This window comes from Passer domesticus, chromosome Z (genome assembly GCF_036417665.1).
Source record: "Passer domesticus isolate bPasDom1 chromosome Z, bPasDom1.hap1, whole genome shotgun sequence".
Taxonomy (NCBI): domain Eukaryota; kingdom Metazoa; phylum Chordata; class Aves; order Passeriformes; family Passeridae; genus Passer; species Passer domesticus.
Genome location: NC_087512.1, coordinates 31,471,131 through 31,615,309, shown reverse-complemented (window position 1 = coordinate 31,615,309; position 144,179 = coordinate 31,471,131). Strand labels below are relative to the sequence as shown.

General features: G+C 36.4%; 4 long non-coding RNA genes across 16 annotated transcripts; 2 read left to right on the top strand and 2 right to left on the bottom strand.

Annotated features, from left to right (window-relative positions):
* Window positions 1-39,197: 39,197 nt before the first annotated feature.
* Window positions 39,198-43,915, bottom strand: LOC135290587 (uncharacterized). The gene is made up of 3 exons (XR_010353353.1): window positions 43,761-43,915; window positions 40,729-40,919; window positions 39,198-39,282 (listed from the first exon to the last, which is right to left on the bottom strand). It is a non-coding gene; the product is annotated as an uncharacterized LOC135290587 (long non-coding RNA).
* A 20,442-nt stretch (window positions 43,916-64,357) lies between these two features.
* On the top strand, window positions 64,358-75,774 carry LOC135289778 (uncharacterized). Of its 6 annotated transcripts, XR_010352517.1 has the most exons (6): window positions 64,358-64,999; window positions 65,980-66,175; window positions 70,627-70,695; window positions 71,477-71,574; window positions 72,224-72,406; window positions 72,505-72,792. It is a non-coding gene; the product is annotated as an uncharacterized LOC135289778 (long non-coding RNA). The 6 variants fall into 6 exon arrangements; XR_010352514.1 differs by lacking the exon at window positions 65,980-66,175 and having other exon boundaries at window positions 64,358-64,602; XR_010352516.1 differs by lacking the exon at window positions 65,980-66,175.
* LOC135289775 (uncharacterized) lies at window positions 69,276-104,221 on the bottom strand. Of its 4 annotated transcripts, none has more exons than XR_010352505.1 (5): window positions 103,945-104,221; window positions 96,633-96,907; window positions 91,519-91,622; window positions 91,041-91,263; window positions 69,276-77,546 (listed from the first exon to the last, which is right to left on the bottom strand). It is a non-coding gene; the product is annotated as an uncharacterized LOC135289775 (long non-coding RNA). The 4 variants fall into 4 exon arrangements; XR_010352506.1 differs by lacking the exon at window positions 91,041-91,263 and adding an exon at window positions 82,105-82,196; XR_010352504.1 differs by lacking the exon at window positions 91,041-91,263.
* A 75-nt stretch (window positions 104,222-104,296) lies between these two features.
* Window positions 104,297-117,374, top strand: LOC135289776 (uncharacterized). Of its 5 annotated transcripts, XR_010352512.1 has the most exons (6): window positions 104,297-104,382; window positions 105,120-105,295; window positions 105,700-105,808; window positions 106,947-112,467; window positions 112,566-112,611; window positions 113,032-117,374. It is a non-coding gene; the product is annotated as an uncharacterized LOC135289776 (long non-coding RNA). The 5 variants fall into 5 exon arrangements; XR_010352509.1 differs by having other exon boundaries at window positions 106,947-107,016; window positions 109,085-117,374; XR_010352510.1 differs by having other exon boundaries at window positions 106,947-114,177; window positions 114,597-117,374.
* Window positions 117,375-144,179: the final 26,805 nt, after the last annotated feature.

The window sequence follows — 144,179 nt, the reverse complement described above, 5'->3', positions numbered from 1 at the left end:
CTGCTGCAGCCCTGCAGGTGGGGTCTCAGCAGAGCAGAGCAGAGGGGCAGAATCCCCTCCCTGGTCCTGCTGCCCACACTGCTTTGGATGCAGCCCAGGACACGTGTGGCTGTCTGGGCTGGGAGTGCCCACGTCAGGTGTCATGTCCACCCTGTCACCCATCAGCACCCTCATGACCTTCCAATCAGCACTGCTCTCATCTGTTCATCTCCCACTCTTTATCAAAACCATGGTTTGCCCCAACCCAGGTGCAGGACCTTGCACTTTGTCTTTGTACATTTTCTGAGAGTCTCATGGTCCAACTTATAAAGCCTGTCTGGGTCTCTTTGAATGGCATCCCATCTTCAGATGTGTCAACCAAACAACTCAAAGTGGTGTCATCTGCAAATTTGCTGAAGGTGCACTTAAACCCATTGTCTGTGTCATTAACAAATACGTTGAAAAGGATTTCTCTCAATGCAGACCCCTCTGGGACACCACCTTTTACTGATCTCCATTTAGAGAGTAAGCCATTGACCACTACCTTCTGGATGTCACTTTCCGAACAATTTTTCATCCACTGAATGGTATACCCATCAAACACATATCTCTTCAATTTAAGGGAGAAGGAGGTTGTGGGGCATCATTTCAAAGGCTTTACAAAAGTTCAAATAAATGACATCCATAGTTCTCAAATCACCTCCTGTCCTCCATGAGCCTCAGCTTCTTGGAGTATCTAGGATCTTCCCAGGCACAGAGGGTAGGCTGATAGGTCAGTGGTTCCCAGGGTTTTCCTTCTACACTTTTTAAAGATGGGTGAATGTTTTCCTTTTTTTCCCAGTCACCTGAGTTTTCACCAGACTGCCATGACTTTTCCAATATTATGGAGAGTGGCTTGGCAACTAAATCAGCCAATTCTCACATGATTCTGGGATGCATCTCATTGGGTCTCACAAACATTCATGTATACTCAGGTTCTCCAGGTGGTCGTGAACCTGACATTCCCAGTAGCAAAAATGTTGGTCCTGCAGTCCCAATTCTGATGTTCATATGCTTGATAAGTGTGAAAATAGAGGTTATCTCCTCTATATTTTCACATTCAATACCTGAGGTTAGCAATGGTTCCTTTCACCCTTCATTTTCCTAAAGGCTGAACACATCTGGATCTTTCAGTCCTCTCCTTGAACATCCAGTGCTCCAGTCTTGATTGCTTCAGTGGCCTCTGAGGGACACACAAGATTATGTAAATGTCTGTGTCATGCAGGAGAGATCCAGCGAGGGCAAGATTCCCTTCCCAGACTGGCTGACTCTATCCCTGCTTGTGCAGCTCCAGACAGAAGGCTATATTCCTGCATGGAGACACTGCCAACCTGATTAGAGCTAGTTCTGCAGAACTGCTCCCACCCAGTAAGCCTCAGCCTGTTCTGCTGCAGGGCTTTGTCTGTCCCAGAGGCTGGGCTTTGCTTGCTTTTGCTTTAGGTGATTTTCATACAATTTCTTCTGCTTGCTTCTCCAGCCTTTCTGTGCCCTTCTGCATATTAGCTCTGTCTTCCAGTGTATTGACCACTTTTCCAGACTAGGTATCATCCACAGATTTGCTGAGGTTGAAGTTTATCCAATCATCTAGGTTGTAATTAAGACAATGAAAGAAATAATTAAATAGGAGTGAAATAATACTGATCCCAGATCAGTTCTGTGACAGAAGCCCACTGTAACTGGCCTCCAGCTGGACTGTGCCACTGTTCATAGACCTTTGATCCTCATAGTCTTGCCAACTCTCAATTCACATCACTCTATCTAACCTAATGATACCTCAGCACTTTACCTGAAAATTACTGTGTGACACTACATTGAATATATGAAATACTGTGGGATGCTACATTTGTTAAGCCTTCGTTTTCTGAGAGAAAACAATATGTTAAGCTAAAATATATATTTTTAAAAATCATTACATAGAATGGTCATAAATATGTGCAGAAATATGAACTTCTAGGTATCTTTATAAAGAGTCCCATGAAGGACATTTCATATCAATGGCATAGGAATTATAGACATCTATGGTTTTTTCTATGCTTTTTAATTTTTGAAGTGATTTCTTGTTCTTTGTGTACCAGGAGTTATTTCTAGTTCTCTGAATTCATAATCTTTGTGCCTCATGACAGACTTAGCTATTCCAGAAAGATATTTTCTGAAAGATAGGCATCAAAATGAAAACTTTGTATTGTCACAATAGCATTGCAATGCTGACAATGACTAAGGGTCTTTCCCTTTTTGACCTTAGTCTTCCATTTTCCTCAGTTTTCCGTCTATAAGGTTTAGAAAAAATTTCCTTCATCACAAAGTAGACGTAAATACTTATGAAGAGAATATGTAGCTATAAATACAAAATCTAATTTGTATTAGATTTGAACATTTCATTGGCAAAACAAATATTCTTCTAGAAATTGTGATTAACTTTGTATTCTCCAGCAGAAGTATTACTGCTCACAGATTGTATTCATCTATATCATAACTCTAGATAAACTTTTATAAAAGATGGTATATATCTAAAGAATTGGATTAATTAAAACAGCTTTGTGAGGGCAGCAACAATACTTCCTGACCTTTGCAGTAATACCCTCTTTGAAAATAACCTGTAAAGTATAGGGAGACATGAAGAGAGAAATTTTATGGCAAATTTGACTGGAAAGTAATTGTTTTCTACATGGATAGAATTGTTCTGTAATTTTTTATGAAATTTCAAAGTAAATCTAACATATTAACTAAGCCAGTTCTGAATGACAGAACTAAAATGCAGTGCACATGGACAGAGCTACGGCAATCTAACAGTAAACCAATGTTCCTGGAAGATGTGAAAATAATTACATGTTCTGCCTGAGCTACTAAGTGGAGAAACATTCTTTCTCAGGCTTCTGTAAAGAATGTCAATTTCCAGTTTCCATACTTTCCATTTTCACTGCACAACCTGTTTGAAAATGCAGTGATTTGAAAGCAATGTCCACTAACAACAAGGCATCCTGAAAATTGAACAGATTTCAAATTCTCCAGGAAAGGAATTACTGGTGGAAAAAGAGCATTCATTCCCGCTGAAGTTACAGCAAAGAATGTAAAAAGGAAACATCTATATCTTGCTAACTGTATGTTTTATGTAAGCATTGTACCGTTTGCATAGACATTTGCTCTGAACAAGTGAAAGTTTTATGCTTAATATGGTCCATGCATTTCTCCATTAGACCTCCATTTTTATGGGAGTGTGCTTCATCCATTCTAAATATATCCATTTCCTTTATAAAAGGAGTTATATTAATAACTCAAAAAAAGTCATTGTATGTTTAAGAGCTGTTAAGTTCAAGATACAAAGTGCTCAGTTGTTCTGGAGAAAGAGTTTTTAAAAATTTTTTTACCAATTACAAACCAATATGGTCGGTCACCAAAGCATATCCTTCTATCCATTTTCAGTGAAGCCAAACTTTTCATATATGTCTAGCCAACAACAACATATTGTGCTGCACAGGGCTGGGGCAAACACCTTTCAACTTTCAGTTTTAGCATTATTAAAATTTTGTATTGAATACTATTTGTCTCATTTGTTCCGAATAATTACTTACTTTTTCTTATTTTCTCTTTTATTTGAGATACAAAATACATGGTAAATTAACAATATTCCTTTTGTACATACAGTGTCAGTCTTTTAATTGCTAGTCACCAATATCTAATTTCTCTTATCAACCTTTCACTGGAGATTATCACAGTTATAGCATAAATACATACATTAAAGGGATAACAGATATTACTGCATAGTCTCTGAATAAGATAACAGAAGCTGACTTTGCATTGTACAGAGCAAGATGCCCAGTCTGTCTTGATTCAGAGCAGGTCTCCGAAGAGACTTGGCAGTACTAGTTACAGGGTCAGTGTGGGTCCTTGCTAGAATATCTGCATATCCTCATTTTCCTTCTATTTCAAAATTTTGTTACAGTAAAAAAAGTACAAGAAAACTTTTGCTGTTCAGTATGTTAAATGCTTTGCTTCTATAATTAATGTTACTTCTGAGTGGTAATTAATCTGAAAAATAATCTTGCAGTACAGTTAGTTTATTGTGGTGTTTAAATACTATGAGAAGAAGAAATAAACTGGATCAGAGTAAACATTCCTCATCTGTTTCTTGAATGTGAGGAGCACCTGTTTTATTCCATGGAATGTAAAATGAGACCAATCTAACCCCATCTCTGATAAACAGGCAATAACTTAATCCAATAAGCAGTGTTTCTTCTGGTTCTTCATTGCTGTGTAGTTCTGATACCTGAAGAGTAAAAATTCCCTTGTTTATACTGTCTTCATATATTCAACCTTACTTACACTTGTCATGCTTTAACCTTAGCCAGAAGCCAAGACCCATGCAGTCCCTATCTCACTCTTCCACCAGTGAGAGAAAATTGGAAGGGTGAAAGGTAGAAAACCCGTAGGTTGACATAAAGACAGATTAATAGGGAAAGAAAAAGCTGCACATACAAGCCAAACAAAACCAAGGAATTAATTCACTGCTTCCCATGGGCAGGCAGGAGTTCAGCCATCTCCAGGGCAGCAGGGCCTCACCATGTTTTCATATGTCTAGCCAACAAGAACATCTTATGTTGTACAGGGCTGGGGCAAATAGCTTTCTACTTCCAGTTTTAGCATTATTCAATTTTTGTATTACAAATTATTTGTCTTCTTTGCTCCTAAAAATTACTTGGGAGGTCCCAAATGTTCCCCCCTTCTCCTTTTTCTCCCTACTTTATATACTTTGCATGATGTAGAGTTTTTAGTTCTTATATACTTTACATGATGTTTTAGTTTTTATATAGTCTGGAAGAACTCTGGCTGGTTGTAGCCACCTGTCCGGACTGTGTCTCCTTCCAATTTCTCATGCACTCAGTTTCCTCATCAGTATTGCAGGGAAAAAGCCAGAAAAGACCTTGGATCTGCTCAGAGAAAGAGACTGCTCAGAGAAAATAAAAATATTTCTGTTGTCATTACTGTGTTCAGCACAAACAAAAAACATACAATCACGCTGGCCAGCATGAAGATAATTAACTCTACTGCAGCCAAAACCAGCACAACATGAGAGCAAAAAATGAGATAATTGTGACTGTAAAGGCACAACTATATTGTCTGGGTGAACATTTTGTTTATTTCTCTGTGATATTTGCAAAGTTTGAAACATGGCTTTTAAATCTCTGCAATTTCTTGTAGAAGTCTGTATCAGTTTCCCTCTCCCCTCACCTTTATTTTCATTATGTCTCATTAGATGCCTTTAATTAATACTGATGTCAACACCCACAATGTTCCTGGCAACATTCTGCACAGACAAGAAAGGAAGAGAGATAAAGAGAAGATTTCTGAATTGTGAAAAACCTTCTTGGCTAACAGTATAAATTATAACAATCCACACAATCCATGGTGGCTTAAAGATAATGGATTTAGACCTTTGGACTACATGGATAAATTGAACAGAATAGCTACTGTAGAATATATTGGCTTTTAATTGCTACGCCAATCAATATAAACATTTCAACTTCCTGTTTAGATGGGTTTATATTTGTCACTTAATATCTTGTATTGCAAGGCTACTTCTGTAAATCGATTAAAAGTATTAAAGTCTTTAATGAACAAACAATATTTCTTATTTCTTTTTTCTTTTTTTGGTCTCCCAATACAGCAGTAATTTTCTGCATGAAACTGTAACAGTTGAAAAATATATAAATGCAAAATATTACAGGATGATATGGGTTTATGAAGAACCTTCATTTTAGATACTTTTAGATATTTTTCTTATGCTGATTCTCAGTTTGAAAATGGTCATGTCTGTTCACTGATTTTATCCATTTTGCACTTTCTATCTTGTTCTGAACTTATGGGTTCTCTTCCTATGTAACAGAGCCCAAGGCCAAATTATTTTTTGGCCTTGATGAACATTTTCTTTAATTTGGTTGTCCAATATGAATTCTTATTGTCCCCACAGCACCTTTCTTTGCATTTGCACTTGGCCTGGGACTTGCCATCTGAGCTGCAGCAGTGGAATATCCTGTCCTCTTCCTGCCTGGAGCTACTGTTTTCCCACTTGGTCAGGCAAAATGCTCATCACCCTTTTGCCTCATGGAAAGTAACAACATTTTTAGAGTAAACCCCATGGCATAAGGTGTTTTTTAAAGAAAAAAAGATCAAAGAAAGAAACTATGAACTATAGACATGTCACTCTACTACTTGCTGGGTACATCATATGGTTTGTATACAGTTTTCATACTGAAAGCTTCCCTCCAGCCATTGTGTGTGCATTACTCTAGAATCATGCCATATATTCTTTTATGAGGTTTGGCATGCCATAGAATGCATTCCTTTGCAGGTCCCAATTAATTGTACTTTTTCCCAGAGATTGGGAGCTACTGTGCTTAACTGCTCATCAACAGTAATAACATACATACACTATATTAAAAAATATTTTCTTAAATTTATAGCCATGTAGTTTAACATATTTGCATCATAGTAATGCTGGTTTTTATCTGACAGCTAGTGCAGTAATTAAATCCATTTGACACGAGTAAGCAGTTTATTTTCATGTTTCACTAAACGAGTTTAATAATAATTGCATGTACTGTGCAATTTAGGGAGACTTTTATTTCCCTTGTGTATCTTTTCAACATGATATTTGTTTGAAATGGTTTACTCTGCATTATTCAAGGGCCAGTAAGCACTAAAAATTCTTGAGTTATGTAAAAAAAAGGTAATTCCTCTGTCAGCAATACATTTATTTGGGGAATTTCACAGTATAAAATTTTATTAATTGACATATAGGAAAAGAGAGTTTGGCTCTTACATATTCACAGTTAATCACATACTGGTACCAAATGATTTTTTTTCCTTTGTTTTTTCCATGTGATTGTGGAAACAATTGATAACACAAACCAAACTTGTTCCTAATGTTTTAACCACAATTACAAAGCATTTTAATAACAAAACATGAAAATCTCCTTTATGTCTATGTTATTAGAAGAACAGAATGAATAGGGAAAGAAAAAAATAAACCACCAAAACTAAAGCAACAAAAACCCCAAATCAAAACGAAGAAAAAAAATCAAAATCAAAATCAAAAAATAAGAAAAAAAAAACAAACAAACAAGCAAACAAACAAACAAACAAACAAAAAAACACCAAAAAAACCCCAAACACTCTCCAAACTCCAAACCCCTACAATCTTCCTTTTGGTTAAAGATTTGTTAGTAAAAGACATGGATGTTTATGACACTGTGTAAATTAAATTCAAAATACCGACTGGACAATGTTTCTGAGCTTGCAAATGTTACTGTCTACAAATGCAATAGAATTATGGAACAGGCATTTCTGTTATACAAAATTTCTCAAAATATCTGATCTGCATTACAAAGAAAATTCAAGATAACATGCAGAGCATGTATATGAGACCTAAAATGATGACCATGCTGAATATTTGGGTCTTGATAGTAGTTATTAAAATTAACATCCATGTTCATGATCACTATCAGATAAGCAGCAAACAGCCAGGTCCAAATACTGGCATAATATCAGTTAAAATGTATATAAATTTGTATGTTTGATGACACCTGAGCAGGATATTCTAACAACAGCAGCTGTTTCAAGATTCTGAAAATTATTAAGCCTCCTCAAAAGTTTTTTTCCTGGAATAGTGTTGGTCTCAATCAAGACATCTGTCATTCCTTTAAATTCTGATTAAATATATAATCTCATTTAATATGTGTGTTTAGCATTGTTACTGTACACTTGAGGGCTGCAACACTTAACTTTTTTAATTTCGTTTTCAATGTCTGATTTTTCCATGGATGTTGCTGGGTTTAACCTTTTGCAACGAATAGCATACAGTGCAACTGATTACTGACAAAGCTAATAAATTAAAAAGAAACTTTTACCTGTGTATAATTAAATTAGACTTGATGAAAGTTGCAGAGATTAATGCATGCAATCAAACTATGTTCCTTAATCACTTCCACTGTCAGCTATAATTTATGGCAGAGCATCTTTACAACAATTCACTGCATCTAAACTTTAGAGGCATGTATACGTAGAAAGAAATGATACTGCAATTTGTGTTGATATGTAGTGTCTTTTGACAGATTCAACAACAACAACTAAACTTAGCCTTTTTTACCACTACCAAGCAATACTGAAATTGTCCATTTAAGCATTCATCACCTAAATGCACACAAACAAACTTGACACAGGTCCTGAACTAGTAGGACATCTACAGAGATTGAACCACAGATGTCTGGCATGAAACCTTTTAGAAATCAGATATTTAATCCAGAACACTTTCTATGCAGTGCTATTTGCTTACTGTTTTTTCTTTCTGCAGTTTTGTTCAACCTAACTTGAAGATTAACATTCATGATTGCTATATACATAATTCTGCCAGAAAAAAAAAGAGTTGATGTTGACCTAAAGATGACAGAAAAGGAAATTTCACCCTGCTACAGCTAAAACACTTTAATTTCAAAAAATGTTTTCATTGAGAGGGCACTTTAGACACCAATAAAGAATGCAGTTAATTTGTTGAAATATGCATGTAGGGTTCCATCATTTTAGCAACTGGATTTATACATAAGTGCTGCAACTGCTTTGCTTCAACTGCTGTTGGAAGAGATTCAATAATTTATTACAATTTTTCAATAGACACATTTATAAGAATGAGGTAAATAATCTGCAGCATTTTTAAACTGAAAGACCAAAGAGAAAAATATGTATCTTCACAAGACTGTGACAAAAATATTCATCACTGCAAACAGATTGATGGAGAATAGAATTTGTATACTGATCCATTTGAAAACTGAGACCTGAACACACAAAAGTTTTGAGGCAACTGATTCACACAGTACCTGAGACATTTGTCTCATATACCTTTAAAAAAAGCATATTTAAGTTGCAAATTCTATTTTCATGTAGATGCTTACTGTAGGGGATGCTTAAATTCAGGATAGCAGCAGAATTTTAAAAACACATTTATCTTTACTTGGAGTTATATCCTTCACTGAATGCACTGGCTGCCTTGATGGGTATGGTTTTTCTCCATTATCGATTAAGAAAGCCTATAGACATCTGTGAACTCTGATTCTTTGTCTTAGTATTTCAGATTTAAAGTTATTGCATCTTTGCTGTACCAATGGGTACAACCACCTCACTGAATCTCACCCTAGGTTTGTACTAAACTTTTACTAAAAACTTAAAGTTTCCTATTTCAGAATTTTTGCTTAAGACAGTGTGGTGGGTTGATCTTTTCTGGAGGACAAATGTCCTTTAAACTGCTCTATCATTACACATCCTCAGCTGGACAGGGGAGAGAGAAAATAAAACAAAAATGTCAAAATAAGGCCAGGAAAAGATCATTCACCAGTTACTGTCACAAGCAAAACAGACTTGATTGCAAGAATTAATTAAATTTATTGCCAGAGTAGGGTAATTAAAAGTAAAAACAAATCTAAAAACATATTTCTCCCCTCCCCATCTCTTCTACTCAAGCTCAACTTCACTCTCAATTTCACTAATTTATATTTCTACAGTGGCCCAGGGGGATAGGCAGTGGAGGTTACACTCAGTTCATTGGCCCTGGTGCTGCTTCTTCCTCACATTCTCCCCCTTCTCCTGTGCAGGTTCCACCCACAGCCGGCAGTCTTCCAGGAATTGCTTTATTTGTGGGTGTTTTTCCACAGGAGTCAGTCCTTCAGGAACAGACTGCTCCAGTGTGAACCCCTTGCAGAACTACAAGTCCTGCCAGCAAACATTCAGCAGTGTGGTCCTTCCACAGAGTATCAGCCTATTCTGTTGCTCCAGCATGGGGTTCCTCCACAGGCTTCAGGTGCATATCTGCTCCCACATGGAACTCCATGGGCTGCAGGGGGAGCATCCTTCCTCACCATGGTCTTCAGCAAAGGAGAATCTTCAGCACAGCTGTAGGGCAATCTCAGCTCCAGTGCCTGGGGCACCTCTTCCCCCCTCCTTCTGCACTGACCTTGGTGTCTGCAGAGCTGTTTCTCTCACATATTCTCAATCTCATTTTCAGCTGCTGCTTCACAGCAATTTTCCCCCCTTCTTAAACCATACTATTGGTAGCCAGCCAGCACTGTCTTTGTTAGACAGTGTAAGATTTTTATGAGAAGTCACAAAAGCCACCTCTGCCACCTTGCCACCAAAACCTTGCCATGCAAACCCAATACACTTATCAATGAAGTCAGAAAGCAGGGAGATTTGATGCTCAGTAAAAGGCAAAATGTATATTTTTTCTGTAGCCATAATATCAGTTCAAACCTCAAATGATCATTTCCTGGAAAGACTTCAGTATAATTTCAGTTCATTTGTAAATGCTATTAATCCATTTACACAAAGTACAGCATAATTTGACATTTAATGTTGCAAGGATATGCTTTCTCAGGAACCTGGACAGGTCTACTTATTTTTGATGGAACAGATACACTACTAGATTCAGTACTTTTAGTTGAGGGGAAAGCTGATTCTTGGAGGTTCATTTGCTGAAGTAATGTCAACCATAAGACATCCTTTACACCTGTTTCAGCTCAGCCAAAAAAATTCTGTCCTTTGGGAATTCAAACATATTGAAAACTGGATGTCTTAACTGTTTGTTAAATTTTTTTTAGAATGTAATTCAGGAATTTTTTAATATCTTCTTGTCCCTTTTAAAATACATTACATTTATTTTTATTTGATTAAGAACTTTGGAAAGATTTTTTAATGTTATAAAGGTTATTTTAATGTGGTCATAACATATGAAATACACAAAAAAATAAGTGTGTTGTGTGAAATAACATATTCAACTATAATGGATCTCTTGGATATCAACCAATAATGCTTTGTTTCATATTGTTGGTGTTAGGATATAGCTCAAGGCTGCAAAATAAAATGTGATCAATTTTTCTAGTACAAACTTATGCATTTGAATAACAATATGTTTAACAAAAAAAAGGAAACTTTTCTCTCTTTTTCTATATGTCTTATAAATTTATGCCCATTTATGAAAACACATTTGTGTTACCCCATGAAATTACACATTGCATTTTTCTCTTAATGAATTTTGTGTATGAAAAGAAATGGTCTGATTAATCACAGCACTGCAGATTTTATTTGGCAAACCCCAGTCTGACATGAATATGCAGTTGTGCACTTTGTGCTGAGTGTGGCTGCTCTTATCACTGCTGGGACCATCTAGTATCTCAGAGCTGTCATGGCACAGAGGTTACTTGAGATAAATCACTTAACAGCAGCTGCAGGCCCTTCCAAAGTAACAGATTAGATACAGTACATGCAGGGTAATGCAGAATGAAGCAGACTGACTGAATATTCTGGAATTTAAATCAGCAGCATCCTCCTCCCCAGTTAAGGCTCAGACCTGGCAAAGTGTCATAGAAACTGGTGAAGATCATTCTTCAGTAAGGTCAATGTAGTCTGGAATAAGAATATATTGAGCCAGCATAGCAAATACAATGGCATTGTGGACATTTTTTGCTGCTGTTTTCCTTTTCTGACAGGTTAATTCTTTATCCTGCTTTCACTGTTTCACCAATACAGCTGAAGACCCTTTCCTGTGCACAGTATTGCTCTCTAAAAGGGGGCAATCGCCACAGGAAAAACCCAAACTGAATTGTGTATAAGCCTTTCATAATTTAAGTCCAGAATACAGTTAATTTTATGCAATTCATAATTAATTTATTACTGGACTGAGATGAGTGAACGAAAGCTTTATTCAAATAAAATTTATAAAGGTTGAAATCAAGTTTCTGCTAATGATTTACCAAGGAGGAGTAGATCATAATACATAAGGATTTCTTTAGAAACAGGTACCACTGCTGAACAACAGGGTACCAGTATCACTCCCTTCTTTTCAACAAAATCAAGAGAATTTTTCAGTACCCCTACCTTGCAACTCTTTTGATTCTTTTATATGTTACAGCATATGCTCTAATAAGAATGCAACTTATTTGTGTAGAGGGGCACTGAGAGAGCATCTGGGTGGTACTTAGTTGCCAGCTGGGCTTAGACCATGGTAACACGTCACTGAGACATTTGGATAGATATAAATATAGTTTGATTTCTGTGAAATATATAGTTAAGTTTATAACTGCTAACACATTCTCAGAAGCAGAAGGAAAATAGCAATTATTTTGCCTTGGTCACCAGTCAACACCAAGTACTGTCAGACATTTTTGATTTAACTTCTGTAAAGCCTGCCTTTAATTTGCTCTGAAAGAACAAACTAAATGATTGAAACATTTTTATATACCTTATTTTGAAAAGGGAGATTGTTGTTTATTTCCATTTACTCTTTATTGCAATTTTCCTAATATAGAGGAGACGGGTAAATTCTTCAATATGTAGTTCATATCTACCTTGCTGTGGCGTTATTTTCCTTTATGAATCCTGGCTTAGTAAAAGACAAACCTAGAGAATTTTTGTCAGACTATTCAAAAAATGTAGGGATAGTCACAGCTGGGTCTTGAAAAACAGTCAGTTAATTTGAGAGAGTCTCCCACTTAGGAGTTCTTAAATCATGACATTTCAAATGTACATAAAAATAGCTCATTCATTTACTATATCTTAGCAGTTATGCAGTCAGATGAACATTCAGAAAGCTGATTGGATCAAGAGAGATGAATCATGGTGTACTGTAAAAATGGCAGTTGTTTGAAAACTCTCAAAAAAGATATCTCTGGTAATTTTTAGAGCCAAGGGAACCTGCTACAATAAGAAGCTAGTGAAAATAGGTATTTTGTTTAAGGAGAATGACTGTGTTATCATGCTTTACAGAATAGTTGTACTTTTTTTAGTAGTGACCGCAAGCTGAACAGGAACATACTACACAATTCCAAAGAGGAAGCTATCTATAGTCAGATACTTTATAAAATTCACTGGTAAACCCCAGTGATTTTCTGTCATCATTAAGAAACTGACACAGAAATAACATTTAGCTATGTTAGCAGTGTCTAGATGTCTGCTTTTCTTACATGCAGTAAGAAAGATTTTGATTTACAGTTTTGCACAAAGCCTGTTTGTCAGAAATACCTATGCTCTGTTCTGTGACATAACTGTGTCTTTGATATGGCTGCTTATATGTTGGCGAGTCTTAGAAAAAAAGACCTGAATCCAACACATTGGGATTTTTTGGGTCTTGTGCTAGACAAATAGCAGTGTCAGTTGATAGACAAAAGGCAGGAGCAAGAACAGAAATTCAGATATTCACAAGATGTGGAATTCCATAAGGAGTAGCATGATGGGCTCTAAAGTGAGCAAATATTTAGATATATTCCCTACTTTAAATGGTGCATGAGTGGGAGATTGGGTGTTGTAAATGTGAACTTGGACACTCATTCATGTATTTCTGTGGGAGGAAGTGGGAAATCCTTCTACTGTCAAGAAAATATTAGTCCAGAAAATAATGCAATCATTCTCATGTAATAATTTATAGTTATCTTATGTTTCCGCTGTAGCAGATAAGTGTACTCTTTTCTGTTATTTTCTGTAAGTAGATGGCATTACCTTATTTTCCTTTTCCTCACTTTCACTTCCTCCCAAAATACAAATGCTCTCTCATTTTCACATGCACTCTTGCTCCCAGCTCTCATTACGGTCCTGGCTGTGCCTTACATCTGGCAAGCTTAACATGCCTCTATCTGTCCTCAGAACCAAAGTGCACTGGAATACTCAATAAACCAAGAGAGTTATCTGACCTATATTACCCGACAGACCACGTGCATGTCATTTTTGTAAAGCACCTTGCATGCCTCTGCCAGCCAAGAGCCTTCACATATTCCATCCATTTTGAAATAAGCATCCCTTGTGTTCCAGCATGTACACCTTTATGCATATTTTACCATGTACTCTTGTTTTAACTGAACCTAAATGATGTTCTTCTGACACTTGCAGACTTTAAAATATCTTTGACTGTCAAGAGTCCCAGGGCTTTCAGGCACATAATCAGTGTGATGCTCAAAAACACACACAAAAGTTAATTGTATGTGTTTATTAAACAGATTATAAATTTCACAGATTTTACTGTAAGAACCTCAGCACTACAAGAGTTACAGACTATTGTTTATTCTGCATTATTCTAAAAAATAATGACCCTCTCTGAAGCACTGTAAGTAGGTTTTATAGAATCAAAACTAATTTTTAGCTCAGTTTAGGGTGACCTTCAGCTAAACAGTGGCTCTTGCATAGAGCAGGGAAGCCTCAGGGAGTTTACATTTTAGACTAAGCAACATGGATTCCCAAAATCAGTCAAGCCACAGAGAAAAGACACTTTAAATAGTGAATTTCCACTCTATTCACCTTTGTTAATATAATTTCTCTACCTTTAAAGAAAAGAAAAGAAAAAAAAAAAAACCACCAAAATATTGGTAATGAAAGTTTTAATTGTCACCCATCTTTCTCTGCCCAAAGACTCTTTCTTTTGGATGCTGCTCCATGTAAAACTGTGCCACACTTTAATTCAAGCTGTACTACTCCTGATATGGTGGGAAAAAAGTTGAGAGTATTCTTACTCCTTATACCTCTCATTCAAACTAGGTAGAGAGGGGCAGGGGAATGCTGGCAGTAGCACTCTAATGCTTTCAACAGAAGTGCTAAAAAACACATTTAAAATAAATGTTTTTTAAATTTTACATTAAAAATATTCCTTCAGTCTGAATTGTGACAGAGAAGTAATTCGAATGTATTAGGAGTTACAGTAGTTATGCAAATGTTCTGTGATTGCCTTCAAAATGTTAGAGCAAGGAAATAAGATGCTTGAAATGCCTTTTTACTTTCTACTATATTTTTTTCTTTTTCTCTTGATTCACTGCAGGAAACGTGCTGCAAATTTTTCTTAGGTAAATTACTGGTTCAGGTAGCTTAAATCACTCACCACTTAAAACATTCAGAGATGTAACCAGCACAGAAATTTATAACGACAAATTCTGAGGCAGAGGCTTGGAAGTGTATGTTCTATATAATATTGCCTATTCTACCCTTGAAAACACATTTGAATCTCAGACAAGAAAAAAAATAATAAAAAAAAAGACACCAACACATTCTCTTAATTTGTCTTACTGTTTATGCCTCCTTTTTAACTTACAGTTCTAGGAGGATATTACATGTTTGTGGAAATATTTAGCATTATTATTTATGTACTTAGCTATACTACATGTCATAGTAGTGACGGCTTTGTCAGTTAATTTTGAGTTATGAGTATTACTCATTTTATTTTCTAACCAAGATGCAAAGAGTACAATAGGAGAGAAAAAAAAAAAATTATGTCATTGCATATATTTTTTTTTCTCTGCCTAGCCAGGTCCAGAAAAAAATGATAAAATGAATATTCCTGTTGGAACTTGGGATATAGCTCTTAGCTATTCATATATGAAAGACCTCCTTCCTTTTCTACTTTTTTCTGTTATTTTGTGAGTCCAAATTTAACAGCAGTAACCATATGGCACAATACTTTTTATTTGTCCTTCCCCAAGCATAACAAAAAAGCAGCCTACTACCTTTACAATAATATGTTTCGTAATATACTGAAGAAACTGTAAGTTCCTATTTTCATATATATTAATTTGATATGTACTTATAAATGCTAAACATAGAAGCAGGAACAACACTTCAGTGTTTGAAAGGAGTCTTTGTGTCATAGCACCAACAATCCCACCACATTAAAGTCTGTCTCAAGTCTTTCCTTTCTTGTTGTATTGGCTTTGCATGACTACTGGTTTTGATAGCAGGGCGGCTACAGTGGTGGCTTCTGTACGAAGCTGTTAGAAGTTTTTTCCATATCCAGCAGAGCCAAAACCTGGTGACTCCAAGGCGGGACATGCTGCTGACCAAGTCTGAGCCAATTGGAAATAGTGGTAATGCCTCTGTGATAACAGGTTTAGGAAGAAAAGTATGCAAATAGTTGTTGTGCTTTTGAAATTGGGACCTGAGAAGACCAGAATGAGAGCAAGTGAGAGGAACAACTTTGCAGACACCAAGGACAGTGCAGAAGGAGGGACAGGAGGTGCTTCAGACTGAACTAGAGCTGAGATTCATCTGCAGACTGTGGTGAGGCAGCTGTGCCTCTGCAGCCCATGGAGGTCCACAGGGATGAAAAGATCCACCTGCAGACTGTGGAGGAGCCTCATCCTGGAGCCGGTAGATGTCCAAGAGGAGGCTGTGACCCTGTGGAAGGCCTATGGAGAGAGTGGTCCTGCTCCCATCCTGGAGCAACTTGTTCTGAAATGATTGCACCCCATGAAAGAATGACCTATGCTGCAGCAGTTTGAGGAAGACTGCTGTCTGCGGGATGGACTCACACTGGAGAAGCTCTCAGTGAACTGTCTCCCATGGGAGGGACCCTGTGGTGCAGCAGGGGAAAGACTCTTTTCCCTGAGCCGCAGGAGAAGCCACAGGTGATGAAATGACCATAACCCCCATGACCTGTCTTCCTGCGCTGCCAGGGTAGAAGGTAGATGTGGAAGGAGAGAGGGGTGGCAGGAAGGTGTTGCAAAGGTCTTACTTTGCTTCTCATTACATCTCCTTATTTTGCTCTGATTTCATTAGCAATAAGTTTACTTCATATCTCTAAGCCAAGCCTGTTTTGTCGTTGATGGTAACTGATGAGTGATCTCTCCGAGCCTTAATGTTAACCCATGAACATGTTGCAGACAGGAGCAAGGGAGTGGCTTTTGTGGGTACCTGGGATCTGGCCAAGATCAGTTCTACTACACTCCTCATTTTATTTCCCACCCAGAAAAATGATTTCAGGTATTTCTGTTACAAGTTTGGACCTCTGATTTGTGCACCGGTCATTCAGATAACTAAATGCATCCATTGAACCTGCTTTCTTTGTGAAGTTTTTATTAGACAGAATATGAGAATACAGTAAACCTCCTTGTAGTCTTGGAAAAAATGATAGAATTTTTCCATCAGTGTTCTATCACAGTGTTCCTGCATAGAAGTCTTGAAGAAGAATTGAAGGTCTGTAGTTTTACTTATACCTAATTACTCTTTAAACATTAGACAGCCTGGCCTGCTGAGGGCCCCCTGTCTTGACTTGATATTACCCTGTTGGGTTATAGTTGGGATAGAACAGAATAGACTAGACTAGACTAGACTAGACTAGACTAGACTAGACTAGAATAGTTCCAGCTGCCTGATCACTTCAAGACTGATCAAAGTTAAAGCATGCTTTGAAGGGCATTGTTCAAACACCTTTTGAACTCTGATAAGCCTTGGCCATCAACCGCCTCTCTATGAAACCTTTTCCAGCATTTTATGTCTCCCTTGATAATTCCTAATGTCAAGTCTGATCCTCTCATGTGTACTGTACCTGCATACAGGGAGAAGAGATCAGCATTTTTCATTTATTTTCCTTTCTCAGGAAGATGCAGAGAGCAATGACGTCACCTCTCAGGCTCATTTTCTCCAAACTAGACAAGATCAAGTGATTAGACAGTCACTTCTCATAGGACATGCTTTCCAGTGCTTTCACCAGCTTTGTTGTACTCTTCCAGATGCATTCAAGGACCTTGACATTCTCAAATTGTGAGGCCCAGAACCATATAAATACTGTACTCAAGATGAAGCCACACCAACACTGAATAAAATCAATTCTTTTTGATCATCTGGTGACATGGCATTTGATAATCCCGGGGCTTCTCTCTAGCAGCTCCACTCCCAGTTTGAATTTGTATTCTGTGTTACTCTGTCTCAAATGCAGAATCTGACAGTTACTCTTATTAAATTTCATGTCATTGATGATCTACCCAGCTCTCTCTGCAAAGACTCCTGTCTCTTAAGCAACTCTCAGGTAATTAATAACTCTCAAGTGTCATTGATAAACTTGATGATGGAGCCTTCAGGTTTTGCATATAGACCATTTATAAAAACATTGAACAGAACATTCCCCAAAGTTAAGGCTTGAGAAACACCACTGGCTAGTTGCTAGTCAGATGCAGCCAGTTCTTCACAGGTGGAAAACTCATTCAAAAGTCTACTCTGACAGACAATATCAAAAACATTACGTAAATCCAGATAAAATACATTCCCTCTGCTCCCTTCATCCACCAGCAGGATGGTGATATCTTATTGTATAAAGAAGACAAATTAGATAGGATTTTCCCTTTCTGATCTTGTTAACCACGTCTGATGCTTGTGTTGGACCTCAGCAGAACTCGGTATTGTCTTTGAGAAATACATAATTGAAGCAATTTGGGTCAGCTCCTCAGAAATTACTGTTCTAGATTCTTTGTCTGGACCTTTTACTTTAGAAATAGTTAGACACAACTTGCACAATTGTAAAGATAAAGGTAAATTGCAAATATGCCATGTTGACAATATCTCGTGGAGAAACAAAACCTAAATTCCATATGGTTAGATAATTTATGGTACTAGATTTGGGAGCAGGCTCTAGAACTTTAATAACGGTTATATTAAACCATAATTTAAGTCTTTATTGTTGCTGTTTCCTGAAGGCCCTCAACAAATTTTCTATATGAATAAATTTTAACCACTATTTATTATAGTCTGTTAGCACTTTTTTTAAAGTTGAAATACTTGTGCTTAAAATTTAGTCAGTTGTCAAGTATATTAGAGACACCACAATTTCCAAATATTCACAGACAGGATACTACAGGTCTTCTTAATGAAGAAGATGATTGGGTTATATTAATACAATTGTCTGTTCAGACCATAATGCTTAATGCATAATGTTTAATTCTGAAGATGACAGCAAGTTAAAATTCAAAAGAAATTATTTCTTTTATCAAGGCATAAAATAAATAAATAAATATATAAATATATACATATATATATATATATATGTATGTATGTCATGACATTCCAATAAGGGATCTTCATAAACTTTTAACATCTTTAAAGAAGAATTAAACTAGAAGAGACATTAACTTGAGATGACAATAAAATCACCTCAGTGACCATATAATAATAAATAATCATAAATATAACTACAAACATTAGCAAGTTGCTAGATTTATGATTAGGAAATATTTCTAAATGCCTTGAAAAGTAAGACTTTTAAGATGCTAGAAATCTCTTTCAGGGGTTAAAGCCTTCTGTGATGAGAAACATCTTACATCAGTAGCCTGTATATCTGACTTTCATAAGTCCTTGAGCTAGATGGTAAAGAGTATGATTTCTGAAACTGAGTCTGATACTTTGATTTATGAAAATACAGTAGAAATAAAACAAAAAAAGAAGAAAAATGGGACATCTGGAGAAATGATACGCAGCAGTGTAATGTAGGGGGACAAGCTAAATATCTTGAAATATACATCATGCTCTGAGATAAACACTCTTCCTGTGTCTTCTTACAGATGGAAAAATACAGTGTAGCACCACCTGATCCACATGCTCAGCATACCAGCAGCATTGTTAATATAACTCAGGTTGAGTAAGACAGACTTCAGAGGAACATTGTTCTGTCCATTGGATTTAAAGAAGCAGCACCCTGTGGATATTCATATTGCATGTTGGGCTTTAGTGGGGGAAAAAACAACAAAAAAACAAAACAACCAATATCAAATACAAATAAAAAAATAGAAATACAAATTTCTATTATGTAGAAATACATAATTTCTAACTAGAAATAGAAAGTAGAGTTTTGCAAGAAGACTTTCAAGCAAGATAGAATAAAGTCTGTGTGATACCTTAGTGGAGAATAAGCCTCATTCCAGCTGTAAACCTTGGAGTGAATTTCATCCTCACCAAATGGACAAATGGACAAATGTCACCTAATTTGTTTTGTACTTGAAAGATCAAAGTACCGAGGCACAATTCAAGGGTAAAATACACAAACATTGCTATCAAGAATATAGTTTTGATTATTCACCAAGGGAAGGATGAATGTCTATCAGTCAAGGCACAGAACTGACATCTGCTTCTGCTTCTTCCCAACCCTAAAACACACTACTTCTCTCTGCCCAGTCCCACCCTTCCCAAAATAAAGATTCCAAGACGAATTCATCACTGAAGACTAAAATAAGAATAGTTACAACACTGGCAGATGTAAACTCAGCTAAATAGGTAAATTGCAAAAGCATGAATTACCTAATCATTCACTAAAATAAAAGAATAGAGAAAAACTTACCCAACAGTTGTAATTATGAAAATTTTTTTGCACATCAGTAAACAGAGACATTTTAAAACTTTGCTTCTTCATTAAACCAGCATAATTCTTTTATTTATAGGAAAGGGGCAACATTTAAATTTAAAGCCTTAGTCTGGCACTCCTGAACTTCAAATTCTTCAGGAATAAAGAAGATAAGACATTTATCCCTGAGCTGAAATTATGTTCTATCTATTTTGAGTCTGCTTGCACAAATGTGATCCTTTCCACGAGGAAAAATTTTTCATTTTGCAGCAATGCTGTTGCAGAATGCCCATTAAAGCAAATGCTGCTGGGTAACACATTTAAAATAGCTACATTTGCTGACATTTGGAGTGGGTCAGTGAATAAATATATTTACAATATGTCCTGTTGTCTTGAACTAGTACAGAATCACCAGAAAGTTGTGGCAAGCAGAGTTGCAAAAATTGTCCAACAGAAACGAAATATATCAAGAGGAACAAGGTCATGAAGAAGGTATTGGAAATTGTTGTTATGGGAATGTAGCTTGTATCATGCATTTTTTCAGCTAAAATTCTGTGATGAAAGTCATGATTCAAATCCAAACACTCCACAGTAAGTGCTACAAATGATGTATTTGAAGTAATGGAGTGAACTGTGAGTATATTCAACCCATGTCACTTTGTAAAAGATCACAAACATTGTTCAGGGTTTTTCCTTAAAAAAAGTACTGCAGAAGTAGGAATATGTCCTAGAAGATCCTTGTTGGATAAAGCATCATTCTTTACGTATTTTTATTATTACAAATCACATATTTACGTGATTTTAACATCAGCTTATATCAGCTTAAAAGCAAGTAGTTCACTACTTAGAAAAAAATAAAAAACAACAAACCAAAACCAAAATGATAACTAATTAAAGGAATTGTGCTATTTTTTAACCATTAGAATTCTTAAACATAATGTAATACTTTTTCAATGAGGCCAGTACCTATTTTTAAAATTTAGGATTGCAATTTCTTTTTTCACTGCTAATTTTTATTAACATATTTACTTTGCTTTTAAGATTTATCCATTGTGACAATTTAGTATGTACAGGACACCATAGTGGAACAGAGCAAATATCAGAAAGACTGCAGTGAGAGTAAGTGAATTTTGGGAAAAATTAACTTGAAACATATGGAATATAATGAATTGACATAGCCTGATGTAACTTGAATTGGTTATTGAAATCTGATTGCTGGAATGATTACTGACCAAAAATTTACTGCAACAGCATTTTAAAATTTGCAAGCCATAGGCCAAAAATCATGTTCAAAACTCCGAGCTGTGCAAAAACGAAAATAAATAAAGACAAATGGAACAAATATTAGTAATAAATGGTGTCTCTATTTTTCAAGAATACTAGCTAAAACACTGGAGAGTGGGAATGAGATTTGTCCTTTTGCTTATGTGTATCGTATTTTCCGTTTCTGTTTTGTGCTGTATCTTTTAAATATTACATGTTTCATTTCAGGAACATATCCTGCAAATTGTTGAATTATCTGACACCTAAATGTGTGGTGTGTACACAAAAAAAAAAAGTATTGTTAGCAACACAAAGAAAACAAACAAGTACATCAGTGACCTTAAATAAGAACACCAAACAAAACTCCAGCAGAGCCATCAAATGTTCCCAAAAGGAATGCAGGTTAAACAAAAAAATAAAATCAGTGCTGTACTACTTTTTTTGAAGTGAGAAAGGTCAGGAAAGGAAAAGGTAAAAAGAGATAACAGTAGAACTGACTATCCAGTGCCACTTAGATTGCAAGGTATCTGCCTATCTCGATAATATTGCAATTTTGAAATCCTGTATATCCAGAAATTTAGCCTAAAATGAGACACTTTGAAAACGTGCATATAAGAGCATTGAAGATAAAATGGTTAATCAGAGAAAATGAGTTTTGATAGCGAGATTATATTTGGTGTAAAAAAATCATTAATAAGGAACTATTGGGAAAAACTGCTAAAACAAATGTAGATCTGGAGAAGTATCTTTTGAACTGACAGATTTATTATACAAAATACATTAAATATAGTCTATAGACCACACTATATTGAAAAACAGGAAATTTATTCATTTGCCTGTCCATTCCCCATAGTATCTACTGTTCATTATCCACTTACTAGTGTTAAATTTATCCTTGGGGGGGGGTGCCAGATAATTTATAGTACTCCTAAGTAATACATATATTTTCTAAAAAAAGTAAAATATATTGGAATTTCAGAAATTTAATGAAGATGCAAACAGCTTATGAGTAACTTTCCCTGTGTGAAGTATGCCAGAATGCTGTGGGTAAGAAGCTTAAATGTATTTTTTGTCTCCTTTAGATGCAGCAGGTTTCCAAGCAACACCCCCAATGTATGAGAAACTGAGGTGAAGCTACCACAGAGATACTGGGGAAAAACATAAGGGGTATTTCAGTTTTTAGTTCCATCTCTTGTTCTGTGTGAGAAGTATAGAGCCATGGGGTGGTCAATATAATGGAAATATTCCTCGTTTTTAGCCTTGCCATTATTTCAGCAGCAAATGAACAAATCTATAAAGTTTAACAGAGCAAATTTTGGATATTTTTTCTACAGAATTATGAAAGCATCATGTTAAATTTGCTATGGATATGATTCTGGGACGGGTGGTAATAATTTATAAAGATGTTATTTCATAGCAGTATTTGAGTATTGAATTATACTAAATATAAATAAAATTTAAAAATATATATAAACTAAATTAACAAAGATTATTATGCAATTCTACACTCAAGAAATTTTAAAAGATAGAAAGTTGAAATATAGTTTCAAAATGCAGCCATTTGCATTTCAAAAACTACAGCAGCAGTACAAAGAGGAAGGAAGCTGCTATAAAACATCTGAGAAACAGCTTCTTTGAAAAGGTTCTTCAGAAACAGACCTAGAATGAGGCACTCCAGAAAGTAAAGGGGACATGACTTGAGTCAGGGTGTTTGCAACTTCCCAATGTGACTACAAAAACATCTTCTGAAACAGCAACAAGAAAGAAAGTACTTGGGAAAAGAAATGAGGCAAAGCTCTTGTGCCTTTTTTTTCTGACTCAGACAGTAGATATCAGTGGAGTGCCCACATGTTATTCTAATTCCTAGTTTATTGTGAAACAATCCTGTTTTCTAGTAGATTTGACAGTTTCTCTGGGGGAGTTCTGGAGAGTCCACTTGAGAAGAAAATGGGCATCATATCTGAGCAAATGGGGACTCATCTGACTCAGCTGATTTTCTCCAGAAAAAAAAATGGGCAATCATTATAATGGATTTCAAATCCATGAGTAATATTTATGATGAAAATTCATAGGAACTAAATCATTTGCTTCTAATCTACATGAAGAGACACCTTTGAGGTGAATGAGTTTTAGTCAATTTTGAAATATTTTTTAAGGCTGCTGAGGAAAAGAACCAGTACAAATAATTGCAATAGCTCTGGCTTCATTTTTCTAAGCCTCTTTCTCTCCAGACAGGATAATTTACTGTTGAGCAATGCTTTTAACTAGACTAGTGAAACAAAAACACACTGAGCTTGAAAGAGCAACATTTGCTAATCAATCATGGTAAAGTAGATAATACAAGCAGTAGCCTGAATTCTTACCAACTCAGAAAGTATGTGTGCGTGCATGCCTGCATGCGTGCATGCGCGCATTTGTGTGTGTGTGTATGTGTGTGTTTTTAAATGGACCTGAGCAAGCAGAAGGTCTGGGTTTCCATTTTCTGAAGCTTATGCCTAAGACAATGTAACAGAGTGCAAATTTACCCCGGTGAAAGGGTAAAGGTCTTTTCTTCACATGACATTCTTAATTACTATTATATTATTTATATAATTAGTTCAGATGTATATTATTTCAGTTTGCTGAAAATGTAGCTGTACTATATTAGTTTAATAAGGTGAGTTCACAACTCACCTTATTAAACTAATCCCTCGCAATACAATAATAAAAGAGTTGTTTGATTCATTATTTATCTTTGATTCAATTAAGCAATGTGGTGGTTCAAAAAGAAAATCATCAATCTGATAAATATTTCCATGGAAAGTTTTTCAGTAACTAGATGTAATATATATATTTCTCTCTTTAAGTTATATATAGTGATATACATATATATAGAAATGTAAACATCACTTTATTGTTTAGAGAAAGGTTTTTATTGATAGGCTGTGAATCATTACATCAGTGTCCATCCAGTATGTCACATAAAAATATGTCTTTTTCGCAGGTCTCCCATTTCTTTTCCAGAGATTTTGAGTGATTCAATTTGTATTAGTTCCCAAGGAATTAATCCTTTATAGATAGGATGTTAGTTATTTTCATGATCACTTGAAAAATCTCTTTATCAGTACAGTGCTAGCAATTTATGTTAAGATTGTAGTTTAAGCAAGGTTGTTTAATTGTGATTTGATTGCAAGTGCAAACATTCAGCATTATATTTTCAGGCATTTCCTTTTTTAAAATACATAGGATTTTCTTATGAGCACTTTTTCAGAGATGGCTACTACGGTAAACATTTTTATTTCTTTATATTCTTACCTAAGTGCTTCAAATTAATATGAGTTTACTTTTCTCCTCATAATTGTAAAGGAACATACCAATGCAACCATTAAGATGTGTAGAATGGGAAGTTTTATATCACGAAGATGTAATTTGTAATTGATTAACCTCATACATTTTTTTTCTATAGTGACTACCCTTCTGCTTAAAATGTTTTAGAAGTAGTTAGTAAGTATACCCTTTAGGAAAAACAGGACTACAAATTAAAAATACCTAAGAAATATGTCTTCCTTTTCCATGCAGAAAATTTATGGTGCCATTTTAAGGAGAAGAACTTGGTTTTTAATTAGAATCATACAGAAAATAACCTTTTGACCCAATCTTCCTTAATGTTTACAATTTTAAGTATTGTTATATAGCACAAAGAACAAAGAAACAGCAAAAGAAAAGCTTTAAAGAGCTCAATTTCAGACTTTCTACTCAGTCATAACAGCAACTGAATTAAACAAGTGGAACTCTGCTGTTAATGTTCTTTCAGAAAGTAACCAGCAATGTATTGTAAATCATATGAATCTTATTTTCACAGTCTAGTTGGCTCTTGCAGTTCTTGCAGGTCAACCTAATTTACTATTTGCATTCTTACAACCTTCTCATCTGTGTGGGTGATTCAGCTAGTGGCACACTTCCCTGTCAATCAGTAAACAAGCCAAGTGATACCACTGTACGACCACATATGAATAAAGGTATAATCTCTCAGAACATTTTGCAAATCAGGGAACTTTGTGCCTTTTGCCTGAAGCTTAGTTCTCTAGTACTACAATCAATACTTAATTTTACTTCACAGAATATTCACAGAATACTTTGAATTAAGTCCTTGGAAAGGACTCAAAAGGACCATCAAGTCCTACTGTTAAGTGAACGGCCAATACAGAGATAAAACCCACAACATTTTGTAAAATTTTCATTAATTAAAATGGCAAAAATATTTGTATTTTTCACCATTATATATACACACGTTGTCTCATCTCCACATTACGAGTGACACACACCTGAACAACTTGGTCTCCCATAAAAATTATTTGCAATCAAGTTTCTGTTCGCCTTCACCCTTGCATTTAATGGTACATGTTTTTGACTTTACACTAAACCTGTTATTTTGCTTTTTTCAGGGTACCAAAAAAATATTTAATCCATAGAACAAGTGTGCTAATAGCAGTCAAAATTCAGTATTCATAGCTATAATTTGTCAATCCAATACCTTGTACTGCTATAGCACCTGTAACTGTTTAGTTATCAAAGTGTTTCAAGAACTTTAACTAAAGACACTAAATTAAAGCTGAGGCCTGATAGTAATGTCTTCAAGTCAGCATCTTTCTGTAATGTGCTACGCTTGTCTTTGGGATTGTATTGAACTATTACAATATGGTTTTAAGGTAGGGAGATAAAGTAATCTCCATTATATTGACATAAATGAAACCTTCCATTCAGCTACACAGAGACATCAAATTCTGAATAATTTCACCTAGTCTCAGACATAGGTGTCCTCTTAAACTTGAAATATTTCCCTTCAACTCCATCTGTGAAGTGCTTGATTGCATGCCAAAGTCATTATGTGATTGATTTACAACACTTCTTATATTGTTAAACTGAAGCCTTATTTTACCTCAGAAGCAGCACTAAACTGATGATAGGTGAAGTGACTTTTTCATTATATATTCCTTAGACACTAAAAAAGCTAAAATATATGTTAATAATTTATCTAATCATCTTACTGTAAGAGAAGTTTCATATCATTCTCATATCCATTTTCCCGTCCATGTTTCCAGATATTTTGAAGGTGTGTCAACTAAATAGCTATTTCAATAATGTTTCTTGCAGTGCCATTTATTAAAAACAATTATGCCATTTTCAAAGCTCTCCCTCACTTTTATATAAGAAAGTCAATGTCACAGTATTGCTTTTGAAGTTTAAATTTTTCCTAATGTCCTTAATATCAGAGCTTTGACTAGTGCTATTCTTCACTATTCTTCACTCCATTTCTTCAACTTGTGTTTCAAGTTTTCTGTTTTTCTTCATTTTTTAAAAAAGTAGTTTTTATCAAGATGTTGGCAAAATAAAATAATCCATAAGTTACTGGGTACAATGGTTAATTCCAGAACAGATGTATGACCTCTTTGTAGTAAATTGATAAATAATTCTATTATTTCCTTATCTAACTTTTTCAATAATAAATACTTTGTTTTCTTGGGAATACTGGTTCAATGTATTTTGTAGAATTTTTACTAGCAGTACTTGTGAACCTATAGAGTTTTTCTCAATATATAACAATATCTTCCTCATTTGTTGACAACTATTATGTAATGTTTACATGTTTTACTATACTCCTGAAAACACTAACCAACTAATTTTTAAACAAATTGTTACCTTTTTGCAGCCACATTATCCTTATTAAAGTGAGTTTTTTCCATACATGTGAAATCCAGAATTTTTTTCATGGATGAGCTGGGATAGGCAGGGAAGAATAACAGAATGAGCCCGTTTCCTCATTTGTGTTTTCTACCCTTGTTTCATAATTATTTAAGCACAAAGATACTTCACCACTTGAAATTACAAGAGATTTAAAATTATAAATGAGAAAATTTGATTCTAAGATATTAATAAATATTGCCAATAATTACACTTGGATATCTGTCTTTCCTTGGAGTTATATTGTAGCACTTCTCTTACTATGCAAGCATCTACTTCCCTACTGTTCTAATTTTGATCTCAAAGGATGCATCATCTGTCACTAAATGTTCAATATAAAAGTGCTCATTTTGTTTCTTTTCATTCACTGTAGAAGCAGAGTACAAGAGTGTCCCTCTGGTGTGCTCATCAAAATTGTGATCTCACTGATGAAAATGCACAGAAACTGGCTTTTTTCTTTTATCCACAGTCCATTATAACTTAATTGTTTGAATCTCATTAACACTCTGTTATTTCTCTTTCTCTTTAGCACTCATATTTTTGTTTTGGTTTTGGATTTTTTTTGTTTGGCTTTGTTTTGCTGTGTTTTTTCTCCCCTCTTACTAGAAACTAATTAAAGAGAAACAAGCAAAAGTATTGCATATAGATTTCTCAGCTAACTTTATGTGCCAGCATTTGAAGCATATCTTCTAGTATTTATGTAATCTTGTACCATAATTCAATGGTAAAGTAAAATAGTTTACATCATTTAAAATTTCACGGTTTTTGTGCAAAAGTCATCAGTTATTAAATATTTTTTAGGTTTCATTTATTCCCATCTGAACTTCTCTTATTTCTTCAGATTTTACTATTATGATTAGAATTATTTTTTAAAGTTAGTACCAAACCTTCCTTATGCTGGAAGTAAGATATCAAATCCATTATATTTTTCCAAAAATTAATCAATCAGAAATGTTTTAGTGCTATGTTATTTTCCAATGATCATCTAAAGACTGTACTAGATGTACATTCATTCTCCATCTCTGTATATGTATGCACATGTACATACATAAGCATTACTTTTTCAGTATTATATTCCTGTTTTTTTAATGAATATCCCTCTTTCTGGCAGAAAATAATAGCTCAGAATTTGGGATCAAAATTGAATTAAATGTATCAAGTCTTCCTCCTCTTTTCTCTTAGAAATCAATACTCACAATAAAACATAGAAAAAGAAGTAATTGGGCACAATTCTCTTTTAAGACCCTGAATTTATCACTGAACATGGGAAAAAGTGTTTAACATTTTTGCAGTCATTAAAATAAAATACATTCTTTACATGTTACCTCATCTTATCTCTTGGACAATTTGGCATCCAATTACCAGTATGAATGTGAATGAGCACATATTTTTCCAAATCAATAAATTTATTCACTTAACTCAGAGCCATAACAAAGGAATACATATTGATCTGTAAACTGGACCTCACAGAATTTTCTATAGCTAGTGTACACCTTGGCTGACAATAGTCCCTGAAGGTCTTCTTATCACTAGATAACAAGAGTTAAGGATCATTAGAGTAATGAGTGATTTGACTATCTGTCTTCACAGTGATTTGTTTCTTAACAGAAACAAATATTCTTCACAGAATATTGTTTCTTAAAATCTTATTCAAAGAAAAAACAAACAACTTGATCAATAATGTGCTATTTTATATAATTAGTTCACATGTATATACACACATAGATTTTATATATTTTTTAAAAAACACAGTCCTTAGTATGCAAAACATCTTGAGCTGTAAGGCAAATACTGCATCTTGTGCCAGGAAATAAGGGAGTGTATTTTATGTTCATCAGACCTTTACTGCTTCTGGAACATGCCTTCCTGTGCAACTTGTCTACCCTACTGGATGATGCTGTGTAGTATCAGGAAACTGTGGTAAACAAGAAAAACCTTTCCACCAAGACAGGCTAAATAATTTTGGCAGACTTATCTGTCTTTTCTTTCTTTTTTTTTAAGTGTGACATTTATTAGAAATTTTAAGGGTCTTCTTTTTGTTTAAATAATTTTTCTTTTATCAAAAATTATGCCTGGTTTTCAGAATATTGCTTCAAAATAAATTTAATTAAAATACATTCAAATATCCATTTAAAATTGAAATGGAAAGTGACCCCTAATATTTAACACCTAAGTTGTATAAGCAATTTTAGCAGGTATTAAAAATGTTTCATTACTTTTTAGTCACTTAGTTCCATTCCTACTGAAAGTGCTTATGTAGATTAAGAAACAAATTATCTGCAGAAGCCCATTAAATCCTTTGGAGTTATATTAGCAAGGAATTTAACTTCAAACACTCACTTTCAGCACTTCTAAAATCCAGTAAAATCTCCCAATTTCATTTCATTACAAGAATATCTCTCACTTGGGCTTTAGCTGTAACAGCTTTCATTTTTCTACACATACATTTTTTCTGTGGTAGTTCACAAACTGATGACTATGATCTGTGAGTAATACATGACAATTATAGCATAAACTTAACATGCATTCATTTTTTATAAATTCTTTTTGGAAAACATGTAGCCTTTAAGCAGTTACATTTGTCATGTTATTGTGGAGTAATTTCCTCTCCCCACATTCAGAAAAAATAAAGAATAATTGGATTAAAAAAATGGCTCAAGTGAAAATTTCAATTTTGTATAACAAAACCCAAACTATTGTGCCTTTTCTAAACTAGATGTGCCCTGAATAGGAAAAAAAATTATGTTTGTGATAAATGAGCAATCACATATCCCATGATAAGTAGAGGAAGGAACATGGACAAAATCTTACCAAAAGTCTGAAGACCAGAGCAGTAAAACCCATCTGATCTTCCCTGTTTCATGCTGGACTTAGGACTGTTTCTCCAAATAGAAGAGTAATTTGAATTTGGTGCAGCACAGTGGAACAGTTGTGAAGCCTTATTATTTCAGTAAATCAATGCATAGGATCACCTTGTATTCATTCTGGTATTCCTGAATTGAATAGAAATACAGCTTATGATTTCCTTTTAAGCTTAGTATGTAATATTTAAACAAAGGCTTTTTATAACAACAATAGCGGTTAGCCATATTTGACTGATACCATGGAGCTAACACTTTAACTCAGTCCCTAGTACATTTGTAACGTTAAGAAAAAAAAAAGTGGAAAAATGCCCAAATACTAATATAACTCATAATAATAATAATGCACAGAGGCTAGCTAAAAGACATCCTTTCCTCACATATGAACTGTACCTAACTGTATGTATCACTTGCAGCCTAAAAGAAAAATGGACTAATAATATTTCCAATCAAGAATACTTAACAAGAAAAGACGGCAAAAGCTATTTGATTTACTTACTAAGATGATGCTAGACTACTTTTTCCTTATGACTGTGTAAGATTTTATTTAGGAGTATCTTTTCTATGAGAATTAAAAAGGGCAAGAAAGAAAGACCAGCAATTTCCTTAGAAATTTCTGATACCTGAACTTACTTCAGGTTAGATGCTAACTTCTTCAGGATAAAGGAAACTTAAAAATCAAATGTCTGGAAAATGAAATTGCAAATTAAATTCAGCATCATGGATTTGCCAAGGAATCTAAACATCTTCTGTAGGAAATTACCATCTCTGTTTTACCATGGTCACACAAAAGTTGGCTGTGTAATGAATAATGCTTGAAAATATAAGTTTTGGTGAGCAGGTATATCAACTAAAAACAAAAGGAAGAGAAATTGTGGGAAGATGAGAAAAAGATTGGAAACATAACAGAGAACTTCATTGTGATAGTTTTTAGGGGTTTTTTGTTTGCTTTTTGAATACTGAGTGTAACTCTTCTATCCTCTTTCAAGAATTTCATTTTAGAACTGAAAAATTTTCCAAGAAAAAAATTGAAGGCGCTCAGAATTATTGAATGGCTTTGCATGAAGAACAATTAGTAATGCAGGATATTACAGCTGAAAGAAAGACTGTTAGGGACATTTGTGATAGAGTTACAAAACAGTAAACAGAACAAACAGAAATGTAAATAATTGGCTCGGCTATGCAGATGGCCACATGAGAGGCAGCTGTCATGCTTTAGAAGGTGTCATAAACCATCAAAGACCCTGCAAGCACACCCAGAATAATTTGTGGGCCTTCCATCAGAGGACTGCAGGTGATACACAGTGTTACATGCAGCAGCATAAAAGTCTCTGTGCCAGGAGTAGTAGACCTGGAAATTCCCATCTAGCCTGAATGAATATTAACCCATTAAGGTTTAATACAGCCTGGATGGAAAAAAATGTGACTGTCACTTTGAGCAACATGTAGGTGGCTTCAAAGTTGCTACAATCAAGTCTCATTGCTGGACCCACAGGTGATGACATCTTTCTATTGCTATCCTCTCTTTCTTTCTCTTTCTCTTTCTCTTTCTCTTTCTCTTTCTCTTTCTCTTTCTCTTTCTCTTTCTCTTTCTCTTTCTCTTTCTCTTTCTCTTTCTCTTTCTCTTTCTCTTTCCTTTCCCTTTCTTTATCTCATTGTTTCTTTTCCTAACTTCTCAAGATATATTGTAAGACTGACTAAAAAATTCCAATCAATGTCTTATTAGGTGCCTTGTTATATCTGGATAAATTAAAGATGTACGAGTTCAAGTTAGCTAAGTTAAAGTTTGTGAAGTGCCTCTACTTTGGATGTTGTTTTAAAATTGACAAGTACCTTATTTTACCTTAATATTCTAAAGTTTGCAAGCTAAAGTTTTTTATTGATCCTCCTGATATTTTATTGTTTCTCCTGGACACCACCAAGAGTGCATCAAACAACCTACCACTAAAGCCACCAATTGGACTGAGGCATAACACTTAAGTCAAAAGGCAAAATGTGTTTTCAATAAACTTTGTTTCTCTGGCCTGGCTCCAGCCTGCTTATTTCATCTTATTTCTCATCTTTAATGAATCAAAAATTGAAATAAATAGAAAGGCATAATAGAGATAATAAGTGTCTTTGTCTTCCTTTTGTTCTAGTAAAGCATCTACCAGCAATGATCACAGGTTGTAGGCTAAAATCTTGAACATTGTTGCAACAGATCAATATTTAAGAACTTCATACAGTTGTACCTATAAATTTTTCAAAAATATTTAGTGGATGCATTTTACCACAGAGCACAGAGTCCTCTTGAAGTATAAGACTAAACAATTTGAAGGGTGGAGTGTTTATTAGTTTTTTAAGCAAATTCTTTATTTCAAATTCTTCCCAGTCATATGATATTTCCATATCTAGACACAGGTTCTAGAATGGGAATATTTTTCCTTTTTTTTTTCATAACATAATTAATATTTTCCAGTGAAAGGCAATTTTCCTTGACAAAATAGAAGGTTTTCTAGTTAAACAAAAAGATAATCAGCCTGCCCATATCTCCAAATTCCCTTCATTATTCTAAAAATATGAACTTTCAGTATCTTTCTAAGATACTGAAATGCAAACTGAGATACCATATAAACTAGACACATGACTGGGAATTTATCCTCCTTCAGTTCTTCAGCCACATTAAGAATAGAAATTGTGACAAATCTTATGCAAACAGAAGACATAAAAAAAAGTCCAGTAAGGGTTGTCAACATTCTAACTGTTAAATATTCCTTCTCTATTACTTCTTCCTCTGCTGGATATCTCAGTGGACTCACCATGCAATATCCCTCATGCTTATCTCAAGTAAGGATAGCTGTGCTCCTATAAGGGAGATAAGGTACTCTCCAATCAGAAATTCAACACACACTGTTTTTCACCTGCCGGAGATAGAAAGGAAACATAACATATTCTAACGAATACTCTGTTCATCTCTTAAAAGTTTGTGTTACGACCACAGTAACATTGTGCAACCTGATACACCCTCCAGGTAACTTCTGATACCTTAAATATGAGGCAAATAATTGCAAAGTTGAATCTTGATAAAAGATTAAAATGCATGTATGTCATTAATATACTTGATTTTTATACGACATTACAATTATAAATTAATCAAACAACTTTCAGTATTAAAAAAAATTTCTGCTAATGGTTTCTTCTCTGGAATATATATGTTTTTTTCTATGTCTTTTTGACAATATAAATTATTGTTCATTTTTCTTTAAGCCAAATAAATCCTTTCCTTAGACTAAGAGCTTTTGTTCCTATTTCTATCCTGGCTTTTCATGTTCAGAGCATAGTTGTTAAATCTAATATTTCTTTAGTTTTCTTTGGTATTTCTTCCACTGTAAATAGGTGACATATGTCAGGATCCCTGTCAGTCTCTGGCTAACTCAATACACATTGCAGCAATTTTTATGAAATTAATACAAATTGATAAATTACACATAGACAGAGTCTTGGAGTTACCTTAAGATATCAAGAAAGAAGAAAGCAAAAAGCATTATCATTTATATAATTTCATACAGAATTCTTATAAAAGTTTATAAATGAACTTACAAGTTTATTTATCATCAGAAAAAAAAAATTAAAAATCAGTAGCATTTATGCTCCTAAAACTTTTTTGAAAATTAATCTATTTGCCTAGATCAGTTCTGAAACCTGGTTTTGATTCTGCTGCTAATGGTCTGCAGGAATAGGATGAAGTAAACCTAATCTTATAGAAAATGAAAAAGAGAGGAAGGAGTATAGTGATAGCACTTAAATACACTTTCCTGACAAGAACCAATGTGTTCCTGAAATAAACACATCAGCCTTCCTCCACAGAGAGAGACTTGCTATCTTGCTATCTTGAAATGCTTTTTAGAAAAGGAAGGAGAGGAAAAAAATCCAAAGGTTGCTAAGTCCCTGGAAGGATTTCATTTTTTGTTTGAGTATATTGAAAAGAAATCTTTGGGAAATCATAATTCACAACCTCAACCCTGTTTCCTCCAGTGTTTCTTGTCCTGTCCTGTAAATCATAACAGAAGGCAACATGATGGTCTCCACACTACTAAATTGCATTGTTACAATAATGGGTCACTGGAAGAGTTGTTTCCCGTGTCCATTTGTTGCACTGGCTCTTTATTATCAAGGGACATTTTCCTGCTCTCTTGGCACATAACACTTCATGTCTGTACCTGGCTTTCCTTAGGTACATTTGGAGATCTCTCTAAAATGTCTTTCCATCATTTCCTTAGTCAACATAATTTTTCCTTTGTTATTTTTTTTTCAGGATATTTTTCCTGGGTCTTTTCTCCAATAAGCATGTGGCATTGACAGGCATTTTCCATCAACATCTGGGATGTCTTTGCTTTCTTTAACAAAAATCTAAGATAAATGAGGAGACAGAAGTAAATGCAATCTTTAAAAAAACTAACTAAGTGAAAGGTCCATCATTATGGAATTCCTGTTATTTTAATCTGTCTGAAAGCTACAGAGTATTTACAACTGCTATAATAGTTAAACATTTTGAAATATAAAAGGAATCCATTCTACACAGAACAAATACAGAATCTGTAATTTTTTCTTCCTAGTCAATACACCTATTCTATTTATATAAATGTACATAACATTCAAAACAGTATTACAAAGCTTACATCCCTCTGAATTCTTCTTCTGTCAACATGCCTAGTCAACCATCCATTAATTTTCTTTTATACACTATATTACTTGTATATATACCCTTTTTTCTGCTTTGTAAATGCATATTAACATTACATCAGTTAGGCATATGCTCTTTTGCTGTAGGAAATACGAGACTTCATTTAATATACTCTTTTGCAAACACTTTGCCATAGGCAACTTTCTTAAAAATTAATATATGTAGAAACTTTTGGGTCGTCTCTCATGATGCAACCACAGACTACTACAAATTGGTGTAGTCTCACAAATTCTTTTTGTTCATAATGATACCTCTATAAACATAGCTTTGGACCAGTCCTGCTTTGGGGTTTTTTTGGCTTTGTGATTTTGTGTCTGTTTCCTGGTTTGGGTTTTTTTGGGGGATTTTTGTTTTGTTTTGGGTTTAGTTTTTTTGGGCGTTTTTTTGGTTGGTTTTTTTGTTTGTTTGTTTTGGTTTGGTTTTTTGGGGGTTTTTTGTTTGGTTGTTTTTTTTTTTGTCTTGGTTTTTTTTTGGGGGGGGTTGGTTTTTTAATCTTTTGGGTTTTTTGTTTTTTGGGTTTTTTTGTTAGGTTTTGGTTGGTAGTTTTGTTTCTCTGTTTTTTTGCTTTATTTCACTACAGAGCTATAACCTGCAGTAAAACAAGAGTACTTCATAGAATTTTTTAGGAATTGTGCCTAGATCGTTTTCATCCACAGGTTTGCCAAAAAATTGTAGTCCAAATACCGGATGAGGAAAGGGCAAAGGACAAGGTGCAAGCAAATTAATGAATTAGTAGTAAATATTAGGAAAACCTGAGAATTGCAGTCTCACAGGCTTGGGCATATAAGTAAGGTAGACAGAAAACTGTCAAAATGCCTCCTTTCCTTGTCAAGGGGGACATTAGATAGAATTATTTTTATAGTTTGTTATGGATATGATGTTAATTGGTGCTGATAGAAGATATATATAAGAATAAAATATAAAATTTTAAAATCACAATAGCAAGGGAAAAGGGGATTGCTTCACAGGGTGGCAAAACCGCAGCTGGCAGCTGAGGAGGGGGTGTGTCATTAACATGCAAAGTGAACCTAGCCCACACAGGAGATGGTCATTCTCACTGGTATGAACAGGAGAATGCCCAGCGATGATGGCCCACAGAGATGTTCATCTTAGATAAACGGAGCCATCAGGGACATACATCTGAATGCGGGATTCCAGAACCGAGGAGCAGACCACATCAGTTCCTGAACAAGGTTCGTCCAGCACAGGACAGGGAATAGAAGCACATGAATATGAAGAACTCTAAGGAAAGACAAAGGGACTTCATCACAGGCAAGAAAAAGAGTATAAAAATGGACTCTGCCAAGAGGCATTTGTGAACAGAGTGGGATCCAGCATGATAGAGGCCGGATCTTAGTTCACCCATCTTTAATCCCAGGGTCGGTGCTGCCCTTGATTGTTGGCTGTCGGGACTGTATATTGGTTATGAATAAATTTCATTTTTATTTTTATTTTTATTAAATAGGCTGGATCAATTTTTATCTATAACATAGTCCATGCTTATCTTACACCCTTATTCCACTTATGTGATGCATTCTGCACCTAGAAGAACAATCCTTTGTTAAGCTGTTGCTTTGCTTTCCTCAAGGCTGCTCTTGTGTCATATTTTCATTAATCTCTGTGTAGGTGTGATGGTTTCACAGCAGGGAGAAAGCTAAGACTGCCTAAACCCCTCCCATCCCCCATCACAAAGAGGGGGAAAAAAAATATATATTAAAAAAAGTAGGTGGGGGAAAACTACAAGGCATTAGGAACGTTGGAGTCACAGTTTTACCACAATACGGTAAACTTAAACCAGCAGTAAACAGAACAATGAAGAGAAACTTGCACAAAAGAGGGAAATTGTTTAGCCCATAAAAGCAAGGGATTTGTGCAGAGGCCTTAGAACAAAGACAAAATGGTCTCTGCCTCCTGGGCAGCCCACCTGCTATTAGAACAAAGCCAGAATGACTGCTATTCCCAGAAAATTCTGCAAGGCCCAGGAGAACAAAGACAAGATGGGGGAGAGGTTCTGCTGTCTCAGCCCTCCCCTGCACCAGAAAAAACAGGAAAACAAAGGCGACAAACCAAAACCTGCAGAGCTACTTTGTTTGAATCAGGGGGGCTGTGCTGCCAAAATGCTGATTCCTATGACAGTGGTGTGGGTTCAAGGGCTGTTCCTTCTCCACAGTGCAGCAACAAAAAAGTAGGGTTTTGGCAGGTTCTCCTCCCTCACCCTGTCCCTTTTCCTGTCCCTGTTCCTCTCCTTGTCCCTGTCTCTCTCCCTCTCCCTTTCCCTTTCCCTCTCCCTCTCCCTCCTTCCCTCTCCTCCCTGCAAGTGGCAAAAAGCAAGCAAACGCGCTGAGAAATTTCCTGTGAAGCAGCTCTGGATTGCAAAATGTCATTTCCAGGATAATGACACAGAAACCTCCTGGTGACCCCCTTGGGAACCCACAGAAAACAGAGGAGGGCCTCTGTGTTTCCATTCCCTGTTTTGAAAGAGTCATTGTGCAAATTCAGTAAAAGGTAAGGTTCTGTTTCCAGTGTCCATGTAGTCACCTGGAAACTTCCCTCCTCCTGGGCCCCTTTTCTCCCCGCACCACGCCCATGGCTATGATCTAAAATAGTTTTTGAATAAACACCACTGAAAACTCCACCACCTTTTCACTGTGCCCAAGACAATAGGCAAATGGGGGGAAAATAGTAAAGATAATGTTGCAATTTTGAATAAAGGTGTTAGGGAAAGCATGACAGGAATCATAATGCATATGCATGCACACTCCTCTGTGTTAGAAGACACCATAAATGTAGGTCTATTTTATTCAGGGAACTTTGAAACACCTTTCCATTTAAAGAAAAGCACACTGTCTACAGAACAATTTCTGCATAACCATGGTTTAATATGTTTATTTCTTTAAATTAGAAGCAAATGGCTTGAAAAATTCAAATACTGGTGCTATATAGTGCAGCTGTCCTCATTTGCATTTACATTATGTCTTTGTTAGAGATCTCAAATGAACTATGGCTTCAAATGAATTTATATTAATAAAGAGGTGCAAAGGTTTCAACACTGTGTATGTATAACTGGCCGCCTCACATTTTATAAAACTGAACCAGATACAAATTAAAGAGGATTTGTTGGGTTCTTGTACAAACATGATTAATGGGAAGCTTATGCTGACCCTAAGGCTTAATGAGAGTCACAGTGTAGAATAGAAATCAGGATAATCCCGCAATAGTGACACAGGAATAATGGTAAACTATGGATACAAACTTATGTTGGCTGGAAGTATTTGTTGCTTCAAATTTATACTTTAAAGAAGAAAGTATTTGCTAACAGTTAAAATTACTAGTTAAAAAATACTATCCAGAGCCTTATTAATGGGAAAAAAAAAGCCCAAATCTATCTCACTAGAGAAAAGGAAAAAGCACATAAAATTGTCTAGTAGAATGAGACATGATATTGAACAGGGGGAATAGAGTGATATTTCCACTCTAAAATATTAGGTAATTCAAAAACAGAGTAAGCAGAACCAGATGTTAAAATAGACAATTCAAAGTAGAGCGATGCATTTTGGGGTATAGGGGACATATCTGAAAAGCGTAATTCTCTCACTTTTGGTTTAGAACCACTCATTATGATTGGGTAAATAGGTATTCATTGAATAGAAGCACATCATAACCTGTCTACTGATGTGTGAACTAAGGAGGCTACAACAGGAAAAAGAAAATCCCTGCTAAACTGTGGAAAGCAGAGTAAAATTTGAATTAATCATACAGCAAAATAGGAAGTAGAAGAGATCTGTGTGTGTTTTCCTTTCCTTTTAAGGAAATAGGCATTTTACCATGGACAGTGTAAAGCAATAGTAAAGTCTAATACAAGTCATAATAGCACAGCATCAACTTAACAAATTATCAATTAAAATCTGGGAAAGAGTTTCAGAGATATAGCACTACATTGACAGCATTTTCAGTCAGCTTTCTTGAATATGCAACACGTTGATGTAATTGAATCAGGCAGTGGTTCAGGATTGAGCCAGTCTGCAGCCTGAGTTTACACTGCACATTTCTATACAAGAGATGTCTCCAAAATACTAAAGCATGGAAGGGGACTCGTGCAGTGTCACCGGTGATATAAAACGAATAACATTTTTATTAAAATAGAACTGCTCTGGTTTAACAATAATGGTAATATCTCTTCCTTTTTCAAATACATAATGATAAAAGGTTTTGGCTTTTACTGATTATCCTTTCACTCAGAAAGAGATAATTACATTAAATATAAGAACTAACTTACCATTTCTGCTACAACATCATTGAGATCAGTAGTACTGAGAACACCATCTTGGTAAACAGTACTTTTGCTTGGGGGGAAAATATCTTCAATAAATACAGAACTTGCCTTTAAATATCCTTCAGAAGTTGTAATGTTCAAGGCAGCAGACAAATCTTCAACAGATTTATTATTACTTTCTTATGGTGAAACTATCTGTTGTGGGTCACAAGAAAGCAAATGGAGAGACCAAGACTCCAGGGTGCCAGAAGGAACATTTTTGTCATTTACTCTGAGTGACAAAATGTCTCGTTTGTAGAAGTCACTGTTGAAACAGAATAGTAAAGTTAACTTATTGTATCCCATGAATGCCCAGTTTACATCTTCAACAGAAAGCTTAAAAAGAAAAATTTTAAATTCCTATAATGTTTCAAATAACATGAAATGTTTTGGATAATTATCAAAAACTTATTGATATTTTAAATGGATATACTGCCAGATACACTCATTGACTGAGACTGTAAGACAGGAAGGTTGTAATGCCTTCGTGCGTCTGCAGTATTTTATATTAATGTTCTGCCTTTTATTTTCACCAAAGCAAAAAACTCATATAAATTTTAATGGTTCTTAGTTGTATTAACTTATTTTTCTTTTATGGTCAATGCCATGAGAGATTCTGCATGATAAGGAAAAGAAAGGATAAACTAGACCCTGAAAAGAATTGTTCAAACAATACTTTTTGAAAATGTTACCTGTATCTTGAGTTTTTAGAGAAGAAGGATGTTTTATTTCAAAATTTCTGTACAACAATCTGTTGCAGTACAACAGATTTACACAGCAAGTATATAATGTGTAGAGCAGTAATATAAGTGAACTGTATCTGCTGAGTACTTTAATAACTTTTAAACTATGCATAATTATGCATGAGTCTGATAAGGAAAAAAATCATACATTGAATTTGTCAACAGAAAAAATTCAGATTCATGCTGTTAGTCTTTGCACAGGATTTGTTAGGATAAAGACATTTCCAATCACTACGGGGACTTTGTTTTACTCAGTACTATCTGAATTTTCATAGATAATTGCAGCCTGAGAAATTTAGTCCAGCATGTGTCATTACTGCTTAAGCATCATGCACCCTCTTTTTCTGCTTTTTATTTTTTGTGGATCATATTTTCTAATCTACCCTATAAATTTCATCATAAAGAATGAACAAATTACACCTAAAATAAGAAAAATTAAATGGAGACACTTTCTTTAAAAATTTACCTGCATGAACTAAAAAGTATTTAAAAGAAAATAACATGGTGAAGCAGACATAAAAATTAGAGAAAAGTAAAAAGATATTTCTGTATTTAAGGGAAATGGTGAGTAGCATTTTATGGCATCTATGCAGTGCTTTGATGTCAGTTCCTTTGGTCAGACTCAATTGCCAAGCAGCATAGCTTTCATAAGTGTGCATCTGTGGTAAATAGACCAGATCTGTACAAACAGAAATAGAAAGCTTAGGAGAAAAAAACAAAAAGCAAGTAACCCAGAGGAAAAAAAAAAAAAAAAAAAAAAAAAAAAGTTTTGATTCTCATACCTTATTTTAATAACACCATCAAGTTCTGCTTTGAAAAAATTGGTTGTTCAAGCAGGTGTCCTAAAGGTGCCATCTGGCATTTGCATGCCAGCCAGCATCTGAAAGCATACCAGACTTATAGCCATTAATTGACATACTGCAGAAGTCCAATATTGTCTACAGAGAAATTAGAAATACTTTGTTCACCTCTTGATTAGAACAGCAGAGGGAGCTGTCAATCTTCTCAGGAACAAAGACATAATGATATCCAGCTTCAGAGATGGGTACGTATTATCCAATCAATTCTACAGCATCACAAAGGGCTTTAGTAGTTGTTTGTACACTGTCCAAATATACAGATAAATGTGGAGTTCCATGACTTCATAGCTTGACCAAGGCTGACAAACCAGCACACATAATTAAAAATCAGCCAGAATTTGCACTAGCTGTAGTCATTATCTATTGAAATCTAGCTGCTTTATGAATTTTTAATATAACTTATTTATTATGCTTTTTTCCTTCTATTTTTTTTCTGTCTATTGATAAATTCCTAGAACTTCCCTTTGGCTTCTTCAAGCTAACTTTCAAAGCTATATATATCCTACTAATATGTGAAAATCCTCCTGACTGCTTAATAGTCAATGGTGCTCCAACACACATTATAGTAAGGGCAAAATAAAAAATACATGCCAGAAAAAATTGCAGCAAAAATAGAAAAATATAATGTTCCAGTCATGAACTTGATACAACGAAATGAGCAATGAATTGTTTCTTCAAATTATCTTCCCAGCATTTAAATAGCTGTACTCCTTTCACTTTTTCTCTTGACACAACTGAGGCTAGGAAGGTTTTCTAAGTGTGCCATTGTGTGGTGCTTCAGTTACAGAGTATTTAACACAGAAAAAAAAAAAAAAGATCATTAAATGTTAAAAGAGAGATTTATTCAGTGGCAGCTCAACACTACTTGAGACATGGTACAAATCACCTCTGTCTTTCTTCACTTGACTGTTAAATTTGCCCAAGGCAATCCTTTTTTAAATCAATCTTAGTGGTAAAGTACATGATAGCAAAATTAGATCAGCTTTAAATCAAATAAACCCCTCTCAGGTATAAACAATTTCTCATTAATTTGAAAATCAACAATGTTTTAATTTACTGCTAGTACTTATTTGAGTAAAATAATAAAATAGCAATTGTAACACTTTTCTAATGAACATCCGCTTTTGGAAACAATATCAGAAGTTTAAACTATAGCCAATGGGCTATATTTTAACTTAATAATCAAAGAAAAAGGAGTAAAAAGACCATGAACACTTGCAAAATCTAAACTGAAAATTAGTCTTATCTTCTCTGTGTTGCAGTCTCTAATGTTCATTGTACTCCATGCTTACATGTTTTTATTTAGGGGCACGGCAGAATACGCATCTGTTTTTGGCAGATGTGTATGGTCTGGCAATATGAAAATCTACTAGATTCCATTATCATCATCCTCCAAGGAACTTTATACCACTATCTTAAAATTAGGATTTTTTTTTTTTAACACGTTGTAGAAATACCTTTAAAAAAAGGAAGTTTCATAAAAGAGGAAGGTTCATTGTCTCTACAGCTCATGTGACTTTCTGTGTGTTTTCAGTGTACTTTCAGGTACTTTTGCAAAAAATGTTGTCCTCCAACACATTATTATTTGGATTATGTGTATCACATGTTCTGGCTAACATAAAATAGTATATTGAGCTATTCTTAAAATAAAGAATTTAAGGTAAAAAATGTCACAGCTATACAGCTACGTAGCTACACATCTCTCTGATGCTGACAGCCATAACATATTGACAAAGATCAATTAGAAAATTGACAGCTATATGATTTTCTGAATTCTGCAATGACTGTGGCTATTGAAATATAGTATTCTGCTTAGTCAACAGTTATTTTTGCCAGCTTACATTTACTTACACAATCAAGTGAAATTTTTATGCTAGAGAAGTTCCTTTGACCACAATATTAGATGCTGTAAAGCAACATACACTGAGATGTATTTTAGTGATGAGATACCAATGCTTTTGCAAGTCATTTGTCAAAAATGTTTGAGAAACTATTTTCTTTCTTATTTTTAAAACGCAATTTAAAAACAACATGCTAGAGAATATGGTCTTCTATACTGTGGGTCAAACTGGACTTCCTTTGCTTTGTTTGAAAAACCTGTGCAGTATTTGGGCTGTTAAGATCTTCAAATATTTTAATAACATAGATCTTCTTTGTTTTGTCACAGTGTTCTTTTGTGCAGCTGTACCTACTTCACTTTGTTCCTGACCACTTCATTGCAAGGAATTTATATCTTTTATTTTTCTTCTCTCTTTTTTTTTTCTTTTAATTTTCCAGCTATTATTTTATGGGGCATTCTAAGTCTTGAAGCAAAACCTAATCACTTAAAACAGTCAGTGCTGCTATTTGAAGTGGTATATGAAGTTTGTAATACAATACCATCTATATAATCTATCATTTTGCAGAAAATAATTACATTTTTTGAAGGGTCTTCAATTCATATTAGGTATTCATAAGCTAACAAAACCCTAAAAACTGTCAGTTCAGCATGTAAATCTCAATGTTATCCACATGTGAATTGCTGTAAAACAATGAATAAATGTGATTGAAACACTTGCTAGAGCAGCTGCATAAATCAGCTCTGCCTTGCTTCTTGTTACTTTATACTTTTATCACAAACAGAAGCAAGCTTTTAATGTCATAGCAGAATCTGAAAACATTAGCAGTTGCTTTCTTTATTGAGCTTTTTGTATACTGTATGTGAATGTGATGTTCACATCCGAGGATTACATATTGTTTTTTTGTATATATATACATACACACATACGTATATATGTATACATGGTAATGAACATTTCATAAACCATTTCATCCCTGCAAACATGAAAACTTGTGCAGACTGGCTGCAATCATCTCCATGAATTGTTAACCAGGGATTAAACTGGATTCCAGTAGTATGTACTTTTTCTTCAAATCCTTCAACCAAATATGCGAAGTATCAATGTTCTTATTATCTTTTCCCTACTTTAGTCATTTTGGAAAACAATTTAGCTTTCTGGCCTTTCCTTTTTGTAACCTGTGTTAAATTTTATCTAAAACTTGACTTAAATTTTGTTCTGTCTTTTAATATTTGAAAATATTAGTATTCTTTTTCCCATTTAAAAGAAGTCTTTTCTTGAGAGTGCTTAAAATTTTCTTACCCTTTGTTTTGTTGCTTTTTGTAGTATTGTTTTTCATTTTTTTCAGCTGGGCTGAATTCTTCTGTTTCAATAAGGAATGTGTACCAGAAAGATCAAGTCAGTGATAAACATGAGGGTGAAAAGGCCTCTTGGATCTTTCCATCTCACTACTGCTTGGACTGCTGCAAAGGTACCATAAAAGGATATAACTTAAGAATAGGTGACCTTGGAATATATAACTGGAGGCTTTCTAGTCAAGATTCCTTCTAAAATATGGCAACTAGCAAGGAAAAGGAAAAGGAGAAGGAGGAGAAGGAGAAGGAGAAGGAGAAGGAGAAGGAGAAGGAGAAGGAGAAGGAGAAGGAGAAGGAGAAGGAGAAGGAGAAGGAGAAGGAGAAGGAGAAGGAGAAGGAGAAGGAGAAAAGGAGAAAAGGAGAAGGAGAAGGAGAAGGAGAAGGAGAAGGAGAAGGAGAAGGAGAAGGAGAAGGAGAAGGAGAAGGAGAAGGAGAAGGAGAAGGAGAAGGAGAAGGAGAAGGAGAAGGAGAAGGAGAAGGAGAAGGAGAAGGAGAAGGAGAAGGAGAAGGAGAAGGAGAAGGAGAAGGAGAAGGAGAAGGAGAAGGAGAAGGAGAAGGAGAAGGAGAAGGAGAAGGAGAAGGAGAAGGAGAAGGAGAAGGAGAAGGAGAAGGAGAAGGAGAAGGAAGGAGAAGAAAAAAAGAGAAGGAAAAAAGAGAAGAAAAAAAAAGAAAAAGTCGTTTCATTAAATCCAAATGTTTTATTTTCTTTGACCAACACTGTGCACCTATGGTCAGTCTTGCCCTGTGTTCTCTCTTACCTGAAGACAGCAATGCTCTCTTCACTGAAATCTTCTCTTCATATTTGAGTTACTGCTTTAGATATAACCAATACATTTTGACGATTGCAGGTTCAGAACATTGGAGTGCTGTAACTCTATGGCAGTATTCTCTTGGTTTTTCCTATGTTAAAGCTCTGAATACTTCCTTAATGGGCTTCTAATGAAAGGCATCTAGAACAAATATTCTTATATGTTGATGTCCCCTAAGTTAAACACTTTACACTAATTTAGAGGAAAAAAAAGCCATAATTTTATATTGGTAAAAGTATAAAAAGATTATGTCTTCAATCTGAAGAATAAACAACATCTTGACAAGTGTAAACTGAAGTGGTCACAAAAAATAAAAATAAAATACATATCTACGTGTGGAGACTCATTCACATTTACTTTGATGCTCTTATTCAGATATTTTAGTCCAGAGTATTAAAGTGATCATTGTTAGGTTTGAGACCGAAGTTCTTTTCAGTATAATTTATGAGAATTGAGAACTTCATGACCTATTCTGAGAACATTCTCAGAAACTGAAAATTATTTGGAAATATCTTACCTTTATTCATCTTCTTTGAGAGTTGTTTTTCTTTTTTCTCAGTGAGAAAGATTTTGCTATTATTAATAATAGCGGCATAGTGCACCTAAAAAAATATTAGAATGAATTTGCTTTAAAAAGAAGTAACTTAATTTTCATTTTTACAAGAACTATGAGGTTTTACTCTTCTTCTAGAAGAATAAAGCTATTTGGAATTTGCATAAGCTCTTTGGAATTTGACAAAAAAATCTGAGACCCACAGCTTTATAATAATTCCTACTGAAATAGTATAATTTGATTCTGAAGTAAATTATCTGCCTCAAAATCAAATGTAAACATTTTATGTGCAGATCCAATGCATTACAAGAACTGTAAGGTCATTTTAGTCAAACATTAAAACTAAAGTGTGCTCTTTCTTTATTGAAGTTTTAAAATTAGTGCTACTAAACACTAGATAAAATACAGTTTGTGGGAATAGAAGTTGGTCAGATGTACCCTTTTTGACCAGAAGGAGCACTAATATGCCCATTTGTTTCCTCTCCCAGCCTCCCAAGCACCTCCAACTCCCAGTGGGGCAGTACAAGAAGAAGAAGAAAAGGCCTTGACTGTGCAAGCCCTGCTTAGCAATGACAAAACCATTTCTCCATTATCAACCCTGTGTTCAGCACAAATCCAAAACACAGCCCCCTACCAGCCACTGTGAAAAAAGTAACCCTCCCCCAGCTGAAACCAGCACAAAAACACCAAGAGAAAGGGAAAAAAAATCAGTTAGATAGTGAAATCGAATTTTGAAAACATATTCCCAGCTACAATTTTTGTCTAATTACTTTGCTAGGAGAAGGAAATGGGAGTAAAGTTAATAGATAATCTATGAGTGATTAAAATATAAATTATTTTTGATAACTGATGCTGATTATGTCTCGAGAACTAATTTTTTGGGTGTTTTGGGGGTTTGTAATAAAAGACATTTTTTCTGCAATTCAGATAAATTTATTTCTTTGTAAAATGGTATGCACTGTAACTATGGCTGAGATCCATGAACACAAGTATTTCTTGTGTTCACCCTGCTTCATATTTCAGGTGGGCCTGTTTTCATAATTATAAAAAAGTAAAGAAGCCTTTCTAAGGGAATTAGTGAAAGAAATATTTGGAAAATAGAATCCCAGGAAAGAATTCACAAGTGCAAGAGTTCAAGCTGTTTCGTTATTTGAGACTAATGAAACTCAAACCTGTGAAGGATATATTATTATATAATACCATGACATTCATTAGTGGAATTCACTCTTGGGCTAGTGGAAGATTGGGAATGCTGCTTCTCCCTGTGTAATACTTCTACAGACTTCCAGTAATGCAAAAAAATTTTTTTTTCCTCTTAAAATATCTGTGATTGACTGAAGACTAATTATTTTGCTCTTGAAGGCCGAGAGCTGCACATATTATGGGAAGTTGCTTGGACAGTTTCTGGCAGGGCTGTTAACACAGATTTTCTGAGCCCTACAGGTGATAATCACAGAACAATCTTTCCTTCCTCATGGCTTTAATCTATAAAGGGTTATGAGATCTGGGATAAAATAAAAAAAAAAAAGAAAAAAGAAAAATCAACATCTTGCCCATAGCACACTGTTAAAGATGTGATAAGCAGAAGCTTTCCTGCTGGGTCTTCCTCAAAAAAGCTTACCTCATGAGAGACTTGCTGCTAGGAATCAGTTTTCCACCCAAATACCCTACTCAATTTTGCTGGCTTTACAGAAACACTATGTAGAACATGTCTCTTCTTTTTCCCTTCCTTTTCAGACTCTTGAAAATATACGGAATGAAGGTGAGTGTATTTATGGGTACATTTATTCCTTTATTGCATTCTTTGTACACAGAGGCTAAAACCATAGAGAACAAAGTGGCTTCAGACAAACAGAACACAATAAACTTTGCTGATGTGAAGTGGTCATTTTAAAACAGATAAAAATTACAGTTTGTTTTAAAGCTACAAAAGACTCTTAAAAATGTACATAAACAACATGCAGAAGTGCATGATCAGGGCATATGCCCTAGTTCCATTAATACACTCCATTCTGCAATTAAGAAAAAAATATGTTTATTGAAATACTTTCAACACTTACTCCCAAATGTTTTTAGATTGTCAAAATAATAATTTGCACATCAAAGAAAAAATAATAATTCATCTTGTCTACCTTACCGGCTAATTAAGACTCAGTTTCTTGTCAATGCTGTATTTGTTATTTTTTTCATCACTGTTGTTTTTGTCAGTATAGCATATTTTTTAGCATTCTGTCTTACTGAAGCCCTTTTTACGTTATGAAGGTTTTGTAGTTGGTGGATTTTTTTGGGAAACTGTTCAACAATGAAGGAATAGTAATTGCTGGACAATATTGTCAGTGGTCTGTTTAGTCTTGCTTTCTAACTACAGGAAACACAGTTTTTCTCACTTGGACAGAAAATACCATTTTACTGATCAACCTCATTTTAAGTTTTGCAATCCCATTTTACCAAACTTTAGAGTTTTTTAAATGTTGTAGGGTTTTTTAGATAAATAAGTAACTGGTAAGAAGGAAGAAGTTACATATACTCAAATGGTCTCATGAATCAAAATTTCTTCAATAGTCAGACTATTCAATCCTTCTAGAAAGTTTATATGATTGAGTAGTTGGCATAAGGATTTTGAGACTTGCAATCTTTTATCAAAGAAGTATTTCAAAATAACCTGCATACTGCAAATTTTATTCCTTTTCATTTGCTACACCTCATCTGTTCATTCACTTTTGAGAGTGGCAAAATCTCCTTGCACTTTTAATTCACTGATTTTTCTTTTCACATGATTTGCCATTCATTTCTTTTGTTACTTGTTTGGTTTGTAAAGCATTATTTAAAAAAAAAAAACAAACCAAAACTCAACCAAAAACTAAAACAGAAAGCAAACAAAATTTCCCTAAAATACTACTAATAATGCTATTAGAACACTCACAATGGTTTATTTGAAATACTGGATAAGCTACATTTTGCATTTAATGTTACACAGAGCACAAGTGGATTATTGCCTTGTAAAACAGCATGATAATACCATTCTTGCTTCATTAGAGATGCACAAGGTTTCTAATACCCCCCTGTATTATTATGCTCTGTACATAAAAAGTCCATGTTACCTACAACTGGATTGTGTAACTCCGGAAGCTTATTTCGTCTTACGCCATTCCTGAAGATGTTCTGATTTGATTTTATATATTTTGTTTTGGTTTTAATACATTTTTTGTTATAAATATGTTTTCAAAAGTATTTTTCTTTCCATTTGCAATAACAGATACGTGATACTTGATTATATTAACATTGATATCAGAGCATGCAAAAAATGCTGACATTAAGTGTATCTGATACAACATCCTGATGAGTCAAGTAATTTTAAAAGGTGTAATTTATTTTATAAATTCATTACACAGAGAACAGTGCCAGAGGCTTTCCAAGACATTATGGTATTATTCTCCTGTGACAACAGCTCCAGTACTGGCATTACCATTAGAATAGGAAGATATAAAATAGAAATATTAAGAATTTTTGGCTGACATCTGATCTTTTTGTTTAAGAAATCCCAGAAGTATTCAGTAAAGACAGGAATGTTACCATTCTCTGTAGAGAATGTAAATTACGAGATTTGAGAATGGCATGAACTATCAGTCATATTAAATAGATAAAAATAAATAGATACAAACCTAAGACAAAGGTTTAAAAATCAGCACAAGCACTTCAGAAATTAATTCCATCTCTTTCCTCCTTCTAGTTTTATGAAAAATCTTAATGAAGTTTATGAAAATTGTGTTACACAGAAGAACAGTTTAGCCTATTGTATCTGTAACATTCATGAATCAAAATGAATCATGGAATTTCTGGATTGGTCGACAAAAACACTGTAAGTAATGCAAAAATGCACTTTCTTTTCCATTTTTTACTAATTCAACGAGGATTAAATAATGCCAGTTATAGTAATGTGACTCAGAATTCAAGTTTCAGTTCTATCCAAGGGCATTGATCACAATCAGAGTTTTCTTGCATTACTTCTCTAAGTGCAAATACTTCTGCACATTTGAATTTCTGCATTTGATACAATCTACTATGAATGAAGGAGAATACAGTCTAGATCACAACCCTTTTCAAATTTCTCTGTTAGGAAGTACATTTGCACAACCCTTAGGATGATATAAGAATTTTCTTCTTACTTGTTCTTCCTACTTGAAACCTTCTGTCTTTTGGCAGGTTTTGGCCAAGTCTCTAATCTTACTTAAATATAGTTTTTCTCTTAATTCACTAAAGGTATCATGGTTGATCATGTCTATAGGTACTTATGCAGATAATTCTGGTAACATATATGCATACTAATTAAATTTTACTAAATATACAGCAAATCATTAGTCAGAACATTTTTCACAATAATTTTAGCATTCACACCCATACTGAGCACTTTGTGTCCCATTAATTATGTTACATCAATTATACTACAGTGAATTGTTTTCCCATAAAGAAAGTATTATAAAAATAAGTTTTCCTGTAATGTTTAATGAGACTAACAGAAAAAATATTTGTATTGTAAATTTCATTGCTTCACTTTTAAATTGCAGCTTCTCCACAAGTTTGAATAAGCTCTTTCTTTTTCTGTGTCTTGTGGTGTTTAGTACGTTTCTATATTCAGAAACACTTATCAATCAGAGGCTACTGAAGCTTGATCAGACTTTACAAACTTAAAACACTCCTATAAAATAACCACACAATTCGAGTGAACATCTCAAAATAATTAAGACTTGAAATTAGGTTTGATCTAAATCTTACTAGTTTTGGAGTGGAATATTTAAAGAATAAATTCTAAAAGAGGCTTTTAGACTTATTTACATGTTGCCTGAATCAGAACAAAGAAAGTGAAATACCATACTAATTGCTAACATTCATGAGCTGAAACTTGCTTTTAACACCTAACAAGAGAAACAGCCAAGGGAGTTAAAAATAGAGAAAACTGTAGGTTTTATTTAACTTTTCTTACTGGAGTTCAAGCTAAAATGACTGAGTTAAAGAAAAGACACTTATTTAATGGAATTCAGGGGTTATTATTTTGAATAGAGGCAATTTAACATGTAAAAATATTTGCTGAATACATTAATCCATTAATTTTTGTTACCATTCCTCAGCTTAACTAATGAACAGAGTTTGGCTAGTTGCACAGACCACCAAATATTGAAGAGAATATTTTCTACTATAGTTTATGGAAATGATAAAAAATTTATTTTATTAATATCTACACTCAGTATATAAGGAAGACTACTTCTGGGTACAACCTCAGAAATACTGAATTCCATAATATTTTGGGACTTAATACTTTTTATTTCTGGAATTCATTCTTGCAGTGAATCATTTGGATCACTTTGTGCAATCCCACTTCCAGTTAAAATTTTCCAGTGTTAAGAAACTTACTAAACTTGAAATCTGTTTTATGTGTTCTTGTGGTGTTTGGACAAGTTTTTGTTGTCATCTTGTTTTGATTTTCCTGCTCCTTGTCTGCTTCTATTGGCTCAGCATCATCCTGCCTAAACTCTTAGAACAACTGTCCCTTGTATTGTCACTGATAGGTACTAAAGGTCCCTGTGCATGGAAAGGAAGCCTTTACTCAAAGCTCAATGCAAAAATGATCCTGTCCTTCCAGCATTCTCAACCACTCCCTAAAAGAACCATAAAAAGTCCTGTAAATTTTAATCATTCATAGGCATATGTTCTACAATGTGGTCTGAATGAGAATGAATCATCAAATGCAGCAGAAATGGATTACAAAATGAACAGCCACACAAACAAAACACATAAGAGGTTCCAGATTAAAAAAATCTGAATCCATTCTGGGCAGAAAAAAAAAAAAAAACCAAAACAAAAAAACCACCTAATAAGGTATTGGTATCAATTTCCCTGTGTGGACTGTTGAATGTGTGATGACAGAAACTACATAGATGCAACGATCAAAAGTTATTAAAAAGTTAGATACATTATTGTAGCAGGCCCAGGGCCTGCAAGGCCTCCTTGGAGGTCAGAAGTCTGAGCTAGGAAATGCCAAGTTATCATGACTGGACCCTAGCAGCCCCTCTCTTCTGCCTTTCAGACCCTGCTTATCTCTCTGTAAGCCTATAGGCCACTTTCCCCTCATCCTTACTATTGGACAGTTTCCAAAACCCCTGCAGGGTATAAAAACCCCTGATTCTGCCTGGTTCGGCAGAAGAGCTGTCACTGGGAACCTTCACGGAACACCCAAATAAAGAATCCTGCAGAACCTCACATGGCCTTCTCCTCTCTCTCCCTGCGTCTGTGCTGTGGCACCTAGCAAGCTAAAGGGCTGAAATCACTGAGCTGATAATCACTAAGAGCTGGAAATCACTTTAGCTTGCTTAGGCTGCTGTGTTGAGCCTCCACTGAGTTATCCCGGCTCCAGCACCCAGCTGGGCATCAGCCCGGCGGGAAACTGACGTGATACATTATGAACTGAGAGTTTTCAATGATTGACACTGTCCACGCTAAAGAAGTGAGTACACTTTACTGAAGAAGGAACTTGACGATCAGGTGTATCCAGGACAGAGTTGTGGGTGTGTGTAGTATTAAGAATAGCTTATGGAATACTCATTAGTTGAGGTCCAGCCCTCTTGACAGGTTTTGCTAAACCACTGGACAGGTGTAAATATCTATGATATGCGACGTGAACCAATCTATGTACTAGACGAAGCTATAGACTGCAAACCACAGCTCTTGACATCCTATTTACAAGAGAAGGAATTGTTGAGGAAGATATAATTTTGGACCATAAAGTCAGGGTGCAGAAACTCATGAACCTGTACTAGTAAGAGCATATATTAATTTTAAGCACACATAACAAAACAAAAAACCAAAAAAAACCCAACAAAAACAAAACAAAGCAAAACAAAACAAAACCCACCCAAACTAAAAAAAGGCTGAAATTGAAGCTTCTATGTAAAAGAAGGTACTATAATATGAAAAATAATAGTTCTACAATGGCCAGACTCTAAGGAACTTATTCCACACTTCTAGAAAAGATGTTAACATTCAGTGCAAAGTACATTATTGCTTGTAAGGGAATTGGAAGTCATCACAACACAACTGAGATGTCACAACATGAGAAGGACACACATTATACATGCCAGGAACAGAGGCATGAGAAATATACCAACAACAAGCTAATTGTATGAACTGGGTGTCCAGGAGAGAATATATGTGGGGAAAGATAGGGAGAGAAGGCCCTTTACGTCCCCAGACATGTCTGTGAGATCCTATAAAAAATTTGTTAGAAATTTAGGTCTGGGTTATTTAATTTCATGTTCATCTTTTATGCAAGAAACTACATACTGATAATGAATTAATTTTTTGGTAGATGATGTTATAGTAAGATACACCATAAGAAGGCCTCACTGAAGCCCAGTAGTTTGTTTTATAAAGTAAAGCAGTTCTTCTCTTTTGAAGGAGCACTATTGAACAGTTTTGACCATGCAGTGGCAAGTGACACCTTGGGGATCATAGTGCAGCCCATTGCAGAAGCAGCACAACTGAAAAAAATTGTGTGTTTCTTGTCCATGGAGATAAATCTAAAAGCTAACAGGGACAATAGCTAACAAGGACAATGGCATTTGAGAGTCAGAGACAAGTGAGATAATGCCAAAGAAAAGTTTCTGTAACATAAGAGACAAAAGTTTCTGTATGCGAGAAAAACAGGCACAGATCTAACTACCAAAAAGACAACACAGGAGAGCAGTTCTATTTACAATGAACACCACATTGAATTTATTAATTACAGGGTAGGGATAACAACAAAAAAATGGAACAGAGAAGCACAGTGACAAAGAGAGACTGAAGGAGTCTTGAGAAGGCAAGAACAACTCCAGGACCAAGACAGTTTAGACTACATTCATTAACTGCTCCCATACAGGTAAAATAGGAGGAATAAAGTTAGCAAAGTACAGAAGCCATACACAAGACATTCCAAGAAAATTGTATACAGAGAAAAAGAAATTTTCCTCATTTTAACAGCAAAAGTACAAACAAAAATATAACATAGCAACAGTAAAATCTGCTTTACAAAGAAGGTTTCCTTTTCTTTTTGTTTATTTTTTTTTTCTTTTTATTATTTTATTCTATTTGGTTTGCAGCTTTCAAGTCCCTAGAACTGGAAATATCCAGCAGGAATTGAGGCAGGATTCCAGCTGAACTTTGACTTCAAATTTAAGAAAGAGGTTCAAAGGAACTGCAGGGTGATAAACCTCAGTCCCAGGGAATGTGATGGAACAACTAATCATGGAAGCCATTCTGAGGCACATAAAGGACAAAAAAAGACATTAAAGACTAGGAAGCATGGATTTTTCAAGGGTAAGTGATATCAAGGGTAAGCTTGACTAACTTGGTAACATTCTGTTAGGGCTGGCTTTGTAGGTGGGGGGACAGCAACTAATATTTTTTGTTTAACTACAGTGGTGTTTTCAACATGGCCCCCCATAAGATTTTCTTAGACAACCTGATGAAGTATGTTCTATATGGGCACTGGTATGAGTGAGTACAAGGTGAGTAGGGTCTAGATCTCTTTTCAGTAGTGTCTATGAAAGGACAAGATGCAAGGGTCACAAACTGAAACACGAGAAGTTTTGCCTCAGTATAAAGCAAGACCTTTTAACAACAAGCATGACCAATCACTGGCATTTTTTTTTATCATAGAACCTGGGGAGTCCTTGGAAATACTCAAAAGCTGTCTGCATTTGGTCTTGAACAGGTTCTGGGTGACAATGTTTGAGCAGAAACACTGGACAGAACTTCAGAAGGCATTTCCAACATCTTCCAACCAGTGATTCATGGAAAGATTTGAAGAAAATATTTTAGACCTTATGAATTTGCAGTTTCCACTGTGCAACCTTAGTAACAGACCAGAATAGGCTAGCAGTAAGAGTCAGGCCTCCTTAAAAGGTTCTATACTTCAAAGTGCTATTCCCAAAATATTATCCCTTGCTATTACAAAATAAAAAGTAAAGAAGATATCTCTAAAAGAATGAAAAAGTTACCAAAAAATTTTTGAAAATTTTCATGGAAGCCAGAGGAACTGAATTCATAGGAGAAGCCTTTGGGGATGCTCATATATAACAACACAGTCTGAGTGCTATCTGCAGCATCTCTAGAAATACTTGAATAAGGAATGTTGTTTTGGAAACATAAAGATACTTCCTTTTATTAGGAAAGTGACAAGATACATTAAAACAAGCTGGGCTGTAGACAGGTGTGACACTGTGGGGAGTCATTAAATGAAGCAAACCCAGTATATGACACCTGGCAGCCCTGAGAGTGACTGCTGCCTTTTCACGGCAGAAGAGAAGGAGGCAGAGAAAACCAAACCTGTTTCATTGTTAAAAATTTGGTGTTCAGGGTGAGAGAATAAAACAGACAGTGAACTTTTAAGTGATTTTGCCATTACAACTATTATTATTATCATTAATAATAATAATAATAATAATAACAACAACAAAACAACAAAACAATAATAATAATAATAATAATAATAATAATAATAATAAATGAAATTAAATTTTGTATGAATATTTGTTAATCTGCAGAGAAAAATAATTGTTTGCAAGTCTCTAAGTAGGTGTCTGTAGACTGTCAATAAACTATGTGACTGTATGAAATGGTTGGCCAAATAGCAACCACTATATGGGAAAGAAATCGTAGTCTTTTTTGGATTAAATTAATGCTTCTCTTTTGGGCAATTCGACTTAATTTTATGAGATGAATCACAGGCTTAGCTTTCTATTTTTTTTTACTAGTTTTTCGGGGGGGGGGGTTTATTAATAGATATATCTATCATATTTAAACAAAATTTTTTTTCTTAGTATTTATAAAGCGGATACTGCTTTGCCTAGTTTGTTTCCATGGTTAGGGTTTTTTTTTGTTTTGAAACGACAAGAGGAAATGGCTTTAACTTGCAAGAGGGGTGGTTCAGCTTAGAAAACACTTTTTCATTGAAAGAGTATTAAGACATTGGAGTAAGATACCAAGTGGTGAAGTAACTGAAAATAGCCAAGAGACACTTTGATGTGGCACTTGGGGGTATGATTTAGGGGTGATTATGGTAGTGCTGCGTTGACATTTGGACTAAATGGTCTTGAATGATTCCTCCAACCTTAATAATTCTGTGGTTTTGTGGAATTGATGAAGTTCATTTTGTCATACTCCTTACATAAAACTCAGATTATAAAAGCTGATCATACCTAAGACATTTGAATAAAACTTATTTATAAATGTTACTTTTTTTAAGTAAGCAGGTAATGTAGCCAAATGTAATTTTTAGAAACAGGCAAACAACATATTAAAATATTACCAGCAGTACGTAAAATATATGCTTTCTTTAGTATATTAGTAATATTTCTTTAATTATTAACAATGCTTCCACAGTGTCAAGGCTTCCACTATTTTTCAATCTGCTCTCCTCATTCCCACACTGAGGTTGGGTTTGAGCAAGAGGTTCAAAGGGGGATATAGCTGAGCAACTGATCCAAATTTGCCACATGCTAAAAAATTAAACCTCAGGTAAAGGAGGAGGGGGACATCCCTGGTCAGAGACATGGGGGATGTCCATGAATAATGCAATTTTCTTGCCAAGTAATTATTACACATGGTCATACTTTGCTTCCCTGGAAGTGTCAAAACCTATAAACCTATAAATCTTTTGCAGTAAGGAGTAGTGACTGAATTCCTCTTTCTGCCTCGTTTGTGTGTGCACAGATTTTCCTTTAGTTATTAAATTTTCACCATCTCAATCCCTAAGTGTCCTCACCTTCCATTTTCTCCCTTTTCCTTGGGCAACAGGGGTCATCAAACACATACTGGGTTTACCTGAAAATTTTTGCTTGTAGGAAGGTCACATGATGGCTTCTATGAGATGATGACAGAAGTTTTCCTTGTATCTGACAGTGCCAATGCTTGCCTGCTTGAAGATGTTCCCACCTCAGGTCATGGCTGATCCTATTGGCAGTAGTGATAGCACATCAGTGTATTTAAGGGAGGAAAAATTTACGCACCAAGACTAAATTACAGCCAGAGAAGTGACAAGTAAGAATACGTGAGAGAAACAGCTCTGCAGATACCAACACCAGTGCAGAAGGGGAGAAGGTGCTCCAGGCACAGAAGCAGAGAAATCCCTGCAGCCTGTGGTGGAGACCATGGTGAGGTACCCCGCCCTTCCGCAGCCCATGCAGGCTCATGGTGGAGCACAGATCCACCTGCAGCCCACAAAGATCCCTATACTAGAGCAGGTGGATGGCCTGCAGGAGGCTGTGACCACATCGGAAACCTGTGCTAGAACAGGCTCTGGACAGGACCTGTGATCCCATGGAGAGAGGAGCCCATTTTGGAGAAAGATTTCTGGCAGGAATTGTGACCCACACTTCAACAGGCTGTTCCTGAAGGACTGCATCCCATGAAAGGATGTTCCTGAAGGACTTTGCGCCTTGCTGAAACAGCTCTTGCAGCCCATGGGAAAGATTCACATTCAGGAAGTTTATGGAGGACTGTCTTCTTTGGAAAAGACCCTGCACTGGAGAAGGGGAAGGCTTTGAGAAGGAATGAGCTGCAGAGACAATGTTTGATGAACTGACTACAACCCACATTCCTCATCTTCCTCTATGGCTGGTCAAGAGGAAGTAGAGAATGTCAGAGAAGAGCCAAGCCCAAGAAGAAGGATGGGATGCATGGAAGATATTACAACTACTGTTTTCTGTTCTCATTATCCTACTCTGATTTTATTGTTAATAAATTCAATTAATTTTCCCAACTTGAGTCTATTATGCTATGACAGTAAATGGTGGCTGATCTCTCCCTGACCTTAGTTCAGCCTTTTGTCATAATTTCTCTCCCCTCTCCAACCTTGGAGGGGCGTGCTAGAGCTGATTTGGTGAGTACCTTTTGTCCAGCCGGAGTCAGTCCACCACACAGAAACTGTGTGACTGTAGGCCGGGTCAATGCACCACAGGGGCTTTCATGCTCTTGCTGCTTGTCTACTTGAAATTTCATGCTGTTTCTGTCTCCCTCTGAATTTACTAATCCCTGCCCAGTGATGTTTAAATTGGTGATATAAACACACCAAATATTTAACAGTCTTTAACACTCATATTCTAAACCAGGTTTAAGAACACAGTGCCATGTACCAATGGCATAAATTTAGCACAGGTGTAATGGTCCATGATGAGATCTACTACCTAATCAAAACCTACATACTCTCAGTTTAAAGCCATTGCCCCTTTTCTTATCACTACATGTTCCTATCCAAAGCCTCTCTCAGTTCACTTATAGAATTCATGTACTGGAAGGTGCTGTAAGTTTTTCCCAAAGCCTGCTCTTCACCGGGCTGAACAACCCCAATTCTCTCAGCCTGTCTTCACAGCAGAAGTGATCTCTCTCACCATCTCCTTGAGCTTTTTTTGGACTCCCTCTCTGAGGTCCATGTTTCTCTTAGGTTGAGGGACCCAGTGCCAGACTTAGTAACACAGGTGGGGTTTCACAAAAGCAGAGTCGAAGGGGAAAATTACCTCTCTCCACTTGCTGGCCACTCTGCTTTTGATGCAGTTCAGACTACTTTCTGGACTGTGATGCAAATTGCTGGGTAATGTGGAACCTCTCAGCAATCAACACCCCCAAGTCTTTTCCCTCTCACTCAATTCTCTGCCCAGTCTGTATTGTTTGTGCTCTGGATTGCCTGACCCAGCTGCAGCCTGTTGCAATTTGTGTTGTTGAACTTCATGAGGTTCACATTGGCCCATCTCTCAAGTATATCAAGGTGTGTGTGGATGGCAGCCCCCTGCCCTCCAGCGTGTTGACTGCACTACACAGCTCAGTGTCAGCAGCAAACTTGATGAGGGTGCATTTAATCCCACTGTCCACGTCACTGACAAAAATGTGGATCAAAGATATTAAACATTTAATGGGACATATCTTAATTATACATAAGTACTTTCAATTTTATGAATAGACTTCTGGGCAGATTACAGACAACAAAAGTGTTCACCTTAATTGTTTTCTGTGAGCTCAGATACATTATTAAGCAATCCAGAAGAATTTGTTGATAGTTGGACATCATTCACTAAAGTTCCAGGAAACTGATTTCCTTACATTACACTATTCACAAAACTACTGTTGATTTTCTGTCATTTTGGTTGTTGGCATTTTTGTGGTTTGGTTGGAGTTTTTAACTTTCTTAGCTACTGCTGCAAATGAACACAGGATTTCATTGGGATTTTTATAGTGATATTTTGTTCTCTTTTCAGAAAACTCAAATTTCATTTAAAATTATAGGTCTACAGTGCGGCAGTTTGCACAGCTTCTTTATTCCTGGACTTTGATGTAGATTTTTCAAGTACTAATAAAATTTTTTCTACTTGTATGTTTTCTTGCCCCTTTTTGCACCTGAATACTGAAATGCTAAACCCGCACATGAGTTCTTATGCGTTTTTCAAAAAACATTTTTATTAGTAATTAAAATTTTTTGTAATCTCTTCATGCTCACTGTGTGATTATGTGAGCAATGCCTTATTTATTACAGAACTTAATCTCCCTACTATTTGCCTTCATCTATACTCCTTGGAAGGACTTTTTATACTTTGGTATTCTAAAATAAAAACAAACAACTCTGGAGGCATGAAAGCTGGCAAAAAGGTGTAAAAAAAATCCTTTGGTTTTCCAGATAAAAATAAATAGAACATGATTTGAGAAGGACAGTCATCAACAGGGAGTGACAAATAACAGTCTACCAAGGAAGCTAGTGGTTACCAAATTTCATGAGACAGAAGAAATTTATCTGAATGCTGAAAGACCAGTGATGTGATTGCAAGACCAAAAGTTTTACAGAAGCCTTACCAACTATCATGGTGATTGAGAGAGGTATCTGACAAATGGAAGAAAATTATTCAGCCTGTACCCTTGGTTTATTTAGGTAGCTAAAACCCAGTCAGTCTTACTTTTCCACTGAAAAAGATCATGTGAAATAACGTACTTCAAAACATATGCAAGGCTATATGCTAATTAGAAAGAGTAGCACTGCAATCACACTTAATCAGCATGCATGCCTGCTATGATTAAATGGCCAGCTTTATTAACAGTAATTTGTAATATACCTTTATTAATGCTACTGACACTATTGCCTACAGTGTTCAGTTTTGGAAGTACAGGGGTTATGGGTTGGATTTTCAGCTACACTGAAAATTGTCTGGACCCTTAATCTAAAAGGCAATTAATCAGTGGCTGGAAAGTCATTATAAAAATAAGTGCCTTGGCACTGGGGCTGATATTATGCATTTACTTTATCAGCTGCATGGATGATAAGACCGAAAGTGCCCTCAACAACTTTATACATCACACTAGCTCAGAAGCAGTGTTTGGCATGTTGAATGTTAGCACTTCAGTTCAAAGAGATCTGGAATACCTTGGGGACCAAGCCAGAGTTAAAATCCAGAACCTTTCTTATGCTGCAAGAGGGAGAAAATAAATCTCAGATTAGGCTTATACTTGAGGACAGGGAAATGTTTTCCCCAGTCCTGCTGAAAACGACCAGTGGATCCTGTGAGTGCTGAATTCTACACAAGTCACCAGCGTTCTTTCGTGGTGAGTAAAGTGAAAGACAAACCTACCTACTCTAAGAGGAGTGGGGTCAACAGATTTAAGGAAATTACAGTCCTCTATGCAGCAGGGCCTAACATGGAACGTTTCACCTCATTTTGCCCACGATGCACATCTATGGGAGGACACTAAATCTGTACCGTGTTCAATAGAATCTACTAAGATCAAAGGTGGTTTAGAATAAAATGGTCTAGTTTTACCTGTTGAAGAAGAAAACAACAGATCTTCAAACATGAGAGGGTGTTGTTAAGGTAATGGAACATGATGTTGCACCCTGGTCGCAGGAGGCGATCTGGACACACACCAGGAGGGGCCACGCCCTACCTCAGCCATCAGCAGGCAGAGTCATGGTTTGGTCACTCTCGGAGGTCCTAAACTGCCAGAGGCAGCTGATAAACATGGAACCAGCACCGAAGGATCGGGGCAAATGGAAAAAGGAAGGACTCTCTGCTTGCTTTTCTGAGCTGCCTTTATTTCTTTCCCACACAGAAACGGTGCCGGGGCAGCGCCGCTTGGAATTGGTAGCATGGATTCTTTGCTGGGGCAGAAGCAGCACTGAAGCGAGACAGAAGACACAACACTCGCAGGCAGCAGCAGTGCCAGAGGCGCAGGCAGGAGCAGCAGGAGCAGGGCAGCTGATGCTGCACAGGTGTTCTTCTTTCTCGAGGCAGAGAGCCGCGCTGGCTGCAAAGAGCTGCACAGTGCGGATGCAGGCAGGACACGAGTGCCGACGTGGTGACAGTGCCACATGGCTCACAGAGGGGGTAGTGGCAGAGACTGGGAAAAAGAGAAAAATAGTGGCTTTTATGGAGATGTGAAGCGGGGGATGGAAACCTGGGGGAGACTGTCCAGCTAACTGTATACATAACCTTAAGCGGGAAAGACACAGACCAATGGCAAAAAGCAGAATTCATAACTGACAGAGAATTCTCTAGATAATGGGCAGGATTTTTGAGGCTAGGCAGGGAAGAATCTGGAATTCTCGTAACTGCTGCAAGACAGGGTTAAGCAACTTTAGACATAGACTGAACATATTCAAACTCCCACTGCAGGGAGACACCAAACAACTGCAACAGACAGGGAGAGACTAAACATCTTCAAAATCCCCACTGCCACAGGAACAGAACTGTTCTAGAAAGTGGTTGGCGATAGAAAATATACTGTGGCCACAAATTTTGTCTTGAAATATTTAGTCTGGACATTATGGAGAAAAAACTTCATGAGGGTGATAATGCAGCACTGGAAGGGGGTACTGAGAAAGCTATGCAATCCCAGTCCTTGGAGGCCTTCAGGAGAAAGACTTCTATAATATTAAATTTTAAATTGGTATAAATCTGTAGTGACTTTTACTCTATTTCTAAAAACTTGATTTAATGCTGGCTTAAAATATGCAGTTTTACTTCATCTTAAAAACTTCTGTAAAACCATTGAAATGTTTCTTGCCAAGTTGCAAGTATATGTGATGCATATTACCCTACACAGTTAACATGAAACAAACAGAATAGTACTATTTATAGGCTGATATTATTCATCCAACATATTGAAACTCCTGTTTCTTTACAAAAAGAAAAGGCCCAGATGGAAGAAATTATTTCTCAAGCAGACTATAAAAATTCACAGTACATTCTTCTTGAATTTTAAGTATTTTAAAAATAAGGTCTTTACATTAAGAAATTTTATTATTTTCCAAAATATAATATTTGGTAGTGCAGCAGTGTCCTGGTTTAGGGCAAGTTTGGGAGACAACCCCCAAAGGGGCTTCTCTACAAAAGCAGATCCATTTGCCCCTCTCCCCTCCAACCGGTTCGGGAGAAAATACCTCCTTGGAGAAAAAGTGGAAAGAAACCTGTTTATTAAACAGTAGAACCCAAACAATATTAAACAATAAAACTTCTCACTGCTCCAAAGAAAGCAAACTCAGAACAGTCCCCTCCCCGGGTTGCAGCTCAGCTTACTCAGTCTTTGATCAGTCTCTCGTGTTGGAAACGCCGCGGCCCAGGCCCGGCCAGGGGGCCACAGGTGGAGCTGCCGGTGCTCTTCTGGGTGTTCAGTCCAGAGCAGGCTTGAACAGGTCCAAGAAAAAAGGAAAAAATCACAGTCCAGGGAACTGCTTTGCCTCAGCTAGCTAAAACTAACTAAAAGCAGAAAAAAAGGGAAAAAGGAGCTCTGTCCGGCTGTCTGTCCATCCGCAGACAACACAGTCCAGGAGCAGGAATGTGGAGGAGTGAGAGCAGTCTGAAAACAAACTGCGCGCTTCTTCCCTCCCCTCTTCACTGTCTGGAAGAGAGTCTTAAAGGTGTAAAACTTATTATTTGGTATAAACAGAACATGACGATTGGGGATAAAAGCATCATATAATCAACCCAGGACAAGCAGTATATTTTATTTTTTTAAAAAATTAAAACTTTTAAACCTTACCAGCCCTGATACTGCTTAATTTAGTCACCTTCTACATATTCTACAAACAAGACTTTTCCTGTGACCTTCCTACGACTGACAAGTGAGTTTCTGAATATGCATGACACATATTGAAATAATGTTACCTCTCCAAAGCTGAGAGCTGGGACAAGCACAAAGTTTGTTCACTGAAAGTCTTTCTTTTTAAGTGAAATTTCACCTGCTTGCCTGTTTTGTTTCAGGGTTGCTCTTGATTGGTATAACTGAAATTGCAAATAGATAAGTATTTTCTGTGTCAAAGAAAATCCAAAGTACAATATTTTGTAGCCATGATATTTTATGAAAAATCCTTTGCTAGGATTTTTCTCCTATTCTAGATGAGAAGCCTCAGAAAATAAAAGTAGACAATTAACTATCTGATGGCTGTGGAATGTGGTCTGGACATTGTTTACCAACAGGTGCATCTACGATTGGTCAATGTGACTTTTTTCTACTTAATAACCAATCAAAGATGCAGCTGCATTGGACTCAGAGTCACAAGCTTTTGTTATTCATTCCATTCCTGTTCTTTCTAGCCTTCTGATGAATCCTTTTCTCTCTATTATTTTAGTATAGTTTTAATACAGTATTTTAATATAATATATATCATAATACAATAAATCAGCCTTCTGAAACATGGAGTCAAGATTCTCATCTCTTTACTCGACCTGGGAGCCCCCGTTGGAACAACCATAACACTTGTCACATGTAAATAGTGAGATGAAAAAAACCCTTAGGAATACTATGTAAAGATACTGGTATTGGCAATAAGGTATGAAAGTTAAGGGTTTAAAGTATAAAAAGTATAAAGGTTTAAATATTCTTTAAACAGAACATTGGTATTGCCCAATATAACAATGAATTTACATAGAATTGCCATCAGTCTTGTCATGTTTAATTCAGTCCAAGGCCAAATAAAGTGATAGATATTTTTCTATTATAAAAGTGACACATATTTTTCTGAAATCTAAATTATAAATTACACCAGAATTAGGGTGTCTGTTCAGTACTTTATCCTTCCAGTCTACATAAAATTGAAGACTGGTACACTGGGTTGGTCTGTTGTAGGTTTGTGAATTTTTTTTAAATTTTTTGAAGTTTCCCGAAATGCTGGATAATTTTTGTAGTCTTTAAATTCTAATAGAGTGTGGGTATTGTAGGTTAGAATTTAAATTTATATATTGTAGTCATACTCTTCCAGGAGGTCTGGACCACTTACCTTGTTTCTATAAAGAGTATATACTGATATATTTTCATTATTAGATCAAAGGAATAGTGCATTACACAAAGCCAGTTGCAAATGAAATACCAAAATTGGCTGCAGTATAGATATTGTAATCAATTATAATTCTAAGGTGGTTTTTTGGAAATCAATAGAGGAAATGAAAAAATAAGACAATACTGAAATTAATAAAGTTGTGAAATGTTACTTAAAGTAGATTCATATATACACATTGACTGGAATGAACATAACAGATTTTGTAGTTAGGCTATTAGGCTATGGAAGGGAGGAAGTGGCAGAAGGAAGTGGCGGGAGGGAGGGAGGGAGGGAGGGAGGGAGGGAGGGAGGGAGGGAGGGAGGGAGGGAGGGAGGGAGGGAGGGAGGGAGGGAGGGAGGGAGGGAGGGAGGGAGGAAGGAAGGAAGGAAGGAAGGAAGGAAGGAAGGAAGGAAGGAAGGAAGGAAGGAAGGAAGGAAGGAAGGAAGGAAGGAAGGAAGGAAGGAAGGAAGGAAGGAAGGAAGGAAGGAAGGAAGGAAGGAAGGAAGGAAGGAAGGAAGGAAGGAAGGAAGGAAGGAAGGAAGGAAGGAAGGAAGGAAGGAAGGAAGGAAGGAAGGAAGGAAGGAAGGAAGGAAGGAAGGAAGGAAGGAAGGAAGGAAGGAAGGAAGGAAGGAAGGAAGGAAGGAAGGAAGGAAGGAAGGAAGGAAGGAAGGAAGGAAGGAAGGAAGGAAGGAAGGAAGGAAGGAAGGAAGGAAGGAAGGAAGGAAGGAAGGAAGGAAGGAAGGAAGGAAGGAAGGAAGGAAGGAAGGAAGGAAGGAAGGAAGGAAGGAAGGAAGGAAGGAAGGAAGGAAGGAAGGAAGGAAGGAAGGAAGGAAGGAAGGAAGGAAGGAAGGAAGGAAGGAAGGAAGGAAGGAAGGATCCAGACATATTAAATAATTAGTCTAGTTTTTATTTCTTCAGACTGCTGAAAAAATCCTTCTGAACTGATTGAGTCTGTGGATTTCGTTGTTTTGGGTTATCTGGCTTGGAGCCCCGGCTATCTGCTCGGGGGGCCAGCTATTGCCGGAGACTACCCATGGGACAGATAGCCCAGAGGGGAGAGCCGGAGGCCAGGATAGCTCAGCGGGGGCTCAGGCAACCTAGGCAAGCTATAGTGATTTGCAGCTCTTAGTGACAATCAGCTCTTTTGTGATCTCCAGCTCTCTTAGCTTGCTAGGTGCTGCGGCAGCAGACGCAGGGGAGAGAGATGAGAAGCGCTGTATGGGGTTCTGCAGGATTCTTTTATTTGGGTCTCCGCGAAGGATGCAGTGACAGCTCTTCTGCCGAACCGGGCAGAATCAGGGGTTTTTATACCCTACAGGGGTTTTGAAAACTGTCCAATAGTAAGGGTCAGGGGAAAGTGACCTATGGATTTACAGGGAGATAAGCAGGGTCTGAAAGGCGGAAGAGAGGGACTGCTAGGGTCATGCTGACTTGGCATTTCCTAGCTCTTAGGCCTCTGATCGCCAAGGCCTTGCAGGCCCTGGGCCTGCTACATTGGGTAATGTGATAACAAAGCCAGTTAGGGGCAGCTGATTTGCTTAATGCTCATTATTATTGTCATAGGCTGTGACACCTCACATGAACTCTTTATTAGTGAGCAAAAAGAAAGAAATTTGTGAGATCAGCCAGTGTCAATAGGAATTAATCAGTTTCAATATATTCACAAGCTAAACATTCTCTTCCTTTAAAACATAATCTCAAAGAAATAATTTATGTGGGATCATACTGAGGAAAGCAAGGAAACTTTAAATGGCATGCTTGATTCCATTGGTTATAATAGTCTACAGATTAAATGAGATTATTATATTGGTCCCAAGGAAGAATACTCACATAACCCATAGAAGAGACTTTTTCACCTCTCCTTGAGATAAAATAGTGAAAGCTGATGTGAGTTGGGAAAACAGAACTAAAAATCCCCACAACATTACTCTTCTCTGCTTTTATTATTTCATGGCTATCAAAGTAATTCCATAGTGAATAGCTTTATAAAAATTATAAAACTGATGCAGCTTTCTTTACCACAGAATGGTAGTTTTATTTTTATTGCTATGGATTACATTTTACCGTCATATTATGAGAATGCAGCCATCCAAAGGAGGCACTTCAAAATATGTTTTATTTTATATATGTGTTAGCCAAGACTCTACTTGAGTCCTGTGGCCTAAGTAGAAGGACGAGTCCAGCAGGAAGGGGAATAAAAAAAAAAAGTTCTAGAACTGGAAAAATATTAGGAATGTCTGTAATTAGTCTAAGTTACAAGCAAGGATTGCATAAACAATATTTATTTATTTCACTGGTTAAAAAATACAGAAAAATAGCTTCTGAAAAATTGTGTATCAATTTCTGAATATTTTTTATAGATCAGATCTATGTTTTCTAACTGAGCTTCATTAGCCATATTTCAATCCACACACTTTTGTCTGTAGTGCTCTCACACACAAAGAAAAGATTAAATTGCTATCTTGTCCTCCTGAGCAGCAGGAGGAAGAGAATGGGTAGCACAGGAACCGGATGACATGCATGTGGTAAGGTCTGTGGTAGCACCCACCTCTATAGAAAGACAAAGTAGTTGCTAATGAATTTAAATGTGTTTGTAGAAGGAAAAACACAGTTCACATTCACTAATTAACTATGCAATGGATTTCTGGCTGTAACTTAAAAAAAGTTTCAAAAGGTAAGTGCACAAAAATAAGGAAATTATGATTTGAAGTTTCATTAAAGATTTGTGTTGTCATTGTGCATGTGACTAACGATCCAAAACAACCTTGAAAGATTTGTATACCACAAACAAGGTGGACTGAACCTCAAGAAGGAGAGAAAAGTTCCCTCTAAGGAAAAAACTGGGCACATTTCAAAAAAACCTTGATTATACAAAAAAGGACTGTGCATAAATTAAAGACCCCCAGGGGCAGCTTCAACTTGCAGCCAAAATCAAGTTTTGCTGCTTTACTCTGTTGGCTAGTTTCTAATTGCACACTGCAATGAAAATCGTTTATAACTAGAAAGGTCCCATAACAACATGGCAAAGGCACAGGGGCTGCAACAGAATATTAGAGAAACTTACCCTGTGGGCGATCACTAGATACTGAGGAAGATAATAACTGCTCAGCTACTCTGAAATAATTTAGTCATAAAAGAATGTTCATTAAAATAACGTTAAAGAGTGTTTTCAATGTGGTGTGCAGGGACGTAGCTGTGTGATTCTTTTTAATATTAATGGGAATTGCGTGGCTAAACCCACACACACTGTGATGAAAATCTGCACTTACAGTTTTAACAAAAATCCATAAAAGGAAACAAATTCAGGTGAAGGTTTAATTCTGTTTTGCCATGTTATTGCTAATAATACAGTATGTATGATTAGTGCATAACAATTCTAATAAAAATGCAGCTACACCTAAGCTCATAATGAAAGAAGGAGAGAAGGAAAGGCTTACCACTGTGGCAAAGCACTGATTACACAGAGAGGACAAATACTGATGGTAATATATAATTCTTCAATGTGCATTGTTTGTGTAGTAGGCTGCAGCACAAATGTGTTGGTGAACTACAAAATAGTTTAATTGCATGTTTCAAATGAGAGGAAGTTAAAAATATGAATGAAAACCAGAAATTTTAATGTTTAGTGGAAAAAGCCCTTATGATCAGACAGAAGTAGAAACACCTTCTTTTAATGAGAATTTACATACAACTCTTGGAGCCTAAATGTCTCAAAAAATATAGGATCCGTGGTGAAGCCAGTTTGCTCTTATTCTTCTCAGCTACACAACCCAAGACTGGCATAAATATGACTAACTGGGCTGATGTAAAATAGACTTCTGATAAAAAAGTGAGAAAACTATTTGATTTTTTTTAAAAAATGATCTGCAGTGACAACAAAGAGCCATATTTGAACTTCACTCAGACCAATAATATGCAGACTAGCAAAGAGGGAGATGATAAAAGAGCAGGTCCTTTTAAGGCAATTTTCTAGTTCACTTTTACTGGTAACTGCTACTTTCATCCTCATAGTGAATATCAGAGATATTTGTTCTCCAATTTTATTGTATCTTGTGCTTCATGTTTTGTTTTGTGAGCAGAGATCTGGGTTTTTTTGAGTGAATGTGAGAGAGAATGTGTTGAGAATTTAAAATTTCAGTAAATGCCAATTATTTATAACAACAATGCCCTAAGACAGTATTTGTGTCCAGTTTTATCATATGAAGAAAAGATTGGAGCCATTGAAATTTCAAAACATGAAAATGACAAAGCAATGGATTTTCTATTATAATCACACTTGTTGGAAGCCCTCTTATCAGGAGGCAGTAATATGAAGAGGAAGCTCAGAGTATAAAGCTTTTATTATATCTTTTATTTTTGAAAGAACATTATGAGAGCTTAGCATTGCTTTTAAATGGTTAACACTATAAGCATTCCATTTTAATTGGCACTTCTGTGATTTATCACTATATCATGTTGGGAACACCACATTAGGCCATTTGTAAGTGAATAGCAGGCTACTACTGTACATCTGACAATACTTGAAGATTTCTATTGAAGGCATCTATTAAGAAGAGACACCTACTAAGAGAGATCACATCCCATTTTTTCTAACTACTGTGTTGTAGTGAATTGTACTGAATTGTATCCTTCCCTCCTGAGCAGAAATATAATTCTTGCCATCCTATCTATCACACTGCCATGTTTCCCTGTTTTCCAATGACATGAAAAATATTATTTCGGTTTCTAAACTGAGAACACCAGGAAGTTTAATCCCACTGAAAGTAATTTTCTTGATCATCTCATCTTGTTGTTTCCTCTCTAATCAAAACGGTGTTCTCAGTCCTCACCCGTTCCATAATGCTTGAGGTAAGTAAGACATTATATCAAAACCTGGGTTTAGATCAAGGGTGGAGTTTCCTCGTGCTAAGGTCTGGAAATATATTAAGCTGCTGCCACTGACCCTACCATGGCTCTCTTACTTAATGACTTTCCATCTAAAATCAGTCAGACCCTGAGGCTGCAACAAACAAATATTGCCTCTAAACACTGGTTCAAACTCCTAGCCCTGTTTGTCTCTTAGTGCTCTTTTCTATCCAGCATTCAAGTGTTAGATTGATGATCCTCAGCAGCATCTGCATGACTCCATTTTAGAGAGCTGCATTGTTCAAAACCTTTCTAATCTGCCTCATATAGCCTTATTTCAGGATCTTGATTCTAATTTTAGAAAAGCAATCTTGACACATTGTGATACAAGTAGACTTACCTTAGTATTTTGATCTGGCCCAAATGATTTCTTTTCAATTCCTACATTGCATATTGCATTTTTTGCATTGGCATCTGTTACTCCATGTACCATCTGTCTTTATCGACACTTAGGTACACAGATGTGCTGTTGCAGTGCAAAATGTTAGATATAAGTTTAACCTTCCCTTTTTCTAAAATTTGTCACAATAACAATAATACTTTGTCAACAGACAATATTTGCTCTTATTTCAAGTAGGGTTTTTCAGGCTTTTCTTGCTCTAAAATCTGGGATTTTCATGAAAGAAAACCCCACAAAACTTATGATGGTAATGCTATCATCTGAGTTCAAGGTTATTTTCTGTATTATTTGTTTTAGTGCCAGTAGGTTGCTTTGCACAGAATTAGTTTAAAGAAACAAACTGAACACCCTAATGGAGACTTGCCAAAAAATAAGTCATAGAATAGTACGTTATAATAAATGCAGGTTACTGCAGTGCAAACTTATTTCTCATCTTAGGGTATAGACTTATGTATGCATACATGCAATATTTAGAAAGATTAAATCGAATGAAGGTTTATCATAAACAAATGGCCAAGAATTACATCAGAGAAATAGAAAAAACTCTTATATGATAGCTCTAGGTGTACACAACTTAGTAGTGGGATACCCATGATACCATGACATGGGGATACTATATGCAGTCTCTTTGTCACACTTACTTTTCATACTAAAGTTGCCTTAAAGCAAAACCAGTACACAATTCCTAAAAAAAAGGTATGTATTGAAATTTATTTTAAACTATTGTAAATAATTAAATACTGTTTAGATTCTTGGAGAGTCTGACCTCTGATATTGCTATTATATAAGTGAGGAAGATTGAGATGGATATGTACCTAGAAGAAATCATAATATCTTATAATTTTATATAAAAATAAGTTTCCTTGTTGGAACAAATGAGTAATTTTTCACAGAGATTATTTCATTTAGATTTATGGCATTTTAAAGGTTTCTCAGGTAAGTATTCAACAGTAACAAAATTATGACACTCCAGCCACTTGTAAAAATGGCTGTATTGTTCGAAGTCACAGTATTTCAGAGATAGAAGCATAGACAGGTGCTGGAAAACAAGAAATTCCTCAAAGGAATTTCACTAAGGAATATCATGCTTTCTCTTCCCCTCTAAGTAAGGTAAAACTATATCAGCTGTGAACATATTGAAGGAAAAAGCTCTATAGATAAAATCATAGTTTGAAATTTTGATTTTTTTTAACTGAATTTGAAGAGTTAAGAGAAAACCATAAGGACATTTCTCACCTAAACTTGAACTTGAACATTAGATCTGACTTCTAATTTAAAGCTACAATATGATTCACAACAATGTGTTGTTTTTCGAGGCTCCATCCACTCAAAATGTGTGTATGCCTTCACAAACACAGTTTCTCTAAAAAAACTGTATGACAGAATGCTTTCCCAAAAGCAACAGAAATCTTAAACTAAAATATTTGCATGTATTCTTTTCTATACATCTTTAACATTTCTATACATATTCCTCCCACTAGCTTTAAAGTGGAGACCAAAGAATAATGGTCAGAGATATAATTCCTCTTTGCTGGAAAAAACATGATGGAAGTGGATTTTCCACATCTATGGCTCTAACTGTACCGCAAAATGCAAGACAGCATGCTCCAGGAAAAAAGTACATAGAGAAACATAAAAACAAAACTGTAGTGAACAGGTATCCATCACTCCAAATTAATCACATGTACATAAGTCCAGCCCCATCCAAACTTAAAGGAAGATATTATTGAAATAGAGGAATTCTCTTATGTTTAAATTATTCTAAAAACTATTTAAATGACTGGGCTTGGTGTTAATCAATCTTCTGTAATATTTTGCAGTGTTTTTGTCGTGTATAACAGAAGAGAGAAAGCAGACTCTAGAAAGCTAGGAGAAATTACAAAACCAAGGTAATTTCCTATAAGAAATTACAAAAGCTTAGGTAAGCCAATGTCTTACCGAAGCTTTTCCCTTTTTGCCTTTTTTTAAGAAATTGGCTTTGGCTTATATTTTGGTTGTATTTTATGTATTCATATATTAAATTAAAAATGTTATTATTTTAGACTATTTGACTGAATATTGTGTCAATCCATGAAGATCCTATGGCAGTCCCAATAAAGCATTTTTTAAATCAGTGTGTCCTTTTTTTCACCCATTCTGACTTTCAGCTCAGTCTAATTTCCCTTCCATTCTCCAAACAATTTGATTCTACAAAGGACTGTGCTGTCCCATTTCTCAGATTTCTGATTTTTTCAGGTTTCTGTGCCAGTCACAGTACTGCTCCTGCATCACTCATTTTTGTCCTTATACACACAACAGCCTTAGGCCTTGTACTGATGAGAAATAATAGCAAGACATAAAAGCACTGCTTCCTTTCTCCTTTTTTCCTTCTTTTTTTCATAGGAAACCTTTATTTTTCTCACACCCATATTTCTCAGGAAATTAGTACCAGCTGGACGGAAGAACATTTTATATACATGGCAAGTAAATCTAAAAACCTCTGTAAAACTCCACACTGTATAAGACTGTAATACCTAACACATTAAGCAGGCAACCTCTCCTACTTAAACCTATTAATTCCTTATAATAAACTGAATATCCTGATCTTAATCTTGTTTATCTTTGTTAATGCTATATACACATGTAGATGGATAGCACATAAATGTCTCAAATGTTATTTCCTTTGTACAGTTTTCTGTCTCTTGTTTAAGATGAACTCTATGTATTCCTGTGATACATCATTTGAATCTGAGGGGCCACGTATCTTATCACAAGTCTTCTGCAAAATGGTAAGAGAGACAGCAAAAACTATTCCTGGGGGCAAACAGAAGAGAAAATAGGAAATGGGGGAAAAGTGTTGGAATAAGTAGTACCAACATGAACAGAAATTAGTGTAAAGTAAAGACTGCGAAAGAGTGAAAGAGTGAAAGAGTGAAAGAGTGAAAGACAAAGCTGCACAGAACAAATAAGGTATTCCTCTGCATATGTAGAATAAGAAATCAGAGAGAAAGTATTACTAATGCACAGAAAGAAGAGAAAAAATGTAGTCCATGGAAAAGTATAACTCTAAAATAATAGAGCTCTGAATTACTTGACAGGCAAAAAATATCTTTATTTATAAAAAAGACATAGCTATTTATAGCAGATAAAATTTTATTTTATTTCCCTAAAGTATGAAGGTTTACTAAATAGTCATATGGTAACATCAGATTGCAAAGTGTCTATACATTTAGTGGGAAGGGCAACTGCCTGTGGAAAACACCTTTCATCATTTTGGAAAGAAGACAAAATTTAATTTGCAGAGGATCTTTTAAATCTACCTATTCCTACTATTTTTTCATTATAGCTTGAGCCCATTTTGTAGCTTTCACTCTCATTTTGTATTTTCTACTTCGTTATTTCTTTTTTTCACTTTTTCTGAAAAAATGTTCGTTTCAGTGCTTAGCCACCGAAAACAATGGAAGAACCCCAGTTTTCACTAGTAATATTTACATTGCATGTCAATCTGCAGACACCGGGTACTGTTGATGATAAGATATATAAATTCAAATGCATAAAATCATAGTCAAAATGGAGAGGACAGGAAAAGTCAAGCCAAGAAAAAATTGATCAAGGAAACAAGTAAGGAAAAAAAACTGAAGTGTAGAAACAAGCAAACAAAAGTTCTCCAAAGAATGTTCCAACAAAAATATTCCAATAATGCATCTTTTCACTTTTAGGTAGAAGACTGGCAGGTGTATTTACAAATAACCTCAAGAGTCACTGCCATGAACCGTACATCAGTGAAAGAAAATTTAATATTTATAATTATTAAACTTATGCATTGATGTTGGAAAATACTTTTGTTAATAGATTGCTGTGTAAGATCCCTGCATCATGCTAAACTGTTTTACTAAATGTTACCTTAAGTGCTACAATTTAGTAGAAGCTGAAGCATATTTTATGTCATTTCACTGCTTATTTTTGTACCTAAGGTGTAGAAAATGAAACATTGCATAATTTGCAATTGTGGGAATAGTTAAAATTAATAAAATTAATTTGGAATAAAAGCCACTGTGAGTACATCTGAGTATTAAATGTAGTCAAGAACGTGCAATTTTACATAAAAGCATATCATTAATCAGTATGCTGATTAACCAGTTTGGAGCAAATTGCAGCACAGGACTTCAGGACAGAATTTTTTTCAAATTCTACTACAGCCACTACTGGACTTTTAGTACATCAGATGCCCCCACTGCTATGCCACTGCATTCCAATGAAAAGTTATTTCTCAACATCTTCTGCTACATATGTAGCATATATGTATATATCACTGAATAATAGAATCTATTAGGTTGGAAAAGCCCTCTGAGATCATCAAGTCCAACCTGTGACTGAATACCACTTTGTCAACAAGACCACGGCACTGAGTGACACATGCAGTCTTTTCTAAAGCACCCCTAGGGATGGTGACTTCACCACCTTCCTGGGCAGCCCATTCCAATGTCTAATCACCTTTTCTGTAAGAAATTCCACCTTACACCCAACCTAAATGTCCCCTGACACAGTTTAAGTCTATGTCCTCTTGTCCTGTCACTAGCTGCCTGCAAGAGATCAACCCCCACCTGACTACAACCTCCTGTCAGCCAACTGTAGAGAGTGATAAGGTCACTCCTGAGCCTTCTCTTCTCCAGGCTAAACACCCCCAGCTCCCTCACCTGATTCTCATAGGACTTAATGTCTAGACCCTGTCCCAGCTTTGTTGTCTTTCTCTGCCTTTCTCTGGATATCTGGAAAATAGGATATCATAAATCCCAAGGGTCACATTCCTGACTGCATATGCCAACATGAAAAGCAAGGTTGTAATGTTTCCATCAAGAGGAAATTAAAATGATAACATTAAGAGCTAGGTTGGTTGGCTGCTAGTCCTTTTGTTGTTGGTTTAGTTTCTTTTTTTTTTTCTTGTTCTTGTTTCTTATAAGCTACGATACCTTAACTTTGAAACCTTACCTTACTACTAAGCATCATTTTGTGCACAGTTGCTACTTATAAAATATTTCCAAAAACAAAGGGAGAGAAGTCTGTAGACTAGTAGAAAGAGAACATGGTGTATTGGAGTTTACCACTATTACTGAATGGCACTGCCTTGGCCTGCTTGGTCCCAGCTGCTGAGCCAAAGAGCGGCACCTGTGGTGTTCTGCACCCCCGAGATGCTCTGGATAGCTATGAGCACGTGGGGACAAGTCCAGGCATGTCCCGAGCTCCAGTGCTTACAGGCTGAGGCTTTTTGGTAGAAGAGGGTCACTCCTCGGGCCTCCCTGTGCTGGAGAAACCTTGTAAGGTGGTGGTGAAGAAGGAATTGGTCCTCATGGAGGGATAATCCAGAGATTTTATTCTGGGCCACAAGGCCTCTGAATCCAGTACCATCTCCACCAGAACCCCTCAGCGCATGATGTGCCCACCCTTTTAACCTGGGGGAGAGGGGGAAGGAGAGGGAACATAGGGACCATCAACCAAGTATGGGGGGAGGAGGCCTCAGGTGAGAGGGACACCGGGATGGGTCAATAGCCCCCCAAGGGGTGGAGAGCATCCTCTGAGCCTGCCAACCACTCGATGCTCCCCTGGAATTTCTGGGTTGATAGACAGTGCCCAGCAGGGGTCAAAGGTGGGGGAAAGGAGAGGTGATTGACACACCACCTTGGGAAGGAAACCTCAGGGGAGGGATGATGGAAACTGAGGCACACCATGACAACACACTGCAACAATGGTGCCATTGATAATGTTATAGTCAAAACTTATATTCTTTATGAACTGGATTGGCTTTCTGCTGCAGAACTGATTCTTGGCATTTGCAAATTCTTTGAGTGAGACCTTGGTATTCTCATCCTCTGGAGTGGAATGGGTTTTTTTAAGGACACTTAAGGGTGTAGTTAAAGGAAAATGCATATCTATAATATAACTAAATATAACTGAAAAACATATAGAAACAATTTACAACATATAACTTGTTTGACATACTTTTATGTGCATAGCTTGGTTGTCAGTTATATTTGATCTCTTTTCCAGGCAGAAGACTGCATTCCTATTGTGTATTACTTGTATGTTGCATACAAAATTGATAGAAAATACAATTCAGCAGTGGAAGAAAATCAACAGTCATCTGATGGAACATTTTATATACAACTCTAAAGAAAATTGTGTGATAAAGGAATGGACACAGATGATTAGGGCTTTTTTTACAGTCTATTAGCACTTTCAGATCTTAGTTATTCCTCAATACAACACAGGAACTATTAAAATTCGGACTCAAAACACCAAACTTCAAAACATCACTATGTCAATTCCCTCTGATTAATGGTGCCATTAAGGTTACCTGTTAAAAAGAAAAGAGAAAAGGAAAAGGAAAAGGAAAAGGAAAAGGAAAAGGAAAAGGAAAAGGAAAAAAAAGGAAAAGGAAAAGGAAAAGGAAAAGGAAAAGGAAAAGGAAAAGGAAATACCAAACATAACAAACAAATAAAAAAAAACCCAACCCCAAAGAAATCAGGTACAATTGTGTGCCAACATGACATTTTGCATAGGTTCATCTATATGACCTTGCCTTTTTGGAAACTCAAAATGCCCTCACTGTAGAAGAAAAACCATATTCTCCTAAAAGAGTTATATTTTTCTTTTCTCCTTATCCAGCTTCAGTGCTACTGTACTGCCTGTAAAGGACTGTTAAAGAGTGACTTATTTTGCAATTGCCATTTGCTATTTCCCGTTTGCCCTTGATAAGATCTGTAGTTGAAGACCCAATGTAATAATGGGCCATGATCATTCCGTCAGTAATGGGCCACGACCTCCCAAGGTAGCAAAGATGAACACACTCCCACCATTACAGGTGAGCAACCTGCATGTGCACAACTGAGCATATTCTGGGAATGTGATGAACCTCGATTAACGTGCCATTGTCATGCCCCCCCCACTGCAGTGAAACTGCTGAGCCAGTGCCACAAAGCAGTGCTCAGCCAAGACAGAAATGAATGGGCAGCAGGTCCCAACAGAGCTCTACCCACCAACAGAGGAAAGAAGGATCTTCATAGGATGCCACAGATTCCTGGTGGTTACTACCTTTCTCAGTTTTTGTAATTCTTCACTTTTCCATACTTTTCTATATTTTCTCCTTGCTCTCTTTTAAAATGAATAAAAGTGAAATACCATTTTGATTATAAATGTTTGATCTCATTTGTGTATTAATCTCACACTGGATATCGTCAAACTATCCCTCTGCTCCATGTTCATGGTTTAGAATGCATCCCTGGATTGGGACAATACCATATAATCTGAAATAAATATCCCCCATATCAGCAATCTAGAAAATAACAGTTAGCACCTACTTTAGTTATGGACTCTTTATTTCTCTTTTTCTGAATGCAGAGTGAATTCTCATTCTAGCTGCAAAAGAATGCTGCAGCATTTTGATCAAAACAAGCAGATGTATTCAATTTCTTCACCTGAATGGCATAGCAGCTATTATCAAATTACAGTTCAGAAGTTATGAGATATAACAGTGTAATGACCCAAAGTTGCATTCTGAGGGCTAACATCTAGAACACAAGCAAAATCCACAATTTGGGAATAAACAACAAATAATATCCTGATAAATTATCTATTACAAAAGCCCCAAACAAACCATAAAAGCTCTCTCCCTCAAAAGCACAAACTTTAACCAAGATGGGAAAGTATGATAGACCTGGTAGGGAGTCATTTTTGGCTAGGTTTTGGGGATTTTCTTCCTATGTTTCTCCTGATTTTTTATGTGTTTTTTGTTTGTTTGTTTTAATTTAATGAAATTTAAAGTACCAGAAAAATGTGAGATCCTTTATTTGCAAAGTAATTCAATTATTGGAGAGTGAAATTATCAGAGTAAAAATGTTATATTTTAATTTTGCCACCATAATTCGATCCATGAGTGAAGGCAATGTAATTTACCTTCTTTTTAAAGTGGGTCGCTTGGGGCAGATTATCATGAAATTATGCTGAATGACCAGTTTTTAAATATCATCCATCCATCCATCTATTCATCTGTCCATCATCTATTTATCTCTACATGACAGAGATAGATAGATAGATAGATAGATAGATAGATAGATAGATAGATAGATGATAGATAGATAGATAGATAGATAGATAGATAGATAGATAGATACATAGATAGCAGGTTTACTTTAGAACAATTTGATTGCAATGGAAATGAGGTATGAAGCCTTTCTGGTTACTAGCTATAGAAATGTAGAAATATAGAAGTGTAAGATTTTGCATAAGAAAATATATATGGAAAATAAATAAATAAGAGTAGATAGTGGAGAGGAAAGTCATTGCCACTCACAGACTGAGCAAAGAGATTTCTTTGTTGCAATTTCAATGTCCTTTGGTCGAAGCGATGGTTGAAGTCTTGCTCCATCAGTACTGGGTGAATAAAGTTCAGTTACTATTCATTCAGGTTCAGATGGGAAGGTCCAGGTACCACCCTTGGTAAGGAAATGGTTTTACACTGTCTGATGCAACACCATGCAACATTATGGATTATGCACAGTCCTCTGCTGCAGAGCCCAAGAAATGGGTCTAGAGGCCTTTTGGGAGTCTTTGATGGCTCATGACCCATTCTCGATACAACAGCTGTTTCTCATGTCACCATAGCTGAACCAATTCCGCCTTGTCAGAAGGGGTGAATATCTTCAGGCATACACATGACTGTTCTAATGCCTCCCCTTGGCAGGAGGGATTTCGACCTGTGAGCTGTCTTAGGAGTAAATTGACATGATTAAAAGAATTATTTGATCTTGCAGAATCTGCTTATTTTCAACCTTTCCCCTTAACTGGCTCAAAATCCAGCTTCTTACCAAACAAAGGTCAGTTTTTGTGATCATCCTCTGGTGGTAGTGCACACTCCCTCTGCACCTGGGCTGTTCTTGAACAAGTCTCAGGTTTTGCCATTACACCCCCTAAACCTCCCCTCCTCCCCTTCAGTTTCAGGGGTGCAAACCTGGCTGCAACAAAACACACTACTACTTTTGCTAATTGCTGTGGGTGTCATTAAACCTTAACCCTTTCATTTCAGCTTTAATTTAACCAGAAGATATTCACAAGAAACATTTAGTATGACCATCACTATATTCAAGATCACTGATACGCAAAACCCAGTCAAAATAATTATTGATGCACTCAAATTTACACAAAGCCTAAAAGTGTGGTAGATTTGAACTGATACTGTTTTTCAGAAGAGCAGTATTGGCACCATAGTAGAAATAAAGAAGTGAACAATTTTCTTCTTTTCCTTTTCTTTCTACTTAAGACCAAAATCAAACCAAGCCACCATCACATAAATCCACAAACCTCCAAAAAAACTCCCAAAACCCAAATCTCTCCATGTGATAAGTGAGTACATGGGTATTTACATTCTTCCATCCTAATTCAGCAACCAGTCATGAACACCACAGACGTTCAGGTGCAGTAGCAAATCTTTTACAAGGGGAGAAAGAATATAGAGATCTATGATATTTTATAGATTAACTTGACAATCTTTTTAACAATTGTGCATAGGAACAATTGTTCAGAATCCATTTACCAGGAATCATAAAATGTTTTGATAGGGAAATTAATTTTGTGGGTTTTTTTATAAGCATCAATGTTCTTTCACAACTGAGACACAATAATACTGGCAATATCCACCAATCATTAGTTCCCTTTTCAGATTCATAATAAGGCAGTAATAAGCCACTGCTAGTGAAAGGGAATTAAACAACCAAAAAGCAAAACAAAACCAAACCCACAAACTGAAACTGAACCAAAAATAGAACAACCCCCTCCCCCAAAAAAAGAGACCAAGAAACTATTCAACTGTTATTTTCCATCTTTCTGTAGACATTATTTTCTTAACACCAGTGTTGCCTAGCAGATATTGAAAGACTCTTCTTTTAAACATTTTCTTATTTGCTATGATAGGTTATTACTAAAATAAAGCTAAATCCATGGACAAAGAATATTTCCTCTTGCCAGATATTTTAGCAAAACCAAGGAAATTTATCACCAAAGATATTTCTTTTCACATTTTTATGTGCAGTAAGGAGCATGAGTGTTTCTTCTCAGCAACAACATTATAAAGAAAGTTTGTAAATAGTTTTACAACTAGTCAGGTGAAACAGAATATGGGTATTGCACTGAAAATCTTATATAGGTTTTTTAGTTCGCATACTGTGATCTTCTATTTTGAAGCATTAAATAAAGGAATGATAGTCATAAAATTCCTTCCCTTCTATTAAACAAGAAAGGGCCTTGGGAGTTAAGGAGATGGGAAAAGTGGGAGATTAAACCCTGAAATTTTAATAAGAGAATATATACTTATAAAGAATCACAGAATAACTAGGTTGGAAGAGACCTTAAAGATCATCCAGTGCAACCCATGCCCTAACACCTCAACTGAACCATGGCATTGAGCACCACATCCAATCTTTTTTTAAACACATCTAGGGATGGTGACTCCACCACCTCCCAGGCAGACAATTCCAGAACTTTCTCTTTCTTTCATAAAAACTTTTTCCTAATATCCAACCCATATTTCCTTTGGCCCAGCTTAAGACTGTGTCCTCTCATTCTGTCAGTTGATGCCTGGAGAGACTGACCCCACCTGACTACAACCTCGTTTCAGGGAGTTGCAGAGAGCAATAAGGTCATCCCTGAGTCTCCTTTTCTCCAGGCTAAACACCCCCAATTCCCTCAGTCATTCCTCACAGGGTTTGTGTTCCAAGCCCTTCACCAGCTTTGTTGCCCTCCTCTGGATGTGCTCAAGCATCTCAGTGTCCTTTCCAAACTGAGAGGCCCAGAACTGGACACAGCACTCAAGGTGTGACCTCACCAGTGCCAAACACAGGGGTAGAATAACTTCCCTGCTCCTGATGGCCAGGATGCCTTTGGCCTTCTTGGCCACCAGGGCACACTGCTGGGTCATGAGCAGTGTCACCAGCACGCCCAGGTCCCTTTCTGCCTGAGCACTGTTCAGCCACACCGTCCCCAGCCTGTAATGCTGCAGGGGGTTATTGTGGCCAAATGCAGGACTCAGCACTTGGACTTATTAAACTTCATCCTATTGGACTCTGCCCATCCATCCAACCATTCCAGGTCTCTCTGCAGAGCCCTCCTACCCTCCAACAGATCAACACGTGATCTCAGCTTAGTGTCATCTGCAAATTTACTAACGAAAGACTCAATCCCCTCATCCATGTTGTCAATAAAGATATTGAACAGAACTGGCCCCAGCACAGACCCCTGAGGACACCACTGGTGCCTGGCCGCAGTTGGATGCAGCACTGCTCACCAGCACTCTCTGGGCCCGGCCATCCAGCCAGTTCCTAACCCAGCACAGAGTGCTCCTGTCCAAGCCGTGGGCTGCCAGATTTTCCAGGAGTGTGCTGTGGGAGACAACGTCAAAGGCCTTGTTGAAGTTCAGGTACACAACATCCACAGCCTTTCCTACATCTACCAGGCGGTCACTTGGTCATAAAAAGAGATCAGACTGGTCAAACACGATCTGCCCCTCCCAAAGTCATGCTGGCTGGGTCTGATACCCTGGCCACCCTGTAAGTGCTGTGTGAGCACACTCAATATAAACTATTCCATGACCTTAACAGGTACTGAGGTCAGGCTGACTGTCTGATAAATACCAGGATCCTCCTTCCCACCCTTTTTGTGAATGGGTGCCACACTGGTCAGCTTCCAGTCCTCTGACACTTCACCAGTGAGCCAGGACTGTTGATAAATGATGGAAAGCAGCTTCACAGGCTCATCTGCCAACTCCCTCATCACCTGAAATGAATTCTGCCTGGTCCCATAGATTTATGAATATCCAAGCATCTAAACAGTTCTTGACTGACTCCTCCTGGATAACAGGGGGACCATTCTGTTCCCTGACAGCATCTACCAGCCTAGGTACTAAAGACGAAAAACTAAGGGGATAGAAAAAAGTAGCAAAATTTATTACTGGGGAAGCAAGATGAAATGTCTTTAAACTCTTGGAAAAGCACAGTATGAAGTCTCTTTATATCATATATAGTGCTACTTCATGTTTTATTTTTCAAAATTGTATTGTTTTTCTAACATTCTCAACTTCATTAACCATTCTATTTGAAATGGATGAGAAGTCAGGGAATGAACTTTCCCTCCTTCCCATCACAAACATGTATAACATGTCTTAAACATCAAAATGGAATTTCCTTGTTTTCCTTTTTTTTTTTCTTCAGGGAAAACTCAAACAAAACAGAATGGTGACAGAGTGATAATCTATCAGTCTTAAATTACCTAAGACAGCCTATGTTATCTAAAGCAAATCTCTCAGGAACATTCTCAACAAATTTGTACAGGAAGTTCTGGTGCTGGAGCACAGGAATCACTTTTCAGCTCTTAAAACTTCTAATGTCTTCTGGTACACATTGTGCAGTAAACTCTTATCTTGTGCTTTGGCAGGTCGTCAGTTACTCTGTCAGTGGTTATACCACAGCATGACCCTTCCTTCATGCAAATGACATGATTTCAATTACTATTTTATTAAGTAAAATCAATAAAACAATAATAAAATGGAATAAAGAAATGCTTCTTAAAATCAAGAGAAAGAGTTATTAGCACAAGATGTACACCCTCTGCACTCACACATAAGCTGTCACTCTTAAGCAACCCACTGCATGGCTGTCCAGAAGAAGCCAACCTCCAACACACATTCCCCAGTGGATAACAAGCCCAGATTAACTGTAAGGATGAAGTGACAGAACCACTGCCTAAATCTGTGCATTATATTTTGCTTATGGTCTCCTGGCTGCAGTGAATCCAAGGAGGTGGCTCTGCTGTCACAGCACAGCCAGGTCTGTTGGCAAGTGGTGCCAACAAACCCTGGGGTCTTTGGCACATCTTCCCTGTCCAGCAGCCCCAAAGATTTACCACATAATGTTTATGATGCCTGATCTCTGTGTACCTGTCCATCCAAGCATTATTTTTCTGGTGTCATCCAATCATTTACCATGTCACTCACTTCTCCTGGTTATTTCATTGGTTTTCCTTGGTTTTGATCAAAATCCAGTTGAGAGCAAACATACTCAATATATAGTCAAAAAATTGTTATCAAGACTGAAATGTAGATTCAAATAGCTATTATTATTATTATTTCAGATCTAGATAAAAGAAGAAAGACAACTGAAAAAAAGGTATACCACTATATAAGAAAAATATCTACAACAATAACATTATTATTATTACTATTACTATTACTGTTATTATTCCTCCTTCAAACTCAGTTTTGCTGGTGTCACACTCACTTTTTAACTGTTCTCCTGTGGTGTTAAAATCCATGGAATCACACTGGTGTTGTTAGAAGGGGAACAAGAACTTGATTTTTTTGATTCTTGGTCTGAAATGATTTAAAGGCACAACAGAAGACTCTTTGTAACAGTAAAATCTCCATTTCCAGTCCTGGGGCCTTTGTTCAATAGCCTATGCTTTTTCTCTTCCATCCTGTATATTATATTCTCAGAGCCATAGCCCCTGAAATGTGGTCTAGGTGCAGCTAAGTTTGACCTGTTTTGTAGTCATTATTGGCTTAACAAATGTAGAGGATCAGATAGATATCTGTTTGCCAGTGCAGTATTTGGACCTAAAGATAATTACCCTTATGTATTAATAAACCAGATGTTAATAATCCTGTATAAAATCTTCAGGTGTATCAAGTACCACAACTCTTGAATTGCCTTACAATATTAGAATCCTTATCTAAACTAATGCTACACAGCAAACCTAGAGATGCTGATATAGGGGAAAGTAATTCGTTTTTAAAGGCAGAAAACAATATGGGTTTAAAATCTTATTAATTCCTTATAGATTTGTATTATTTTTTTAATTACTTTCAGGGAATGTACCAAAAGTCTTCAAATTTTTAATAGTCTTCCCAAGCCTACAGAAGTGTTACCTTATGAGTAAACGCTGATTATTTTGCAATGCCTGCAAAATGCATAAAATATTCTTGATACCCTTCAATCATTCATTCCACTTGAGCATATTTACTGTGCCAGTCTTCCAAAGAAATGTATCACAGAAAGCATCTTGTTTACATTTGATGCTGAAGTTGACATTCTATTCTTTTCCTCATATTAACTATTGCCACGCAGCTCCTTTCAGTGAGATAAAATTTTAAATTCGTATAGAATTTATGTTAATTGCAGTTTTTTGTGCAAAAATAAAATTCTAAAAATGTAGATGTTTTCTATGTACAGTCAGTGTATATAGAACATTGTACACTATGTGCAGTGACATCCAAGATATTGGGAAATCCAGTCATAATATTAATTTTCTGTATTTTCTCAACAGAATTTCTGAGATGCTGAAAAGTGAAAGTGAGACAGGTGCTGCTCACATTTTTTAGATTAAGCAGTGTAGATACCGTATTTTGGCCGTAAGAGAGTGATATTTCTTGCCAGCATCTCAAATTATTCTCTGCTTAAGTAATTAATAAGCTTACTATTTCTTGGGTGCAGGATATGGACACTAAACATTTAATAACAAATGCATTTGCAGGCAATTAAATTAAAGAACATAAAATCTTTTTGTTTTGCTTATGCTAAAGGAACACGTGTTTCTGCAAAGTTACTGAGGAAAAAATACTATTACCTTCAAAATCAATAAAGATATAAAATCTCAAGGATCAATAATATTAAAAAAAACATGCAATTTGATAAGATAAATATGATACTAGTGAAATTCTATTCCATCTCTAAAGAAAGGTTAAATCTATCTCCAAATTATAGTCTACTGATTTTAGTATACAACTTTTAGTAGAGAATATTATTTTTCCTTTTATGCATTTAGGATTAAGTTTTTCCATATGACAAGTTTTGCTGTGCTTAAATTAAAAAATCATAGGTGTTGACACAAACTGTGCTTGTAAAAAAAAATCTATGTGCCACCTATTAGGTAAATGTTGGACATTTATATAGTGTTAGAACTTTCAAATATTAACCTCAGTGCCCCATTGTCATGTGAATTTCCATTAAGTAAAAAACAAACAAACAAACAAACAAACAAAAAAAACCCCACCAAAACAACAACCAAAAAAACCACAAACAAACCAAACCAAACCAAACCAAAACAAAAACCTAAACATTAAAAACTGAAGAACTTAAGCAAAAAAAACCCAAAAAAAACCCAAAAAAACCCAACCAAATAAAACTAACGTGAGGAAGAGACAAGATAAGGCATGCAGGTAATATTTAAACCAGATGAGGAATTGCCTTACTGCAAGATCCTTATCTGACACAACAATTTGAGAAAGTTGTCCAAAATGTATTCATTTTACTGAGTACTAGATAGGACTTCTCAATCACTTTAGTCAATTCATTTGAGTCTTTGTGTCAAGAGAATTACAAAAGTGCATGGTCACTTATCTATGCAGTGATAACACATATTCACCAAATGTAAAAACACACAATCTAACAGACCCCTTTCAATACAATAACATACCCATTAATTTGCAAACAAATCCATGTTGCTGATGTAATAATCTTATTTTAGAACAATCGGCTGTAGATAAATTGGCGACATAAAGAAATATCCTGCATAATCCACTACAACTCAAATACTAATTTTTACTTAATAATAATGTTTAATCATCACCCTGACTCTTAAAATGCTTCTCAAAACTTCAGTGACTAATATAAGAAGTATGTTTGGCTAATGCACTAGTTGGCTGATACATTCCTGAATTTAAGAGTATGTACTCTAATGTTGGCAGCTGTTCAACAATTTGGAATCAGTATTATAAACAGGTGCATACAGTGTAGTTATGGTTACTAAGTCAGTTTTTCCCTTTTGCAAGCTGCCATGCATGTAGGTTGCTTCACTTTTTCCAAATTCAATACTCATATTCTGTCCTTTTTGCAAGAATTTTTGTGCGCATAAATTAATCACTTGAAATTGTCTGTAAGAATGCAAATCTTGTCTAAGGTTTGATGGAAATCCTACAGACTGAGGAAAGGAGTGAAGGAATACTATAAACAAACACTAATTGATTTGGAAAGAGTAATTGCTGTAAGAGTTCTATGCAAATCAAATCACTTAATGTCCTTCAGCCAGCACAAAGAGGAAGAAAGCTCTTTTGGCTAAGTAGTGACAATGGAAATCTGGTATTCTGTATCCTGCATGTTTTCTTGCTGAAAGACAAAATACTGGACGTAGCCGTGTAGCTGTGGTGGCTGTCTCAAGTAGAATGATCAAGATTCTAAGAGTCTTTCAAGATGACCCAGTCCAACCATCCACCTAGGACTGCCACTGTAACCACTAAACCACTAAACCACATCATCCTATGTCAGGTCCAGGTGTTTACCTCAAGGGATGGTGACTCTACCAGCTCCCTGGACAACCAATTCCAATGCCTGACCTATCTAACAGTGAATTTTTTTTCTGTCTAATCTGAATCTTCCATTTCAGGTTAAGACCATTTCCCCTTGTCCTTTCATTGTAGGCATGATAAAAGAGACTGGCCTTCACCTCACTAAAACCTCTTTTCAGATAGTTTTTAAGAGAGATGAGGTCTCTCCTGAGCCTCCACTTCTTGAGACTAAACACACCCTGCTTGCTCACCCATTCCTTATAAGAACATGGAGTGAGAGGCCCAAAACTGAACACAGTGTGCTCAAGGTGCAGCCTTAACAATGCTGAGCACAGGAAGATGATAATTTCCCTGTTTCTGCTGGCAGCACCAATCTTGATTCAGGCCACTGTGCCATTGACTTTCTTGGCCACCTTGGCACTATGTTGGTTCATGTTCAGCTGGCTTTTGAGCAGCACTCCCAAGTCCATTTCTGCTGAACAGTTTTCAAGCCACTTTTCTCCCAGCCTGTAGCACTGCCTGGGGTTGAAAGGCAAGTGCAGGACCTGGCACTTCACCTTACTGAATTTTATGCAGCTGTTCTTAGTCCATTGATCTAGTCTGTCAAGATCTCTCTGTAGAGCCTTCTAACCCTCAAGCAGATAATTGTCCAACCAAGCTTGGTGTCATCTGCAAATTTAGTGAGGGTGCAATACGGATCCCCATCGATGAAGATGTTAAACAGGACCAGCCCCTAAACTGAGTTCTGGGGCATAATGCTAGCAACCACACACCAACTGGATTCAGGTCCCTTTACCTACTCACTGGGCCTGACTGTCCAGCCAATTTTTTACCTATCGCCCAAGCAAGCCTCAAGCAACCAGTCTTTAAAAGGATGCTATAGGAGACAGTGTTAAACACTTTACCATATTGACAACAGTCACAATCTTTACCTTATCTACTAAGCTGGTCACTTTGCTGTAGAAGAAGATGAGGTTGGTCCAGAAGGACCTTTGTACATCAGTGTTGGCTAGGCCTGATACGCTGGTTGTCCTAAACATGCCATGTAATGGCATTCAGAATGAACTCTTCCATAATCTTGCTTAGAACCAAGATAATGCTGACAGTCCTGTCGATCACCAGATCATCTTTCTGACCCTTCTTGCAGATGTCATACTTGTTAATTTCCAGTCCTCTGGAGCTTCTCCAGTTAACCAGGACTACTGATATCCACCAGATGATTGAGAGTAGTTGGCAAGTTTTTAACCAGTTCCCTCATTTCTTTGGGGCGGATCCCATCAAGTCCCATGGATCTTCTCAGTGTCTAATTGGCATAGCAGGTCACTAACAATCTCTTCATCCTTTATGAAGGCCTCATCCAGCTCTACATTCCTTACACCCACCTCTGGGCACTGGGTATCCTAAGGACAACTAATTTTGATGTTAGAGACTGAGGAAAATAAGGCATTAAATACCTCTGCTTTTTTCTCATTCCTGACACCACACTACTCTTAACATTCAACACATGATGGGAACTTGCCTTGACTATAATCTGCTGCCAATATATTTATATGAAAACTTTTTTTTGTCTTTAAGCAGAGTGGACAAATTAATTTTAGTTGGGCTTTCACGCTTCCAAATTTCTCCTGACATGGTCTCACAACATTCTTATAGTCCTCCCGAGTTATCTCCTCTTCCAGAGACAACAGATTATTTTTTATTCCAGCCTAACTTCTCTGTTTAACCAGGTTGCACCTTTCCCCTGATGACTTGTTTTTCTACACATGGCGACAGCCTGCTCCTGTATATTTAACCTTTTTAAAGCACATCCAGCCTTCTTGGACTCCTTTGCCCTCCAAGATTCACTCCAAACAGACTTTGTCAATCAATCTCCTTAAAGGTCCAGAATTTGCCAACCTGAACTGCAATGCAGAAGGTCTGTTGGTTGCTGCCCTTACTTTACCCAGTAAAGAAAACACCGAAGTTTATGGTCACCCCACCCAAGACAGCGACCAACAACCACATCATCTACAAGTCCTCTGTTCACAAACAGGTCTAGTAGGGCACGTATTTATCAGTTGTATTAGAAAGGTATCCCCCACACACTCCAGAAATATCTTAGGCTGCTTCCTGTCTGCTGTGCTGTATTTCCAGAAGGTATACAGAAAGCTGAAGTCACCCACAAATACAAGGACTGGTGACTGTGAGATTTCTGCCAGCCACTTGTAGAACACCTACTCTGCCTCTTCATCCTAGCTGGTGGTGTACAACAGATTCTCACTATGACATCTTCCCTGCTGATGTTCCCCAATCTTTACCCATAGGCATTAAACATTGTCATCTCCATCATCAATTTCAATACAATCAAAACACTCCTTATCACAGAGTACCATATTAGCACCCTTTGTGGTTTGCCTATCCCTCTTAATACTGCAATTGTGAGAGTCATCCCACCACATTTCGGTGATAGCAACTACATTGTAAGTTTCCTTCTGTACAACGGCTTCCAGGTCCTCCTGCTTGCTGCCTAGACTGCATGCATTGGTGTAGATGCTCTTCAGCTAGGCTAACACAATCATTACCATCTCTAATGAGCCTCATTTTATCTTCTTCTCCATTTGAATCTAATTTAAAGACTGCTCAATCAGCCCTGCTAACTCCCAGGCCATAATCTTATTCCCACTCTGAGTCAGGTGTACCCCATCCAACATAAGCAGCCCTAGTGCCATATATGCTGACCCATGGACAAAAATTGTCATGGCACCTATGGTACCAGCCTCTTAGCTATCTAGAGATCAGTCAAGTATTCCTATTCTTTTCAGTATTTTCCCCTAACACTGAAGGAATCTGCACCTACTACTTTAACTAAATAGCCCAGTGCCCTGAAGTCCCTTTGGATTACACTGGGAATTCTTCTTTGAATCTTGTCTGTATTCACTGAGAACATTAACAGAGGGTAGTAGTCAGAAGGCTGCACTAAATCAAGAAGCTTTCCCTTACATGGACTCCAGGGAGGAAGAACGCTTTCCTGTGGGTTGGATCTGTGACGCATATTAGACTCTGCTCCACTCAGCAGGGAGCCTTCTGCAAAAATTACCCTTTGTCTTTTTCTTTTCAGAGCTTGTTGCAATATGTTTGGTCACCTGAACCAGCTTAGGCAACCCCTTAGATGGTATTCCATCTAGATTGTTATTTTCCTGGCCCTCAGTTTCCACAATCTCATGTATATTCTGTAGGGGGGTGTGGGAAGGGAGGCCTGAGAAAGAACCTATTTCTATTCTTGTGTTTCCACAGCACGCCCCATCTTCCATCCTGCGTGCTGTGGAAACACAAGAGGATCCGCCACTTCGTGAGATGCATTTGGCCAGTACATTTGCTACAGAGCAAGTAGGGAACATTTCTGCCAAACAATCCCTTCCTCAGGTCCTCTAACACTCTGTTGTGGTGCACCAGTTTAGTTGTTCTTTGTACTGGGTGATTGGGAATTTACACAGAATAGTTTTATATTGCACTGTATAGCTTATAGTATATCATGCGGTTTGTTACCCCTTTTTCCCCATCACATGGTCTTTCCCTTCATCTATCCCAGTACCCTCCGTTTGGCAAGAGCACTGACAGCGCAGAGACAAAAATGGACCTGAGGCACAGTGCAGAACCCAGCAGAACATTGCTTCCCTGCCACCACCACCATGCAGCAGCCCCGTGAGACACCGCGCCGCCAGCCAGTCGCCGCCAGCCCGCCACCAGCAGCCGGCTGCCGCCCCGGCACCCAGAGAAGCCGCGTGCAGCGCACCCGCCCACAGCTCGAAGGCACGTCCATCGCCACGTGCTCGCCGCGTGGCTGCTTGGAGCCGCCGCTCGCCAAGAGCCACCACCGTGGCGGGGCCGAGCCCCAGCAGCCGGACCACAGCAGCAGCAAAAGATAGAACCCAAGCCCGCCAGTTTCCGTGGGGGAGCCACCAGACCACCAAGATGCAGTTTTCTGCTTTGCCCAAGCCCCGCACCTCCCCAAAACTGTTTTCCTCAGTTCTGTGACCTCCTTCTTTGGTCTCATTCTCTCTCTCCTCGCTACTCCTTATCCCTAACTCCATCCCTAACCCGCCTTCCCCTTAACAAACCCCCGGGAATCCACTCTGTCCTTCTAAACCCAGCACTGCAGCCACATGGCTAAGCTTCAGTATTTCACTGAATTGAAAATTCTACTTTATGATCTCCTTCCCCTGTTACTCCAAGAGTAGGATAATATCCTTCTCTGCAATCCCCCTTTTTCCTTATTTTGGGTAGATCAACCAGGAGCAAACCACCGGAAGGCACAGGGTACCCCAAAAAGGTTTTTCTTTAGCAGAGTCCCTGGCTCCCCATAACCTCGCCAATTCCTAATCCCCTATCCACTTGTTCTAGCTGAAAAGAGCTCGTCAGCTAAAACTTTTATGCTGAAACCCTCTAACATTTTTATCATTCTTATCCAATACCTGCCCTCTCTCCATATTCCTTCCCATCCCCATGAAATATTTTGTACAATTATGCTTTTCTGGTTTGTGCATGTTCATATTGCAGATTTTCCTGTTGTCAGTTTTAGAAAGCAGGGGCCTGTCAGGTCACAAGGGTAGATCTGACAAGAAGCAGTTTTCAATTGTTTCTTTAATAGGGAGGGTTCAGACAGTATTAGACTGCTGAATCATAATTGCTGTTGGGTTTATGCTGTCCTCAGTAGGTTCTGAGGGTGACTGAGAACTTGAAATGGTGTCTGGGAAAGTATTTGGATAGTTTTTGTGGTGAATGCTCCCTGAGTATAGGCAGTAGCTGAAGCCAAATTTCTTCTTTTTTCTTGTTGTTTTTCTTTTAATGACCTAAAACCAGGGGTCTTCTGGGTTAAACTGGTTGGAAGCCCTGAGAGAGGGAGCAAAGTCAGCACCTCAGCCTAAACTGGGGGCTGCAGTGGTCCAAAAAGCCAGTTGGAAAAGGTTAGACACCATTGGGCCAGTCATTGGCTGAAAAAGCCAATCCCAAAATTCTCATATGAGCGTAGTGTCAAAGGCTGAAGCCCTTAAGCACTTGCCCATGCATTAAATTCTCTTAAGATCTGCAAAATGGACCCACATAACCTGTTTATTACAATTAAAAGCTCATCTTTGTTGCCTACCACCAGGAGCAAACCCCAAATCCAATGGACTGTTTAAAACATAATCCTCACTGCATTTGTATTTGTATTGATGCTACAAAACTGTATAATTACTGCTTCATTTTTTAAATTGTTAATTGTCATATTTCTCTTTATCTTTTCTTTCTAATGACAAAAGGGTGAAATGTGATGTTGCATTTTAGTTAAATGGTATGCTCTGTCTCAGCCCTCAAAAATGTACGGTTTATTCCAAGCCTGTTGTCCTGCCCTGAACTATGATGTATCTGTAATCCCATTGGCCCAAGTCTTCTGCGCCCACTTTGTATCTCTCTCTTAACCTGTGCGAGGGAGATCAGATCCTCTCTTAGCCCTTCTCTCCCCTAGACTCTTCCTCTCCCTCTCCCCCTCCCCCTCCCTCCCCCTTTCCCCTTCCCCCTCAGTAACCATGTTGCTCCCAGGGGTGGGACCCCCCAATAAACCCTCATCTAATCAACACCCTCAGAAGCTGTGTGGAGTCTCCTTACCTGCCTGCTGCTACTAGCCAACTCACAGCCTAGGGGGCCCTCTGGGGACTCCCTGGGGAATCCCCCCCAAAACAAACTGCTACAACACTCCTTAACCTTTCTACGTCCTCTTTGGTTTGTACCACCAAACTCAGCAGCTCATCTGCTCTTGCCTCACAAAAGTGTTCTATTATGCTCTGATTCTACCTGGACACCTGCATGTTTCCACAACAGCTCTGTTTTCATTGCCACATTTTTTCTGATACCTACAGATGGTTTAGAACCCTGCAGAATAGGAGCCATTCTTGAACTCTTTTGGGCTGATGGGAGGGAGACCATACCATACTGCTTGCCATTCCTGTGCAAAGTGTCATGTCCTTCTGGAATGACACTCCCACTCTGTGCCCCCTGGAGCCATTTAAATCTCCTAGAGTGCTCCCAGTGCTGACCAGTGCTCAGGTTCTGACAAGGCTCTAGGCTGCTGCTTGACTGTCTGAGTGAAAAAAAAACCCCAAAACCAAAAAATAAACAAACAAACAAACAAAAAAAAAAACCACAAAAAAACACCCAAACAAACAAACAAAAAAAAAAAAAAAAACCCAAAAACCCAACTCCCCCCCAAACAAACAAACAAAAATCCCCAAACAACAAACAAACAAAGAAAAAACCAGAAACAGAATGGGAAAAAAAAAAAAAGGAAAAAAAATAGCCATATAGGCCCCAATCTAAAACTCAGCCCTGGACTTACCTTAGCCACTGCTGCTGCTGCTGGTGTTTCTGTATATGTTGTAGCAGACAAAAAAACACACAGTTCTTCTTCACTAAAATATCTGACTGCTTTTGCAGATTTTACTGGAACAGTGGAAACAGAACCAGCAGATTTTGTGTTATAAGATGGTAAAGGAAATCTTTAATATGTGGAGTTGTTTTCCATTAAATATGCAAATTTCACTACACTACTCAACACAGTTTGGAAATGTCACAAAATAAAGTTTCTAGAATATAGATATAATTAAAGAGCACATTTCATCTAGAATTGATAAAGAAATTGATATAGAAAACTCAGTACTGGAAGACATATAGACCTTCTCATATATTCCATGTTATTAAATGCAACTCTTCTGTTCTGGTGAATTATGTTTAATATAATTTCACAATACTTTGAAAAGCATATGAAGATATGAATATCTTCTTAATATAATTGAATGTAATTCTCTCTTTTTTCTTTTTCTTTTTCTTTTTTTTTTCAATATGAGGGCATAAGCAATTAAGATATTGTCTAAGGATACAGGAAATCTGATTAACAGATCAAAAAGACCATCTGTGGAGATTGAATTTAACGCCAGGGGGTAATTCTCCTTTCTACAATGCTTATGTAAATCAACTTAATCCAGAAGGCTGAATGAATTTCTCTGAAAGATGGCTGTTCTTATTTGTAAATATGTATTTTCAAGAAGTATGCTGTTGAATGTAATTCAAGGCTGTGATTCAGAATATTACCATATATATATATATATATATATATATATATATATATATATATAACATCATACAGGTAGAGAATGAGTCACGCTTCCAAACACAAGGGAGAGCTATGTCAGATCTACTATAAAAGTAAATTTTCTTCCTGAAAGATCTTGCAATTTGATCTGTCAGTAACACTTCTGATAAGAGTATTTTGCTTTCAGTTTTTCTTTTTTTCCAGTTCTTTAGTGATCCTTTTTCAGCTTGAGTCTGACTTCTGTAGGTCTTGATGGAGATGCCTCCTTAAAGCTGCTACCTAGAGCTCATTGCAAGTTTCATATAAGTACATTGTCCTATGGAGTCACCAACAATACTTCAACTTGATAAACTAATACTTCTTTCTTGAGCCATTATAATGAATTCATATTAAAAACCAGTATGACTTGTTAATGAGCTATTACATTATGTATTAGATTTAGGTATGTCATTCAAATATTTTCTCTTCATGACTAAATTTTTTTAGGAATAGATAAAATGCATGTCTGATTTACAAACTGTAGAGTTTTCCTCAATATTCCTAAAGAATAGGTAGCTTTCCTAGGAAATATATGGTGTCCAGCTCCAGGCTGATGCTCCTATAGAATGTTTTTATCTCTCTCTTATTCACATTAAGTCTGTGATTAAGTTCTTGCAAAGCTACAAACATATACAGACATATGGAAAATTAAAAATAGGGTCTTTGTTATCTGTTGAGCACCAGTACATTTTTTTTAACTTGTGCTTTTGCCATCTGAGTTAATAGAGCCTTCAACAGATTTTGTTATATCTTATACTGAGGCCTACATAACATAGAATGTGAAAAAAAGAGGTAATTCTGAAATCATCTATAGGACTATAATTGTTTTGAATCACCTGCCTGTCATTTGATACTCTTTCATGATTTATTCAGGGAACTTTAGTCACTACCCAGTAAATGACAGATGCTTTGAAATTCTCACGTGTTTAACCTACAAAAAGATATGACTAATCATAGTTTCAAAAGGAGCTCTGCTGTTTCCACTGAAGCTACTCAAATGTGTAAAGATAGCATATTTAGAGACTGAAACGGTATTTCTTTTGGGACTTCACAAGTTTGTTTAATAGTTAAGGGGAAAAGGAACAATTGTAAGTTTAAAAGAGTGTGAAGTTCTGCTGCTTGCTGCATCTTTGCTGTCAACAACAGAATTACTTTAGTATTTAGCTCTTACTAATTTTATTTGTTTACTACTGTATTCTGTTTAGCAATGAAGATGCATAGAATATTTTCACTGCAACCAATGAATAAAGGTATATTTATTTACAAGGTGGCTCTTGCTCCTTTACCACATAATGAATCAGGAAGAGGAGACAACTCAAAGAAGGTAATGGGAATTCAGATAAACTAGTTGTCTGGCCTTATTTCTTCTCAGCTTGTAGTGCTGACTTTGCCTATTTTTTCTTCTTTCTCTCTCTTTCTCTGGAAATGATTCCTATGGCCTTTTAAGAGAAATCTTGGAGTAATAATCTTCATGGATGTATAACATAAAATATTAACAATTGTGGCCAAAAATCCCATGTCTTAATCAGAAAAAGACATACAGGGGAGTATTTTGAACTAAAATTTGATACACAAAGAAATATTAGAAAATTTGACTTGTTTAATAGTTTTGATAGAATAGCCAGGCATTGACAGGCTTACACAGGAATGTGTACTGAAATTCAGTGTTTTCAGTAGGAATGCTTGCCACTGTCCCCATATCTTTCTTGGATAAAAGCAACAGAAAGAAATAAAGAATTTGTGCTCCAAATAGTTTGCAGTCAAACTACAAGACACAAAAAATGGTAGCAAGAGAGTGAAAGTGACAAGAGGAAATATGGAATGATTACATGGGTAATAACACAGCAGAGTACCTACAGTTTTCCTACCAACTACCATATCCACTCACCCATTTCCTTGATTTTCTTAATTTTCTTTTAAAGTAATTTAAAAACAGACAAGAAAATATTAGACTCATCTGCTACAAGACCCTGTGTACAACACAGTGCAATCACAGTCATCATCAAAATATATATGAACATATTTAGAAATAAAGAGACAGCCCCACTACACATGCAGAATATGCACATATAAATGTGAAGTTCATTGTTCAGCATGAACCACTAAATCCTTGACAGGAAAGATATTACAAATATAATAAGCAAGCTTCACCTATTTGCAAAACTGGTAAATGTGTCAAAATTAAAATTCCTTCTACTCTTATGCAGAAATTATTGTCAACATATTTGAAAAGACTATCCAGTAATGTGTCAAATGCTAAGTGATTTTGCACTGTATCTCCTCTGTATGTATGTTGCAATGCTGAGAAGCCTGCTTATTTTTACATCTATTAACTTGAAGTCATTTGACATGGTAGCTTTTCAGTGTAATTTGGTGATTTCAGAAGAAAATATGCAGTATCTCTAATTTGGGTTAGAGAGAGATATCATCAATTTCTTTTTTTTCTGATTTAATTCACTGTGTCATAGATACTAGTTGCTGTTCATGACGATGGTGATGATGACTAGAGTACCACATCTCAAAAATGCTAAGAAAAAGAAAGACTAATTAAGGCAATTTGTTTCATCCATTGTGTTAAAGGGGGAGCCTTCTTTGTTAGGAACCTTCTTTGTCAATGAAAGAAGCAATGAATTGCAGAGTTTATTGTCTTGAAAATATAGACACATTATGCCCAGAAAATAGTTGTAGTCCAAAATATGAGCAAAAAGACCATAAAGAATAGTCTCTCTCTTTCTCTTAAAAAAATCAGTTTACTGAGTATCGATATATTATATTTCTACATATATTTGTACTCTAATAGCACAGATTGCGCAACTCATTAGATTTCATGAACACGCCATAAATGCACTTCGTATGTTGGAAAGAGTTCTTGCAATTCACTTTGTTTTTGTTACATAATAAAACTCTAAAGCACATTTTTTAGCAAGCTTGTTATTTTCTTCTGGAAAACCTAAATTACTTATACAAATGAGGCTATGATTTTTATATCATTGGGGCATTTTCAAAATGTTAGCCTGGTACTACAGTGTTTACATGTGCATATTTGTAAGTGGACTATTTATTTTTTTTATGTTCCAGTATCACAAATGGAATTAAGAGTACTTTGGTAACTAGGGGAAGGGTGGCAACTACCATCCCTTGTAGTGGTTATGGTTACCAGCCTTGTCTTTAACTGTATTAATCACACCACATCAGAAATTCTATGTGAAATTTTACGTGAAAGAGCTATAACAAATTGTATTAGAGCAGTCTGTAGATCATTGCTTGAATGTGGGAAATTAATGAAAAAGGGTTAGCACTCCATTAGAATACGTGTGCTCAAACAAAAATTAATCTCACCTCTTCACAATGTAATTTAAAACAGAAGTAATAGAGGCGGCATTTTCCCCCCTCAAAAATAGTTGCACAGCTATTCCTATTCCTTGTGAGCATTTAAATTACTATATACTGATAGTTAAAATTAGGATTTCTGTAAGTTATACAAGATCTTGAGGATGTTTTCTTGAAGTCCACATTAACTATACAATATGGATATGAACATCTCTTTTTGTAGGAATGTGTAGTATTGACAGGCTACAGACATGAAGACCAAGTGAAAGGTATCTCTCTGAGAAGTGAAGATATAGTGTTGGAGAAACAAATAGGTAGTGCTTACTATGAAAACTAATTTGACATTTTAAAAAGACTCATATATGCAGTTCCATTGCTGTATCACTTCTTCCAGATAAAATTTTTAAGAAGTCATGTGGCAATTAAATGCCATAATACCCAACAACTTATCTAAATGAGTGCAGGGACATGTTAATCCTTACATGTGCAGGTGACTCTTGTCACCTGCATATATAAGGATTCTTGTACAGAATGGTCAGATGCAAGTGCCTTACGGCAACAATGATCAATGGCATGTAGTAGCTGCAAAGAAAACACATATCACCTTTTCATATTTTAAGTGCATTACATCTAGATTTTGTAGCAATATTCATAGATCACTGATGAAGTAGAGATTTATAGAGCTTATAATTGAAATTAGATACTTTTTTCCCTATCTGCAGGTAAGTTAAGTTTTTGCTTATGCTTCGTTTTGTTTTGTTTTTGGGGGGGAGTTCCCCCTTTAGATTTATTCCTCACTTTCCCCCCAAATTTATATATATAGGTTTCTATATATTCTATATTTATATTATGTTTCTATTATTATATTTATATATGTATTCAAGCATTAACAATGCTTGAAATGATGACTGGGAGCACTAAGGTCTTCTGAGTACAGATTTTTTCTTGAAGGAGTAACCCTGTGCACCAGTATAGGTTGGGGGCCAACTTACTGGGAAGCAGCTCTGTGGAGAAGGACTTGGGGTCCTGGTGGATAACAATCTGCTCCAGGAGACGATCTAGTAGAGGGCAAGAAAGCTGATTGGGGACTGGAGCGTCTCTTTTAAACGGAAAGGCTGAAAGGGATGAGTCTGTTCAGCCTCAGGAAGACAACTTAGAGGGAACTTCATCAAGTGCGTAAGGGAGGGTTTCAAGACGATGGATCCAGGCTCTTCTCAGTGGTGCCAGGCAGTAGGACAAGACGCAATGGGAAGAAACTGATGCACACCTGAAGAGAAAGAAGAACTTCTTTATTGTGTAAGTGACCGAGCACTGGAACAGATTGCCTAGAGAGGAGATTGTGGAGTGTCTCTCACTGGAGATGTTTAAGAACAGTCTGGTTGTTATCCTGTGGCGTGTGCTCTGGGATTACTTTGCTTGAGCAGAGAGGTTGGGCCAGATGACCCCTGTGGTCCCTTCTACCCCAAGCCATTCTGTGATTCCATGATTCTGTTTTTAATCCATTTCCACATGAACAACTGTCCTCCCCTGTTCCAGTTTTCCCTGCTTTGAACTTACTCTGTCTTAATACCATAGGGGAAAATTCTGTTAAATTGAACTTTACATCTGTAGAATCCTGATGATTGCAAGGAAGATAATTTTATCATACATCATACAGGTTCAGCCCTTATATTTGAGCACAATATGTGTAATGAAAAATTATTTTGACAACAGTTGATGTTAAAAGTATAATTTCCTTTTTTGATCCTTTAACCTGCATCTAGTCTATATGCAGATACTAAAATATAGAGTTCCTCCCCAAGGGAAAAAAAAATGGATCTGACCCAATTTATTACTTTATTCAAGTTACTGAGAATTCTATTTATGTCATTTTAAACTTCACCTTTACATTCAGGATACCAGGGTTAAACTAAAAGAGAAGACTACATGTGTTTTTCTTGATTCTTTTCAGTTTCTTCTAGTCATTAAAATTCAGTCTTCTTCTATTCATTAAAATTACATCCATAACACATGCCCTTGTTATTCACATCTTCTAATATTATTCACAACACCCACCCAATTACCCATACTTAGCAAATCTAAATGAAATCAATATCTATCAAATGGAATCATGCTCTTCCTGCACTTTATTTCCAAGTCTTAATCAAATTACTTTTATTCCTCCTGTAAGAGCAACATTATTATGCACTTTCAGTACCATTATTAACAATAGTTCTGAACGTACAGAAATTTCTTCCTACATGTGCATGCTAAAAATGTACTTAATAAGTTCAGATTATTCAAGTGTCACCTAAACTCACTTCATACTAAAGCAGATAGCTGCTGTCCCATGGATGTAAACTGGTGATCCTCTATCTATAGACTTGATCTATCCTGTTTCTATGCTTTTTTGCAAAGAGAATTATTTAATGTGAATGAGCACTGCTGCTGCACTTGCAAGAATCATCAGGAAAAAAACCTTTTATACTCTCTGCTGTGTAATTATCCCAGGTGATTTCAAAGGAAAGAGGGTGAAAGAATCCCTAATCCTGCAGGATCTCTGCCACTTTGTGCTGTGTTTTATCCTCAGTAGCACACCTTCTATTCTGATGCAACCTGCATCAACAAGATGGCTTTATTGCCAGAGAAGTGTCTGGAACGACTTGCTCTGCTTTCACTCATCACACCATCCAAATGGACACATCTGTTAGGAGCAGGATTTCCCCCAACAATTGTTACAATTAATCTTATGCTTCATTTATCTGCCTAAAATTTCCATTTACCAATTTGATATTTTTTAATGACTGTATGACACAAAAAATTTCAGATATATTGTTGACCTCTCTTGTTTTTATTAGCGTCTCTTAACTGATGTTTCACTTTCTACAAAGCAGAGAATAGGAACATACTGTTTCAAAGTAGGTGATGCAACATGGAAACAGCTGATCACAAAAAAACTCTCAAAAGATCTTGCTGTGGAAAGGGAACAAAAATGTGCATAAATGTGAAAAGAGAAGGGGAACTTACATATTTACTTCTGTTACATTTGCATGTGCAGCAGTCATTTAAATGAGAAAAAATTTCTTACTCTTGCCTATAAAGCAATTTATAAAGGTGAGTTCTTCATTTACAGGAAGTTAATTTTTACTGGCTTTGTTTTATTGTGTGGGCTTTTTTGTTTTCCAGATGTGATATACAGAATGCATAGAATGATCAAGTAGATGAAACAGACTTGACTGTTAAGGTTCTTAATCCACAAAATCAATTTGAGGTTATGTTTACTTTAATTTCACAGCAAAGAAAATCATACAGACAGTAAGAATTAAGTAAGAATTAAGTTTTCTAAGGCAAAGACTACCTTATTATTGCTTTCATACATGTATAACTGACAAACAATTTGGGCTCAAGAGACAGGTTATGCTTTCTGATTATTTTATTTTAGTAGCTTTTAATGATTTATCTGTTCATTATTGAAAAACGATCAAGAAACGTGGGTCCTGACTCTATCCATTTGCACCTGCAAGAATAAGATTTTGCTTGGCTCTAAGATTACAAGAAAATTCAGGCTGACAGGGAGGTCACTTGGGGAGATCTGCAGTCTCAGAGCAAGCTCAGCTACAGGGTCAGACCAGGTTGTTCAGGGCCTTGCACAGTCAGGATGTTGGACCACCCACTGTCAGAGACAGTCAGCCTTCCTTGGCCTTTGCTCCATGGATAGGCCACCTTTGTAGGGAAAAGATTTTTCTTTACCTCCAGCCTGAATTTCTTTTTGTTTCAGCTTGTTCTTCAGCAGTGTGAAGAACCCAGCTTGCATGCTTCATGCCCAAAAAACCCACCAGTGCTGAAGATGCTGTCTGATCTCTAGAACAGTTCCTTACTATGGCTGAGCCAGCCATAGCCCCACAGCTACACTGAACAGTCCAGGGCATCCAGACCTGCCTTTTCAGTCCCTTCTGCTCAACACAGTTATATCTGTTATCATTCTTTCTCCATTGAAGGCCTGAAACTGGAAGTTTGTGGTTTCTCCAAATGGAATTGAATGTGGTGAGGAATGTCAATGACAACAAAAAAGGCTTGTGTAAGTAGGCAGATGATAAAAGGAAGATTAGGAAAATGAGATTCTTCTAATCAATAAGGTGAGGAACTAATTTACCCAGAACACTGAAGGAGCTGAGCTTCAAAATGCCTTCTTTACTTCATTCTGCAGTCTAGCAAGACATGTCTTCCAGAATGAAAAGCTCATGCACATTGGTACACATTCTTCATGTTTACATATATTTGCTTTCAAGGTACATAAGAATATAGGACACTATAAAACTGAAAAGTGCCAGTGCTCTGAATGCTTGTTGAAAATGCTTGTTGAAAAAGCATTTCAACAAGCATTTAGCAGCTTGAAAAAATATTTCAAGTATTGCAAAGTGACAATACTTATGTAAATCAAACTATGTTGCTCTATCTTGAATATAAAACAAAATAAAACAAACATTTAATTTTTTTTTCCTCCAGAAAATATCTAGCTGACATTTGGATAAGAAGACATTTTTAAACTCTTTGCTTTCCAGATAGCTGAGCAGAAGAGTATGAAGGCTTGGTGAAGAGAGGGCTCAGGAGCCTTTTAGAATACTGTGTTTGTCTTTACATGTTATACAATTCAACAGATGCAACAGGAGGGACTACAGGTAGAAACAGTGTTTCTATGGCAGTTCTAGGCCTGTCAAGGTCACCTGCCCAAGTATCTTAGTGATATGGTTTATCACTAAAAGAAATAGAGTTTTACTTGTTGTTGAATGAGTAAATGATGCCTTCTAAAAGATGCCTTCTAAAAGATGCAGCTGCATCTGTAGGTGTGTTGGAGAGAGTACTGCAGAAGTTTCCCAAGGGAGTCTCAAGGGAAGTAGAAGAACAAAGTTACAATTTATAGCAATTAGCAATATATTCATCATCCTACTACATGCCTCTCTTTAACTTCTTGATGGAGATATTTTTTCCGGTTAGTATGGAAGGAAGTTACATGTAAAAATCAGGAGCTCATTAACGTACAACATCTAAACTGAACAGGGTGTTAAAATTATAGATGAGATTTGCCATCTATTTGCTGTTAAAACTGGTTGAAAAATAGAGATAAAATGTGATAAAGCTATTACAGCGGTTGAGAACTACTTTACAGAACAGTAAGCATGAATCTAAAATCTGCCAATAGGCAAAAAAACTGTAAATACTTTAGCATAAGTAATAGAATAACTATTTAACATACTCTTGTAATATGTCAGTTTCATTTGATACTGAAATTTTCTGTTTCTTTATTTTTATTGCAATTAAGTGTTAGGTCGTATCTGTTGTGTTCTAGTTAGAGGAAGGAATTTTAAAAATTAACAACAAAGGAAATATGATTTGATGATTTTATTTTTAGTACAGTCTAGAAATATCTGTCATTCCAAGTTGTTTTATATTAAAGTAATTAAAATTATTCCTCTAACTAGAATTTTTAACTAGAAAATTTACTTGAACACACATGTAAGGTTATGTTTTGCTTTTACTTTCATTAGAGCTGTTGGGAGTTGTTTTAAATTTCAATAATGTGGGTGTTTTTATCTCCTATATATTACATTAGAACTGAATTATTTATACATATCCATATAGCCATATATATATATCCATATATATATACATATATATACAATCTGTTTCCTTGCTTCTTCCTGTATTAGACCAATGATGCAAGATTTAACAGATGCAAAAGTAAATTACAGTTAAACACAAATTCTGACTGGTATTATTCTGACTGGAATCTCAGTTTTCACAAAGAGAATTTGCTCATCCTTGTGATGTTATCCTGGCTAAAACACACCAACATCATAAAACCTCAAAGCCTATCTTCTTGATCCGAGACAATTACTGTAGCATACTAAGTATTTAAACTATTTGGATGAATGTAGCACTTGGTTTTGGAGTTAGGTTCCTTTCTAATTTTTTTCCCTCCACAGCAATAGGTCTGCAACCGGTCTGGAATACAAGCTCTAATTGAAAAACAAAACCTATATTTGTTTGAGTTAAATGGAATCTGTTTCTATCCCTCTAACCCTCTTTCTCTGGCCCGGTTAAAATGCAAATACACAAGTAACATGCACTTTCACCCACACAACAAAGATAAATAATAATGCCACTTGCATTGTTAAGTTTTGTCATTCTTGAAAGCTTTCCAATAGGTGTCCCTTATTTTCTTACAAATAGAACTAAAGGATGTGTTCTATTTGTTGATGTTACTTTAACTATTTTTATTTGTACTAGTACTCTTACCCACTCCTTAACTATTAGATTTCCAATTTCAGTAAATGGACATCTGTTAAAGATTACTCAAAAAATAAAGCAATTCTGCAAAAACAAGTCTATAGGGTAATAACTACTTGCTACTTTAAGGAAAATTGTTCATTTAGGCAAAGAAAGAAAGGGCTTATTACACCAAAACTGTTTAATATATAACGCTCCAAAGAGATGTGGACATGATTCTGACCTTGCTTGCATTAAAGGGGTCGTAGGACATGATGGTTTTATCTGTCCTTTAAAATTTCAGCCAACAAAAGCTAGTTTGTTCAGATCACCATGCCACAGAGAACTCAAAAGTCTCTTCCAAAATGGATATGCGGTCCACTGGGCTTTGCTCAGCAAAGCCCTTTACAGCCTCTGCAGCCACTGCTTGTACTAAACTCCATTTTTAACAAAGACAGTGAACTCCAGTAGTTAAACTCCAAGTCAAGTTTTGAAGAAATTACCCTTTCACTTTGTTGTAGTTTCAGTAGTTAATTTATCTTTCTGTGGAGGCTCTGAGTCAGATTCAGATCATGCATGCTAAAATATCTTTTAAACGGATGCTGTATTTTATTTGCTTTCAAGGAGATATGTCCATATGGGCTCCTCTGCTATTTTGTAATAAATACCAAAATCACCATCAGGTGCCAAATCACCACCTTAACCTGTGGCAAACAGAAAAGGTAGATTTTTTTTTCCTGAGCAAAGAATCAACAGGTTCTGAGCAATCCTGGAAGGATGCAACCTATCTTTAAACCAAAAACTTTTATGACAAAAACAGTGATGGAAGACATCAAAATAAGAAGTTGTCATAGCAACTGGCATGCAGAGGATAAGTATGTTGATAAAAAATTACAAACAGACACAAAAAAAATTAAGGAATAAATTAGACTGCTAATTAGGAATTCAGTCATACAGTTACACATCTTAAAGGGTGTGAAATATTTCCCCAGTGAACATCAACATTTGGCTGGTGAACACTGACAGAGGTGTTGCTGCCTGTTTCTTGCCCACAAGGCATAGAGGGAATATTATATTGTGTTCTGAATTGTATTGAATCGGGGACTTGTCTCTGACAAAAAAGCAGAGCTCTTTGCTTTCCTTTCCTGTTTCTTCATGAGACATGGGGAACTCTGAGCAGCAAACCTAAAGGTCATCCCTTCACATCCAGGGCTCTGAGGAATATGAGTACAACAGCTCTGTCACCCAATAATCTATTATTTGTTTCTCTTTCTCTCACATCTTCCTATAAGATATTATTTATTCTTTAGTTATTGCCTACTTTAGTGCCAGTGTTCCAGGTATTTGTCCATAATTTCCATTGTCTTTTTTTGCATATGAAATTGAAATACATAGTCTGTGCATTACAAAGGAGCTTACTAAAGTTGCAGAGCTAATTAATGAAAAGTAAAGAAACACCAGAATTAACATGGCAATATGACATCTACCGTCTATGTAGTGCAAATTTGTTTTTTTCTCACTTGGCCACTACTGTTGGAGTGATGTGGCTAAGGCATCAGAATACATTGTGAGATAAAACAAAATGTTATTGATATAATCTTGTTTTAAGCCTAGCAGCACACAGTTACTTATCTACCTATTGTTCTGTAATATTGTTGTACAGGAGTTTGGCTGGTTCATCCAGGTACTTGATAGAAAGAAAACAGCAAAGGAATAAATCCTTAAAGCATACAAATTTAGAAGTTAGAAAAACTTGGTATTGGAAGAACATCAGTCAGTTTTCTTAATTGTTGGGCAAGGCTTGGCTGTTAACTTTGTAGACTTTTGTTCTACACTTGTCTTTTCTGGCATGTCCAGAAGCCTGCTTTCCAACAATGATTACACTTGTTCCTGTAGTCTCAGAAGACAATAAGAATTGTATACAGGTCTTAAACTTTACGTCTTCTGCTTCTTCTAGTCATAATAAATAATTCTTAAGATAATGGAATTGGACTACCATATTAAATCTCACCAGAGAAAATTTCTTTTGGAAGTGTCTACTTGAAGGTTTTCCTTTACCTATAAGTATTTCCTCATCTTCAGTACTGTACTGATTAACAGCTGGTTTAGGATTCCTTAGTCTCATCAGACCATTTTTTCATAGGATCATAGAACATCCTGAATTGGAAGGGACACAAAAGGATCATCAAGACCAGCTCCTGGCCCTACACAGGACCGTCCCAAGACAACCCCTTGCGCCTGAGAGCATTTTACAGATGCTCCTTTGAATCCTGTAAGGTCACATGTCACGGTTCTGGAGACAGACCAGTGACAAAAGACAGTGAGTTCATGCAGCAGTCACTCACTTCAGTCAGGTCTTTCATCCTTATATACCTTAGGAGCCCATGAGGTTAATCCTCATTGGCTGAGCCTGTTACTTCTGGCTCAGCCAGCCAATAGAAGCCTGAGTCTCCAACGGCCTGGCCCTGCTCTTACTGGTTGAATTATATAAGTAAGGTAATTATGTAACTGATCACATATTTCTGTTATAATTTTATAATTATTTATACCTTGAGGCCTACAGGCCAGCTGTTTCCCCAGCACAGTCATAGATGCTGTGTCCACTGTGGGAAACATGTTGCAGTACCAAGCCACTCTCTGGGGGAAGAACCTTTTTCTAATATCAAAAATAAACTTCCCCTGACACAGCTTCATGTAATTTCCTCAGGTCCTATCACCGGCCAGCAAAAAGAAAAAATCAGTGCCTGCCTCATCTGTTCTCCACTTGAAGAAATTGTAGACTGTGATACAGTCTCATCTCAAGTCTCCTCTTCCCTAGTCTGAATAAGCCAAGTGACCTCAGCCACTGCTCATATAACTTTCCCCTCTAGGCCTTTCACCATCCTTGTGGCCCTTCTTTGCATGTTCTCTAATTGCATTCTTGTATCAAGATGACCAAAACTGTTCCTAGCACTCGACTGAGGCTGCCCTAGCTCAGAGCAGAGCAGGACAATCCCATCCCTTGCCTGGCTGGCGATGCTGTGCCTGGAGCCCCGAAGGACAGGGCTGGCCCTCCTGGCTGCCAGGACACTGCTGACCCATGTTCAGCTTTCCATCAGCCAGGACCCGCAGGTGCCTTTCTGCAGCACTACTTTCCAGCATCTCATTTCCCAATCTTTCCCACATCCAGGGCTGGCTCAGGTGCAGCATCTGGCACTTTCTCATGTTCAACTTTGTGTGGTTTGTCTCCGTAGGTAGTCAACAGCTCCTTCCAGTTTTCTGCAAGCATGTTTAATATTCCTTCCAGTCCAAGTAATTTAAGAAGATTCTAAAGAGCACACGGCTGAATATGGAGCCCTGAGGAACCTCATTAGTTATGGGTCACCAGTCTGATGTAAACCCATTAACTATAAGCCTTCATGTCCTTCTTGTGAGTCAGCTGTTCACCTACTGCATGATGTGTTTATCCAGCTCTGTGCTGGACACTTTGTCCAGATGACTACTGTGAAAGACAGTGTCTAAAGCTTGGTTGTGGCCAGGATTGGGTTAATTTTTGCAGTAGCCATGAGTAAGAATCGCTAGGACCTGGAGGTTATTGTACATCATCTTCTTGGGGTGGGGGAAGTGGCCTCTGCTGTGTCACATAGTGTGACAGCAGTTGAATTGGACTTTTAGGTGAACATTTTGCATGTGAATTACTTTCTTTTGTACACCTTTTTTATTAATGTTGTTTCTGTTAGTGTTTGTTTTTCTTATGTCATTGCTGTTTCCTGTAAGTTGTTCTTATCTCAGCCCGTGACCTTTACCTGTTCTACCTTCAATTCTTCTCTTGAGCCCTCAGCTGGAGGTGTGGGAAGGAAGGAGATGAAGCAGCAGTGCATAGTTTCAGTGGGAGCACTGAATTGAAGAATACCATTCCTAAACCACGATATAAGAGAATAAGGTACACAACAATTAAGAAGCCTTGTCTTGATCAAGCATGACTTATGTCTTAACCACATACACAAATAACCATAGGATATAAAGTCTGAATACCAAATGTATGTATTTGTAGGTAGATGCCTGTATTTAATAATTATAGTAATGGATGACTTAATAGCTTGGATTTTTACCAAAAGAACATTTTTTTAAATACATGTTGATATTTCTCAAAACAGTTATCTAGATGTAAAAGGATGATTGATAAACTTAAAGAAATCCCTTACTATGTAAACATATACCACTTCAGGAAAAATATTAGCTAGAAGTCAGCAGTGAATTTTCTCTTCTGAAAATACAAAAGACAAGTCTCTTACTGCAGCCCAGGGACATGAAAGCAATGACTCAAATAAGCATTACAAATTTGGTTACTATATTTTCATTCACTTAGCTTCCAGTGCCAAATGTAGAATACAGCAGTAAAAAGAAAGGAGGGAATGTGTCCAGTCTACATTAACAAATATGATTTTAGGCATACAAGAAAAAAATGCAAATAAGAGCCCTAATGAAAACATCTGACAAACTGTCTTCAGAGCTAGCAGTTCATTTTGCTTCTGCTTACTCCTGCACTTACTGGAACACATTTCAGCTATGAGATTGCCACAGTGTTTGCTATATTGTCAAAAAATAAATAGGTTAATTACTGTTTAGTGTATCACAAGGCATGTGTTTTTAATGTCATTAGTAAAATACCTTAAATTTTGTACTGGTCTGGCAGTGCAGGAACTCAGGACGTGTCTTGACTGGCCTTGCCCATGTCCTGCTTTTACTTTTTCTTAGCAAGCATTTGGTGGCCATTGCCAAACATGTTGGGAGACACAGCTCCAAAATAACTGTGTCTGAGCAAGACCTGAGTCTCCCAGGGAGGCCCAGTAACTCCTCTTATATCCCCAGATGTGGGACTAATAACTCCAGGCTTCAGATGAGAAACAATGAGAGAGAAGATGACTGTAAACATAAACATGGAAATATATGTTTAACAATGTAACATGGAAATACAGTCCCTCTGGGACAGAGATGAGTACACACCAATCATTTTTCCAGTGAAAATCTCAAGTGGCTGGAACTTATCATCTTGTGTCCCTTCCCCTGTTCTTCCACAGAAAATGTGAACTGTTGGTGCTAGAACTTGGAGAACTGTTGGAAAGGTGAACCCAACACCAGAGCCAAGAGGTAGAAATTAACCAAGTTTCTGTATGACAATGCTTACTGTATTATTAGTGAGACTTTCCCCTTTTCTGAGCTAATTTTGAATACTGTTGTGCTATTGAAACATTAATGTGATTAACATAATTGTCTTGGTTCTATATATCTTATTTCTTTTTGTCCATTACAATGGTTTTAGTGTAACATTAAATTCCAAAGTCCCGTCCTTAAATGTCATACAAAACACATTTCCATTGTATAATTACATTGATAGTTGTATGTGAGGCGTTCAGAATGATCAATAACCATTTGCAAATGACTTGGACAATTTTTGGCTCAGAAGTTAACACAGATATTAAATTCTTCTTGTGTTAAAGGCTGGGAGACAACAGTGAATCAAGTGCAGCATGCATACAAAAATTAAAAGGAAATCAAACCTATGTTTAAAATAGAAATCAGCTCCTTATCTAGGCTCAATGTAAAAAAAATCACTCTGAAACGTTGTTTTACTATATAAAGCACATCAGTGCAATATTATAATTTTTAAAGGTATTTGTATGCATGTGGTATCTGAGAAGTACCTAGGAACAGAGAAATTGTGTGTGTAATTTGATACGATAATCTCCTTCTTTTAGGGTACAGATGTTTCTTCTAAGACTATATAAATGGTTCTCATTTGCCATCAGAATAGAAAAACTTTTTTCGCATCTCCCCACCCTTTCATTCAAATGTTTTATTTATTTATTAAATACATTCTTCTCTTCAGTATCATGGTATATTTTAATAATATAAAACAGCCCATTGAATATTTTGTTCCTTCTTCTTCTTCTTCTTCTTCTTCTTCTTCTTCTTCTTCTTCTTCTTCTTCTTCTTCTTCTTCTTCTTCTTCTTCTTCTTAGTAGAACTACTACTACTACTACTTAGAAAACCCCAAACATAAATAAGGAAGCTCAGAGAAGCATGCATTTAACATTGCAGTAAGTCTCATTTAAAAACAGTAAATCTTGAACATTTAAATAATCTTATAATTTGAAGATGTACTTCTTTAATATTTATTAAATCCCCTAAGACTCATCTATTATTACAGTTCTAAAAAACCCCACACTTAACTCTGACCACTTAATTCAAGCTTTCTAATTCTACTTTTTAAATAATTCTGTTTCTCCTGGAAGTCAGAGGTATGAAAGAATCTAGAAGACAGGGCTTGGCTATTCTAACCTAACTATATTGAGGTAGTTTATTTACCAGTATGAATGGCTACTAAAAAGATATAATTGAATTTTCTAATTATTGATGGAATTAATTTCAAATAAGTTCTCAAAATTTTCATCATTAAAATATACTTGGAGATAAGATATCAAAAGAAGGAGGCATTTAAAATGTCCACAAGTGAAAAAGAAGATATTTTGTCATCTTATTCCATAACCTTACTCCAGTTTTTCCTAGCTTTGCAAAACATACTACCGCCCATGTCCCCTAATTCCCATTAGTTAGTATTACAATTGTTTGTACTTCAATTACTTATGAAAAACTTCCCCACAAAGATTTCACCTTTATGAGAAGAAGCATTTTATTTTGTGTTTGAGCAGTAACCACTCATGTCTGTGCAATTAAAGCAGAATGTTTCAGTTTAACATCTCTAACACAAGAGAACACTAAATGTGCCTTTTCCATTAGGGATCAAAAGCAAACTACAGCAATAAACAGGAAAGCAATTTCAACAATGCATCAGAGGATCATGTGTTCTGTTACCGCAGACACAGACACATGTACACAGGCCCTGGAGTGATCAGCTCTACAGTGCTGGGTAAAATCTGCATGACTGAGAAATGGCACTTGAGCAATTACTGAGTTACACTTCTTAGGCTCGCTGCTACTCTCTAATTGACCGCATAGGGGAAGAGTTCCTGTTTGTTTTTTTCAAAGGTTTTGTTGTTAGATTTAACATAACACAAAACAATTAGAGATTTTTGTATCTTCAGTGCTATGCGTACACCTTGAAAAAGTATATATTATGTTTCTTTAGCATTATTTCAGGTGATACTACATAATACATCTTTACATACTTGTTTTTCTTCTTTTTTTAACACATTAGGAAACAGCTGAGCTACCTTTGAGGCTCACCCCATAAGGTGGATTGTAGCCATGATATTTTATGAAAAATCCTCTGCTGGGATTTTTCCCTTCCTGAGGAGCTGGGAGCCTCAGGAAAGAAATGTAAACAATAACTATCTGCTGCTGTGGAATGCCACAGGTGCATCTTCCATTGGTCCATGTGGATTGTTTTCAATCAGTGACCAATCACAGCCACCTGTGCCAAGGTTGTGAGCAGTCACAGGATTTTGTTATGCATTCTATTCTATTCTATTCTATTCTATTCTATTCTATTCTATTCTATTCTATTCTATTCTATTCTATTCTATTCTATTCTATTCTATTCTATTCTATTCTTGTTCTTTGTAGTCTTCTGATCATCTTCTCTCTCTGTTCTTTTAGTATAGTTTTAATGTAGTATTTTAATATAATATAATAAATCAGCCTTCTGAGAAAAATGGAGTCAAGCCTCGTGTCCTCACACATGGGTGGTTCGCCACAACAGTGGATTACCTTCCCCTTTCTGTGTTAGCCATTTAGAGCCCAGTAGACAGTCAACTTTTAGAGTACTTGGTTTATCACGTTTTACCATTTCATGATACAGGTCCAGTACTTTCAAGCAAATACTTCAGCCATAACTTGGTTAGGGAAAAAAATCCCTTTAATTTCAACACAGATTTTGCTTCCAATGCACTAGAATATTTTAAACAAACAACTTATTTTCTCACATCTCTTCATGTAAGAATAACAAAAATCAGATCCAGTGTTGTATAGACACAAGGGTGCAGTGATGATCTGTAAAATTAATCTACTTGATTAACATTTAGCTTCTACAAGTGTAATAATACTAATATTAATGTGTCATGTTGTTTTGGTCAGAAGGGTTGGTTTTTGGGGTTCTCTTAAATGGAGTGTTGGTCATCTGGCAGCATGATTTCAAGAGTATCACACAGAATGAGGAAGAATAAAATGTGTTCTTGAAGACCATTCAAGAACTACTTTAAAAATATAAGAGTATTCTGACAATGGAAATTATATTTAGGAGATGTTGAATCAATCTATCGTCATTCCTGCCCCACCTTTTTACTTTCATAAATGTACCCATTTATTTTTGACTCTTAGAAACTTGGAAGGTTTACATAAATGAAGTCTGTGAGCCTTTACTCTGGTGAGATTTCCTTTACAAAGTCACAGAATGTCTGATTTGATTTGGCAGGAAGTTTAAAACTTTAACAGAGAAAAACTTTGGAAATTAGCCTTTTAAGAAAAGAAGATTTTGTTTTATGAAAGATTCTATCAGTATGCAAAATTCTTCCTCTAAACCCTACTTGAGTGCTTTAAATGATGAACAGTGAAATTTCAAAAGAAGATATAAAATAAATGGAACCTTTATGCCATATCCAATATTCAAGTACTCTGGATTATTCTTTAAGTGATTGCTATTCAATCCCTTAAAAGTAGCTTACATTGTGTATAGTAGCAACAATGACCAGAAAACTTTGAAGTGTTTCTGTAGAAGAGTAAGAAATATCACCTCTAAAGCTGAGACTCTTCATTTTCCTCATAGAGCATGGAGTTTATTTAAAAATGAAAGAACTTCAGCAGAACGAATAGTATTGAATAGAACTTGCAGAATAAGAAATAATGTTTGATACTGGAGAGTGTTGTTTGGAAAAGTAGGAAACCTACTAGTAAATGGTGATGCAAGATTAGCCACTGTGGCTAAAGAGATGCTTTTTGTAATCTGAATTTAAAACACCTTAACATTTTGGTGGATATTGGAAGTAGAGTTTCATTTTATTACTTGGTTCTTGTTGAAAACTGATTAATTAATATGCCTTCAAGTGTTCAGATTTTTAGGATTCAGCTTAGGAAAATATTTCTTCAAGCAATTTTCTGCTAGATCTTGCAACTCCAGGTTAGTTTAAAAAATATGTTGAATTTACTGGTGGAAAGAGTCACAAAGTGAGATCATAAGTAAAAAAACATTTTTACTTGGGATGTTCTACAGTGTACACATAAGGTTTTAGAAAGGTTTTAAATGTTTCCTTAAGTTCTAAAAGTCTTGAAATATTAATGTGTCTGATTCTTTTTGCTGGGATATCTTTATTAAAGAAGCAGATTACTGAAGAATCTAGTGGTTTTCCTTTTTTTTTTAAATTGTATTAAAGATTCTGTATTTCTGGAGGAACTTCATTTACCTCCTTTTAAAATTCAATTAAATACAAAGTACTGTAGAGTCCTACCTTTTGCTCTGCCTATACAGTCATTTCTATGTTCTATTATGCAAACTAACAAGCATCAAATGTTTCAAACACTTCCTCACAGTAACATTTGCAGTCTGTAAATTAAAGACGTGAAATTCTCAGGAGTATGTTTAATAATGCTTTGATTATTCTATTTCATCCTATACTTTAGTTTTCAAGGTTGTGCGGAAACAGCAAATGACCCAAAAAAAAGATAATTTAGGTCAGTCAAGTACATATTTGGAAGAGCTGTAAGATTTAGTGTGCCAAAAATTACAAAATAAAATATAGATGAAAATTAAATAAATTAAAGCAAAGATAGAGATATATCAAATAACTGAGGAATTAATGCATTCAATGTACGCTTTCAGCACATTATGTAGCTAGGAGAGTTCCCAAGCTATTTCCAAGTGTATGGCTTATGTTTTTCAGTTAACTGAGAAACTCACGAGACTTTGGACTGTTAAATTACTTTTAAGGAAGGAATATAAGACTTTTTATAACAGTGGTTTGTGGTTTTTTTTTTCCTTTTCTTTTTTCTTCTGCAGAAAAAGCTTTGAAACAACATTTAAAAATATTTATCAAATTTACCAGCTGGCTGTAGGTAGCTTATTTCTCTGGATTACTTCTGGAGTGGCTAATGATAAGTGGACTCATACATTTATAGGGCTCATATAGGTATACATGGCATACATTTGCCCTTGTGAGAGTCAAGACTGTTATTGATTAATGACTCAAAACATTTGCCCATTTGTGGAGGCTCCAGTGTGCTTTGCTCAGGCCAGGTTTGCATCCCTTGAGGGGATGATTTTGGATATGTAATGGCTAGCCTGCATACACAGAGGAAGTGAACTGTTACTGTCTGGAGGCTACAAAGGAGGCCTTGGGGCTGATAACAGGCAAATCCTGCAAGGCAAGATGGTGCCTCATATCACGCTAATTGCACTTCCTTACACAACTCACTCAGTTGCAAAACTCCCTCTCTACTCCCCAGGAAAGTCTGATAGGGCTTTACTACCTGGGCTTTGACTGCCCTAATGTAAGGCAGCTGTCAGGTCTTAAGAAGGTCACCAAAGAGCACCCAGACTAATTTCTGAGGCCTTCCACCAGAGGACTGGAGGATCCCCCACCAAGACAGGTATCTAGGCATATTTTGAAATATTAGACTTTGTGCTTTGCAGAATTTTTCCCACAGCCCCAGTGGATCAAGACTCTAACCATGACTTCAACAAACAGATATCTAGGCTGCAACAATCAAGTCTCTTCACAAGATCTACAGATGGTGATGTTTTTACTTTTATTTTTTCTCTCTTTCTTTGTTCTCCCTTTTAAATTTTGTTAAGTAGTATTTTTATGCTTTCATATTGATCTATTATTCTAGATAATAATAACTGAAGCAGATATGTATATGCATTCCATTACACCCAAATTGTTCTAAAATAAACCCTACATATATATAGTTACAAACATTAAACATTCGGTGTCTTGTCACTCTGATCCACCCCCAGGGATCCATTAACAAAAACCTGGCTTACTCTTGCCTTCATGGGGGTGGGTGATAACAACACCTCAACTTTAGTCAGTTTGGGATTTAAGACCTTTGTGCATCATTATTTTATGGCCATATGAAAAATAAACCTTTCTAGATGCTCAGCTTTAACACTGCACCTCTTTACTATTGCTTTTTTTATTATTTGTTCAGCTACTGTTGGGACAGGAATTCCTAGTACCTGCAAGACCACCACTGCCTGCCCCACTGAAGCCATAGGACGTCAGTCTTAAAAGTCCTGCCCTGCACAGCCATAGGCCCCACTGGCTTTTGCCTATCCCAGTCCCCAGGGAGGTGTTCTGATAACCTGGATCTGGACTGTATGTGGCTGCCCTTCATTCTGTCCTCTCTCCCTGGACAGAGGCAATAGGATGAGCTCTGGCTGTCTAGGTCCTGCTCTGTCATCCTCTCAAAAAGTCTGCTAATCACAGAACCACAGAATGGGTTAGGTTGGAAGAGACCACAGTGGATCAGCTAGTCCAATCTCCCTGCTCAAGCAGGGTCATCCCCGAGCACATTGCACGGGTTTGTTTCCATATGGTTCTTGAATAGTCCCCACAGCCTCTGGGGACAACCTATTCCAGGGGGTGGTCACCTGGAAGTGAAGTTCCTCCTCATATTAAGGTGGAACTTCCTGTGCATAATTTTCTGTCAGTTGCCTCTTGTCCTACTGCTCCAAGCCTGGCACCATCCTCTTAACACCCTCCTTTCAGGTACTTATGTATATTGATGAGGTCCCCTTTCAGTCACTTCTTCTCAAGATGGAACAGGCCCATCTCCCTCTGCCTTTCCTTGTAAGGAGATGCTAAAATCACTGAACCATTTTGTTACAGTCTACTGGAGGTGCTCCAGGAGCATCATATCGTCTCTTGAACTGAGAAGCCCAGATCTAGACACAGCAGCCAAGTCTCCCCAGGGCTGAGTAGAGGGGCAGGATCACCTCCCTTGATCTGCTGGCAATGCTCTTCCTAATGAACCCCAGGACACCGCTGGCCTTCTTGGCCAACAGGACACAGTGCTGGCTCAATGTTGTCCACCAGGATGCCCAGATCCTTCTTTTCCATAGAGCTGCTTCCCACCAGATCACCTCCCAGCCTGTTGTGGTGCCCAGGTTATTTTTGCCCAGGTGGAGAACCCTGCATTTTCCTTTGTTGAATTTCAGACAGTTCTTCTCTGCCCATCTTTCCATCCTCTCCAGGCCCCTCTGAAGGGCTGCACGGCCCTCTGGGGTATCAGCCACTGCTCCCAGCTCTGTGCCATCTGTGAACTTGCTGAGGAGGCCTCTGCCCCTTTGTCCAGGTAACTGATGGGAAAGTTAAACAATTCTGGGCCCAGTGTTGAATCTTTTGGGACAGCACTAGTGACAGACCTCCAATTAGATTCTGTGCCACTGATTGCAGCCCTATGGGATCAGCCATTCACTCAGTTCTCCCTCCACCTTACTGTCCACTCATCCAGCCTGAGCTTGCCCATGAGGATGTTGTGACAAAAGCCTTGCTGAAGTCAAGGTAGACAATATCCACTGGTCTCATCCATCTACCCACCCACAGGGCCCTCGCAGAGTTCCCAGGCCCTGGCACCATGACAAATTCTTACATTTATTACTTTTTTGTTTGTTTGCATTTCTTTCTGTAATATTTTAATGAATATTCCTGTGATAATCTTGAATGTTATGCCACTACTGACAAAAATTTTAAAAAGACATTTTTTCTTCACAGAATATTTAAATTTTAAGCCATGTGAAGAGAGTACTTTGACTCATCAAGATTAGTGTATACAGTGCACACATAAGAATGGCGCAACAGGACAGCTGGATAAACAGAAGGTTTCTAATGTGTATGTTCATGATTTGGAAATCAGCAATTTCTACTGCATTGGTAGAAGTAGCATGTTCTTTGACTTCAAAATTGATTAGAATCCCATATAAAGAGAGAACTGCAGATTTTCTGTTCTTGAAAGATAAAGCAACAGGCAAGAACCCAAATCAAATGACTAAACATTATTTTTCTTGTGTGTCCGAGTTAGAAACATGAGATTTTCTCATTGTTATTCACCCCAATTTCAAGAAACTTTCAGTGGATTTATGTAGAGGAGATAAACCAAAGTGTCCCAAAGAAAAGCAAAATTACTAAAAAATTTTAGTAATAAATAAAAAGAATAAAATCACATATCTATTATATGGAAACACAGGAATACCTGTGTTTTACATAGATTAATAAGAGAAGGGGAGTAGCAAAACATGAACAACTTTTTCAGTCATGAAAAACCTGTTGGAATGTGGCTTTTTTCCCATTGCAATTAAAATTTATAAGATATGCAAAGGTTTCTGATGACCTTAAAAAATAAAATAATATGACATTGAATTGATTTAATTTATGATGTAAATTGATATAAAGCAAAACATCAATTTATTCCTTGCACAACACACTGTAAAATAACCACATTAAAGCAGAAGTAAACATAGTAAAAAAGGGACATTTCAATATTCTTGAAATTGAAAGGCGTAGTAATTAGCTGGGTGCCATTTCAATCTCAGTTAACACTGATTAAAGCCAAAACCTCAGATGACATGCACAGCTGCGATAAATTAACTTTATCTGAGTTGCAGTAGTTAGCAAGGATAAACTGTCTGTTCCCCATGTTCTGCCTGAGTATTTCCATATTGTAAAATTCTCTTTTTCACATTCTAGTGAAGTTAACACAGAACTTAGGATGCAGTTGCTCAAATACAAAGGCCCACGCAGACCTGTAGAAGATCAATTCTTGAAAAGTATAAATCAAATCTCTAATTAAGGTACAGACTTTAAAGCAGTTTGAAAATGTCTTTCCTGTAAATGCTAGGAATTTGAAACACTGCTGTGTTTTACAAAACATTTTCAGTTCCTCCCTCATGTGACTGAGAAAGACTGAAGCTCTTTAGGTTTCCAAATGTTATACAGAATTTAGACTTCTCTTTATAAACCCCTTAAAAGAGGGAATTATCTATTGTATAAAATATAAAGAAATGGTGTGAGAAAACACACCTCCATCAAAGAGGAGAAGACAATATGAAAAATTCACCAATTTCAAATTTTGAAATAATTCCAATACAGCAGAATTACATGAGAATCCAAGGAAGCAAAAATTAATTGAAAGATATTACAAATAAAAACATTTGTGATAAATTTGTGTAATCAGAATTTATCTTTCTGAATTACTGAATAAATATTAATTTTAATGAAAATAAACACGTTGATAAAGTCTGCTAATTTCTAACTATATTTTATAATATGGGTAAATAAAAATTTGCTGGCAAGTCTGCCTATTAGTTCTCAACAGTTTCATGCATGAAAACTCAATAGTTTTCATTATTGATACTGATGAAGTTACAGGAGCCAAGATTACTGTTATTTTTTTTCTTACCAAGCATAGGCATGTAGACAAATATCCAATTACTACCAGAAGAACTAGTAATTTTAGGGTTTATGTATTATAGGTATTATCTCAGACTTAGCAGGAGGTTTACAAAGCTGGGGGAGAAGAACATATCAGTGATAACAGACACAAAGAATACAGAATTTATTGGCCACCAGGAAAGTAAATTCAGCAAATTTGCTGAAATCAGCGTCTACTGGGCAAACATAATTCCATAAAGCATGGAGAAGACCACAGCTGCTGATTCACAGCCCACCTACTCAAGAAACCCACTGACTGAAGAGAAGAGAAAAATTAACATGGGACTAATTAGCATGAGATATGAGGAAATCATTTAGCCAATAGAATAAGAGAACTATGTAGCCATTGGGCATTAATTCCTTTATTAGCTAAAATGTATAAATAATGAAAAACTTTTAATGGCATTGGGACATCTACCACCGAGAAGCTCAGGGTGAAGGACCAATGGGATGCTGCTGGATCCACTATGATAACAAGGTGATGACTGTCTTCTGCTTTCTGTTCCCTTCTACCCCCTACGCGCCCCCCCCCCCCCCATCTTTCTATTTCTTTCTATACTTGTACCTCATATTGATCATTAAATCAAACCCATATTATTGACTTTTCCATATGGTGATGTTTGCCCCTTAGTTCAGGCTGGGCAGAAGCATGTCTCACTAATCAGATATTAAGAGAAGGAAAAAATGGCTTTGAAATATTTTGAAGTACTTTTTGACATGTATCCATTTTGGTGGGCTGTTTGGCATACTTTAAGTGTAAAAAAATCAAGCAAAATGTGAGGCAGAATATGATTGTAAGAAACTGGATCTGAACACTCCATGATCTAAGCGCTTTTTATACTGTATGAACGTGTGTAATGAGTGTGTTTGTACTCAACGTTAAACTACATTTTGGCAAATTTTCTTATGCAAATTTTTGTAAGCTGTTTCAAAGTAGCTTTATTAATACTGTAAGCTTGTTTGTATTTCCTAGAAAACTTTAATAGAATTATTCACTGATTTGACAGAAAAATAGCAAGTAAGAAAAAATAATCTGAATAAAAATCTGACATTATGTGCAAACTATTTTTTCCCCACCTCTATAAAAACTTAAACCCCATTTCAATCATATCTGTTATTTACCAGCTTAAAAAATCAGCTAAATGTAATGGACAATAACACCACTGTCATTAAAAAATTAATCAGACCTTTATATTAAGATTATGTACTAATTTCATTGAGAAATCTATCAGATAATACTTTTAAAATTAAAATATACTTCACATTCTAGCTAAATAAACCAGATAATCAATAGTTTAGAATATGTTTATTCCGGTTTAACAGTTATTTTGGTTTGGGGTAGTTTGGTTTTATTTTTTGGTGCTTGGTTGCATTTTTTTTAATCCTGTGCAGTTAACTTTTTAAACTGCTGTATGGACTAGTGAAAATAAGATAGTTCATCATAATTCTGATTTTGAGCAGAGATGGAAATCCACACTGACAACATGAAGAACAGGCACATTTATATTTAATAAAAAATCTACATTTTTAAGTGGTAAAAACATTTTATAGAAATTATTACCTCTTTTAAAATGTTTTGCAAAATTTTATATGTATTTCTGAAGACAGCTCACCATGTGAATCTGTATTTAAAATGTATCACATCATTCTATAGAATTTTTCTTAAATAACTATGTCCACCATTTAGCAAGTGCCAAAATACCTAATTAGCATTGAAGATCAAAATTATCACATGATAAAGAAGGAACAGGATTTTTCCATATAGATTTCCCTCAAAGAACCTCACACTGAATACATGATACCATTAACTGGATGTATTAATGATGCAAGGTGCTTCATATTTTCAGCATGAGATCAGAATCACACAGGATTATTAACAGGGTTATATTTTACCACTTAGTACCATCAGATATTTACAGAGACAGAAACAATTATAAATGACACATTGAACTGCTGAAAATGTTATGTTAAAGCCAATCTGTACCAACATACACTTTATCTTTGTGCCTTATTTGTTTGCAAAAATTTTCATTAGTTTTCTATCACTTATTCAAACCAATTAATTCATAGAATATCAGTACCAGAAATGAACACTTTTATCTGTTGTTTAAGTAAAATCAATAAATGAATGGATTTTACCTGTGAAGTTTTGTTCAAAACTCACTTCACTAATTTTGAACAGGAACTGTGAAAAAGGCAAGATTTGTAACACAAATATTTCTGTTCCTCATAGCTCCTAATTCTTCATGTCTTTCGGAAGAAATGTGAATTATAACAGACTTCTTAGGTTTTCTTTCATTTTTCATTAGAGCTAGGTCTGATAGTAGATTTGAAAAGCTAGGAAGAGGTTTTCATTAGTTCTTTGGGATTTAAAGAAGTAATCAGACACATTGGAATCATGGCTTTCATTGTAAGACAGAACATCAGCAATTCGTTGCAAAGGTTCTAAATGCATAAGGATGGCACAGTTGGCCATATTGAATGTGTTTTGTGGACAAATATACTGATTTGTAGCCTATTGAAGGACTATGGAGATTTAGCCACTTAATTTAGCAAATTTCAGATTTCCTCTTTTTTTTTAATTAGCAAATTGTGTATTTTCTAGTGTGCTTTTTTCACTAAATAGAAGAGGCTTTTTATCCAGGAATGAAGTGTATGAAATCTAGATTGGGTAAGATGACTTAGATACTACTTATTTCTGTGCTTTACAGACTCTTAGGGAATGGTGGAGTCTCCTGGATGACATCCCCTTTGACCTTCAAGTAACTGCAGTACTGCTGAGGCCAGTGTTCATGGGGCAAAAGGTTCTTCTAAACTTAAATGCTATAATAAATCACATGGAAATAGGCATAGCAAACCAGATCTGTGGTTCATTGCATCCAATATCTTGTTGCGCTGGCATGCAGTAGTGGTTTCAGAGACAAAAGAGCAAGATAGACCATTTATTTCTCCAAAAGGCAAGTTGTAAAATCTGGCTTTTACTTTGACTTCACAAAAGCATTCTCCTTGGCATTGTGAGAGACTGAATAAAGTGCCTGGCACATAGACAAAATCTCTAAAATCTCTTGGGACTTTACTTGCTCTTTGCAATTAAGGTGTAATTAAGCTGTGTTAGATCAAATGCTGAACTGAGCACTTCACAGCTGCTAATACTACACACACACATATATATACAGATATAATTATTATTAATATTAATAGTACATATATTTGACGGTTAAGACAGTTAAGAAGAGAAAATATTGCAGTTGGAGTAGGAGTTCAGCAGTTGGTTCAGGAGTCAGATTCTTTTGTCAAATTCCCATATGACTTCACTGTTTAGCAAGTGTAAAACTTCTGGAGGTAAACTTTCACCTCAGAAACTACTGTTACAATTGCACAGCCAGTACAATCCTGAGATGAAATTGGACTCCTGTGATTAACATATTTCTTGACATAATGTCAATTAGAAATCTTTAGTATCAACAGGGATAAAGGATCTAGAAATAATGTTTGGCTTCCAAAACCCATACAGCATTTGAAAGGCTGAAAGTTGATAGGAAGTGGAAGAAGTCTGATTAAAATTAATCTAGCAGCCATCGTGAGGTTCCAAGTTTACCTGTCATTCTATCTTCCTATACTAAACCTTGAATTTTTTTCTTCCATAATATAATACCACTTTTGACAGAAGAGAATGAATTGCATGAGGAACATCCCTGATGAAATACTTATAGCAGAAGAGTGTACAGAATTTTCTGCATGTTTTTTCAAGAGCACCATATGCCTTTTTTATTTCTATACCTTTATTAGTAAATTACAAAGGAAAACAAGAGTTATGCAATGAATTTATTGAATTCATGACCTTCAAAGCCTAACTTTGTTACAAAACCAATAACCATACAAATGCTCCTCCTACTTCATTCGGAATAGTTAGGGTAATAGCTATAAATTAGAGGAACTGTAACATTGGTTGCTGCTCCAGCACTTCATCCTGCTGCAAACTCTATGGGTTACTGGTGCCTGGTGGTAGTAAAATGCTTTCCAGCCTTTTCTATCAACTTCTGTATAAAAAAAAGTAAAAGAAAAGGCTTATTTCCACATGTGCAACTGTCAGCATCTTGTCCAAACCTCTTAGTTTTGTTTGTGTACAGATTGCAGCTGATTGGTTTTCAACACTTAAAGAGCCTAATTCCAGCTATTGCCCATTTTCCTTATCTCACTTTATTGTTTTCACTGTTGAAATGCAGCATTTTGGACTGGAAATAAGTAATTAATAATTTAGCACTGAACAGTGAGAAATATTTTCCAGAGGGGTTTGTTGTAGGGTTTTTTTTTGTTTGTTTGCTTGCTTGTTTGTTTTAGATGTTTTAGCTTGCTTGTTTGTTTGTTAAGTTTTATGAGTCTCTAATACTTTCTGCAGAACAGATAAGTGTACAGCAAGTCACACATGTAGGAGGGAATAACTCAGTCACCTGGCTTCCTCAGTGGTCACTGAGCCAGTAATGTACTCTTTCCGGATGGTCTAAAGCATTAGTATATCCGTTCCAATTCCATTTTAGGCAAGATGGCACTTGATTATCCTTGGAACCACGTATTACCAGACATTAAATTTACCTAACAGATCTCTTTATAACAAAATATGGTCTTTCTTAACATGTTCTACTCAGTTATATTTAGATGAAAAGTTTGTAATAACTTTCTATTATTATTCTTGCTTTTTTTTGTCTTTCCTTTTTTTTTAACATTAAAAATGAGTAAGAATGAAGGAAGCATTTTTGCTTAAATTGTTTTCTCCTCCCCATTTGATTATAAGAGATGGATTTAAACTCTGGTGTTCCCTGGTGTCTTGGATAAATGGTATGTGGAGCACACATATTCTACCTGAAAAACAGGAAGAAAGAAGTTGAATCATTTACTGTACAAGTTAATACATATTTCTTCAGAGTGATGAATAAATAATTAAATTTATAATGGTTTATAGAACAAATCATTATATTGACCATGTTTTAGAGAGAAAAAAATTAAACATAAGCACCATTTATAACCCCAGTTCAGGTTCAGCACTCACTCTGACCACTGACATCAAGGTTAGTGTAGCACATGTCTTAAACAGGCCACCTTTTTAAGCTGCTTGTAAAAGAAACTTAAGTTGCTGCCTCATAATGCCTTTGTTTCAGTGACATCCTTCTGTTTCCCTCATTCCCCTCTGATGACTGAGTTCGATAGGGTTTAAATATTTATTTCAAAAGGAAACGGGGAAAAATTGCTAACATTTTAATTTTCCTGATTCTGTGTTGTTTAAAATGGATATAGGAAAGCTTTTCTTCAACATGTTTTCTTTAAACATAGATTAATTTCTTGATAAAGTGCAAACAGAAAAAAATATGTAGAGCCTATCCGTTTGAAGGTAGTACCAAATCTGAGAAAGCCCAATCTTGTCTACTTAGGTGTATGTACAGAGGCTGTACATATCAGGTTTATGAGAGGCTGGAACTTCAGTGAAATGTAGAGTAACTCAAATCATGCTAGTCATTTCCTTTTAATAGAAAGTTCAAAAGTAACTATAAAAAGAGGTTCAGATGGTCATCTCTTCTCTGCATCATGCACTACAAAAGGATGCAAAAGACAAAAAATAAAACACTCCTGGTCTGTGATCTGGAATTATGTTTTCTTTTCTTCTCCCCTCCTCCCCAAATGCATTTGAATAAGCAATATTAGACAATGCATGGTGAAAAATATGAAATTCTGTTTAAGAATGTCGTTTAGGTAAAGTTTACATGTTCAAGTAAATTCTTTCAAAACACAATCATTGACAATACTTTACAGGAAGTAATGAGTTTTTGGAGAATCTATAGCAGGTTTAGTAGTAAAAATTCAGGATACTTTAACTTTTAGGCAATAATTTCAAAAAAAAGGCAGAAGAAATATCCATCAAATGTACCGTAATGAATACTAAAAAAATTTGTTAAAACTGTGATCCAGAGATAGCATTCCTGTTGTAATTCCAACATGCTGGAGTAAATTAATTTAGAGAACTGCTCTTCTTTTGTGATAACAGACAAAATTCTGCACAATGAACTCAACTTCATATTCACCTACCTCTGTTTCTCTGGGAAATGGTGGTGGCAGGGCACTGCCTTCTGGTGCTTTGGTATATCCATTGCAGGCTACTTAAAAGCAGTTTTGATGGGGCAAAGGAGGGAGGTTTTCAGACACTCCAGCTATATTAAAGGTCTATGATGCAGCAGCTGTCCATGGAAACACATCAATGAGGAATAAAAGGGATATCCAGGGGATACAAAATGGCACAAATGCAATACAATGGCACAAAAAATAACCCCAAACATTGAGGAAACTTTTTAACCTGCCAAACCTTGCTAGCTCTAGAAGCTAACTCTAATAAAAATTTCTGCGAGCTAAGAGACCTCCTTCTCACATCTTCCAGGCAACATGCAGTCAAGTTTCAGATAGGAATATCACAACAGGGATTTTAGAAGCATTTCAAGAGGAGTAAAAAAAGGAAAATTGTAAGACATAATTTTCATTGAAGCTTTCTTGTTTAAGCAAGTAACCTCTTAGCCTAAATAGAAGCATATATGAATTTGTAGCAATTAATTCTTTAACAGCTTAATAATCATAGCAGCAGTATACACATATAAAATGTTTTGCTCCTTGAAGCAAATAAGATGACATTACAGTTCAGTATTGAATCATAATTGAATCCTGTGCAATCTCACAGGAATTCCAAAGTACGCCATTTACATATTTACCTAACAGCACAGCACTGAATTGAAAATACAGTAAAATTCTGCCAATGCTTGGCTGAAATATGTTATGTAATCTGGTTGATCCTGCAGTACACTTAAACCTGGATAAAAATAATTTTCAGTGCTAATGATTTTTTTTTCAGGCTACATCAGACAAGTAGGAGAACTTTAATTAAATATTAAATTTTTCATATCCTATATTTGTATATTTAAATTTGGTGCAGTTTGCCATCACTTATGGTTCTTGTTTTCAACAGCAACAGCAGGACAATATGTAGCTTTCTATAGTGTAGCTATTCTAATTCCTTAACATACAAGAGGAGAAAAACAAAGCCAGCAATAAACAGTTCAACAAGTTTGAGTGAGAATATTTGGCTTTGTTTTCTTTTGTTTAACATTTAAAAATAAAGAAATCAGCTGTAATGTTAAAAAGAGACTCTAGAGTATAAAAACAAAAAGACAAAAACCAAAATCAAAATCATACAAGCTATATTTAAAGCTAAACTTTGTTTAACATCCAGTTTTAATGCTTTTTTCTTCAGAAAAAAAGACATGGTTTGTCAGGTGTAGAGACACACTACCATGGCGGACAAGAATGAAATAGATGACTGCTTGAGGTTTTGTCCAGAAGAGTAGTATGCATGATTCTATGCTTCCAAAATAATTTCCAGAAACACTAGCTTGAGGAACTTCTTTTAAAAAAGCAAATAAATCTTTATCCTTGCATTCTGTGACTCCAGAACCTGTTCTAATAGAACCCAAAATACCAGTATCATGATGCTAAACTAGACTCTTAATAAGAACAACAATGTTGTACTGAAAAGGAGGATTATACAGTTTATCCAGATTATTTCATTCTGGAGTGGATGAAATTCCAGAATGACATGTCATGACACTTTTATCAAATTCTCTTTTAAAGAAGATACTGACTTCAAAGAACTACTTTTTGTTTGTTTGTTTTCCTTTCTCTTTTTATTTTAGTGGTACATTGTGAGCAAAACTTCATGATCTAAAACAAATATTTCCACCCCATTTTGTAGCCAGATCATATTTTACATTTATTTACTGATAATCAGATTATGCAGCAATCTTCTTATTTCACACAATCTCCAAGTTCTAATCAAGTGGACTAAGTCAGTGTTTTGATAGCTAAATGTATTTTCAAATAATGTTAATATGTTAAGGAACTTGAGTGACAATTCAGTTTCAGTAAGGCAGAATTTATATAGTTCTTCATTTTGCCATGCTTGGGGGTGTAATTAACACTATTAAGGTTTAGAAACCATCTCTGGAGTATAAGCCAGGCTTTTTCAAAACTAAACAAAGTATATAATATTCTAGAGAAATTGCAGGTTCCTTGCAGAACCAAGCAGATTTCATCTCATCAGTTACATGCTGACAATTTTGAAAACACTTTACAAAGAAGATTAACAATTCCTAGCTGTTCACTTGTTCGTTGCTTTCTTGGTTTGTTGGGGTTTGTTTTGTTTTGGTTTGGTTTTTTTCCCTTTCTTTTCTTTCTTTCTTTTTTTTTTTTTTTTTTTTTTTTGGTTTTTTTCTTTTTTTGGACAGGTTATGAGGTTTAATTCTCCAAGAGAGTTTCAGAAAGTAGCAAGCATCTCCTCCACACATTTGAAAACAACAAATGTACAGAAATGTATAATTATATACTGTACTAACTGTATAATTATATACTTTACATAAAAACCCCCAAAACATTTACAATGTCCAAAATAAAGCACATTAACTAAGAGTCAAAGACAAATTAAAGTCTCTGAAAAAGCTGCATTACATAAGCCTTTCAAAAATGCCAAGGCATTTGGCAAAATAGACAAAAGTATTGCCACTGGTGTGCTTTCTTCGTAGTTTTTGTGTGTTCCCACATGACCTGTAACCATTGCACACTTTCAAATATCACCTCTTATAAAGTTTGGATATCTTAAATTCAAGACACAGATAGACAAAAGCAAATTATGCCCTAGAAGAACACTTTCTGATGTCTGACAGGCAACCAGACACGAGAGACAGCTTAGGTTTCTTGCAGCAGCTACATAGTCTATCAGATCACTAAAACATTCTGAAAATAGGTTATATCAATAGTACTGGATTTTTACCTTCATCTTTATAAAACATTAATTCAATCTTCTGCTTGTATAGGATAGCTAATTGAAAGCAGAGGAGGCATGAGACAAGAAACCAATATTACACCATGTTTGAGAAAGGATCTATGGGTGATACCTTAATCGACAAAGCCATAAAATAAAATTCAGTAAAGGCTAAAACTGCTGGAAATGCTAGTCATCCAAGCCATGCAGGACAGATATAGAAGTGTAATTTGATTAAAAATAGAAAGCATGAATTAATAAAAGGAAATAATAGTACCTAAGAATTTTCAAAGAACAAGCAAAGAATCTCATAGGAAAAATGCATACATTTCTTATTTAATTTTTTTATATTGTACTTATTTATATTTTTGTGCAGTTCTCCAGAAAGGTACTTTAATATTTCTTACTATATGTATCCTGCATACATTCTGTAGACATTGCTAACATAACAAGTTGATTTTTTAAACTATGTATCCTGTTTGGAGAGGGAAACGATATTAAAAATTTATTTCCTCTTCAGGAACATAGAAAATTGTTAGACAATAAAGCAGTTATTCAGATTTTAAAATAACCTCATTCTTTATTTCTGTAAGTGGGAATAAGATAGCCTTTTAATGGCATTTGGCATTTAAGAACTTGCATTTTCTGGTTTAGATCCCACCAACAGGCAGGGCACAGCAATCAAGTATTAGCAATCATGTGTTCTTTCAAGAGATGACATAATTAGAATGCAGTACATCACACAGAGTTTATTTATTTATTTGAAAGTGGTGTGTTTGTGTGTGATTGTGCATACACACATATTTGATTATAAACATAAGGTTCATTTATTTCATTTCAAAGTTCTGAGGATCTCTTTGCTATTTCTCCCTTTTTATTAAAAAAAAAAAATTACTTATCATATACCCTCCTTCATGTACCTTCCCCTCTGGGGAAAAGTATTCATAATTCTGATGAAATGTGGTCGATTTTTCAGAATTTTCTTCAGATGCTTTTTTGCATCTGAATTGAATTTTTCTTCAGATGTCACTCCTGTACTTTTGAATTTTGGTGTAAATCTTGTTTGAGGTTATCAGTTTCAGCATCATTAGCAAATCATCTCATAAAGGTAAAATGTGGCTTCCAAGGGTAGCACCAACTTTCAGAACATGTTTCTGAAACAGATATTGTGAATTGACCAAGAATCTTAGATATGGCAGAGCTTTATCTCTGTACCAGGATTTGTACCAAAAGTATATATGAGACTAAATGTTGATACTTTCAGGCTTTAAAGGTGAGGACAAATGAGATTCACGGTAAAGACCAGCACATTAAAGTGCTGAACTTTCTAGCAGCTAGTTGTAATGTAAATTTTTTAAGATAAAATTTATTTTTGTTCTTCAGAGGACTCATAATTACTATGTGACATTGTCAGGATGCAAGTGAGAGTGAAAAGGGTCCATATGAATTTTTTCTTGAACTTCCAACATGTTTTAGAACCATGAAGGATCTTGGAAGTGTAGCAAATCTGATATGTGCTACTTTCTCACCAGAAAAGCTAGGAAAGCTTTTGACAACTCAGAGTTTTATTTGAATGTGGGGCTTTTCTTTCTAGTTTGAGAATTTTATCATATTGAGGTATCATTCTCTTCTTTCAGCCTCTGCAGATAAACATTATTAGAAAATACTCATTGTCCTTAACCCTTGCATTATTTTCATTAACCCAATGTCTTTTTAATGGCTTCTGAAGAGATGTGGAACATCTGCTAAAGCAACATGTGAACTGTGATAACTAATACCTCATATTATAATGGCTCCAAGTGTCTGTTGGACATGTCATCTTTTTGTACTGTTGAAAAGACTAGGTCATCTTTTAATTGCCTAATCAATGTCCTGGAGTTACTCACAAATGAGGCACCTGTCTTGCACTTTGGTTTGCTTCTAGAGTTCTTGTGTCAGTTTCTTTATTTATTTTTTTCCTCTCCTTTGTTCTGTAGGGAATTGAGCTATCAAAATTCTTGGTCATGATATATTTCTTCTTTTAAATTTTGTAGTATGCTTAGAACCCTAAGGGTTCAATTTCTTATCAATAGGATGGAAATTAAAAGAGAGGCATTAGCCACTGTGACTCAGTGTCCTGGTTTCAGCTGGCATAGTTAATTTCTTCACAGAGCTGTTACAGTGCTATGTTTTGTATTTGCAATGAGAATGGTGTTTGGGTTTTTTGAGAAGTTGTATTTATCCTAAGTGATGGAATTTTCCTTGTCTCATGCTCTGCTAATGAAGAGGTGAGCAAAAGAAACTGGCAGGGAGCAGAGCTGGGACAAGTGACTCTAACTGTCTGAAAGGATAAATATGATACGATGTCATGCCCAGTATATAAGCTGGAGGCAGTTACCCAGAAGGGTCACAGCTGGGGGTTTGGGAAGGGGCTTCTGGCATTGGTAGTGGGTGGTGAGCAAGCGCATTTCACACGACTTGTTTTTCCTTTGTTGTTATCATTACTATTATTATAATTTACCATTACTACTGTATTTTATTTTAAATTAATAAACTGTTCTTATTTCAACCTACAAGTTTTTCTTTGATTTTTCTCCCCATTCCACTGCGGTGAAGTGGGCAAAGAAGGGGGTGTTTGAGTGAGTGGCTGTGTGTTGCTTTGATTTCCAGGAGGGCTTAAACCATAACACTCAGTGGAAAGCAGGCAGAAATATGAAGTAGTAGGAATGGATTTAAAGAAAGTTCATAACCTGTTCACCACTACTTATTAGACAGCAGAGATACACTTTAAAGATATTTTTTAACATTTTCTTTTTTATTTGGGTGACCAAAGTTCTAAAGGGAGAGGAACAGTATATCTAAAGAATGACTAAGAATATACAAAAAGGGCTCATCTCTCCAGCAATCAATAAATTTATCTCTGAGAACTCTCTTCCAAAAGACTACATGAACTTCCCTTATAGAAGCAAAACAAGTAATTTGTTAGGTTTGTTGGGCTTAAATTTCTGTTGATAGTCTGGATACTAGCAAGATTACTTTTAGGTCATATGTTGGACTTGACGATCTCAAAGGTCTTTTCCAACCTAGTTAATTCTGTGATTCTGTGATGCTTTTGTGAAGACTCAAATTCTTTCATTACAAAATGTTTCAGGTAATAGCTTGGAAGGGGAAAATATTTTTTATTTGTTTGACATAAGAAACCCATAGTTTAACTCATAAAGAATGGCATGTCCATCTTCCCTTAAATGATCTCTTATCACAGAAAATAAATTATTAATTTCAGTAAGAACAAAAAGGTAGCATGGAAATAAAACTTTAACAGAATTTTCACATTAGAGACACAAAATAGGAGAAGATCTCTAAGTTTGTGGTGGAGTTTACATCAGTAAAGGACTTTGAAACTCTAATTTTACAAACTTCTATAATAATCAATTTCAAATGCTAAATTATTTTTAATACTATTACTGTTCTCAAAAAAGGAGAAGGAAGGAGAAAAGAGAGGAAGGAAGGAAGCAAGCAAGCAAGCAAAAATAGTTGAGGAAAAGAGACTGTTTTCTCATTTTAGATTGGAACATTTTTCTAAAATACTTAGATTCACTGTTACTTTGGAAGTAAGATATTTTACCAATGAAATTAATAACTTCTGGTTTAATGTTCTAAACTAAAGCATACATATTTTTTCCTGTGCCAGAGAGCTAAAATGCAGTTTGGAATTCATTGCACAGAAATTTTGTGGTAAATTTATTTTTAAGCCACTAATGAAACCCCTTCCCTTCCCTTCCCTTCCCTTCCCTTCCCTTCCCTTCCCTTCCCTTCCCTTCCCTTCCCTTCCCTTCCCTTCCCTTCCCTTCCCTTCCCTTCCCTTCCCTTCCCTTCCCTTCCCTTCCCTTCCCTTCCCTTCCCTTCCCTTCCCTTCCCTTCCCTTCCCTTCCCTTCCCTTCCCTTCCCTTCCCTTCCCTTCCCTTCCCTTCCCTTCCCTTCCCTTCCCTTCCCTTCCCTTCCCTTCCCTTCCCTTCCCTTCCCTTCCCTTCCCTTCCCATTTAACTATTTGATTCAATTTAGAATTTAAATAGCAGACATACATTAACAAGCTTTTTTATTTTATTTTCCTTGCAGAGTTCCTTCAAATTAGGTAGAACATAATTTAGATTCACTAATTTATAAAAAAGTGTACAGCTTCCCCCAAAACTGATGCTTACGCAGAACATCTCTCCATTACATCTTATAAGGGTAATGTAATTAATATAAAGGAAAATACACATCCCAAAGATGTGTTCCAAATGTCCAGCTATATTTTGCATCTTTTAGCTTCATCTCATTAAAGAAGAATCAATTTCTTTCCCTGGCCAAACATGTAAATTTCCATGTGAATTTACATGAAAATGGGACCTTTCTGGTCATACTCCTTTCCTTTTTCCCTAGTTATGGCAAAATAAACTTTTTGCACGTGAAACATGTCTGGTAATTTATAAAGTCTATAGTATGCATGATATACAGAGGTTTGAGGACTTCACATGTTTGAAATGCAGCCTCTTCTCAAAACTGTATCCATGAGAATGCTAAACAAACTTAGCCTGCGCTACTGTTCTAATTGAAAACATATGGCTTACTCTGGGTGATGTTTGGAAAGATTTCTCAAATCAGTATTATGAATTAGGTACTCAGATTCTGTGTAGTCACGGGGATTTGGGAGTCTGAAATCCATCTGTTATGTTTCAGTAAAATTGTTTCCTTTATAGTGTGGTTATAATTGAAATAGGAGGATTAATTAACACATAAAGGCAGAAGGGAGGTCAAAATTCATAAGAAGTTGGCATATAAGTCTGTTATTCTTGCACAAAAATTCAGAAATATTTTGAGCTCTGTAAAAAAAGAAAATTAAGTGTGACTGAATGCAACTATCTGTCCAGCTATTAACTTTAAAAATTCTGCTATAGGGGCACTGAAATACCCAAATCAGCTATACTTTGTCTCAAAGTCAATCATCTGTATTGATTTTATGTTTTATTTACTGCCACAGGACAAATCTTCAAAAAATTAATGTATAATAAATATCTTGGATAAAATTTAATTTTTGAACTTAACTAAGATTTCAAATGGCGTACATTTTGCCTCAGTACAGAGAAGAGATTGTTACAGTTAAAACAAAAACACTTCCTTTAAGACAATATAGTGGAAATAACAAGATAAGAAGTTGCTCAGATAACAAAGGTAATAAGTCTGCTTCTCTACGCACAAAGTTAGCAATAGTTCACTGTCCTATAAAGGAAAAAAAGGAAGCCTATGAAGTGTTAATGGAGTGGCTGGCTCCAAGCAATTTCTAGCTACATGACTCAGGCTTGCTGACTTCTGCTACGGTTATGGGGAAAGAATCTGAAAGCAGCTGGAAAACAACCTTGTTAATATCCTACAATTAAAGTAGACCTTCATTTCATAAAGCACCTAATATTTTGAATATCTCTTTCCCAGTTCTGGCTGACTTCAAATCCTTCTTAACAAGTTTTCCCTTTGTTCATTTACACCACCTGCCCCATACACATATGTAAGAATGTATAGAACACGGAGTCAAGACCTAACATTGTTTACAGTAAAGCTGCCACAAACTAGTGCACGGCAGTGTCAGTTTTGGGTAATAAATACATTACTGGGTAACTACATTCCCTCAGGCAAAACCACAGAACTGTACTTTTCATGAGGAACCATTGGCTAAAACGTATGTTGTTCCGAGCTTCCTAGAATTTCTGAAGTGTTACAATAAAGAGAGGCCATGCTGTATGTACCTACTTAAAAGAGACAGAAAAATCTTGGCATAAAGACTAGAATGAAACCTACTACTTTAAATCCATTGATATGCAGGCTTGGTTCTACTTGAAATTAAGATCATACATTTTGACCAAAGAACACAGCTTCTGCATAGATAATTAAATTGCACCTGAGATTGTATCAAAATTCTTCTCCACAGATTTGTTTTCTGCAATGATCACCATATGTTTCCTTTTTTTTTTTTTTTCTGGAAAACAACAGAGAGAGTGGGGGAAGAAAGACCAAAAACTGTGTTGCTTTTATAGAAACTGATGAAAAAGTGGTTTATTTCCCCATTAGTTTTGACAATCATGTACTTGTTTATTTTTACTCTTAATGCATGGGTAGCTTGGTGCATGTCTATAGTTGATCATCTTCACAAAGTCCTCAGCAGAACTAGTTCCCTACATAATTTTGGGATCACTAGCTATTCATAAGGACATGTGTCTGTGTATTTGAAAGCAAACCTGGAGTTGAATTTCTCACAGCAATTCCCCTAAAATATGTTGATAACTGCTAGCAAAATACCTGCTGTGCAGCAGACATAAAGAGCTGAGAAAACCCAGACCACAGTTGAAAAAGATCATCTCTCTTACACAATACACCTGCAAGCTACTGGGTCATTACACATGGGTTCAGCAACAAGAACACTGGAAAAGCAGTGGGTTGTGTTTCTCTTACACCTTAGATAGTAACTGTCTTATTTATAAAAGGAATTATATACCATTTTCTCTTTGAGAAGCTTGTAAGGCCTCAAAAAAAGTCACTGAAAGGGGTTTACAGTGGTTCTAGTTATTCCGGTAAAATCCCCGGTAGAAATACCCACCAGATGTTCTCCATAGGTCAAAATAACACAAAGGCTTACTGGCAAACTAAAGAAAATCAGATAACTCTAGGAAACAGTTCCTCTAATCAACATAAAACATTTCTCAGAGCATTAACTTAGCCCATTCCATTTAGCAAACTTTAAAACCATTCCATTTTACTCAAAATGTTCAAAGAGGGAAAAGAAAGAAAGAAAAGAAAGGAAAGAAAGGAAAGAAAGAAAGGAAAGAAAGAAAGGAAAGAAAGAAAGGAAAGAAAGAAAGGAAAGAAAGAAAGGAAGAAAGAAAGGAAGAAAGAAAGAAAAGAAAGAAAGAAAGAAAGAAAGAAAGAAAGAAAGAAAGAAAGAAAGAAAGAAAGAAAGAAAGAAAGAAAGAAAGAAAGAAAGAAAGAAAGAAAGAAAGAAAGAAAGAAAGAAAGAAAGAAAGAAAGAAAGAAAGAAAGAAAGAAAGAAAGAAAGAAAGAAAGAAAGAAAGAAAGAGGAAGAGAAGAGAATCGCACCAGCTCCTTGTTTCCAGCACTGCTCACATTGAAACTCTAAGAGGAAGGTAGGATCAGAATATGCCTGCCTCATGCTCAGCTTTAAATACCCCTTGGCTTTTCGGATCCCGCTCCCAGGTGGAACTTGTGGTCATTTAGCCACTCAGAAACTGAGCTAGGGCCCTACCTCCAGTGTGCCAATGGTTTGCAGGTACTGCAGGGCAGAGATACAAGCTCTAGGGCTGGAGGCATGTGGAGCACTTCACTGTTTTGCCAGGGCAAGGCCTTATCTGCCCCTCCCATAAACCCGCATGCATCCCAAAATGCCTCAAAACATTAATCCATCCAGTTTCTCACAAAGTTTCATATAAGAAACCATTTAGCCAGTGATTTAACATGAGTTTAACTGAGATTAATCAAGCTACTTCAAGTGGTTGACATGGTTCTTGACACAACATGTTTGCAGAGCTAGGCTCTTGTAGGTTCCTCAGCAGACATATTATTAAAGTGCTGGATGCATGATACCACTGTTTCTTTTCTCACATCAATCCATAAACAATGATTCTTGTTTTCTGGGGTGGTCTGGATTTGATCTGTGCATGGTGAAGATAGCAGAAAAAGCCAGTGGGCTGAGACAAATAATCAGTTCTACTCTGCTCTTGTAAGACATCACCTGGAGTATAACAGCCTGTTCTGTGGCCCCCAACATAAGACGGATGTGGACATATTGGGCTATATCCAGAGAAGGATCGCCAAGGTAAGCAGAAGGTGGAGGACCTCATTTATAAAGAAAGGCAAAACATTTTGGGCTGTTCAGCCTGGAGAAGAAAAGGTTTCAGAGGTACCTTGTGGGAACCTTCCAGAACCTAAATGAAGCATGCAAGAAATCTGTAGAGGGACTTTTTACAAATGCATGCCTAAGACAAGGCATAAGGTCTTTAAGTAGAAAGAGCATAGGTTTAGATTAGATATTTACAGTGGGGGTGGTTAGCCACTAGAACAGGTTGTGTAGGGATTCTTCAGATCTTTGAGTCCAACTGGAATGGTTAACCTAGCATTGCCAACACTACCATTAAATCACAACCCTCAATATCACACCTACATGTCTTATAAATGCCTTCAGAGATGGTAACTCCAATACTTCCCTCTGTAGCTTGTTTCAGTGCCTGACCAGCCTTTCTCTGAAGAAATTTTTCCTAATATCCAGTCTAAATCTCCCTTGAATCAACTTGAGGCTATTTCCTCTTCTCCTATAGCTTGCTACTTAGAAGAGGCCAACTTTCACTTCACTACAACTCTTTCAGAAAGCAATAAGGGGTGCCCTGTGACTCTTTTTCTCCAGCAGAAAGACTCATGCTCTCTCAGCCACTCCTCATAAGACTTATTCTCTAGAATTCTCCACCAGCTCTGTTACTTTTACTTTGCACACACTCCAGCACTTCAATGTCTTTTTTGTAGTGAGGGGTCCAAAAATGAACACAAGATTCAAGGTGCAAGTTTAAAGATGGGTGAGGAGTACTAAAGCAACAAAAGAGAGTTTGTGGATACAATATGAAAGAAACTGGTGGCTGGTAACAGTTTACCAACACAAATTCTTAACTATAGAAGGAAGACTGGCAGACAGTAAGGAGCACACTGTACACTAGAGATCTAGTCTGCTAGTAAATCCTAGAAAGCTTGTCCCACCACATTTTCTGTTATATGGTAACACAACAAAGCAAAGCTAAATATCTTCTTATATATGTTACCTAATACTTGCTGCCAAACACAGAAAAAAACCCAGATCAATTCTCTGTGAAAGTCACGTTAAGTTGAAAGCAAATAGATTAATACAAATAAAATAAAATTAAAAGGTCCTCCTCCACATCATGACAAACAACTTGATGAAGGACTAGAAGGTACACTAAGTCTGCCAATCACACTAAAGTGGAAAGAGCTGTTGACTCCCATGAAGAGCAGAGGCCCTGCAGAGACTCCTGGACAAATCAGAGGGCTAGGAAGTCATCACCTGTAAGAAGCTCAGTGAAGACAAGTGTCATATTTGGAAGGGGAAGTCTGGATGTATGGACAGACTGAGGAATGAGAGGCTGGAGAGCAAACCTGTGGAGAGGGACCTTGGAGTCCTGGTCAATGGCAAGTTGATCCTGAGTCAGCAGTGCCTTGGCACCCAGGAGGGCCAGCCCTGTCCTGGGGTGCACCAGGCACAGCATCACAGCTGGGCAAGGGAGGGGATTGTCCTGCTCTGCTCTGAGCTCTGGCAGCCTCACCTCAAGTGCTGGGTGCAGTTTTGGTCACCTCAACATGAGAAAGACAAAAAAGCTATTAGAAAGCATAGAGAGGGAAAGAAAGATGGTGAAGGGCCTTGAGGGTAGTCCTTATTAGGAGTGGCTGAAATCACTTGGTCTGTGTCAGAACCCAGGACATTCTTCTGACTGCCCTGGAGGACTCAAGACCCTGGCAGGGTGCTCAGAGACCTTGGCACAGAGTCAAAAACACCTGTGCCTTTGATTTTAACTCATGGAAAAAAATACCAGCTTTATGCGAAGATTTACAAGGCATGAGAGTTTAAGTAGAATGATAGTTAATTTGTTACAGGGTGAAAAGTAGAATTTTGGGGTTTAGAATGGGGGTTCAGGAGGCAAGATGGAGAGATCTGGGCATGTCCTGTCCTTCCTCCTGTTTCTTCTTAGCCTCCATCTTTTGCTGTGATGGTGGCACTTTTGGATTGGATTAGAGTAGAGAGAGACTGTCTAACATAGGTGACAGGTATTGGAAAATTATTGTAAATAAAGTACAGGTAAATAAAGTACAGGTTTAGTATGAAATGTTAACACCACCCCAAGGACAGGCAGTGTGTCACAGACCAACCTGCTGGACAGACCTCCGCAGGTTAGAAAACGAACATAGATAAGGAAAAATAAACAACCTTGAAAAGCAGAACCGACAATCTCAGCTTCTTCTTTGGTTGCGGGGCTGGGAAAGAAGACTCTTTAATACCTTGGGAGCCATTTCAGCAACACAAAACCTGAGAGGTCTGTTCAGCCAGGAAAAGAGGGGCCTGAGGGGAGATCTGATTGCACTCTGCAATTTCCTCATGAGAAAAGGAGGGGCAGATATGATCTCATCTCTCTGCTGACCAATGGCAGGACTTGAGGAAATGGCATGAAGTTGTGTCAGGGGAGATTTAGCTTGAATAGTAGGGATAGGTTCTTCCCCCAGAGGGTGGTTGGGCACCAGAGCAGCTCCCCAGAGAAGTGGTCACAGCACCAGCCTGACAAGAAGCTTTTGGACAGTGCTGTCAGGAAGATGGTGTGACTCTTGGGCATGACCCTGTGTAGGGCTAGGAGCTGGACTTGATGATCTTTCTGGGTGCCTTCCAACTCAGCATGTTCTGTGATTCTGTGATCTTAAGACCAGGGCTTGAAAATGAACTTTCAGGGAACACTAAAGCTTAATGTTTCATTGACTGAAGTTTGAATGACTACATTATGCTACTTAACTGCAAATGCATTGTTAATTCACTTACTCAAAAGAAGTGTCCTGCTACACTCAGTAAGAGGAAACTTAAATTCTATTGTATATGAAAAAAATCTTGATGTGTGCACCTTTATTGAGGTATGGGGGTCAAAATGTATAAATGCTGATTAAAGATGGAACTCCGACTGATGCGTCCTCAGCCCTAATTTCTACTTAGGTGCCTAGCCTCAGCTAAATTCATTGCCTACCAGAACCCATGGCTATGCCTTAGTGCGGGTCTCTTATTTTTTCTTTTCCCCTATGTGACTTCCTCCATTCCATGTACATCTCAGCTGAGGTTGTTTCATCTAATTCTCTCCTTTTTTGGGTTGGAGTCTGCTATTTTTGTTTCACTAAAGTAATTTAGTGGTTTCATTTTGGTCTAAAATTTCATTGCAAGGTTATTCTTGTAGTGAACATTTTGATGTGAGTAAAGGCAAAAGGCTTATCCTGTGTGCTTTCTTATTTGTTTACTATAGGTAAGTGCTTATCAACTACTCAGGTCCTATCAGTGCTTTTAAAGATGTAATAACATTGCTAAATTAGATATTTTAAATTAATTAAATTAATATTAAATTATATATTTTCTGATATATTTCTGTAGCTTAAAATAATTTTTCTCTTACTCAATTAACTTGAACTAAAAATCACCTGAAGTCAATAAATTGCTAGAATACTTCTTCTCTCCTCCTGTTCTTGAATTCTTCTCCCTGGAGAGAAAATATGAGGGTATTTCTAACAAAGGATATTCAAGAAACTGACTTTCCAAAAGGCAAATGAAAACTAGACCACAGTAATAATCATAGCACCAAAGACCTGTTCAATTTCTTACTATTGCTTTCACTTGGTACCTGCTGTGTTCATACTGTGCTGTTTTGAGAACAAATTATCTCCAAGCACTTGCACAACCCACAGTCAGGTTAACAACACATTTCAGTTACCAGCTACCAGCAACCGTCAGTGCTCAGCAGATAGTGTTAATAATCTACATTTGCCAAGAACAGATAAAAACTTGTCTGTGACTAGAAAATCCACAGACCAATTTGTTATGTATGCTTTATGAAAATTATTGGTTTCCAGGGTTGACTGTCTGTGCTTTTATTTTATTCTAAGCCACAAAATGAAGAGCATTTTGGAGCTTACTTTTAAGTTGTGTGAGAATAATCTCTAATTTGTTTTACTTAACACAGCTGCAGGACATAGCCTCATTCTGTAGAGGAAGGTTGCAAGGTCCACAAAGTTATAGTGGCCTGGTAGAAGAGTTTACATTGTTTTAAAACTGATGCATGAGTTGAGAAATTAGACATAAAAGAACATAATTTCATTACTAGTATTAAAACAAGAATAAGTCTGACTTACTAGTAAAAACTATTTCTTTGAACATTTTTTTTTTTAAATATGGTAGAGAACTTCAATGCTTACACTGAGAATCTTGTTATATCAAAAGAGAACAAATTGTATATATGGAACCAAGAATATGATATTGGTCACATCATTGTTTCAAGAGCACAATATCATCCCAAATAATGTCAGAAAAACATAAAAATATTAGTGTTCTACCTGGCAATGTCACCAAAGCATTTAATGTAATAAGTGTGTTGAATGGACATATACAATATTACACTTTACTTTGTAAATGAATTTTCACATGCTAGCTAGTTTTTGTTTTCCAAAAATATGATGAAGACTGTATTAAAAGTAGTACAGACCCAGGTCACTTGCGTGATCCCCCCTGAAATAAACTGTTTTCAACTATATTTTCTATCAACTGTTTTCCTCCATCTCCTGTAAGCCAACCAAACAAAGCTGCTTACTCCATATTTTAGCTTATCCTAGAGCTTATTATCTGTCTTTTTCAGTCTGTGTTTCCCTCATCTACAGTTTATGAGCATTGAAGATTAATAGAATACTCAGTGTTGGAAAAGGGAAAAGTGTGCAGCATGAAGGCTGAAAACTGTCATTTAAATGAGTTGTTGTCTCTTGGATATCCCTTCTTTCAAGAATAATGAGCTACCCTGCTCTTTCCTGTATAAGACTGCTTATTATAGAAAGTAAACTGTATTTTAACTGTACTGTTAAAATAATTTTCTTGAGCAGTAACTTGCTTTATATCATAAAATGAAAACAACTAGTTTTTGAAGACTGGTAGGTGTGTTTTGGTGCCCCTACGTATCTGCCTAAGTCTGTCAAAAAGAAGTTTCAAATCATATTCCTTAATCAGCCAGTTGTGTATAGTAAGAATGGAAGCATTTAAAACTGATTGTAGGACAGAATGTCACTACAACTTCCTGTTTGTCTCGTCTATCATATCTCTGTGGATAGTTTTTTGGAAGCAGATATGTCCATTGTATTTTACAGAGATGTTTGACTTTTTCCCTTGCATTTTTTTAATCTCATTCAGAATATAAATTTTACCTGAAATTTCCCCATATTTCAGCAGCAGGTTCTGGGACTAAAACAAAGGACTTCTAATACCAGAGGCAGAATGTACTACCTCCCAATGTTTAATTTTACTGCCTTTGCTAATCTCACTGTTTGCAGTTTTTTCATACTGCCTCCATTTCCTGTTCTAATATCTTTGTATATAAACCTTGCACAGTCTCCTAGGTTGTAATATTAGGCCTTGAGATCATGTAAATATTAATCATTGTTTCAAAAAAGACCTGAATACTATACTTATACTGGAATGTAAAGTCTTAGATACCTTGCCACAAACAAGGCTGACTGAGACAACTATTGTCTTTCATTACACTGTTCTGCCTAATTAAACTATTACGGCTTCATTTTGATTATGTCATCTTTTCTGGATTCCACCTTTAACCTTGCTGTGCTAAATTTTAAACTTTACTTTCTGAGACTTGTCTTGCAGTCTTAGAACAGTGCTCTCATAACATTTCTCCTTCTTTTGTTTTCTGTTAGTTCTCATTGCCTTGTAATCCATCTCATGTAATTCTTCCTCTTCCTAGTCTACATATCTTCACAGGGTGATTCAGTGTTGTGCAGAAAACGGTGGAAAAACTTCTGGGTTTGGGAACTGCTCACCTATTTCATTACATCCCATATTAAACACATGCAGCTCCTGATATCACACCAGCTATAAGACATTAGCCCATTAATTTGTTTACCCTGGATAATGAGAATTCTTGTTGTCTGAAGCAATATATCATATGCATACTAAATGTACACCCTGTGTCTGAATTAGGAGTACTAGCCCACAATGACTCAGAAAGAATAAAGACCAGTTACACCCATAAAGGTAAAAGCAGTGTAGAGCAGGTGTTAGTTCTACCTTTTTTGAACTCAATCATAAGCACATTAATATAGTATAACTATTTAATTTTTTTTTATTTTTTTGCCAGTGGCACAGTAATAAGTGTAATTGCTCTTAGCCGGCCACAGTTATGATGGCAACTATCCTATGATAATGGTGCAGGGAGCAAGGCAACTAAGTCAAATAATGGGATTCTTCCCTTGTATTCCATTCTCATCAGACCACATCTAGGGTGCTGCACCCAGCTCAGAGTCCCCAGGTCAATAAAGTTTGGACCTGTGTTTGGGGTTGGGTTTCTTTCTTTTTTGCTTGTAGAATCTCCCCGTCCCCCCGCCTACCACCTCCCCCGTAAGTTGCTAGGAAACTAAGTACTGCGTACTTATGGGTACTTAAGGAAAACGAAGTGGCCAAGGTCGGGAGAGGAGTGTAGCATCTGGCTACACTTCTTTTTCTCTGGGAGTTTCTCTCTGAGGGGGAAGATACCACGAGTTCTGGGAACAGGTAAAGGACGGAGTTGGGGGCAGCTGCTCTCTCTCACTCTCAGCATCAGAGGAGGACAGTCAAGGTGTTGCTTACTGCAGGGAGAATTCCCTGTCACTGCTGGAACCCAGTTCTGTACATCTTCTTCCTTTCTGCGGCTGAGCCTCTGCTTGTAAAAGCAGCCATCGGGCTGGGACTTTATTGACATCTACCCCACTGAAAGAGGGACCTATCCCCATCTGCTCGGGTGCCTGGGATCCTGAGCTCGCCCCTCTCTGCCCTGCTGGGAGCCGGGCTGCTGCTGCCCTGCCCCTTCTTCAGCATGATTCTTTTGCTCTGAGCTTTCGCTGCGCTGTAGCCCCTCATCCTCTGCCTGCTGAGATATCCTGCGGTTCCAGCCACAGCTCCAGAGCTTCTGATACATCTTGTCTACCACCCCCGGATTTTTGCTCCTTCCTGCCAGCCGAGCATGGTGTCTCTCAGAGTCCTGCAGGGGCACCGGGGCCGGCTGCCCCAGGAGCTTGTGAAGCGAAGCCTCTCCGCCATCCCTTCCCATCTACACCGAGAAGGCTGTCTTGGGTTCCCGGTTCTGTTTGTTGTTAATGCCATAGTTTTCCTTGTTTGCCTTGTTACACATACTGGTAAAGAACTGTTATTCCTATCCTCTTATCTTTGCTTGAGATCCCCTTAATTTCAACATTATAATAATTCAGAGGGAGGGGATTTACATTCTTCATTCCAAGGGCGTTTCCTCCCTTTCCCAGAAGACATCTGTCTTTCAAACCAAGACGACGCATCAGAGGAAGGCAACAAAAATGGTCAGAGGACTGGAAGACTTCTGTTGTGAAGAAAAGGTGTGAGAGATGAGGCTGATAAGCCTTGAAATGAGAAGGCTTCAGGGAGATCTTATTGCAGCCTTTCAATACATAACACAATAGTTTATAAAGAAGACAGAAAGAGACTTTTCACCAGGGTCTTTAATGACCAAAGGCTACTTGGACTAGACCATAGGACAGATGTTTTTACTATAAGAGGGTGAGACATTGGGACTAGTGGTCAGAGATTTGTGCATACTCAACCACTGGAGGTGTTCAAGGCCAGGCTGGGCAGGCTATGAGCAATCTGACCTAGTGAAAGAGATTCCTGTGCATGACAGGGGTGTTGCCAACCCAACTCCAAACATCCTATGGCTCTATGAGTCTACGATATATAGTTTAAATGGTACATAATAGCAAAGACCTTGTAGGTATGGTAACTTTTTGAATATGGTTGATTATCAAAAATTCACGGATTATTCCAGGTCATTTAAAAAACATAGTCACTGAGGAGCAGGGGTGGGGGAAATGTTTTTTCTCTAAGGAAACAATGCGCAGCAAAATGCAGAAGAAACAGAGCAAGAGGATAAGACACTTGACATCTAAAATAATGACTCTTTTAGACGTCCTGCAGCATGAGGCAGACCAAGCCCTGACATCTAAGACCATCAAGGACTACATCAATAAACAAGATGAGTTTAGTTATATGGTGACGTGCAGTAGCTGATGTAGGATATGATTGTTAAGGAGTCGTTGCTGTAGTGGTCATGACTGATGGGGTACAAGAACAGTACCAAGTATGCTGTTAATGTGGTAACCCACTGGAACTTAGTTTGGAAGCTTAGTTTCAAACACACATAAGCATACTGAATTTAAACTAAAACAATGAATGGTTTTTTTCAAATTATTCACGTATATTTGTGGGATTTCTGATTTGTGAGATGTGACACTTCAAAACTGCAAAGATGAAGCAAATATTTTCATAGACTAACATGATTTTCAGTAACATAGGAAAGTTTCAATGACCTACAGATTCTGATCTGATTTGACTGGATTTTTGAACATACTTTTCAGAAAGTACTGTGATGTCCATTCTCAAATCCATATCATAATGTAACTAAGTAACATTTTCAGGAATTTTGACTTGCATGTTTTTTTTCTCTTCAAATAATGATATTCCGAAGTATAAATGTGATCATATATCTCTTTCCTCCCACCTGTTTTTATCTTGTGCTCAGAAATTATGAAAAAAGAAGAAATCAGGTAGAAAAGGCATTACCAAAGTGTGGGAATTTTTCGGGGTTCAAGGTTAAAAGCATAGGGTACTTTTTTAGCTTGTGTTTAAAAGGAATTATTTACTGTCTTTACCTAGCATTTTAAAACCAGATGCTGTTGTTCATTAGTACAAGTTTTGCAGAATGCAATATTGATGTCATGCAAATCCAGTTTTCTGGTTTTTACCATATAGCTCTTCATAAATAAAACAGATTTTTCAATAATTAAATTAATTCATTAAAGTGTTTCAAAAATATGGCCATAATCAAAGAGTTGCAAAAATATATTAAATATGGGAAGATTACATGTTTTGCCTTTTGATCTGTGAAATAATGAGCAACGGAAATTATTAACAGGCCATTGTTTATATTTAGAACTGTCATAAATAGAATTGCAGATTAAGTGCAATGTGGAACATTCGTTCTTTGACAAACAGATAGATTGGGTAATAAAAATTGTCTCTTTAATTACAAACTTTTTTAAAAAATGAATCTTTCTTTTAGTTATTTTCACAGCTGTTAACAGCAGATTCAAATCTCATGCAAATCCTAAACATCCATTTACCAAATGATAGAACTTAACATTTGTTTTCCAATTCCAGCACAATACAGTAGACATTCATTCTTTATCCCTTTCTTGCATTACTGCTTTCCTTACCCTCTGGGCTCAATATTTACACTTCAAGAAAAAGATGCTAAATTGGCATATTCAACTATAAATAAAAATGCATTTCAACTTAGACTATTCTAGTCCTGTCTGCGTTGTTTTAATGACATGAATGTTTTCAGTTATAGGTCTAAGTAACTGACTCTCCATGAGTAATCCTACTAGCTACCATAATGACAATTTTTAATGTTTTTTAAGTTAATAAGATATTTAGCTTAAAATACTTCATTTATAAAAGCATAAGAGATAATAAGCAACTGTGTAGGCAGCTATTTTATGCTGGGTACTGTACAACCAGAAAGCTCAGTGAAATTATAAGGTATGCAAATGTATATTATAATGTATATTATAAGACCTTTGGTTTAACTTTTGAGAGTACTGAGACTCATTTTTTACTCCACTGCTGTAGAGAGAGATTCAGGTGTTGGAAAAAGAAGATATGGGAATTATTTTCAAAACATTTGTTGAAAATTGTAGTTCAAATTCTGTTATCCATAGCAGGAAATGTTTCCATTTAGCTTTGCCATAGCAAAGCATGAGTCTTCGGAACCGAGGTAGTTAATAATTAAGGTAAAAAAATTTCAAACTATAACCATTGCACATGAGAATTTATAACTTCAACTTCTCCATCATAAAATAAAATTTCCTAATTTATAACATGTTTAATATCTCCAATTCTGTATTAAAAATGAACAAAATCAAAGCAAAAAACCCCAACCAAACCTATAGGCAATTCTTAGTATCCAGTGAAAAAAAAAATCCAGTGAACTGGATCTGAACTGATGGAACAGTGCAAAAATATTCCTGTTTCTCAAAGACTTGCCAATATAAACCTAGTAAGTATTCCTTCACAACTTTCCTGATATTGCAGCAAGCTGCTGTCAGCAATGCATTAAACTTTGGGATCCTTGAAATGCATGACCACTATTCAGTAGTACAACAGAAACTTCTTTAGAAAAACATGACGGCAAAAAATGGAAATGAAAATAAGAGCATGAGATCAAGTAGTCTTCATAACTCAGCAGGCCACAAAAGTGAAAGAAAGAAAATTATTTCAATTTTTTCCACATCTTAGATCTTCACATATTTCACATCATACAATAACCAGATGCAGATGCAGGACATCTTTTTCCATTCATTATTAATTTTCTCTTTTCTTGCTTCTCCATGTAACTGATACACCACACAAGTTTTCTGCACCAAAGTGACTTCAAAGTGAAAATATATTGAAATAACATAGAAATTCATTTTAGTTATATTTTTTAAATTTAGTTTGATGATCAATGAGACAAAAATGTCTCATAGCAGCTACCCTTTAGCCCAATCTTAACACAGTGAAAAACTATGATAAAGGACTCAATGAACTGAAACAAAATAATTCCTATGAGTTTCTGTTACAGAAATGAAGCTGTGTAATTTGACTGTCCTCTTCACAAAATCCTAGACAGACAAATATTAATTATAAAATTTCAATCTGGTTTTTGGATGACGTCTTCAAAAATAAGGGAGAGTGGGAGATTTTGGTAGGGAATAAACAAAATAATTCTGTGTGTTTTCAACTACTAGAATGTGTGTGATCAGTACCTATGTTTGATTTTGAAGTCGCAGATTTCATTTAAATAGTTTAACAGAAAATCAAATTCAAAATATTATAAGAATTACTAGGTAAGATGGTAAGCATGTAGCATGGCAAAGAAAGAGCAAGGTTTTGGTCCTTGATTATAAAAGTGGAAGCTGTACTGGGAAAGATGTGCACAATAAATTGTTATCCTCTTGATTTCTCAGCCAGGCCAATTGCTTAAAGAAGAGAAGGGTTTGGAAAAGTAGAAATTAATTGTTTGCTGGCAGGTAATTGTTCTTCTTTGGTAACACATCTATGTCCGGATGATTTTATCTGAGGGTAAAGTTAG